The sequence below is a fragment of the Ostrinia nubilalis genome, chromosome 19, assembly GCF_963855985.1.
Source record: "Ostrinia nubilalis chromosome 19, ilOstNubi1.1, whole genome shotgun sequence".
NCBI lineage: Eukaryota > Metazoa > Arthropoda > Insecta > Lepidoptera > Crambidae > Ostrinia > Ostrinia nubilalis.
In genome coordinates, this window is record NC_087106.1 from 12,453,361 (window position 1) to 12,597,539 (window position 144,179).

A 144,179-nucleotide genomic window follows, 5' to 3' on the forward strand; every position below is an offset into this window, starting at 1 on the left:
ATTTAAAGTATTTTTAGAAACAATATTTTGTGAGGCAGAAAAGGTCTCATACGCACTGTAAAGAAGTTCAATATTGACTCGAAAAGACCTCATACGCACTGGCTGAAAGTCTACGAAAAGTGGTTTCGCAGTGAGCGTGTTAATAATATCAGTGTTACTGGAGAAAGCTTAAATTTTTGATAATTAAGAATTATCAATTTTGTCTACCTACTGAAAGAAGAACGTTCATCTGTGACCCAGGCCCGACAGAAACGAGACATACCTCAGTTTTTTTGTCATGTCTTAATTAGTTAAATTATATATTTTTTATATTCGAAATCCATGTATAACACCAAAATATTACCCTTTGTTTTTGTTCAGGCGTTATACAAAAACTAATACAAAATGCCTATTTATCACCAAAATTGGTAAATGTATGTTCCTACATGTCTATTACAGCTGCTATGGAATGTATCTAGGTGACCTGGAGATACAGCCGGATTATACAGGGTGGAAACGAGAAATTACAAAATCCAAAAATTCAATGTTACCAGCTTCCATAATCTGTAACCTATTATTGGTACCATTTGAAAGAGCTCGTGAAGCACTTTCAGAATCAGAAACTAGTTTTTAGATATCTTGTATAGTTTAGAAATAATCGAGTGAGATCACTATTCGTTCCATATGAATAACCACCCTGTATAATCCGGTTGTATCTCCAGGTCACCTAGATACATTCCATAGCAGCTGTAATAGACATTTAGGTACATACATTTACCAATTTTGGTGATAAATAGGCATTTTGTATTAGTTTTTGTATAACGCCTGAACAAAAACAAAGGGTAATATTTTGGTGTTATACATAGATTTCGAATATAAAAAATATATAATTTAACTAATTAAGACATGACAAAAAAACTGAGGTATGTCCCGTTTCTGTCGGGTCTGGGTTTTTTTTGTATGGGGCGTGACCGTTCTTCTTTAAATCGTTCGCATCCTTTTAAACGAAGACTCTACTCATGATACATAGTACATTCCTCAAATATGAGACAAAACCAATGAGTTAAAATTTCATTTTAATAGTACCTACATACAATCGTCTTACACTCTTTAGAAGAGCACACTGACACAAATAAATAATAAAAAATACTGTCCAAGGTCTGTAGCTAAAGGTCTAAGCTGTAAGATAGAAGAATCTTCTAGCCAAAAAGATGGCAGATGCAGCAGATGTCAACGGATTTAAAACTGTAGTTCATATGACTCCTTGTAGACTTGAGTCTCTAGAGCGTCCCTTCCTCCACCATGCGTAAGAATGTTTCAAAAATACTGTCTAAGGTCCGTAGCTAAAGGTCTAAGCTGCAAGATAGAAGAATCTTCTAGCCAAAAAGATGGCAGATGCAGCAGATGTCAACGGATTTAAAACTGGAGTTCATGTGACTCCTTGTAGACTTGAGTGTCTAGAGCGTCCCTTCCTCCACCATGCGTAAGAATTTTCACAAAAATACTGTCTAAGGTCTGTAGCTTAAGGTCTACGCTGCAAGATGGAAGAATCTTCTAACCAAAAAGATGGCAGATGCAGCAGATGTCAACGGATTTAAAACTGGAGTTGATGTGACTCCTTGTAGACTTGAGTGTCTAGAGCGTCCCTTCCTCCACCATGCGTAAGAATTTTCACAAAAATACTGTCTAAGGTCTGTAGCTAAAGGTCTACGCTGCAAGATGGAAGAATCTTCTAACCAAAAAGATGGCAGATGCAGCAGATGTCAACGGATTTAAAACTGGAGTTGATGTATGGAACGGTCGCTTTTTTGTAACCTTTATAATTTGGTCGGCTTATAGAAGAATTCCTGATATTTTTTTGCAGTTCGATAACTTTCTTATAAGTCGTAATATAAAGCTGAAATTAACAGGATAGCTTATTCAAGGAACATTTTAATTTGTCCATTGTATGCCATGTTCCCTTGTTATAAGGGAATCGCGTATTCGGCCACGAAAGTAAGACTGTTAAAATAAATTAGATTTCTTGAAATCTCTCTTTTGCGCAAAGCCACATCATTTATATTTACTGTGGTTATAAAGATGTACCAAGGGTACATGCTACACCTTTTTATTCGATTGTAAGAGTACTGGTTTACTCACAAATCCGTTTTATCTGATTTTCGAAATCATTTAATTACACTTGATTACACTGGTGTTTATCATTCAAATCAATGACTAATGTTTGAACTAATTTGGACATATCAAGGTCTATCATTGGTATTTTTTTCAAACTTCTGCGTTGAGTCATTTACGAGATCTGGGACATCACAAAACATTACCCCAGCAAAATTCTAAATAACTTGAGAACCGGAACACGAACAAATTTTGCTATTCGTGGACAAATTACTACGCAACAAGAGATAGAACCGGAATAGAACGATAGAACGACTTTCAAAAAAAAAATTTTCCAGTGTAATGTTTGAAACGTTACCCCAGCAAAATCTGTTTTTTCCTAATAACTTTAAAACTATAATTTGAACGAATTTTGCTATTAGTGGACAAATTTCTGCTCACGATGGACTAATTATCTGCTATACTCTCGACTCTCTAAAGCACAACATTTATAAAAATTTTGCTTCGGTAATGCACTCCAGGTGTGTGATGCTCATTGCTCATAGTGATTTTCGATACAGAGTCCCGTACATACGTTATACATAAATTATGGAAAGAAAACACCCAGACCAATACAAACAAATATGTATGCAATTTTAGTATGATATTTTTATTTATTAATAAACAAAAAGACTGAAAAAAATTGATGCGTGTACTGATTAATGTAATTAACCTCATGCAAAGTTTCGTGAATTGCAACAACTATAATTTATTATCCAAGCTCTAAATAATCGCTACTACGAGTAACTGATCATAAAATGTTTTTCCAATCGCTCAAGCTCCCGAGGATCTACCGATAGGTCGGGTGACGTAATCTTGAAATTCTTTTAGCCGGCGCGGAACTTCCGGAAGGTCGGGTGACGCCACGCCTCTTTGAACCGTGTTTACTTTGGCAGTTATATTCTAAATTTATTCGATTCTAAAATAATTATATTCCGAAAAATTTTGAAAGTTGTTTTAATTTGTATCACTTGGATATGATTTGTATTAGAAAGTGCTGTGAGTGTGACGCTTGAACGGAAGGAAGTCAACCTAACCTAACCAACTGCGTATTTCTATACTGTGTAGCCGCGAGAGCTCTTTGGCGCGCTGTCTTCGGCGAAGTATTGCGCGCGCAGATTTTGACAGCGCGAAATACCTACTTTAGCAGAAATACCAAGCCTTAACCAGTTTCTATTTTAGAGAAATAGTGTATCGCGTAAAAATGAAACTCTAGTAGGCCAAAGATGCGCACCTCGATAAGCGGTTATCACGCCATTTTATCGATTTTGCCCATACATTTTGACGTCGATAAAAATATCACGGCGCGCATCTTAGACCTACTGAAGTTATCAGCAAAATCTGCAATATACAGAAATTCTATCTTATTAATACTAAACTAACTAAGTAAAACAATTCGCGCAAACCAAAATAATATTCCATACACGTCCCAATTACAGATCCCTTTGGCAACACTACAGGACGGACCGTAACCGCTATGCGGCAAATTGTTCTATCGTCAACAAATACTCGCTATCTTTCAGGTCTAGATGCACTCAGCAGCAAACCGTTTCCTAGGCAATAGTAATAAGATTTTACTATGGCCGATAGTGGTGGGACACAAGCGATACATTTGTATACCTTGAAATGTATTAAAAGCCACACGTAATTTTTAAGATACCATACCGATGCCTAAGTTTTAGAATTTTGAAATCCCAAGTCTTTCCATGTCCGGGTAAGCCATGGGTAGTCCGGTACCCCGTTAGAATCGCTACGGTCATCCATCAGGGATTCCCCTGACTTCGACCTGATTCAAATTCAAATTCAAATTTTTTATTGCTTATTAAGTGTTTACAATTAGGTCTTAATCTAAACAATGGGCTTATAACTTAATAACCCGTTAATGGGTTGGATCCCAGCATCTGCGTTCAAAATTTATATTTCTGTATTTCTTGTTATCTAGCTATAGTTTTAGATAAAGATGTTTTTGACTTATTTTATTCTTAACAAGGTAACGTTTCATCAAAGCTAGATGTACCTATGCTAAAAGTATTACCTCTATTATTAAGACTAACTCTATCATTATTGGAGTAGGAATCTACATATTTATCAATACTTAATTATTTTTAACGATTTAAAAGTATTCTAAAAATACGTAGGTACGGATACTGCTTGTTAACTACCACATCACTACCCCAGGCTGGTTAAAACCGTATTCAGCGGTGCAAGTAAGCTAAATCTCTATTTTCTAAGTACACAGTTGCAAATCCCGTCCGATATTACTTTTGCTTCTGTTTATAGTAGAAAAAGAAGTAAATGGACAATAGTATTGTGTCCATTTACAATTTAAACTGCAACGTCTCAAGATTGCTAAGATGTTACGATTTTAACTGGTTTGCATTTTATACCTATGTTTTTATTATTATAACGTAGGGAAACACTGGTAAAAGAATTTATCATCATCATTTCAGCCGCAGGACGTCCACTGCTGAACATAGGCCTCAATGATTTCCATAATGACCGGTTGGTAGCGGCCTGCATCCAGCGCCTACTTGTTACTTTTATGAGGTCGTCGGTCCACCTTGTGGATGGACTTCCTACGCTGAGCTTTCCGGTACGTGGCCTCCACTCCAGTACCTTGCTGCCTCATCAGCCGTCAGTCAGTGATGACATATGGTACGGAAACGTGGCCTCTCACTATAGGCCTTATAAATAAGCTCAAAGTTGCACAGCGTGCTATGGAGAGGGCTATGCTCGGTGTTTCTTTACGAGATCGAATCAGAAAGACTTCATGAATAGCCCTAAATGTCTGATGCCCGTTTTGACCATCAATCCTTAATTTTTAAGTGACCTCTATGAAAACAAAATACCTGTTATGTGTTACCATAGGGGTCCCTTAAAATTAGGCATTGATGGTGAAAACGGGCATGAGATTCTTATTTGATTGATTCTTCTCAGGTCTGAGATATTACGTTCCACGAGAGTAACTGCCCCAATGAATTCCTCCAAAGCTGGGTATTACTACTCAATCACATTCACAAGTCGTTTTCAAATAGTTACAAACTGCCAGAAACCTACACGTATTATTGAAGCATTCGCATTTCAAATCGTGTGCGGTTTTACCTAGAATTCTCGTCGGTCGACTTACTCGTATTATGAATTCTACTAACGAAGCTATTCCCAATCCCAACTCTCGTTCCCAATGTTGCAGACATTACTGTAGTCAACATTTCACAGGCTGGCCGCCAATTAAACCCAACCAATGAATTTATTCAGAAGGTATAATTAATAAGAGGAATCACAGACAGGTTGATTTGATGGCCTTTTTAAGCATAAGCCATTTCTAGAAAAAAAATTGCCACTTTCTTTAAAAATACATCTTTAGCAATTGAACATCTTAGACAATATTTACACAATGCTTAATAACTGAAAACGTGTTTAGTATCTAGTTAAAAATTCATAACATTCATTAACTTTCTGTAGGCTTTAAAAGACCTTAATCAGTAAATAAATAGGTAAATGTTAAAGGTTACATCCTTACACGAGCCGCTAATTATTCAGCTCAAAATAGAGTATAGATCAGAATCTATCTTTCTAAATATAAAAGGCGAAACTGACTGACTCACTGACATATCAACGCACAGCCTAAACGGCTAAACGTAGGCACTTGAAATTTGGAAGGGACGTAGCTTAGGTACCGTAGAGGTGTACTAAGAAAGGAATTCCCGAAATACCCACGGGAACGGGAATTAGCTGGAAAATCCTTTTGTATGAAAAATCTAAACCGCTTTAGTTAGACGCTTGAAATTTGGCATGCAGGTACCTTAGTAAACTTAAAAATTAGTTACAACAGGATATTGCAAAATTTCCACGGGAACGGGAGTTAGCGGGAAAAACATTTGTATAAAAAATCTAAACCGCGTAAGATGAAGAAGAAGAAGAAGATGAAGGTGGTAAAACGGGATCCACGCGTACGAAGTCGCGGGCGGCCGCTAGTAATTAATAATTTTCCAAGTAATTTTTATGAATAAAATAAATTAAAATAGAAGGGAGAATAAATTTCATAAATATAAAGGTCGAACCCCAGAGGAAATTCCGTGGACAGGAATTCGAAACATGTGCAAACAATTTGTTGACAAGTAAAATCATAAAGGTTTTGCCCAAAAATTTTGCGTAACGTATACAATTTTCATTTAACTTAGAAATACTTTGTCCTACGGATAAGCCTTGCTTTGAAAGTTGACAAATTCTTTTGGAGGCCCCACGTACGAGGAACGGTTGCAGTAAAAAATTAACGGCCATAACACGCTAAGCTTTTTTACAGTTACTTGCACCATGTCGTGTGGACGTCCACGCACAAGGTGGACCGTCAACATAGCAAAGGTAGAGCAGAAAGGCGCTGGACGCAGGCCGCTGCCATAGGCAACATGGAAAGCATTGGAGGAGGCATATGTTCAGCAGTGGACGTCCTATGTCCTTAGTAAGCAATAAATAATTTGAATTTGAATTTGAATATGAGATGATTATGATGATTGAGTTATTTTGTCTCTGCAAGATATTGTTGGCTCTTCTGGTTATGCTCATGTCAGAATGCTAAGGGTTAACAATGGCCGGCCGTTATTTCGTGTGAACTGATTTGCCGCGCGTGATTTCACTTAACCCATGAATTTACGGCTGATTGACTCCGGAATCAGGATCAAAGAGTTTATGAGCCGGAGTGGGGCCAAACTCCAAGTTGAAAAGAGTGAACAATTTTATTTTATGTTGCTCGTAATAAAAATCTGGCTAAAAAGCTTTCTGAGTCTAAACACTCGCCTATTTGAGTAAGCTTACCAGTTGTATTAAGTGAACGACAAACGCTGCAAAGCGGCGCGCTGCGATGTGACGCGACGCGACCCGATTTGAAATGTCATGTAACTGTTGCAGTGGCCTAAGAAGTCGCGCAATATAACATAGGTACGTCGTGATCGTGATATATTTATTGGTCGCATTACGTCGCGTGGCGCTTTATGTCGCGTTCCGACGCTTCTTGTCGTGTTCCGTCGCTTCATATCGCGTTCCGTCCGTCGCTTCATGTCGCATTCCGTCGCTTATGTTACGTCAGTACGTAATCAGACACACAATCAAAGACAATTAACATGGTACTGTCATGATTTTTAGAATATATTGTTATTATTTTAGTGAATTTAAAAAAATGTTACGATTTTAGTATATATTTTAAAGTTAAAAAGTGGCAACACTGTTAAAAACTTCAATCTTGTTTGGCAAGGAAGTGGTAATGTGGAGGGGATAGAGAGGCTTGTTGTAGGCCTAGAGCTCACTCAGAATCATTACTCTGTTAGCTTCGATAGAACTCAGACCACTTGACGAATCTATGTCCGATAGCTGTTATAATAATTATTGTGAGTTAAATATTGAGTAATTGAAGTGTAAGTGTGTAAGTGGAAATATACTCGAGTTTGGCTGGAATAAAGTGGTTTATTTTTATCTCAGAAGTGGGATAAGAACAGAACAAAAGGTATGTAACGCTAATTTCTTTTTTTTCTACGTTTGAAAATTATGAAACTATCTGATCAATTTTTTTTTATTATTATTATTATAACATTTGGCCAATTTTCAAAGTAAATTAACAGTAATTACTGTGTTATTCACTTTGCTAAGGATATTCTTTAGTTGTGCAAAAATGAAATTGCTCAAACGGCCAGGGTATCGGACACATAATACTTATGGTCCAGATTCCTTTTGCTTTAAGCTTACGACGAAAGTACCCATTTTTTTTTAAAGTAATTTCTACTGCATGGTGGCAATTTTAAATTAACTTGGTAATGAAATTGATTTAATGGTTTGATTTACGCGTTTAGATGCTGACAAATTTTGTTCTCTCCGTAAAATATAGATTAACTTTCCACAAAGTTTGAATTACCAATGATTTACAATTGAATAACAAAGTATAAAGTGTTTTTTTTTTTATTTGAATGGTCTACGTATGCTTAGGTTTAGTATACTGATATCAATTGAAATTATTGCTAGATTGAGTGGGCTATGTATGTTCACTGGACTAGTTAGGGGGCAGTGTATGTTTGGTCACTGGATTTTTGAGTGGGTATGTTTCCCGCTGGATTTTTTGAGTGGGTATGTTTCCCGCTGGATTTTTGAGTGGGTATGTTTCCCGCTGGATTTATGAGTGGGTATGTTTCCCGCTGGATTTTTGAGTGGGTAGGTTTCCCGCTGGATTTATGAGTGACCTGCATACATTTGTCGGATATTTTGAGTAAGCTAGGTTTGCTTACTGGATAAAGCTATAATGTTTGTTAATTAAATAGGCTATTTTACTAGATCAAATGAAATACCAATATTTTCAAGATTTTATTTCATAGAAAAGCTACATACAATAATAAAATAGTTTTAGATTGATCATGCCATTTTACATACAGTCTGGAACGGTTTATTTCGGTGAATTATTATAAATTACAGAAACAAATGACTTCTGATGACGAACACGGTACACCACGGGGAACGCCGCCTGGTTTGCTTCCGAAGCGGCGTGGACGAGTAAATAAGTCTAAGCGGAGAAGGAGTCCTTCTTCTTCTTCCACGTCGAGCAGCGAACCTGTACCTAGGAAGTCGCTTCTAGAGAGCTTACATGGAACGACAAAGCCAACGAGGCATTTAAAAAGTGTAAGGAGAGCTTACAAAGCGCCGCTACACTTCATTACCCGTTACCCGATGCGGAGTTATCGCTTATGACCGACGCTTCAAACACATGCGTCGGCGCGGTTTTACAGCAAAAGGTAAACAATGTGTGGCAACCACTTGGTTATTTTTCAAAGAAGTTGTCTCAAACTGAAATAAAATATTCAACTTATGATAGGGAATTGTTAGCTGTTTATATGGCCATCAAATATTTTAAGAATTTGTTGGAAGGTCGCGTCCTAACAATATTCACTGACCATAAACCACTAGTATATGCGTTTTCTAAACTCAATAATAATGATAAGGAAAGTCCGAGACGAGTTAGACATCTTTCATATATTAGCGAGTTTACTACCGATATTCGCTATATTAGCGGACCGAATAACGTAGTGGTTGCGCCATTTGTGGCTGGATGGTAAGGTGGTGTAAATGTGTGCCTGATTTGATTCTCTTTACAAAATTCCTGAAACTCATTACTAGTAAAGGTTCTTCCATTATCTGTAACTAAATGTACTGGTAACCCAAATCTTGAAAATAGCGACTTGAATATCTCTATAGTGCGCGTTGATGTAATATTTGCCATTTCAAAAGCTTCTGGCCATTTTGAGTAACTGTCGACCACAACCAAATACATTTTGTTATAAAATGGGCCCAGAAAGTCGGCATGAATTCTATACCAAGAGGAGGGGGGCAGAGGCCATGGTTTCTGAATTTTTGAGGGTGTTTTACTATTTTGCAGACAAACAAGGCAGTTTTTAGTAATATTTTCTATCTCTGCATCTAGACTAGGCCACCAGAAATATGAGCGGGCGATTTCTTTCATACGTATGATTCCAAAATGGCTTTTATGCAAATATTTTAAGACATGTTTTCTAAGTGTGCATGGGATTATAATGCGGTAGCCCCAAAATACATATCCTCTATCAAGTGAAAGTTCTTCCTTTCTATTGTAAAATGGTAAAAGCTCGTTTGGGATCATTTTCTTGACTGGCCACCCATCTGCCATATACCTAACCAACTTAGTTAGACTTAAATCTTTGTTAATTTCTTGTTGTATCATTTTCCAGTTTATAGTGCCGATTTTGGAATCATTTACATAACATTCATAACTTAATACTTCATCTACACATAATGAATTAACATGTTTTATATTTTCTGTTTTGGTTGCCGTGCGTGATAGATAATCAGCTGGGTTCTCAGTGGATTTAATGTGACGTACTTTATAGTTAAATGCTGACATAAAAATAGCGTAATGTTGCAACCGCTTGGCTGCCATTTTTGGTATTCCTTTGGTAGGTCCTAATATTCGTGTTAGAGCAGCATTATCTGTTTCAAGTTCAAACTGTCGACCGTAAATATAATTATAAAATTTTGTTATATCAAAAATGATAGCCATAGCCTCTTTATCAATGGTAGAATATCTTTGTTCTACATCATTTAATTTTTTACTAGCGAATGCAATGGGTTTGACAATACCATCAACATCTCTACTTGACAACACCGCACCCAAACCAATATCTGATGCATCACAAGTTAATATTATGGGCAACTTTGGGTCATAATGTCGTAAATTATTGGCATTAGCCAGTCTTTTTTTTATGTTATTAAATGCATTTTCACATTCTGAACTCCAAATAAATTTATTTTTCTTAGTACAATCATATAAAGGTGCTATTACAGTAGCCATGTCCTTTAAAAAACGATTATAATAGTTAATTTTTCCCAAAAATGATTTCAGCATGGTTAAACTAGTTGGTGGTTTTGCGTTAATCAAAGGTTAAACATTTGACTTAATTATGCTGATTCCATTTTTGTTTACATTATAACCAAAAACTTCTATATTATTTGTTTAATTTACATTTATCAATTTTAAGTTTGAATTCACACTCTTGTAATTTTGTCAATACTGCACATAGTGTATCATATGTTTGTTGTAAATTTTTTCCTTTTATATAGATATTATCAATGAATACAACAGTGTTTGGTATATTAAGCAACTTATTTGTCATCAGTCGTTGAAATGATCCTGGCCCTGTGCTTACACCATATGGTGAATATTTATATTTATATTTTCCTACCTCTGTTACAATAGTTGTGCAGTTTTGGCTGTCAGGACTAAGACGTGCCTGTAAATACGCTTCTTTGAGATCTAGTTCGCAGTAATATTCCCCGTGTTTTAAAGAATTCAATATATCTTCTATATGAGGTAAAGGAAAGTGATCGACTTTTAAACATTTGTTAACTGTAAGTTTATAATCCCCACAAAGTCTTACCGATCCGTCTGATTTAAGGATAGGAACCACTGGTGTGCCCCATTCACTTTGTTCAACTGGTTCAATTCTATCGTGGTCCAAGAGCCTTTTAATTTCATTATTTACTTTTTCCCGAAGAGCAAATGGTACTCGACGAACTGGCAGGCATATAGGTTTTGAATCAGGTTTTAGTTTTAGGCTTATTTCTTTACCCTTAAAATTTCCCCAACCAGGGCTAAATACTTCTGCGAACTGGCTCTTTATGATTTGTTGTGCGTCTGAAACAGATTGTACCTTGTTAATTCCAAAATAAAGGTCATTGTTTATTTTAGGAGGCCACAATTTTAATTGTTGCAACCAATCACGACCTATGATTCGAGGACAATTGTTTTGTACAACAAATACATTTAAATGTTTACATTCCTGATTAAACATTACAGGTATATTTGAAATTAATCCTAATGGTTGTGACACACTTTGATCAAAATTTTTAAACAATATTTTACAACTTTGTAATGCATAGTCTGGTAAGAATTTGTTTTTATCACATAATGGAATGACAGTAACATCAGAACCTGTGTCAAGTTGGAATGGTATATTTTGACTATTCACATTTAAGGTTATAAAGTGTGGTGGTATTTTACTTACACTATTAAAAGTATATGTCTCATATTCTTCATATAGATTTTTAATAGAATCAATTGCCTCCTCATTTTCTTCTATAGGCTTTGAAGTCTCCAGTTCCAAAATGTTGGTTTTTCGTTGCTTTCTTTCACACATTCTGAATATGTGTCCTTGTTGACCACATTCCGAACAATATTTATTTCTTAGAGAACACTCCGCTTTCAAGTGGTTATTTTTACCACAACAATAACACTGCTGGTTCTTTGGTCTGTAACTTTTCTGTCCCTTGGTTGTTGTTTGTTGTTTTGTCCTTTAGTAATCCTTTTGTTTATTGTAAAATACTTCTGAGGTTTCAGGTGAAGGGTCACTGAGCATCAGGGCTGCTTCTATATTTCTAGCACATTCGATACAGCTTTCTAGTGACCTGTTGTCTGCATTTTTCATTAATTCGTATTTAATAACCTTTGATGTAACGCCATCCATGAATTTTTCCTTGATTTGATCATCTGTGTCTTTGAAGTTGCACTTTATAGCCAATCTTTTCAGATTCAGTACATAGTCCTGTATTTTTTCATTAGGTAACTGGTTACGTCGCCTAAATTCAGCCCTTTCAACAGCCGTAGATAGTGGTTTTCCATACTTTTCTTTCAACTTTGAACATAGTTCTTCATATGATAGTTTGTTTGGTTTGACAGGGCTACATAGACACTGCAGGATTTCAAATACTTCCGGTGCTAATTTTGTTATTAACAGTGGCACTTTCTTTTCGTTTGGAATGTCATTGACTATCATGAAACAGTCCAGTTGTTCCGCGAAGACGTCCCATTTTTCACCGGCGAATGATTTTATGTCGCCGCACACCGCCATTTTGTGCTCCGTGATTTTGGAAGATTCTTTAACTTCTTTGATTTTATTCTCTCGATTTTGTGATCTGGTTCTGGGCCTCGTAAGTAACGATGAGCTGCTCTACCTACTTAGAAAGAAAAAAAAACTTACAAGTCAAAACGCACCGGTTTATTGATAACGCGGCCACTTCGCGTTGTTTTTGGAATTAAATCTTTGCTAGAAGTGTCTGCGTTATTAGTACTAGTATTCTTACTACCGTAGTTATTACTACTACTAGAATTAGTAAAAGAATCAAAAGTATCGTTTAAATCATGGTCACCAATGTACGTTATTAATACCCGATGTACGTAATTATATTAATATACGTTATGTTCAGGTATATTATTGTTGTTGTCCACTTATAAGTAATGTCCACTTTATAAGTTAAGTCCACAAAACGTACGTCAGAAGGTTGGAACAGTAAAACATGTGATTTCTTTAAAGGTGTAATTGCGACTAAAATAAAACTGGCGGGCTCAGCCGCCGACACATACAAGGAACAGTATAACTATTGTTTTCTATTGTTGATTGTATTGGGCAATGATGTGGGGACGCAGGACGCTACTCAATACGCTCTGTTCATTCATAAAGTTAATTTATTACTCTGATTAATGTGTACCTACAATATTATATTTTCATCTTATTGATTTATGAAATATTGTATGTATTGATATAATATTATGTTGACACTCTATTGATTGAATTAATGTATATTGATAATAATATATTTATTTACGCTCTATTGATTTAGAAAATGTATAATGAACTTAATCAGTAGCTAATCTAATAAATGTACCTAAGCGAATGTCATGATTTAACATTATCAAAATGTGTACTAAATTACAATTTACATAATTAAGTTCATGAGATTTAACTATGTATAATTTTTTATACCACTAAGGAATTAATGTACCAGTATTTATTTCAATTATTTAATCGGATCCACTATGTTTAGTTATTTTCATTTTTCTTAAATAAGTGTGCGTCGGGAGACAGCACAATATCGGATGGCCGAATGTCATGATTTTTAGAATATATTATTATTTTAGTGAATTTAAAAAAATGTTACGATTTTAGTATATATTTTAAAGTTAAAAAGTGGCAACACTGTTAAAAACTTCAATCTTGTTTGGCAAGGAAGTGGTAATGTGGAGGGGATAGAGAGGCTTGTTGTAGGCCTAGAGCTCACTCAGAATCATTACTCTGTTAGCTTCGATAGAACTCAGACCACTTGACGAATCTATGTCCGATAGCTGTTATAATAATTATTGTGAGTTAAATATTGAGTAATTGAAGTGTAAGTGTGTAAGTGGAAATATACTCGAGTTTGGCTGGAATAAAGTGGTTTCTTTTTAGTACTTAAAAATACTGGTAAGGAAAAAAGATATAAAAAATCCTTTAAGAGCAAAAGTTACAAAATGTATATCCTTCAGATGGAGGTTGAATCAATTCAAAATGTATGCAACATACCTAGTTCATAATTCAAATTCAGCAAATCAGTATGCAATTGTAGAATATGCAATAAGCACACAAACTTTAACACAGCAGTTACAAACTATAACCAACTAGGGGTCTTATTAAGCAACGAAAATACTCAAACTCTATCAACAAATGGAATCGCTTTCAATGAGATAGCGATGGACTTATGATGTCTTCATAAATAACGTTTGAGGATGAACATTGAACAACCATTTAATAGTTCTCACTAAATTCAACTGTCTATTCCACTTCGACAGCTTTTTGTGACATTTTCTCAGGGTTGATTTTTATAACTATCAAAATGCGATCTTTGTATACTCAGTAGAGAGTAGAGGGAAGCTAAGATATCACTATAGTTCTTTATAGAAAAAAATATAAACCAAGTTGGTTTTCAAGGCTCAAATATTTTTTTTGAAAATACATAGGTGTCTTGGAATTTTTGGTGTCGACTAATGGGGATGATGACTGGGTAATGAAATCGAAATTCTATTTAGTCCGTCTGACAGATATTAAGAAAATATTGGACATGTATTTTTTCATTCTTTTTCATAATCGAATCATTCCAGTATTATATTGAATTGAAATGTCAGGCGACAGTACAACTCGATGTAGCACTGTTAATATTTAATTATGAAGGAAAATAAAAAATACGAGGCTAATATTTTCTAATTATTTGTCTGACGGACAAATAATTGGAATTTTGTCATCTAGCCTATTCTTATGATTGCCGAAGATTGACCATTTTTATATGCTGTTGTATGTTCTCTGCTTGGTATTACCCACATACCCGGAACACCGGAACATAACAATGTTTACGGAACACTGTACAAACAGCTTAGACTGTAACTGAGGTTTGTGAAGTAGGTTTAACTTTACTCACTTCACTCGCTACAACGGAGTATAAATTGACTAGGTGGTACAGAAATACCTAATCTATTTGAAAGGTTTTTAAAGACCAGGACTACCATTGGCGGGTTTTGCCTTATGCTTCAACCACACCAACGCGTGCACATTGCCATCACCGGCGATGGCGATCTGCACGCGTTGGTGTGGTTGAAGCTTTTTAATCGCCACGCTTGGCATACGGCTTGGCGATCGCAGTTTTTTTTGGTTTCGCACGCAGACGCTTCTGCCCATCAAGTGCTACAGGAGTTAGTCGCCTCTTACGATACGCCTCCTGTTGGCGGTGGGGAAAAGTATTCTTTTATAGTCTCACACGGCACCAATGAAATAATGAAACCAATAACTACATGAATACGTAACTTGGCTTTATGCAATGTAAATGCGGGTAGACTACACACTGTGTGTACATAATATGGGTTCTATTGGCAAGCAAGCCCACTGACCGTACGGCGATTGCGTTAAAACTATCTCAGTAGTACAATAGGGGGCACCACCGTCCGCCATTTTGCAGGAAACGTGGTCGGGACGCAGCCACATCCTCTCCGCCATTGTCCGCATCTAAGACTGTGTTAAGACGGTATGCTTACTTGGTATAATTTCGTGTTGTGTAATCTTTTGATTACCTAAGCCTATGTTAAGTCGTGGCTCAATTGTTGGGTGAAGCTTTAAAGTTGCCTTGACGTTTACAATCTGTGAAGTAAGCCTATAAATTCTGATTTCCGGGTACAGAAACAATACCGTACTCTCGTTCTCACCACTGCATATCCTGTGTAACCAAATTGACCGCTATGGGCACACTGTGGGTGAGAGAGCTACTAGGTGCTACTAAACGCTAGCAACTTCAATTCTCTTTAAGGAATTTCAAGCATAGCGAATAAGATTTAGGCTGTGTTGCACCACCAAACTTTGACCGTAACTATAACGATAACCGGTCATTTTTGTATGGACTTTGATAGATTATTGGCATTTGTTACAGTCAAAGTAAGGTGGTGCAATTCAGCCTATGTTTAAGTGGTCAGTCAATCATGAGTTACATCGCGTTTTATGTCACTGTATTTCAATTCTATTGAAAGACTAGTATTCTAATAAATATTTTCTCTTCTTTTCAGATCTCAGCAAGTCATCTTTCAGGTAAGTTTCCTAATTTCTGTTTTCTTTTCACCGATCCATTGATTTTCTGCTGAATAGGTCTCCCCAACAGAAAGTTTCTCAGGGCTGTTTGCAGTCAGCAGATTCCCGAATAATCAAGTCGTCGGTCCATTTGGCACTAATTGGGTAGCCCGCTTATAAGAAGAAAACAAAATGAAATGAAAGAGAAATGAGTCTCTTTTTTAGATTGATTAACATGCTATTTAATAAATGCTGGTAAGGAAAAAATCAAAACTTACAACTCTATCCTTCAGATGGAGGTTGAAACAAATCGAAATTAGATGTATGTTGTACACAAAGTTCATAATTCAAATTCAGCAAATCAGTATGCAATTCTAGAATATGCAATAAGCACACAAACTTTAACACAGCAGTTACAAACTATAACCAACTGGGGGTCTTATTAAGCAACGAAAATACTCAAACTCTATCAACAAATGGAATCGCTTTTAATGAGATAGCGATTGGCATAGCGATGGACTTATGATGTCTTCTTTATAACGTTTGGGCACAGACAATTTATTAGTTCTCACTAAATTCAATTGTCTATTTTAAATCGATAGCTTTTTTGTGACATTTTCTCATGGTTGATTTTTATAGCTGTCAAAATGAAATCTTCCATAGATTTTGTGTTAATTAGTAAAGTGTAGATAAACTTTTGTAAATACTGTAAATAGTGCATTATTTCGGCGCGACACGCCATACAAGGCGGCTCCGCCCGGGCCGCCTCCAAATATTTAAAGAAAAAAATACAAACCAAGTTAGTAGGTAGGTAGTTTTCAGGGCTCGAATATTTTTTTGAAAAATAGGTGTCTTGGAATTTTTGGTTAATGGTGTCCAACTCCTAAGATTGGCGAAGATTGACCATTTTTATATGCTGTTGTATGTTCTCTGCTTGGTATTACCCACATACCCGGAACACCGGAACATAACAATGTTTACGGAACACTGTACAAACAGCTTAGACTGTAACTGAGGTTTGTGAAGTAGGTTTCACTTTACTCACTTCACTCGCTACAACGGAGTAGAAATTGACTAGGTGGTCTCGTGCAGGAGAGGATATTCTGTCAAACGCTTTGTTTAACTGACTTTATCGTACGTTATGAACTGTCAATTGATTACGATTGCTTTACACAATTCCACCTCATGACTACCATCTACCATTTGCCTTAATCTCCACGCTTGGCAGGCGGTTTGGCGATCGCAGTTTTTTGCTTGGTTTTGCACGCAGACACTGCTGCCCGTCCGGTGCTACAGGAGTTAAGTTCATAGCAGACTTATCAACTCTGAAGGGGATCAACACTGTGTCGCCTTTCGCGAGCTGTCATCGCTTTTCGCGCGCTGTCTAAAGCGAGGCGAGGCGTTTAGGTTACGACGGTGCGGATAAGACGTGCGCGTTGCAGTATGGTGTTTCATATAAAGAATACTTACCGCCTCCAGTTGATACGGTTACGATCCCTTTCTGGGTTGATAAATGTGCTACGTCCTCTAGTCACTTCTTACGACACGCCTCCTGTTAGCGGCGGGGAAAAGTATTTTTTACGGTCTCACACGGCACCAATGAAATAATGAAACAAATAACTTCATGAAAAAGTAATTTGGCCTTGTATGATGTAAATGCGGGTAGATTAAATGCTGTGTGTACACAATATGGGTTGTATTGCCAAGCAAACCCACTGACCGTACGACGATTGCGTTAAAACTATCTCAGTAGTACAATAGGGGGCACCACCGTCCGCCATTTTGCCGGAAACGTGGTCGGGACGCAGCCACATCCGCTCCGCCATTGTCCGCATCTAAGACTGTGTTAAGACGGTATGCTTACTTGGTATAATTTCGTGTTGTGTAATCTTTTGATTACCTAAGTCTATGTTAAGTCGAGGCTCAATTGTTGGGTGAAGCTATAAAGTTGCCTTGACGTTTACAATCTGTGAAGTAAGCCTATTAATTCTGATTTCCGGGTACAGCAACAATACCGTACTCTCGTTTTCACCACTGCATATCCTATAAACAAATTGACCGCTATGGGTGAGAGAACTACTAAACGCTAGTAACTTCATATATCTTTGAGGAACTTCAAGAAGATTTAGGCTGAGTTGTACCACCAGACTTTGACCGTAACTATAACGATAACCGGTGATTTTTGTATGGACTTTGACAGATTTATTGACATTTGTTACAGTCAAAGTAAGATGGTGCAATTCGGCCTTTGTTTAAAAGTAGTCAGTCAATCATGAGTTATATCGCGTTTTATGTCATTGTATTTCAATTTATTGAAAGACTAGTGTTCTAATAAATATTTTCTCTTCTTTTCAGATCTCGGCAAGTCATCTTTCAGGTAAGTTTCCTAATTTCTGTTTTCTTTTCAGCGATCCATTGATTTTCTGCTGAATAGGTCTCCTCAACAGAAAGTTTCTCAGGGCTGTTTGCAGTCAGCAGATTCCCGAATAATAAATTCGTCGGTCCATTGGGCACTAATTGGGTACCCGCTTGTTGGCGGTGGATGTCTTGCAGTTAAATGAAATGCCGTTTCTTCAAAATGGACTGTATTTTAAATTAAACCATTGTTCAATGCAAAAACCATGACAAAAGTTCAATGAACCCTTTGACAGCTCAAAACGTCAAAAAACATATTTTATTTTTAAATCTAGGGCTAACACCATAAAGGTTCATTCTAAATCAAGGAGTCTAATAGCTAACACGATAAAGGTTCCTGCTAATCGCGTCGCTAACACCGCTTATTAGTAGAAAACAAAATTAATTGAAAGAGAAATGAGTCCTCACTCCTCTGTGACACCAAGTAAGTACTTTATAAAAACAAAATAATTTTAATAACTGCGCGTATATCTAACCCAACTAAGTTGCAAACTAGAATATTATTTACAACAACATCTAAACATGCAAATACACGGGGACGTAGCAAGTCAGTGGCCGCATCACGATCTTATTCTCGGCCGCGAAACGTTGCCGCAGCCTTATCACCCGGCGCCGGTTGTTAGTTTTTATTGGCGAGCACGCTTGTTGGAAGCGATAGTGGGTTAGGAATATACGGGACGATACTTTGAACTGAAATGCTGCGTTTTTGCATAATTATTGTGCTAATAATAATCAGAAGAAAATCAATAATTTTAATTATACAGGATTAATATTAGAACAAAGTCTGAGATCTTATTTAAATATATGTTTTGTAGCGTTAAACTATTATTATAGGTACTTACATGACACATAAATTTGAGTGAGCACAAAATTGTATAGAAGAAATAGCTTTGATTTGTTTCTTATAATCCAACAAGTAGGCCCTACAAGTAACTTAAAACAGTCTTTCTCTTATTATTGTAGCGATTTCAAGATGTGCTAGAAAGTGATGAAACATTAATTACGAGTAACAGACTTTAAAATTGCTTCGAATGAGTTATGCGTTCATTGTTAGGCACTTTGCTACTAGCGGGAATGCACGTGTATTTCCCCGTATCTTTCCACAGTTGCATGGTTATTGCAGCAATATTAAATCGTAACCACCCACAATACAGCTGTTTAGTGATTTGAATGCGTTAAAACACAATTACAATGAAGAATGTTCACTAATTTTGTTTTTTAGCTTTCTGTATTCTCTGTTAAAAATAAAAAATACACGTGAAAGAATTATTTCGATACGTCAATTAGTTTCCAAGATATTGAATTTTAAAAGTGCGGGCGGCGGCTGGCCCGCCATTTTATGCACGTGACGTCATATTACAGTGACTGGCTCATATTTGTATGGGTGGAATCTTGCAAGCTGAATTAACACCCACTTCCAGGCAACCGATTAAGCTGAAATTTCGCAAACACATGTGATTTGGATGACCATGCAATATTATGATGACATGGAGCTGATCTGATGATGGAGCTGGAAGGTGGCCATAGGAACTCTATAATAAAACGACTTAAATCCATCAAGTTTGGGTTCGTTCGTTTTGTATTGACGAGTACTTTAATTCTATATAGTAATCAGGGTCTAATGATGGAGCTGGAAGGTAATTCGCAATAAAACGACACAATCGCATCAAGTTTGGGTTTGGTTCAATTTTAATTTCTGTGATGGGTCTGGGTGTTAATATGTATAATAAGTTTGTATTTACAAAAAAAATGTATTTAAGTATGTTTATATCCGTTTTCTAGTGAGCGGATACTGTGAATGTACGTCACGCGGGGTCACGTGACCGTCGGCGGCACTCAATATTTAAGCGAACTTTGAATGTCTATAAAATCATAACTACTGGGTATTTTTGAATGAAATAAAAACTAATGTATTTGTAAATGTAAAAGCCAAACTGTAACATAGGTTTCAAGTGATTTTGCATACCTAGTAACATTCTCAATTGTTAACACGAAGTTAAATTTTAATATTCGATTTAGAACGAAATTGGATGGATACTGTAGAGCTGCATACTACATAGTTATTTTGTAGCTGAAGTAATTTTGTTTCAATTTGGAAAACCCTGCTAGGTTGTTACACAAATAAGAGAATTCTTCACTTAAGATTCTACGTAAATACGAGTACAAAGGTATTTAGATTATTTTATGGCTTTATTGCTACATTTATTTTCCAGTTTTTTTAGCATAAAACATTATATTGGCTTTCTTCATTTTTTCTTGTTACGAGTACTTTACTTTACAGTCGTATTTGAGAAATTTTCTTTGAAGCTATTTTTAAAATTGACTAGAGTCAATTTTAAAAATAGTGGGATAGATCCCACTTTAAAACTTTTTTATTTTGAAACAAAGTTTCAATTGCGTGCGTTGCATTGTTGCAGGGGTTGTTGCAGGGGTTGTTGCAGGTTGCAGTGTGTGTTTTTAAAATGCCACACCATATCTATCATTTTTATTTTCCAAGAAGTAACACAGTCGGCGTTTATAACAGTTAAAGGCATTCAATAATAGCACCCATTTCCCTTGTTTCACCCAGTTTTCACGGAAAATAATGTATAGTATTTCATAGTCACCACAAAGTAGATATTGGATAGAAATACCGCTCAAGAACGGGTTACTGAGAATCAATATCATAGTTTGATTTGATTGTTATTTCAGTTTCAAATAATATGTGTCCTGCAATTTTAGATATTGAACAATGGTAGAATGAGAATACCATAACCATAATGGTTACGACGATATTTTATAACTTTTTGTTAATCTATATAGAGTCTTTTGAGATCCCGGTAAATATGATATAATACTTTATGGGCCTTATTAATAAAGGTTACACTCTAGTTTGACTCTGGTTTAAATTTTCATTTAGTATGGAAATGTAATTTTAATACAAGGTTCATCCTAGGTGTAACTTTTTATTAATAAGGGGGTATAGTTGTACCAGTAGTGAATTCAATTTATTTGTTAAAATAGTGTGGATGCGGGCAGCGCAGGACCGTGCATTGTGGAAAACCTTGGAGGAGGCCTTTGTCCAGCAGTGGACGTCATTTGGCTGAAACGAGTGTCGCACTACGTCCAATCCGAATTTGTGAAAATACAGTCCGTAATAGGCGTAGAACCATAGAGATGCGCTGAGTTCGAAACTCAGTGTCGCATTAGAAATTCACACATACAAAGTAATCAAAATGTGTGCTCATTATCAACTGCGGTGTCAGTACTCAACGTTCGAATAATGTTTAGTACTACGCAGGCGATGTAAATTGTTTACATTAAGACGTCTGCAGCAATGTGTTCTCTTTTTGGGCATATTGCTGCGACACCGGCCCACCCCCTTGTCACATCTCCCTTTAGTTTCTGTGATCTGTGCATAGAGCTATTTTGTAGGTTAGGCACTATCCGATTTCTTTTGTTAGTTTTCTAGATCCTCATAATAATGGATCTGACGTAGCGCAAAACCGTTACGATGAAAAATTACTGACATTATTTACACTATGTTGATATCGTTCCATTTACATAGTCCGTAGAGCCCCTAGGCCCTAGGTTATAACGCAGTTACGTAAAATGTCCGTAAAAGTCCCGATACTAAGCCTAAAAGCCTTTGAATATTCTTGCGAAACCTTCACACCGGGATATGGAAGGTTATGAAAGTATAAAATTACATGAGAATTTCTTAAATTCTAGGTTAGGTACAAAGAAAATTAATTAAGATTAAAGGCTCTAAACATGGTGAGGTAGCTTTGTGTTGAGGCGAGAGGCATTATTTTGCTTATTTATTAAAATAAATTAATAATTATGTACTTCATTACAAGCATTGCCTCTCCAACCCGTCTGGTCAGTCAGGTCAGTTACCTCTGGTAAACTATTTAGGGTAGTGCTTCAGCAGTAAGACTAAATAACCTACCCCCCTAGACAGTTACAAAATTGACATTTGTTGTTCGAAAATCGCTTCTTTCCAGCGATTTTCCAATGTGCATTATTTTGTTTAGCCTCTTAGCCCTTAACCAGGCTAAAAAAAGTCATTGGTTTTCAACCGTATCTTCACAGCATAATAAAGTTCAAATTGATGTGGGCTCTATTTAAATAAGACCTGGTTAAGGGTTGATGACTTAAGTTTTGAAAACAAATTAGTAGGAGAGATCGAGGTGAGCTGTAACAGAGGAGAGTTGTGACATTGTCGCTTTTGGGACTTATTAACTACTAGCGAGCTCGTATAGATATTTAAGACAGGGTCAACTAATGCAATGATACGAAATCTCAAAAATTGGCTCATAGACTGCTGTATCTACAACATTAATGACATTTTTAATGACCATTTTGCATGCTAAAAATGTTAGCAGAATAGTAAGCACTGTGTAAATTATATTATAAGACCTCATATGTAAAATACCTATTCTATGCAATAAATGTTTGAATTTGAATTTGAATTCGTAACAGTGCGCGTTTTTTAGTTCAAGTCTCGAGCTAAAACATGCGTGCTGTTGCAAGCTGACTGATGGTTAATAGGTTTCCAAAAATCGACAACGTCACAACTCGCCTGTCACATATAACTTCGGTCTTCCCTAACCATCAGAAATACGCACAAAACTTATATTGATCCCTGTAGAGATCAAAGTGCGTACACTTGGCACTTGGCAGAACTACTGGCGTGGATAATTGTGTCAATACTCCCTGAAAAGGAAGAACTAGGGGACTACTTATATTAGATTTGTCAACTTTCATGTCGGCACATCTTATCCTTGTCCTACATTTTCCTTGAGTACTTATTGAATATTGCTATTGACTAGTTTAGTCGTTTTATTGTTACTTTTAACACTTAGGCCAGTTTGAAACCGGTTTGAAATGGTCGCGTCATGTGTGGTCTCTCAACGGAATCTATGGCAGAAACTTAGATGCAACTCAAAAGTAACTAGAAGTTGCAGTTTCGTTGCAATTGCGTTTCACCGTGTGTTCTGGGCCTTAAATATCAAGTTGTCGTATTTTCACAGACCGTGCTATTCTGAGTTGCGAGTTTGATTAGCTAAGTATAAAAACTCATTACTAATAATGGACGTATTATTACGTGTCATAACAAGGGTTAGATGATGTTATGAGTTTAGTATATTCTCATTTTTACATAACTATAGGTATTTTTACAAATTCGTCGCAATAAGTATACTGCTAAGCTATTACATATTATTATATATTTCTAGAAACTTCCCATAATTATAATGGCTAATATTTATCATAATTATAATATCATTAATCTTAATATCAATTTTCAAATTTTTACCCTTGTTGCATAGGTATCTGAAGATACCACAAGATATTTTAGTTTAGAATAAATCGATTTATAAATTCTAACACTAGGCTAATCCGAACCCAGTGGGTTCGATGAATGTTTTAATATCCCAGTTAACAACTTCTCTGTTAATTGGAATCCCCACCGTTTATTATAAGCTAATAAAACGGTAGGTATGATTTCCCCTGATATTTGATTTCATTACGGAAACAGTGGGCCACGGGTTCTATTCCCCGTTCTAGTTTACGAGCCATTGTCACTATAAATAAGCGGAAAACGGGGAACTGTGTAAGCGTAGAAGTAGAATTATGGTGTCTTTATAAGACTAGGCGCAGACCATCGATTTTTCGTCGGCCGATAGTTTAGTCGGGCAGTTGATCAGTAGTATGGGCATTTATGGAAGTGCGCACATTACACCGATTTGATTTGGCCGATTCTTCATACAAATTAAAATCGGGCCCAACTATCGGCCAACTAAAAACTTCTGTCTGCGCCTAGTCTAAAACGCTGGGTACGATCTTGATTTGAAAGTATACTGGGCCACTTTTGTCTCGAAGCAGTGGTAGGGTTAAAATTCTACTGGGACATGTAGAAAGCTCTTTATAAAAGCATACACAACACATTATGAACAAAAAAATGGTCGCGGTTTCAACTCTTGTACTTTATTTTAACTAATTTGTTAAAAAAAAAAACAAGTTTCTGGCGACACTTATGTAACGTTGTTTGTCAGGCGGCGCTTCAATGCCGGTCACCAAGTTGCCTATTAAAACCCTTAAGGCGATTAGAGTCCTCAATCCGCGTCAAATGGGCATTTTGTAAAGCCTACTCCTCTTTTACTGCTGGACAGAAATAGTTGAAAAAAATATATGTTATACAACAGTTCAAGGACTACATTTGTGACGTTTGAATTTTCGCTACGTCTCTTTGTTTTGGATTAAAAAAATAAATACGGGACATCGATTTTTTACTTAAATTCCTTACTCCTCCAAAACAGCTACGTTAATTTAAAAGATTTTTGCACGAATAGATTAGGAATTCTTTAATCTTTAAATGACACGTTGCGTTTTTCAATCGAACATTACTTTCATTCATAAATTTTACTTTTGATAAATTCCGAACGTTTTGCTGTTGAGGGGGCCTTCGCGGGGTGCGGGCGGCAGTCGGCCGCTGGCCTTCAGACGGGGAGGTTGTGTCACTCGCTGCAAACTGACATTAGCGATCAAAATGAATTTTTTCTTTGGCTGAGTTGCACCACCTGACGTGACCTAACTTTGACCGTAGCTTTGGCGATAACCGGTGTTTTTTTGTATGGAGTTTGACTGATTTTTGACTTTTGTCAAATTTAAAATTAGATGGTGCAACCTAGTCTTTGTTTGACAATAGTCAGTCAGACGATACGATTGAATTAAGGCATGCTCGGACGCTATTATCTACCTACCTAAATAGAATCTATTAGTGTAAAAAAATCGCCTCCAAAAAAAACGGCACTAGATAAGTAATAAAAGTTGAAAATATATTGCGTTATTTATTTACTATCCTTTGCAATCGGTATCCAAATTAGGAGCGAGTCAGAATCAGTAACTTAATCGATTTACGTGAAGAAAACAATTTATATTTTTCATACTTAGGCTCGGCGCAATTAATGGGCCATTTAGAATTAGATTTTCAATATGTTTCTTCGCGAAAATACCACAGTTAAAAAAAAAAGATAAAGTGGTATTGGTAAATTGTTCTATAGAGCTTATTAAAAAATGTGGATACTGATTACAAAATGCCCGTATAAAATATCATGATTGATATTTTCGGAGTCGGTGACAGCCTACCTTTTGGTGATTCGTTTTGGAGTTGGTTTTAATTTTTGGTGAAAATTAATTTATTTCATGCCTTTAGTAGACTATAGGTACTCAATAGACCTTGTTGTTGCCACTGAAGGTGCATAGGTACACAGTACATTGATACCATATTTTTCATGTTAAGTGCAAATAAACTTCCCTAAATTACCTAACCATGAAACGTACCTATAGGCTATAGGTAATAATTAAAAAGTTTCGTCGATAAAAACTGAAATCCTCTTATAAGATGATGAATTTTGGGAGCATGTCATGAAACTAAAATTATTAGCATACAAAAACTTGTTTTAAAAAAAGGTTTTTTCTTTTAATTTATTTTTTTATTTATGATGCGGAATTTGCTGCGGCGTAGTAGCAAAGATTTTTCGATAAGTAGCTCGTAATAATTTCGAAGAATAGGGATGTTTCCTGGGTGAAGCAAGAGTTTGAATTAGTCCGTCGGTCAACTTACCAAAAAAATACTTTAAATGAATTTTTCACTTTTTTAAACTTATGAAATTTAAAGAGATAAAGCGCGCCAAAGTTCAGAAGAGGCCCATGATGTTGGATTGCTTAAAATTGTTGCGATTTGTGACGTCACGCGGAATTTCATCGCATCATAACTTCGTAATTACTTGTTTGTTGACAAATAAAAATATCCCGTGTCCAATATTTTTTGATAGTGTAATTGACGGATTAAAGGTGTTTTTTTAAGAAACTAGCCTATTCCTACGGCCACATTCCAGCTCCATCATCAGACCCTGTTTGCCTTTGAGAATTGAAGTAGGTAGGTGGGTACTCGTGATTTTTAAAGTAGCTTACTTACATAATATTACTTACTTATACAGGGTGTTTGGCGCATCGTGTGCCAAAATGATTTGGCGGATAGAATGGGTCATTTCCTATATTTTCAGCCCCCATAACACGTTCTATGCCAGGCAGCTACTTTAAAATTCTTATTTTTAGTAATTTCACCAAAATACCCAAATCGCATCATTTAATTTCGATTAAAAAAAAAACTACTAGGCGCAGCCCTAAAGTAAATATTTTGTTTTGACGTGCATTAATGTAGGGTTGCATCAAATCTAAATTTACTGGCAAATATCATCTAGTTTTTTTAAAATTCAGCTTTGAAGTTTTCCGAAAAGTTAAAAATGGACTGAACATTTAAGTTTACATGGGTATAATTTTCTTTTTTAAAAGAGATAGCGATCTTCGGATTTTATCAAAACTTCTCTAGTCTATCCTCATTTAAACGGTATACTAATCTTGTTTAAATAATAACAACAACTTCACAAATTACTTAAATTAGTGCATTGGACTCTACTCGGACTGATTTGCGAAATTTGTGTTTATAGCCCCTTTATGTGTGAATAGCACGTTTAACACCTACAGGTAAAAATTATTTATCTTATGCAATGTAAAAACCTTTTCCCAATCGTTTTTCAATGTGGATTTCTTGAATTTAAAGACGAAAATAATTATTTTGATCGTTTATTAATTATTACAATTTTTTTTCAAAATGGCCTCGGCAACGTATACACTCACGACATCTTCTTCTAATTTTCTCTTTTTATTACTACAAAGGCGTTTTCTACTCGTAGATTGGAAGAGATGGCCCTATACAGTGGCCTACACGTTCCCCAGACCTAACTCCGTTCGATTTTTACGTCTGGGGACAAGCTAAAGAACTGGTGTACGTAACGGATTCAAACAATAGAAAAACTACAACGAATAGAAAACGCCTTATTAGTAATAAAAAGAGAAATGTGGCTGCATACGACAACAGTCGAAATTAGAAGAAGATGTCTTGAGTGTATACGTTGCCGAGGCGGACATTTTGAACAAAATTTGTAATAATTAATAAACGATGAAAATAATTATTTTCGTCTTTAATTTCAAGAAATCCACATTGAAAAACGATAGGGAAAAGGTTTTTACATTGCATAAGATAAATAATTTTTACCTGTTAGGTGTTTAACGTGCTATTCACACAAAAAGGGGCTATAAACACAAATTTCGCAAATCAGTCCGAGTAGAGTCAATGCACTAATTTAAGGAATTTGTGAAGTTATTGTTGTTATTTAAACAAGATTAGTGTACCGTTTAAATGGGGATAGACTAGAGAAGTTTTGATAAAATCCGAAGATCGCTATCTCTTTTATTTATTTTTTTATAGCCATGTAAACTTAAATGTTCAGTCCATTTTTAACTTTTCGGAAAACTTCAAAGCTGAATTTAAAAAAAACTAGATGATATTTGTCAGTAAATTAAGATTTGATGCAACCCTACATCAATGCACGTCAAAACAAAATATTTACTTTGAGGCTACGCTTAGTAGTTTTTTTTTAAATCGAAATTAAATGATGAGATTTGGGTATTTTGGTGAAATTACTAAAAAAATTAATATAAAAGTAGCCGCCTGGCATGGAACGTGTTATGGGGGCTGAAAATATAGGAAATGACCCATTCTATCCACCAAATCATTTTGGCACACGATGCGCCAAACACCCTGTATTTATATAAATAAATAAATACAAATCAAACGAGCCAAAACTCGATGGAATCGTTTAATCCCGGAGTTGCTATCATCAGATCGACTCCATGTCATCACAATATTGCATTATCATCCGAATTACATGATTATCCAAAATTTTAACTCAATCAGTTGTTGAAGGATTTCTAATAAAAAGACGAGATTAAACACATTTTCAGTTTATTCTTCGTGACACAAAGAGAATGACAATAGACAAAAGAAGAAACATTTGCTTTTTTAAACCATAGACAATACTACAATGTGTTCCAATACCTACAGTTGTCGTCAGGAATTTGGTCTTACAAATTCAGTTTGCAAGATTCCACCCGAAGTTACCTACATATTACATGTTCAAATTTCAAGAACGGCTGAACCGACAAAAACATTAGAAAATTTACGAAAAAAAAAATATCCCGTACAAAATGTTCATGGATTGTGTTATTTTTGTTAAATACCTTTACGCCTGAGTTAAATGACACCGACATCAAGGATCATCAATTCAAGTTTAAAATAATAGGCAGTAATGTCATGAAAAAAGAATAGAATTCTGTATCTACCTATGCCCGTGTAATTTTGATCGGTGTCAAATCGGAGTTTTCGTGCGGGGTGCGCGGGTGTTTCGCGCGGCGTGAAGGTCAAACGCCCAAGGTCATTGAGGACTCTAATCGCCTTAAAGGAATTGTACTTTATTTACTAGCAGGTACATTAAGAGATAGACTGTCAAATGAGCAATTCAATTGGTAGGTATCATAGAAATAACTCTTGGTTTGATACTTCTACGCTATTATCTATCACCAGCGAGTTTATGACACATCAGCAACATCAGCTGTTTATTATTTGACTTTATTTAGAACATTGTCTGTTAAGATTTACTTTTGTTATTCTTCGAAGGCAAAAAATACCAGATTTAATTTAATTTAGTATTGTTTTATCGAATTCTGTTTTCCAATAAAACCTCTTATCTATTTGAGAAAGGGTAAAGTACCCTGAAAAGGTTATGATAAAGTTTTTGAATTTAAATTATGTGGGTTGTCTGAAAGAAATTACTTCCCAGCGATAAGACCTGCTTAATTGTGCCATTGTAATTTCATATTTCTTTACTTGTCAGTTTTGTGTATTAAAAACAATATCGCGTCATCAGGTCACTTAGCCTAGGCACAGACCACCGACTTTTAGTTGGCCGATAGTTGGAGGGCTGTTAATCAGTATGAAGATGTATGAAAGTGCGCACATTAGGTATACAGATTTGGTATCGGCCGATTCTTCATACAAATTAGAATCGGGTCCAACTATCGGCCAACTAAAAGTCGGTGGTCAGCGCCTAGGCTTAGTCTCCACTGCAGGAGCACGATCACTAAAAAAAATCTAAAAACTTTGGAGCCCAATATAATTTTGTGAGTCAAGTAATATTTATTACAAATCCATACGTAATTAACATCAATCAATTCATATTATTTGGGGACTCACTTCAGGCCAAAGCTACCAAATTTTATCGATACCATAATAAAGAACTGCCAATATTTCCTGAGAGTTCCAAAAATCACTTAGCCGTGTGTCTGTATAAAATAAATCTCAAGTCGGATCGTCCATCATTAATTCCTTGCCAAAATAGTACAGACAGTTCATTCCAAACAATGACTATAAACTTAGTATCAACCAAATGCCGTCCACAGCTGGACAAAGAACTTTTTACCTTCACTACATCATAATCAGCTAAACTTAGTAAGTCAGCATTAATTAATATCGTCTGTTGAATATTGACTGAGTTTTTAAGATAATTAATGTTTGTGGATTGACGTGCAGATCCAAAATCATTCATTGTATTATTTTGGGAGACAAAAATGAATAGAATACGAATAAAGAATCATTTTAAAACTATTTTGTCCTCAATGGAAAGCATATACGTTATTTGAGATTAATCAACTCGTAAAAAACCTTGTTTGTAAGTACCTTAAATTAATAACCAGTAAGTATTTAAGCTGCGAAATTAAATGGTGGTTAACTTAGATAGTCGTTTAATAATGGAGTTAATCGTTCTGTATTATTAATTAGCGATATATTTATTTTAAAATCTGGCTGTTCTATTTGGACTGCGATTAATGCGAACATGCCTAGATCCGGGCCCATTAATCTTGTTGTCAATACAGACTGTCTGAAATAAATTGGCCGGTCCTAGATGATTGCGAACAACTTGCCGAACTTTTGTCAATATGACGGGGTACTTGAAAGAAACTAGTAATATGAAGTTTAATATAGGCTTATAGTAACGATACTTATAAGCAGAAAACAATTTAGTCTATCTTATCGTATTTTCATTTTATTTGACAAGCAATAACTATCATAAGTAACGCAGGAAGATTTAATAATTCTACTGACAACGCCACACTTGTGGCAAAGTTTTGGGCTGACACTGTATAGGTTTGTTACTCGACAAGAAGAAGAAGTAACGTGTTTTAAATTAATTCCAATAAATAAAAAACATAATTAAGGCGCTACCTCGTAAAAGTTTTCGGCCGACTGAATGCCTCGCACACAGAGGGATAGAAATATGATTTCTCAGTGCGAGGAAAGGGACAGCAATAGCGCGCGCGGCGCGGAATAAAATAACGTAAGCGACAAAAATCGGAAATCATGTATTTATTGAATAACCAAACACTATTTAAAGAAAATAACTCGATCAGAAATAAAGCCGTGTGGTGACGGCAGAGTAGAATACATTTGTCACCAACCCCTACTCTTCCCGCGGGTGTCGTAAGAGGCGACTTAGGGACTACACATCAAACAGAGAATGGGCAGCAGCGCTCTCTGAAAAACATCAATCTTTTAAACTGCGATCTCCAACCCGCCTGCCTAGCGTGGAGATTATGGCAAAACCCTCCACTGTAGTGGAGGAGGCTCATAGTCCAGCAGTGGACTGTAAAGGGCTGTTGATGAACTCGACCAGTACTTAGAATATGTTATTACCTTACCAATATACAAAATTTGGTATTGAAATATTAGCCTATCTGCTTATAAAACGAAAAACCGAGTAATAGAAGGGTCATCTTTGGATTTTTTTTCTATCGAGAAAATTGTTTCCATTCATGTTTCGGCTTCGACCAGACACTAGATTTATTAGTCAACTATGACATATTTCAAAATAAGAACATAAGTAATAAGAAAAGTACGATTAAAACTACATAATTCTGCGCTTCTTTAAAACGCCCAATATTCGCAAGGCATCACCTTAACCCTCTTTCTGGCGCAGTCGGTCAAAAATAGCTCTTAGATTGCTGTTCAAACAACGCGATGTAGTGCCCAGAATGTTCGCTGCTTTTCTACGCTGCACGCTGTATGGCCAAGAAATGCACCAATTTTCACCCATCACTGATGAGTGATAAGCACTGGGCCCCTATGAACCTAGACTCTCGGCCAAAAATCTCAAACATGTAGGCTAGTAGGTACTACTAAAATCCACATTTCTTGAAAGAAATTCAAAATACTTAAAACATTTTGAATAAAACACTTTAAAACACTAACTAAATTAGTGTTATCAAATTGTTAAGAGTAAACACCTGTAAAATAAAATAGAACTATTAAAATGAAAAGGGTGCCGTAAGGGCCCTTTACACGTCCCTATATTTTCTTGCACTTTGACCAGACGAGAAATAAATCTCTTGCTCTAGCGGTTAAGGTGGTTTATGTAAGTCCGGGATCACGAAAGGTTTTAGAGGAAATTCTTTATTGGCCTGAGAAAATGTGGCTTTTATCGATGCAGCTAACGTCAAACCGCATTTCGATAGTAAATACCTAGTATGCATAATCATCATCATTATTTCAGCCAAAGGATTTCTACTGCTAAACATAGATTTCTCTCAATGATTTTCTGTTTGGTAGCGGCCTGCATGCAGCGCCTTTTTTTTTCTTTTTACTTAGGAAAATGGCCTATCCATACCTACCGCCGGGGAACTGCAGGTTATGTGGGGCTCGAACCCTCTAAAAACCTGGAGTGTTTCCTCTGCCGCATAGTGGTCGGCGCCTTGGGTACTAGAAACGACCTAGGCGTCTACTGCGGACGTCCCGCCCTACACGGCGGGACCCACTACGCCCCTACTTAATGGGGGGCATGCAGCGCCTTCCTGCAACTTTTATGATATTGTCATGTCTGTTCACCTAGTGAGTGGACGTCTCACACTGCGCTTACGGGTACGAGGCTGCCATTCCAAAACCTTGCTGCCCCATCAGCCGTCAACAGTTCTGCGTGCTAATATACGTGCCCTGCCCATGTCCCATTTCCACGTCAGCTTGCTAATCCGTCAGGTTGTGTCAGCGACTTATGTTTGTTTACGGATCTCCTCATTCGTGGAGTCATAGCATATACCTAATTACGAGTTCGTTAACAGACTGAAATAGTAAAAATGGAACAATATGTTAATTTGAAGATACGAATTCGTATATTGCGTGCGCACAGTCAGCGTCAAATAGTACACCCAAAATAGCCAATACGTTCGCAACACGTCTTTGTTACAATTGAAATAAGGTTGTATTGTTCACTTTTTGGCCACCTATTTAATGCTGACTGTACATAGGTGCGTGTGTTGATATGTATGAGTAACGAGGCAACAAAATTGTTTTACAATCTGCATGTTTACGAGTATTTTAGATTAATTTCGTAGCTTAATGAACTAAAGGTAGCCAACCAAAGCCACAACCAGTCGAGCTAGCATAACAATGGCTGGACTGTCTTGAAGATTAATTTCAGCTTAGAAATTCTAATTCAGCTCCAACTATGGCCAGTTTGTCCAGTAATTTCTAGTTAAATGTAGACTTAAGCATTATTCGGTTAATCTGAAACGTAAAACTCAAATTGAGATGTTCTCTTGAGCACCGGAAATGTTAATTCACTTAGTTCCGGAATTTAAGTTACAAAGTGAAAAGTAAGTTAGTTTGAATTGAAGTGATAGTGTATCTCGCTCGCGAAACTATTTTAATTTAAAGTTATTTTGAAGTTTCAGGTAAAATACTTTCAGATTATTTAGCCTCAAATGTAGAACTAGAAACCACAATGAAGATAATACCTTATAATGTATGTTAGATTTGGGAATCATTATATTTTTTCAATTGCAGTAACCATCCCAAAAAACAACCAACATTTTCATAGAGCACGTAACGCTTGTAGTTCTGTTTGCACTCTAAACAAAATCTGTTTCAAATAAATACATGTAAAAGTTATTGCACTAGGTACGTTCTTGCTGTTATAACATAAAAATAAAACATCAAAAAATTAAATCTGGTGCCCAAACTAAAAACTGACACGTTTCGTATGAATTGCAAATAAAACTCAATGTGAAATCAAACGTATCTATTTCTCTGATAATTGACAAGTTGTCAATTTGGCATGGGTATCAAATAAAACGACGATATTCGCAAATATATTTTTTATTTTAACGATATCTGAAAAATCTTTGTGTCGATGCGTTTGAAATGATTGCAAATAAAATTCTGAAGCTTCACTGACTTCCTTTTTTTAGTATCGCTATGTCAGTCTATTCTTTATCTGGTAAGATTTTGGAAACGTCTGCTTTTCCATCACTACCACTTCTCCAGTGAAGGCTGAAAGAAAGAAGAAATGAAATGAGTTCGAAGCTTAGAATCGACTTCCATTCACTGTAAAGCGTTTCATACGCTGACTGTAAAATTCATAATCAGAGGTGGAATTGTGTAAAGCAATCCTAATCATTTGACAGTTCATAACGTACGATTATTCTGTCAAACGCTTTGTTTAACTGACTTTATCGTACGTTATGAACTGTCATATGATTACGAATGCTTTATACAATTCCACCTCAGGGTTTCTAGAAAATATACTAACAGGAATCTGTCTCTAAGATCATTTTGCTTATCTCTATGTGATAAATAACCAGAATGCAATAATTACACCTACATTACACAGCAATTTCACTCTGGGTATCGCAATCATGAGAGAAACTGGCAGATTTCCACCCGATTCACATAGATTTCTCCTCAATTCCCGCTCAAATAATCCTAGAACACCTTGCGCAATTTCAATTATGCCCCACATTTCTCACCGCCCAATTGTCGTGTAAGCATATAACAAAATCGTGCTGACGTTTCAATTTGTATAAAATAATGTATGTCGTTGCCAGGCGCAGGGCGTCCGAAGGCAAACGTCGCGCGCATACAAAGTGGTGGTAACCAAATTTGGCCCTACTTTGTCGTTTTATACGGGAGTTTGTGCTAGGGTAACAGTTTAGCACTGTCGCACAATTTGGGAAACTATTTCGGATGAAATATGGTTTTCATTTTTAGACCCTTATCTTTGTCGGTGGAATGGTTATCCATTTGCATGAAAACATACAGATTGATTGTGATATTGTGTGGATTATGAAAGGTTTTTGATGGCCTGGCTTGGTAGAGTTTATGCCAAGTGCGGTAAATCTTCATCATCATCATTATTTCATCCAGGACGTCCACAGCTGAACATCAGCCTCCCCGGGTAAGGTTGCGGGTTCAAACCTCCTAAATTCGCCATGAATCAGGGACGTTAATGTAAGTATATTCCATCAGAATACACACTTAAGTAATCTGTAAAGCTTTCAACACAAAACATAAGTAACAATAGTGTGTAATATCCTACTATGTAGTGTGCTTCGCTTCCCAGTTCCACAATAAAATTATTTCAAGTTTCACTTTAATAACTTTAGCTGTTTCTTAACAATCCACTGGACCTGCCAAGTCAAGTCCGGGTCATTTCCTAGCCTGTATCGCGTATGTTCGATTTCTTCCAGCTTTCCAATTGGACGTCCAAGATTAGGGTGCCCCTTATATGCATATGAAATGCATACCCCCTATATCTTTTCGTACTACTCAGACATACTTAAATACAAAATTTCATCTTCCTACGTCAACATTAACCCGTGCCGACCGAGCTCTGAAGATTTTGAAAAATGCTGGTTTTACCTCTTTTATTAAGTAGCTAAATCAATTAAAATATTTAATTTTATAAAATATTTATAAAAAGAAGATAACATTACAGATCAGACAATATATTTTGCTCTTGAGGGACCCTTTTTTACATTCTGGATACAGATTTCCATGCTCCTAAATATTGGCCTGATTTTTGCTACACTGTGGGTAGCAAAAAAAAGCTTTTGCTCTTCCTTTGCAGTGATCTAACAATGAAAATCTTGCATAAGCTTTATAGCTCTTTCAGTTGTATCATTAACTACCCTAAAGAAAGCACTTTTTTGCCTTTAAATAGGCAACATCTTTATCTCATATAGAAATGTGTCTCAGGGGGAAATTATTGTCAATTTTCAATCGAGAAAATAAATTTATACTCTTGACAGACACAAAACCACTCAATGGTTTTCCAGCAACAATAAATAAGGCAGTATTATTATCAATTCATTAAAAACAGGATAAAAAATTAGTACAAAGTCCTATTTACCATAGAAATAATCATACCTTCTTCAGATGGATTGTATCTCTTCCCAGAATCATACATACTCTCTCTTTGTACTTTTACTACAATATTGACGGTGTTTTTTCATTACCTTCATCATCAAAGAGTGATAAAACGGCAATTTCTTCTGATATGAAGTACCAAAGATGTTGACTAAACTTGCTCAGGGCTGCTTTGGAAATCAATTTGTCAACACTCTCATATATACCTCTTGGAAAGTGGATGTCAAGAGTTCCTTAAGGCTTTCCTCAGAGCTGGTAAGCTGGTCGTGATGTCCTTGCGTTTGTATAGAATCTTGCGTAGTGAGAGATGACGATAAACCTCCGAAACATATTTGCTCTATTTTTTATTTATTTAATTTTCTTTGTCTTGCACTTTTTACTTTCTTAACTAACTTTTTGTCTACACCTTAACACTCTGGACGCCTTGGTTTTATTTGTTTTCGTTAAAATATTTTATTTGTTTTTAAATCCTCCTCACCGCGGCGTTTATAAACCTTGAATTTTTTAAATAATGTTTCTTGCAACTCCCTCCAAGCATGGTGAAGATAGACAAGTTTTTTTACACAGTTAGGCTCTGGTAGGATTTATAGCTTTTCCCAAAATATAATACACTCCCGAATGATGAGATTAGAGCTTTCAATAACATTTAATTAACTTCGCAAAATATCTTAAAAATACTGCAAAAACTTGACGATTAACGGTAACTTTGTGCCTATTATTTGATAAATTTACGTCCCCGACTAAGAAAATACTTTTTTTATTGCTTCTTAATTCCACAGCCATCTTTAAATGTCAAACGATAGGTATTAATCACGAGATTAATTAAGAACAAATGACAAATACCGCGAATACGCACCGCTATACTGCCGCGCAACATGTTCCGATGCAAGTCGGCACGGGTTATCGTACTCCAAATAAAGTAAAAATTTATTTCCGAGTGTTTTAGAGGCAAACAAACAAAACTAAGACCTATGCGTTACAAATTTAAAACTTTGAAAAATAAGGGACACCCTATCCAAGATAATGGCCGTTTGAGACTTCCTTAGAGGAAATACAGGCGATTTCGGACAACGTCAGTGTTGTGATTTATTTATCGATAATGTAATACTTGTCCAAGATAATTCAATAATATTTACCATCTAAAATACTCCATTACACCCATTTTTTGTTTCGTAGTTCTATGCTTGAATTTAAAATGAATTTTTCCGCCATTTCTTCTTGCCACCGGTTGATATGTCTCGAATAATTTTATGCAATTAATTATGTCCATACTATGTACTTGGGAATTGTAAGTGCCCTAAAGTGGACTAATAAGCACAGCTTATCTATTATTTACTAGCATAGACTACAATTTGAAATGAATGTTCACATAAATACTTCTGATTCTGCAATTTCGTTGTATCAGTTGACTTAAATGTATCATTATGAACTTTCATTCGTTCATTATTGCCAGCCTGTAGATCTTGCCTACAGCTATAGGGGAATAGCGACGGCGAAGAAGAATTCCACTTTTAAACCTGACGGCAGTTACCAGTTATTTTTTTCAATGTGCCTGGGAATCGAACCCACGATCTACATTTCTAAAGTCTGTATCAAGCTACAGTATTCGATAGTAGGTAATAAGTACTTCTTATTCTATCGCAATCGCAAGTGTCAATCAAGTGTCAATCATAAAGTGTTTATTTAATAAAAGTATTTTCATTTCATTTCATTTCAATCTGTCGACTTCCAAACATCACTAAACTAAAATGTTGAAAACCAGATGTTATCCAGAAAACGCCGTATGAACTGGAAAAATAAAACTAGATTTTTCTCGCGATTCGGAAGACCCTTTTGAATGAAACTACTTACGCCAAATTGCTTTTGATGAGGATTCTTTATAGCGAGTGGCTCACTTCATCTGTAGTGGCCTAGAAACTTACCTGTGAGTTTACTGAACTCGACATCTTTGCGAGTTAGTCGAGACTTTTAGAAACTCCATTACTGGATGTAGACCTTCTATTTGAGCTACCAAAGCTGGCAGGCGATTCAAAACCTTATCATAACTAATTTGCGGTACAATTTAGTAAATAAACGTTTGAGACTGACATGCAGTCACTCGATTGATTAAATTGAATGGATTTTAATCAAGGGCCAATTTTCTTCACTATTAATAACTTTTTATGTATGTGCTATCATCTCAAAATCTTGCTTGTCATTTAGCCAGTGTCAATAGAGAAGCTTTACTTTGTGTGTAAACGTCCATCAAGGCTAATGGACGACATTATATTATAGCCATAGTATACTATGACATTTTAGGTAATTATAAGATTAAAATTCTCAATATTATTATGATAATTTCTGTCATCTATGATAGCCACAGATGTGGTAAAATGTGTGAGAATAACAAAACCACAGATATTGTTGCACTCTTTATTCTCTCATAGATTTTAAAGCAACGATTGTTGATCAAAAATTCTTACAAATAGAACTATGAATAGAGGCGTCAGTAATTAACACTAGTTGTACAATCTTTGTATAACCAACGAAATAATCATAAAACTGTCTAAAACTTCATAAAATATAAAAAGAAGCAGTATCAGTAAAGAGAAAAAATTTACAATAAAATTCAACATATTAATGATAGTACAACACAAACATCAGCTTCGTATACATACAAAAATTCAGTCATTGTTTATTTGAATTTAACGTAAATATTTATCTATAAACTATCTTCACTCGTAACGATAACATAAGCCATTTTAATTTATCTACGAATTGATATGTTAATATAATTCATTGTATTGTACACACGCAAATCATTAGTAATATTAGTAAATCCAAATTTATTTACAATGTCGCTGGTAAAATTAGTATTTACAGAGCAGTAAATTCTGTTGAGAACGTCGACAATGGCATGGGGTTTTCATTGTCTTTTTCAACTCTCTTGGTGTTGTCACCATTGGCACCAGGGAGGGACCAAGTGGAACTACCAGCAGCTGTTATTCGAGGACCCATATTATCGTAAGCTGACTTTAAAAAACAAGTCCTACTTCGTCTAGGGAGGGTTGCTCCACCACCCAACAAGTCTGGATACTCATCGTTGTGCCCAGACACATGGACTGATATAAAAATATTCCCATACGGAGCGGGCAAGGCAAACTCCGCAGGCGGCGGTGGAAAACTACCAGGGGGACCTTCTATCGTAATTTGAACTGGGTCCATACATCTCTGTGTATCCTCACTCTCCATCGACATAGACCTATCTAGCATTTCGAAACCATACGAAGAACCTAAATCTGCGCTCGTTCTGTCACAACTAGCGGCGAGAGACGTATCAAGTAATTTCTTCTCTTGATCCGTAAAACTTCTGCTTGGTGGCACTCTTCGGCGTCTAGTCTTCCAACAGACACAGGCTGCAATAACGCCCGCGCCCGTCATCGCTAGCATAGAACCGCCTAAAATGAAAAAGGTCGAATAGTTCGGCGCAACTCTAGCAGTCGCAGCTCTCGCTTTAGGTAAAAATATTGTCAAAAACGCTGATGCCTCCCCCACAGCACTCTTGGCACTACATTTCCATTCCCCTGCTAGGTCACTAGTAACATTATTAATAGTCACATTAGCCCATTGAGCACTTTTATTCACGTAATCGTCTCTATACTCATCGAAATGGTCCGTCTGGTACTTATAAATTAGTATATCACTAAATCCATTTGTGGAATTGATAATGACGTCAGTATTGTGGAAAGACCACGTTAGTGTAGGCTTCGGATCTCCGCTTGCAAAGCATCCAAAAGTCACATCAGCTCCTGATTCAGTTCTGATGACGGTTGGACTGGACACTGCCGTTGGAGGACATACCATATCACTGCCTTTAAGCGTTCGCCAAGAAAGCTGGGCTTTCCTCTCGGGGCCTCCGCAAAATACTTCCTCGTTCCCCAGATTGCTACTCAAAAACCATTCGTGAAATTCTCTTAATCTACAATCACAGTACCAAGGGTTATCTGATAACGTTAAAGTTTTCAAAACAGGCAAGTTGAACGTGTTTTGATGAAGATACGCCAACAAGTTTTGATGTACGTGAATGGTCTCCAGAGCTCGTAGGTTTGCGAATGCGAAGGGATGAATAGTGTGGAGTTTACATCTTGATAATTCCAGCTTTTTGAGATGTTGTAACGGAGGAAATTGCTCAGCAACTAAAGTCGTCAATGGATTGTCGTTTAGAACTAGCAGCCTTAATCGGTCGTTCCCTCTAAAGGTGTCAGGTGATAGTTGATACAGCTCGTTTTGGGAGAGGTCCAATTCTATAAGTATTCGCAGTTCTCTGAAAGCATTTGGGTGTAACGATCGTAGGTTCGTCGAACTGAGATTGAGTCGTTGCAAGTTTGATAGTCCCGTGTTGATGAAGGCATCTTGCTCTAATGTCCTTAATTGGTTTCCGTGTAAGTCTAGGACTTGAATATCGGCTGCCAAATGGGGTAGTCGTCGGAGGCCAGCGGTGACGCACGCCGCGGTTTTCTTCCCGGAGGACCATTTGCAGCGGCATTCCTGGATGTTGGCACAGCTCAACCAGTCACTTCCAGACAGGTTTATCAGCATCAGAACCAGCCAGCATCCGCTCCGGATCGCTCTAATGCCCATTTCATAGCAGGGCTGTGCACTTTATGCGTCTACCTGTAACAAAAAAAAAGTGCGGTGAGTTTATAGCATTCTGGGGAGCATCCTGATACGGATTATTCTTTTTATCGAAAATTCCAGACTTTTGTTGATATGAGAGCGAAAAACGTCTATGCAAACAAACATAAATAAATATAGTACAAATACGAGTAGAGTTAAGTTTTCCTGTAGGTTTTCTTTTCTCACTTTTCACAATGATTGACGAGCTTTGGAAAGAAACAATGGAAGCAGTTGCTATTTGTTTCCGGTATGCGAAATGCTATTAATTTGTAAACAATACGTGTTTGTGATATCTATTAAATTGTATGAATTGTATTGTATTATATCGTGCTTAAGTCACGCTGAAGTTGGATTCGTGCCTGAGGCTTTTACTCTTTGATTTGATGTGACGTTCGAGGAACAATTAGCGAAATCAAAATCAAATATCAAAGATTTTGGACAGGTCTTTGAACGACGTACTAATTGAACTCAGTGGCGTAGTGTACGGATAACTAACTGACCTATCTGTACGCGGTAATGAAGATCAGACGTTGTTACCGGTTTGTTTAATTACCGGAACACAAAGGGAGACGTCGAGTTTGCTATGACTGGCATTTGTTCAAAGGGATGGCCAAGGTATTAACGTCAGTTCGGTCGCTATATTGGTAGCTTTGGTAATAAACCTTGCATAACAAATGACGTACGTATTGGTTAATGGAGAATGGTTCGGGTGATATTATAGGGTCGGTATTAACGTTATGGCCACATAAACAATATTCAGTTACAATGTGTATGTAATATTGAGTTTATTGCCTTTATTTTATGTTGACTCCAAAATTATTGTGGTCAGTATCTACTTTCTGTCGGCCATAGACACCCGCACACCCTATGTTCAGTAGTGGACGTCCTATGGCTGAGATGATGATGATGAATGATTGGATGGATTGGAGACTCTAGCCTTTTATGCCTGTAATTTACCTAAACTTTGTGTAACATTGCTTTGTAGTTGTTGACGATCTCAGAGACTTGAGCACAAAATATGCCAAGAGTATCCCGATCCCGAACACGATTTTATTACTTACATTTCCAATTTATTCAGATCTTAGGAATAACCGCATATCCAATTGGCAAACAACAATCAGTCTACCGGTCAACATTCCACACTTCATCTAAATAAAGATGAATACGTTTTCATATAACCAAAACCGTCATTACTTCTCTACCCTTTGGCACTCCAAAAGTAATATTACCGCCACGTTCCTAGCTTCATATTTCGGCCGTATTTATAAGCGCTCCCGAGTCCTGGCCATCAGACGTCTCGTTTCGAGACTAATTGGGGACTCTGACCCGTCCTGATGCTGGAATATTATTAATGCCCAGACCGTAACTGAATTAGGTACTGGCCGAGTGGCTGATGGCAAAAAGAAAGGCTCTGGGTATAAATGTGGCTGAGTAACGTGATATGAATTGTGAACATAGTTTTATTTCATTTGATTGAATGATTCTGTATTTATGAAATGTTTGCTAGCAAAATAAACCTTTAGAGCTTTCGCCTCAGTGAATTAAATACCAATAGACTTGGTTGTGATAGTTCGTTCGTTCGTTCGTTTCAGCCGAAAGACGTCCACTGCTGGACAAAGGCCTCCCCCAAGGATTTCCACGAAGACCGATCCTGCGCCGCTCGCATCCAGGCACCTCCCGCGACCCTCACCAGATCGTCGGTCCACCTAGTGGGAGGCCTGCCCACGCTACGTCTTCCGGTTGTGATCAAATCTTTAGAAACTTAAAATACATTATGTTAGTTAAGTATATTAGTATGTACGGGTACAGTCGACCTTCATATTAATACATGTACGATGCCGTCTTCTGAACCTGCTAAGGTAACGCCCGTTTTCACAAACATTACTATGAGGTCTCACAGTGCGCGTGGACGCACAGGGTGACACACGAACCAATCAAAGAGCTCTATTCAACGCTGTGCGTCCGATTTGCTGCTACACTTAAGCAAACATCGTTTGTGAATACGGGCGTAAGTTGTTTTAAAATTGTTTGCATGATATTTAAATTACGTATCATCTGCGATTTTTAGAAAGATACTGGCTCATGAAATACAAATATTCAGAGTCGAAGACTTCATGTTTGATGAAGTCAAGTTCAGTTCACACACAATAATCAAATTTATGTAATTAAATAAATCCTCAGTTCTTCAAGCTACTTAACATTTTACTCGTATAATTACTTCAGATGTTGTGTTAGCGTTCGCGCGTCTGCGAAATTCCATTATCACATTAATCCATTACCATTTATAATGATATCTTGATTCAATCATGAGGAGCATTGTATGTTATAGCAGGCCTGTTCATCTCCGCGAGTTTACATTGAAAACAAAACACGTACGATGGCCCACCTACAGGACACTATTCGACAAGGCCTCACATACGAGCGAACATTGACTGACGCACGCGTATTCTTGTGTATGATGGAAGAAAATAAAGATAATGGTGTACTAAATACTGTGCAGTATTTAACTGCCTAAATAATAATAAAAACACAGAATGCACTTTTTTAAGTTGCCTTAAGACACTGGGAGGTAAATAAGTAGTTAATATTATTAATGATAACTCATGCTAAATCATGTATTTCCTCCGCCATTTTCCGCAGTTTGGCACCTCACGTCACATCATTTTACCGAAGTCAGCCCTATAGCTTCGGCGCAGTGCCGATCACTGACGTTTGTCAACAAAATGGTGCTTGACTCTTGAGACAGGCTAAATTACACAATATTGTTAATGACATTGAGCATACATTTGTTTAAATACCTTCGCGAAGTAAAACTTCTGTACGTAGTACTTATTATTATTCTGTGGTTATAGGCTAACTGAATAGGTTATTGATTAGCACTGAAATAATTAAGGAGCTATCATTGATTACTTGGTTAGGTAACTAAGAGTGAGTTTCTTCCGCCACTGCTTCTCAGCACCAGCCCATATGTTGTCCCGAAGTGGTGGTAGGGCAAGCTATATTTGGGACGTGCATTGTGCCCTGGAAAGGGCCTATGTACTGAATAAACTATTTTATTTTAAGGATGGAACTTTGTACTGTAATTAGCGGATTATACATCTTCATGTTACGTGATATCAATAGCTTTAAAATATTAACAATGTTAGATGTATATCAAATTAAAAAATAATACAGTTTTCAGGACTAAAATTAAGTGTTTTTTTTTAAGAAATTAGGTCGTGGAATTCTTGGTTAGTGATGACAACAATGAAGAAAATACCAATTAATGTGAGTGTGGCGAAGCATTTTTTTGGATGAGACCAATCTATTCTATACTTATAATAAATCTGTAGAGAGGTCAATTCTGTACATGAAATATATTTTCAAAATAACTATCAGGGGTTGATTAGTGATCGATACTGATGCCAAAAATGCAATCAGGAAAATTTTTGTCTGTCTGTCTCTCTGTCTGTCTGTCTGTCTGTATGTTCCTTATAGAAACAAAAACTACTCGACGGATTTTAACGAAACTTGGTACAATTATTCTTTATACTCCTGGGCAGGTTATAGTATACTTAGGAATTCCCACGGGAACGGGAATTAGCGGGAAAATCCTTTTGTATGAAAACCGGAGGCCCAATTGGGGGGGAATGGGATTTAAAAGGTTGGCAGCGCACTTGTGACTTCACTGATGTTGCGGGTGTGCATGGGCGACGGCAATTGCTTACCATCAGGTGATCCGTCTGCTCGTTTGCCTCCTATCACATAAAAAAAAAAAAAAAAATCTAAACCGCTTAAGTTAGTCGCTTGAAATTTGGCATGTAGGTACCTTAGTAAACTTAAAGCTTAGTTACAACAAGGAATTCCCGAAATTCCCACGGGATCGGGAATTAGCGGGAAGATCCTTTTGTATGAAAAAATCTAAACCGCGTAAGATAGACGCTTAAAATTTGGCATGCAGGTACCTTAGTAAACTTAAAGCTTAGTTACAACAGGATATTGCAATATTCCTACGGGAACGGGAGTTAGCGGGAAAAAACATTTGTATGAAAAAATCTAAACCGCGTAAGTTAGACGCTTGAAATTTGGCATGCAGGTACCTTAGTAAACTAAAAGCTTAGTTACAACAGGATATTGCAAAATTCCCACGGGAACGGTAATTAGCGGGAAAATCCTTTTGTATGACTGACTCACTGACATATCAACGCACAGCCTAAACGGCTAAACGTAGGCACTTGAAATTTGGAAGGGACGTAGCTTAGGTACCGTAGAGGTGCACTAAGGAAGGAATTCCCGAAATTCCCACGGGATCGGGAATTACCGGAAAAATTCTTTTGTATGAAAATCTAAACCGCTTAAGTTAGACGCTTGAAATTTGGCATGCAGGTCTCTTAGTAAACTTAAAGCTTAGTTACAACAGGATATTGCGAAATTCCCACGGGAACGGGAGTTAGCGGGAACAAACCTTTGTATGAAAAAATCTAAACCGCGTAAGATAGATGAAGGGGGTAAAACGGGATCCACGCGTACGAAGTCGCGGGCGGCCGCTAGTTTTAAATGGATCGTTTAAATCAAATCTATTCTCTCCAATAAACAACAACAAGCTAAACCTTTTGAACAATCCACAGCGCTTTTCAGACATCAAAGCCATCAAATCTAAGCGAATTTTCACTGAACGATTTCAGCCGCTTTATTAAAGGCGCTTTGACCTGTCCGACTAGGGCAGTGGTTGCCAAACAATGGTCTAGAACAGGATTAGAATAGAATATAATCTATAATTTCAAAGATTTCATCATCATCATCATATCAGCCACATAACGTCAATTGCTTCCCCAATGATTTCTAGATTGACCGGTTGGTAGCGGTATGCATCCAGCCATCCTGTAACCTATTGGGTAGACGTCTTACGTTGCGTTGAAAGATTTATAAAAGAAAAGTGCTTTCCATTCGTATAGGACGTAGAAAAATAAAAAAGATCAACTGGGTGTCATGTGTGTGATTGACATGCAGAGAAAAGTATTCATCAATGTTTAGTGCCCATTTTCACCATCAATCCCTAATTTTTAAGTGACCCATTTGAAAACAAAATTCATTTTATGTGTTACCATAGGGATTACTTAAAAAATAGGGATTGATGGTGAAAACGGGAACAGGACTCCTTTAGAACAATATTGTTACTGCAAATTTTATTACGATGACCTTTTGATTAAACATTATCTCGATGCCTCCTAAGTAAACTATCGTATGTCTTAAAACCAAACTTTACAGTAGAGCCATTTAAAGATATTTATGTGTGCAGTTTTCCCATCTTTTGAGCTAGGGGTACGATTTTTTCAAAACATATAGTCGATATAAGGTGTATTCTCATACAATAACATTTATTTGTAAATATATTGTAGTTTTGGAGATATTGTTGTTACGGTGTTTTACGGCGGATAAAATTAGTCATAGAAATCGTAACATAACTATACAATTATTTACTTTGTCTAGCTGTAGGTAAAATATATAGTAAGAGCCACATACTCCATTGTACGGGAACATAATCATTTATACTGTCGAAGGTATGTTACATATTTATTAATTTTTCATTGTAAATTCATGCTAAAACTAAATTATTCAATTAGGTACTCATCTATTTTGGACAAAAGGATTCACAAAATCAATTTGAACACAATGAAAGTCTTGAAATGAAACCTCTGTTTTAAATACCTTATTTATTAATTTGTACCAAAGAATCACGTTATAACAGTCTTTCTTTCTTATGAAAATATAATTAAAATAATTTTAAATTAACATAGAATGTGAAGTTATTACAAATAATTAAATCAAAAGTAATTAACTGACGAGATTAAATAAAAAAAAAATTGTTTTCTAATAACATTGATTATTTTTGAAACATAGCAATTACGACTAAATTAAAAAGTTTTATTTATAAAGTGATAGCTTTCCGCCCGCGGCTTCGCCCGCGTGGAATTTTGTCTGTCACAGAAAAACTTTATCGCGCGCGTCCCTGTTTCAAAAACCGGGATAAAAACTATCCTATGTTCTTTCCCGGGACTCGAACTATCTCTATGCCAAATTTCATCAAAATCGGTTGCGAGGTTTAAGCGGGAAAGCGTAACAGACAGACAGACAGACAGAGTTACTTTCGCATTTATAATATTAGTTGGGATAAAAGGAATATTTATCTTCTTTATTAACCTTAAAATAAGCAAAATCTATTCTTAATTTATAAAATCAATTAACAAAGTTACATCGTTATTGTTCTTACTTTAAAAAAATAGTATTTAATCTTATTAAAGCCTCTAATATTATTCAAAAATTGCACATAAGGAATCTATATAATAGGTAACATGAATAATAATTAATGATAATTCAGTAATTTTTTATAAGTAATTAATAATAGGTAAAAAACTTTATAACTAAAAAAAGTTAATCTGAATCAGTCTCAGCATTATGATTAGAAGAATCTACAAGACGATTGTGATAGAATTGGTGATGCACCGCTGGAATGACACCACTAGTACAAAGGCTTACCAAGTATTTTTTTTAACTTTGGTTATAGTAGCACATGGTTAAAAAGGGGGCAAACATCAGAGTAATCTTGCTGTCGTCGTCTCGTGTTAGTTTTAGTAACAACAGTCATATATTGAGACTCATCCAAATGATATTTATAATGGAGTTTATTTGGCTCAGAAGGAAGCACCTTGACTTCTTTTATTTTCATCCATTGCACAACATCACCTTTCAAGTTCTTGGTCCAATTTTTACAGCCTAAGGTTGACTTAAAATCCAAAAATTTGGTATGATCCAACTCGATTACAGTACATGGTTGTAGTTTCATGCTTTGATTGAAAGATGTGCCAAAAATAAATGTATTTATACTCCTTTAGAATGGTTTTCATTGGTACGATGGGCTAAACAAGATGGGAAACCATATACTGTAATCGAGTTGCATCATACCAAATTTTTGGATTTTAAGTCAATCTTAGTCTGTAAAAATTGGACTAAGAACTTGAACGGTGATGTTGTGTTCAAATAAACTCCATTATGAATATCATTTGGATGAGTCTCAATATTTATGACTGTTGTTACTAAAATTAACACGAGACGACGACAGCAAGATTACTCTGATGTTTGCCCCCTTTTTAACCATGTGCTACTATAACCAAAGTTAAAAAAATACTTGGTAAGCCTTTGTACTAGAGGTGTCATTCCAGCGGTGCATCACCAATTCTATCACAATCTTCTTGTAGATTCTTTTAATCATAATGCTGAGAGTGATTCAGATTTACTTTTTTTAGTTATAAAGCTTTTTACCTATTATTGATTACTTATAAAAATACATACAAATGTCACTAATTAAAGAAATTTAGTTTGTCACAGATCGTCATAAATTATAGCCTATATGTTATGTTATTCTGGATTATAAACAAAAATACTGTAAATTTTCATCAAAATCTGTTCGGTAGTTTTTGCGCGAAAGAGTAACAAATTTCCAGACATCCTGATATCCAGACATCCTAACTTTCGCATTTATAATATTAGTAGGATCGAAGTACCTTCATCACTAAGTAAATCACTGGAGATCAAATTAGAAAATGCTTGGATTTCTATTCAATCAGCTCCTTTAGGCAATGGCGAATCTGAAAATATTAAAAAAACACAAACATAAAATATAATTTAACTTCACAACGAAGACGAAAAAATCGTAATTAAACGTTACAATAGGAATAAATACTCAATTTACTAACGTAAACAATATTAAATTGCACATACAATATCAAACGTACGAAAACAAACCACGTTAATAATCGTATGTTATATTATATTACATACGATAAAAAATAAATTTAATTGACAACGTTTATCATGGTATGTAAAACATACGATACTTTGTTAGCTTAAAAAAGGAACGTAAATAATCGTATGTGTTAATTACTATAGTTTTGAATAGCTAGTAACAAAATATAAGGCAATTTACAACACCAAAAGGAAAACTGTAATTACTACTTACCTAATAGTATGCGCTCGCTAGCGGTGAACCAAACCGCTTCTCCCCTGTAGACGATCGCACAGGACATTACGATAGTATACGTTGCAAGCGTGGATTACATACGATTGAATACGTGTGAAAAATCTTTTATTTTAAATGATATTGCAATTTTTGTTCGCGGGTTCGATAATACGTATTTTAGTAATTATAAAATGCTTATAAAATCAAAATTGATATTTTGTGGCTTACGATTATTTACTTAGGAGGCATCGATCTTATCTCTCTTTATTTTAATATCGTGGTCCCTGCGAACCACAAAGTTGGGAACCACTGTACTACTGGCTAGCGGAGGCGGAATATTATTAATGCGCACCCCTTAACCAAATTAGCCTGCGACGAAATTTACCCCCCGTGACAGCTAAAACCACCCGCCAGGTGGGTACATACCTACACTAATGAAGTGAACTGCAGTTTGGTAAATGCAAATTATATTTTGATGCTATCAACGAAGTGGGGAAATTCTGATAGTAGTATTAGAGATAATGTGAGCTAATTCAACTTTGTGGCTGCTAAAAGCTGTGTTTTGTTTTTTGGACTCGAATTATTTCTGCTGTCTTCTCTGGTGGTAAGTTTTGTACCACCTGCTGCTGGTGTTTTGTTATTATTTTGGACATAAAGTATTTCGTAGCAAGATAATTTTTGTGCCATTGTTTTTCTATGCATTTAATAAGCAATAATCGACTGACAAGTTTTACAGCAACGTTGCTTAATCAGTAAAGAGTTAAATAAACTCGCCATTTTGTTTTTCATGAAATGAGTAGGTATAAATTTGTATCAAGTGCCTCCCCTAAAATTCAGAACTTTTCTTATAAATACACAAGGTCATAATTTATTACACAAAATTTTGATTCTTCCCTTAAGTTGCGATACCCCAATTCACAGTAAGAACCTACCAAACTTTAATGTTTGAGGCAGTTTAATATTTCAACAATAAACATCTAATTAATAATGCAAATAAATCATTTCGGAATGTTATTCCGGAATTACAAATAGAAATTACCAACGGCTCGGCCACCGCTTCATTATCGTCACCGTGTTTATTAATGCTCTCAAATTCTGTAGATCATTTGCTTTTGCGGTAGTAATTCCGCAAAATTAATATTGGGATTTGTTTAATGGTACAATTCAAATACAGATGGAATTATAGTTCTGTCTTTAACGTGGAATGCATGTTGGAACGACACGCGGTAAATCGAATTCACCATATTGAGTACTATGAAAGTTGTTGAATCACTACTAACGCCCCTATTCACAAACATTACTGTGAGGTCTCACAGTGCGCGTGGACGCACCTGATGCATATGATCAAGACCTCCGTTTTCGTTTAGAAAATGTGAAGAAGCTATTTCGACCGCTTGCAAAATACAGTTAATCTTTATCCGCAGCATAATAAGCTTTATTAAATTTCCTTCCAAGCTGCAGTTGTGTTCTCAACGTGACTTTTAATAGTTTAGTGCACTAGTAATTTAACAGCTTAATTTAATAAACCTACTCTCAAATGCTATATCGTTTTTTGTACGCCTTAAAGTTACTGAAAGAAGTAAAGTACAGTAGTATCGTTTTCATGGGTCGCAAAATTAGTGATTTCAGTAAAAAAACACGTCACTGAATTAATTAAGTTTAATGAAAGCAAGGAATACGACTAGAAAATCTAGTATCTAGATATTAATAAGGTTTATTTTACTGAAAAACCTACAGCTATAGGAGCAGTATTTAAACAGGCTTCTCATCGTAATATATTTTTCGAACTATACTCAACATCAAATAAACCGCACCTTCCGCGACGCAAACTTTAACGATTTTCTTCTGACACAATCATGGTGCCCCAACAATATTGGTGTTATTTGAAAGCCCAATAAATATCCTTAAAGAAAAACACCTTTAATTTCTTAATAAATGATTAACATATACCATAAATGTGACTTGAAAAAATACCTCACTTTGGGCCCACCTATGGGATCAATTAGACCAATTTTTATGGTTATAAAACCAAATAATGATCTCACGTGTCCTCTTTAACAGATGGATAGCAATTAAACCCAACTTAACAGTTTTATAGCCATAAAAGTTGGCTCTAGCGTAACTACCTATTTTTTTGAAGAAGTGACTCTGGATCCTTCTAAAGACACGTTTTTGGGGTAAAAACCTTTCCTTTAATGAAATGAAGGTTAGAACTAGGCTTTTAAATGGTACCAATATTGGTGGGAAGTGGGGATGCATACGTTTGAAAATGCTTTTCGCGGGAGGTGCGATTTATTTGACGTCGAGTGTAGTAAGATTTTGCCAATAGAAAAGAAAGTTAAATTAATACTAATACTAGAACAATATAATACAGACAAATTTAAAACAAAACGGGTACATAACTACCCAACTCGATTAGCTAAGAAAAATAAATTAATGGTGCCTAAAATACACAATTATTTTGGTAAAAGAACTAGACAATGGATTATACCTACAATACATAACGAATTGGAGCAAGATTTGCTAAACGATATACTTTCGAGAAATCACCTTAAGTACAAGTTAAAAAAATATTACCTAACTTTATGTCCCTGATACTATAACTAGACTATTAGATATATTATAATGTAATATTAGTTTTTAAAAAGTAAGTGCAGGCGACCGGCGCACCAGGCTAGACACTGGAAGTGTCTGGTCTGATGTGCCGGAGACAGTAGGAACCAATTTTGCATGTGTGTATTATTACTTAGTTAATATGTACAATAAGTTACACTTATAACAGTTAGCACGAGAACGACTGCCGACAAACTGTTAAGCAGTTTGGCAGATTAGTATTAAGTAAAATCGATGTAACTTTTATGAGACAATAAATTAAAAAAAAAAAAAAAAACTGGGATGATTTTTGGGATAAAAACGATTCTATGTTTTATCCAAAGTCTCAAACTATCTCGATACAAAATTTCATAGAAATTGGTTCAAGCGTGAAAAGGTTCTAAACAGACAGACAGAGCTCCCTTCGATTAAATGTCAATATGAATTCGAAGGTAGCTCTAAGTATAAAAGTATGGATTTATTGACCTGTTAACTCAGTGTCTTCACAAGAGTAATATGAATAATAACTAAAATAGAAAGACACGGATCTTAACTGCTATGCAACAAGCTGACTATTTTAGTTATTTCTATTTTAGTTGAAATGGAACACGAAAGTTTAAAATCTTATAATATGAATAATGTTATTATGATACTAGACGCAGAAACTAGCCATAAAAACCAAGAATCGTATATCAAATAAGCTTAGTGTCACATAAAGTTAGCATTTTCAACATCAAACTTTAAACATTATTAGTTTTCGCAGACACGCTTTATACCGTACTAAAGAGACACAGAATCCTAAATGATTACTGCTGTTGTGTCCATTCTCAACAATTTAATTTATTTTGCGACGAATTTTCTCACTGCAATTAGCTTCGTGACTCTAGTCTAGTTTAATTTGTCTTGTATTTAAATGCAAGTCTTGCCAAATTAAGAATTGCGCTAAGTAGATGAAAGTACAAAATTTGCATACATTACATTCAACAGCAAAATGCTTCAGTGGTCCAACGATTAGGTGGTGGAATCTCTCTGGTACCAGGCGTTGTGTAATACACAAGTGCTTCAACATTAACGTAAAAAAGTTAATGTATTGTATCTACATTACAAAACTGGCTTGAATTACATGATAAAAGAATAACATTATAAAAATAAAAAAATATTAGGTAATGTTTCCTATTTTTGTAATATCTGTCAAACACCCAATTTAAGGTATTAACTGAGTAAAATCAAAAATCAATCTCTGTATAAGTAAAATCAGAATGAAGAGCAAAAAAACTGAATTTTCTTTGAACATAAAGAATGACAAGCATTTGAATTACTAAAATGTTGTTATTCAAGGCATGGACAAGATTTTACCGCAATGCGATGAGTTTTGACGCATAAAATGTTTTCCAACCCTGATGTAGCAGTAAATGGAAATATGATATTTATAATAATTGCTCTTAGGGGTTACCTAATTTACGAAATTACAAATTTTCCGGATTATTAATTTTAGTAGTAGTCGAATTACCAGTTTAATTAGAGTTAAAAATAATGCCTAACAAGTAAATAGGCTGAGTAGTACCACCTAACTTTAACCGTAACTTCAACGATTACTGGTGTTTTATTAAAGCACCGGTTATCGTTAAAGTTATCGTTAAAGTTAGGTGGTGCAACTCAGCCATAGTTTTAAGTTATGTTCTTCAAGATATTAATTAATTACTTATAACGAAAATCCCTGCCTTCTTTCAATCTTTATCTTTACTAAATAAAACAGCTTTTCAAATGCAATGAAAACTAATGACGATTTAGATTTTGATCAAAATTTTCTGTCTTACAACATTTTAGTTGTTACAATCCTCTTGAATGGTACAATTTGGCTAATTTTATTATATCTAAGTACCTTTTGTTATTACGGAGTAGGTACCTAGATGTTCTTTAATGTATATTTAATTTGGTTCATTTGATTAAAGAAGAGCAAAATCTTCGTTCATTATTAAAGTGCTAGCAGAATAAAATTACTATTCTCTATCTTTCTCCAGGTTTTACAGAGGTACCGTATTGAAAGCATCATCTAAACTAAATAAATCGACGAATAAATTAATAATAAGTAATGACGCCATGACATTTTTTGGAAGCGAACTTCACCCAGAATTTATTTTCAACCACAGACGAACTGGCTATCTAACTGCCGAAACACAACAACGCTGTTCACATTGTTTCTATGGCGACTTAGGTAAGATGGCAAATGTGAGCTATTCTACAACAAATATATGTGGTCTGATATGCTGTTGACTGTACTTCTTATCTACTTATTAATTGAAATAAACTAAGTATATTAGCCAAAGCTGTGTGTACCTGTTATTGGCATGCATACACACTAAACTTCTACAGGGTGTAAAAAAACCTATCACGAAGACTGAAACTACGCCTTCTGTACACCCAACCAAGTAATATTACAAAATATTATTGGTGGGAAATATTTTTTATTTTTATGATTAAAAAAAATACAATATTCCGCAGCCCGCAATGTACAGCGCGCCACGCAACGCAATGACCGTGCCTATGTGTGTGTGAGTGTATTGGTTGGAGCGTACGCGCCGCGCGCTTTCCCGCCACTACCTACCGCGACCGCAGAAGTATTTTGTACACAAAATTACCAGATTATTCACTTCCTACATTTAAAAAACACATTCCTTTAGCATTCGTTTAGGTTTAGAACTAAGTACTTACCGACTAATCCCCTTCGACGTCGTCTGGAATCGGCCGCTCCAACCGGACAAGTTGTGGCTCGAACTGACGGCCTTCCACGTGCAAGCAAACGCGTGCCAGGTAAATCGTGTTTTGATGCGCGCTCCAGTATTCCTTCACGTACAGACCGGTATTTAAGTTACTCAAATCCGACACAATACACGCCTAGACGAGGCGGACGGAGGCACAATCGGCTGATTGTCCAACAGACGTTGTACAGCCAGAACAATAATACGTGCATCAGTACGGTGGTGCGCTGTAGGATGTTCAGCCCGATACCTACAGCCTGCAGGGCTTCAGATGCGTTTCCACGTGCCCTCCCATAACAGTAAACCATGTTTACGTACTCACGAGCACTGTACGTATGGTTAGGCATCTTTCTAACACACATTCACTATTACCACACTCACTATCACACGTTCACACACTAACTATCCGCACGAGAAAACAATCAAAAGTCGCAAGCGCATTCGACGGCCGAAGAAACCGAACTGGCCGTGCGATGCGAGCAACGCAAGGCGCGAGCGGCCCCTCGCAACAAAGGTACTGCCCCGCGCGGCGAGACTGACTGACCAATAACAGTCAAGCAATACGTCTGTGTCGTCGTGAATCGGTAGCGCTTTGTTATTACTCTTCATTTTCAACTACAAATTTACGTAATTTTTAACTTAACAAAAATGTAATTTCATCACTTTAGTACAGGCAAGTCTATCAACGAATGAGATTGTAAAAGCGGCGGCAAAAATACTTTGATTAATCTTTGTTAACTAAAGATCCGTCCTAGCATACTTGTTAATAATTAATGCTTTAAGCAAGCTTCCAAAATACTCAAATTTGAATGAATTGTAGATGCGCAATCGTTATTAATAAAACAATAAGAATATCAATACATTTTGATAGTTATTCCGTGTAATAAAGTTACGTTCATTTAAAATAATCACGAACAAGACGATGAATCTTTTTATGTTGAAGAATGGAAGTAATTGGTATGAAAGAAGTGCTAAAAGATATGAAATTTTGTTTAGTTTCTAAAATCAATCGAGTTTAAAAATAAAATCTTATCTTTTAATCTCCCATCGAAAGTGAAGGAGCAAGAGTTTGCCAGTGTGTTATTTCTAGGCGTTCAGATTGCAGTAATAAGTAAAGTAAGTTAAGTTTTATTTTATTAATTACTATCGTAAAGACGTAAAATTTATTAAGTTAGAGAGCTAGAAATAATGAACCTGTGTGTAAGAGCATTTGTCATTTGTTTACAGTACTTTTTAATGATACAAGTTTATCACATCTGCTTACTGCCTGTGATTAACGATTAAAATTACGTTTATTTAGAATCGCGTGCATAACCATTATTTATTTCAAGTAAATTATGAAGAAAGGAAGTAATGAGTATGGAAGGAAGACTGAAAAAAGAGACCTTTTTATTTAGTTGCTGAAATCAATTAAGTTTAAAGAACACACAATCATCACTCCTATCGAAAGTGAATGCCTTAATCAACGATAGGAGTAACATTGCCAGGTGTTTACTCTAGGCGTTTAGAGCGGTGTGGTGTAAGCAATAATTTGAGTTTTACTTTATGAATTTTATTACTATCGTAAAGACTTAAGTTATTGAAGTAGAGAGTTATTAATGTAAAGAATGACAGGCCTCATTCAAAAGATCATTATTCATCTGTTTATGGTACTTTTTAATGATACCTACTTACTTACGCTTATCACACTTGCGTAGCTAATAAGACCTGTGATACTACATTGTGATAGAATAACGGTTATGCGTAAAAGCACGGTTTAGTTAACAACCTAGGTTCTGTAAGATTATTTAATTTGCGGAAAGAAACAAATTCGTGCAAAGGGTTTTTATTAATTAAAATGTAATTTATTATTTTTTAGAATAAAAACTAAACTGGTAAGGTGATATTAAGGTGTAAGTAACTAATTTAAGTACTCATTTCATTTTTACAAACTAGGTAGATTTGGATTAAGCTCAGTTCAGTTGGTCCAGTCGTAGTCGTTGAACTCACAGTAGAGTTGAATGACTCATGGGCGAGCGCGGGTTGCGGTTCGGGGCGTGGGGGCAGCGCTTGAGCGTGTGTGCGCGCGCTGATGTCCATTACTTATTGTAAAGACAAAAGCCTTATTGTGACGAAAATACTCAAAATTTTAATAAGGTTTCTTAGAAAAAAAAATTTTAAACAACGAATTGAAATTGATAATGTAAAAATCTTGAAAAAAATATTCTGACTTTGACCTTCAATATCTCCTAAACCACAAGTTTCCCAGGTATGGTCCCAAAGAAAAAAATGATCCCCATGATGTGGAGAATAAGTAGTCTTCGGCTTCGGGATAGGTTTTTTTACACCCGTTATATGTAAGATTTTCATGTAATTACTTTGTATGTAATGTTGTTGGTATACCGTAATAAATAAAATAAAATAAAATAATCCTACTAGTCCTATCCTACTAATATCCTACTATAATATTATAAATGCGAAAGTTTGGATGTCTGGATGTCTGGATGTTTGTTACTCTTTCACGCAAATACTACTGAACGGATTTCGATGGAACTTTACAGTATTATTGTTTACTAGCTTTCCGCCCGCGGCTTCGCCCGCGTGGAATTTTGTCTGTCACAGAAAAACTTTATCGCGCGCGTCCCTGTTTCAAAAACCGGGATAAAAACTATCCTATGTTCTTTCCCGGGACTCAAACTATCTCTATGCCAAATTTCATCAAAATCGGTTGCGAGGTTTAAGCGGGAAAGCGTAACAGACAGACAGACAGAGTTACTTTCGCATTTATAATATTAGTTGGGATAACCAAAAATAACATATAGGCTATAATTTATGTCGATCTGTGACAAACTAAATTTCACGCGGGTGAAGCCGCGGGCAAAAGCTGTCCTACTAATATTATAAAATCGAAAGTTTGGATGTCTGGATGTTTGTTACTTTTTCACGCAAAAACTACTGAACGGATTTCAATGAAACTTTACAGTATTATTGTTTATAACCCAGAATATCATATATCTAGCTAGGCTATAATTTATGTCGATCTGTGACAAACTAAATTTCACGCGGGTGAAGCCGCGGGCAAAAGCTAGTAATAAATATTGATTTTGTTCATACCTTTAAACCCAGTCAAAAGTAGGTGAGTCAACACACGCCGGGTTCGTAACTAGTCAAGAAAATTAGACAAAGGTCGCGAAACTTGACAACTATCCGAGTTGGGATCCTATTAGGCTTACCAAGTTCCGGTATGAAAATTTTCGAAGTTTATATGGCCTCACTTTGAAGGGTTACGTTCAAAATGTCTTGAGAGGAAATTGTGTCAGTAACTTTAGTGTTTGATGTGATGTCACGTTATGTTGTTATATTTATAACACATCGATATCTAATCAATAATTTATGAGAAATAAAGTTTGTTTGTTTGTTCCTACATTGTTGAATTAGGCGAAAAGATAGATTGTACCTGAAATATATCTTTTAGGTAAAAAGCTTAAAAAAGAGGACATGAACAGCTAGGGACTGGAATTTGCTGCCTGCTACTGTCTATCTCGAAGACTATAATCCGGGCCTTTTCAAAGCGAGAGTGAATTAGCAGTTACAGGGCAGATATATGTACCATCCTAGACTGCATCCCACTTAACACCAGGTGCAATTATGGTCAAATACCTGCCTTGTTAAGCATAAAAAATGAGATACTAAATGGGAAATTGTTGAAAAATGAAAAATCAATTATTTCACGTGATGATTAATGACATTATTATTATTATACGTTGATGGTCTTACACAATAAAATGATGATGACATAAAAAGAATACGATAAGTCTGCTAAAGTCGAGATTGCTAAAATTAAATACTAGCTCTAAAACACAATGACAACCGTCTGAATTTTTGATTATGTTTCTTTTTCAAAGTTGGCTGTCTTTGTAACCATAAATCAAACTAAAGTAAACGATGCCAGCGAATAAATCCTCTGCCAATATTAATACTACAGTTTCAATAACAGAAAGCTGTATAAGCTATGCGCTGTATAAATTAGAATCAGCGGAACATGAAATGTAGATGTTTTTGCTGTACAAACAACAGACGACAATGTAGCATTCTTATATCGTTGCAATACGGTCTTTTTTGCAACAAAAATGAATATTCTGATGTGCAGTCGACTGTACAAGTTTTTCCGGAACCGCTGATTGTTCCTGGGAATGTTTTAATTTTCCCGAAACACAAATTACTTTTTCCCGGAAGTATTATGTATCGAAAGTAGTTTCAGATGGAATTGTAAGTCGCTAGAATTGCAAGAACCTATTTTGTTCAAGAGATATTTACTGATTTTCAAACAAACTATTGCAAAGGAAGAGTAAGGATTCTACAGCTTAATTTTACAAACTTTATGTTGATGAAATAAAACAAACTAGTACAACTAAATTTTCAATGTCTAAATCGAGTTGTTTACCAACTTTCAGAATATTGAAAGTAGGCTGTACAAATTCTTAGGAAATTGAATTTGTTTCACTCATAGAATACAGAATACCTGGTCTACACAAAATTTGATAAACGCAAGAAAAAGTTGACAGAATTTTTACATCTTATTTTACCTAGGCTGGGTTGAACCATCATACTATATAACTTTAACAAACGTCAAAAGTCTGTCAAACTCCATACAAAACACCGGTTATGGTTGTAGTTAAACTTAAAATAAGGTGGTGCAACTCGGCCTTATTGTTTGCGTTTCGGCAGTTGAAGGTAAGATTCAATTCCTCTGTGGTTGAGGATTCCGGATGAAGCTCGCTTCCACTTTCAGCTTGATCATAATTTTCTAAGGGAGATGCAATCCAAGAGCTTCTCCGTTGTATTTAGGTAAAAAAGGTAAAATGTTGGAAATTTTCATGGTGTTAGAAGCAAATTATTTCACTCTCTTTGTCAATTAAGATTTGTTAAATCTAAATATAATATAACTAAAAGGTGACTGACTGACTGATTGACTTAGTGATCTATCAACGCACAGTCCAAACCACTGGACGGATCGGGCTGAAAGGCATGCAGGTAGATGTTATGACGTAGGCATCCGCTAAGGATTTTACGAAACTCCACCCCTAAGGGGGTAAAACGGGATCCACGCGTACGAAGTCGCGGCCGGCCGCTAGTAAGTCTGTATAACTAAACCCTTTTACCTTAACGGATAAAGCAAAATTCAAGTGAAAATGGTGAATTCTGGTTAGAATAATTTTATTTTATTATTAAAACCACTTTAGGACTACGAGCCCTCATTGTTACATAGCCTAATTTGAAAATGCCTCAAGGGATAAACAGAGTTTATAATAATTGAAGAAAGTTTAGGTTGTTAGGTATTAACGTAACGGAAATAGATGTAGTGCTCTCTGTGTGAATTTTTTTAGGAAGTTATTTTACTTATTTCATGGATGGTTATCTATACTAATATTCGTCTGTCTGTCTGTCACGTTTTCACGCCTAAACCACTGAAGCGATTTGATTAAATTTGGCATAGAGATAGTTTGAGTCCCGGGAAAGGACATAGGATAGTTTTTATCCCGGTTTTTGAAACAAGGACGCGCGCGATATGGTTTTTCTGTGACAGACAAAATTCCACGCGGGCGAAGCCGCGGGCGGAAAGCTAAAAGCTAAAAGTATGTCTATAACCGACTACGAGTAAGACAAGTAAATGAAATTTCCTAAAAAAATCACGAAGGGTACTTGCAAAATTACTAGAATTATAGTTCTCGTTTCAACTCAGTCGGTGCCTGAGGTTTAAGAGGTATGAGGAGCGGCACGGGAGGGGTGGATGACAGAGCATATATTTTTTTTAAACATTACAAGCAATTTGTATTTCACAAATTTCTAATAGCCCCGTTAACCCCTCGAGGCGAGCGAAAGGGTGTGTTACTTATATGCGTTTAACGCTGTAACGCTGCCAATTCGCTCATTGCACGGTCTGTCCCGGCCGCTTGCTTTGGTGTTGGCCTTGAGGGAGAGCGCTGGTTGTGTAGATCCTCAAGGCAAGCCTGACTGTTATCCTTCTCGTGGTTGCCGCCTGTTTTTGGTCTGGTTCCTTATGAAACAGACGTAACGGAAATGGTCAGACGCATCCCATGCTCCTTAACACCCTTTTCCTACCCCAATCCTGCTTTGCTTTTGCATTTCCTTCCTCTCCTAGGGATACCACAAACCTTGAGGTCCTTAGCCTCCTCAAAAAGTGTGGTCATGGCTACCTTGGGAAAGTACCATGGACGATTTCCCCCTAATTCAAGGTGTGATGCGAACCGTGCCGATGAACGCGTGGCTGAGAGGGAGCTCAGTCTTGAACGGTGCCTGCCCGAGACCAGAGCGATTCGGTGCAGTATTCAGCTCTTCCCTGGGCATGCGGGGCTCTGCCGAGGGTGACCGATTACTTCCCTAGCTACTCGTGGGAACTTTTATGAATACTTTTATAAAAACACCCAAAACTCCTCCCTTAGGGGAACAATTGGACAGGCCTGACGGAGAGCCTTCATTGACCTCCAAATCGCCTTGCTCCAAAATTTCGGAGAGTCTCTCGGCTATGTCTGTGGGGGGCACTAGTGCTGAACCACAAACAGGGTCGACAAAGACCCCGAAGGACACAAAGCGTGCCAGGCTTTGTGGTGCGGCCAGGAAGAGGTTCCGGAGGCTGATTGCAGCGGAACTTGGTGCTGAACAAGCCCTTGCTCTCTGCAGGAAGCCCTGGGATCAAATTCCGGTCGACAATCCTCCTCCCGATCCAAAGGCGAAAAAACGCCTACGTTCGGAGGAAGAATCCCCGCGGGAACAGCCGAAGAAAACCTCTAGGCTGGACGTCACGGCAACCCCCCTCCCTAAGGTACAGTACAGCGTTGTAGCTGGCGCCGTGCGAGTGGGTGTCCGAAATTCGGCCCCCATGAGCGAGGACCAGATGCGACTGCTGCATGACGCCCTTCTCGAGTCCATCGCCAAGATGGCCGGGAAGAAGGGAGTCCCGCGACCAAGATTTGCTGGTTTCTCCTACAAGACGGGGTGGGTCCTAGTTAACTGTGAGAACCAGGAAAGCCATGACTGGCTTGTAGGAGAGATCAGGCAAATCAAACCGTGGCCTGAGGCGGAACTCTCGACCATACCCGAGAGCGAACTGCCTAGGCCACAGGTGGGGACCACTTTCATACCCATCAGCGAGGCGGCAACGGTCGAAAAGGCTTTGCCGCTGCTGGAGGCGCAGAATGATGGTCTCAACCCGGGGCTATGGCGAGTTCTCCATAAGCGGGCCGAGGCGGGAGGGACTGTGGTGACCTTCTCGTTGGACGATCCGTCGGCGGAGACTCTCCGTGCAAATAACGGCAGAGCTGGCCTTGGCTTTAAATATGTAATATTTAATGTCAGGGGGGGCTCTGCCGCGGAACAGCCCAACGTGGAAACACCTAGGCCGTCGACTTCTGCTGGAGTGCAAGAGGCAACGAGGAGCCCTGCGGGGACCTCGCGCCAAAGGCCTCCGCTGAGGTCGACCAAAGGCCGGGGTGGAGCCACGAGGGGCGGCACAAGTCGTAGGGGGGTAAGAGGAGGCGGAGGGAATAGAGGACGTCCACGTCCCCTACCCAAGAAGCCTCACACACCCGCCCTACGCTAAGCCAATGGCTCCCTACAACAGCAGAGCGAGGATCTTGCAGGGTAACCTCCATCATGCAGCAGCTGCGACTGCGGTGGTGGAGTGTTGCTTTGCCAAACAGAACATAGACCTCGCTCTGATCCAAGAACCTTGGATATCCAACGGCAACATCCAGGGGCTAGGGGCCGCCGGTAAGATTCTCTTCAATAATGGTGGCTATAGACCCAGGGCGTGCATCGTTCATAACAAAAATATTGACCTTTTACCTGTTCCAGAGCTTTGCAATGACGACCTGGTCGCAGGATACATCAATCTCCAAGGGTGGAGTGGGGCTAGAGTAATCGTCTGCTCAGCCTACCTCCCCGGTGATAAGCCCAATCCCACAGAAGACCTGGTGAACGTTGTGGCCTACGCACAAAGACACAACGCCGACCTGCTTGTGGGATGCGATGCCAATGCCCACCACACCTCGTGGGGGAGCACCGACATCAACAAAAGAGGTGAGTTACTTTATGACTTCCTTCTATCTAACAATCTGCATACACTCAACCTAGGATGCACACCGACCTTTGTAACGTGTAACAGACAAGAAGTTCTTGACATAACTTTCGCAACGAATGCCTTAGCCAGGCACGTCATTGACTGGCAGGTAAGTAATGAAAACTCTATGTCAGATCACCGACACATTCGATTTAACCTGGAAGCATCGCTGCCAAGGCGAATCGAAACCTACAGGGATCCAAGGGCTACTGACTGGGACCATTTCAGGGACCAGTTAAAAACCAACCTTGATCTGATCCCAAAAATCATCAGAACTGTGGAGTGCTTGGAATTAGCAGTGGAGGTAGTCACAGTAGGAATAACCAAAGCCTACGAGGACAGCTGCCCTGTGAAAACCAAAGCATCCACAAGTAAAGTCTCATGGTGGAACTCTAAGCTGCAAAAGCTACGAGAAGAAACCAGGAGACTCTTTAATAGAGCTAAAAAATCCCATGAATGGGACACATATAAGAAAGCTCTAACCAAATATAACACTGAGATCAGGAAAGCAAAGAGAGCATCGTGGAGGAAACTGTGCGAGGATGTCGAACGTCTTCCTCGAGCAGCAAGACTCCAAAAAATGATCTCCAAAACTCCTGTTAGGCAGATAGGGCTTCTGAAAAGACCCGATGGAACTTTCACTTCATGTGAAAACGACACATTGGAGCTGCTGGCAGCAACCCACTTCCCTGGCTCGGTGGGCAGCAATTGCTCGGCGACTACACATAGCAACCTTCGCAGGCCGAAGAATGACGACTGGCGGAGGGCTGCTATAATCATAAGACCCAACCAGGTAAAATGGGCCATCAGCTCCTTTAAACCATATAAAGCGTGTGGCGAGGACAACATATTCCCTGCTCAACTGAAGGAGGGGATGGAAATCCTCACTCCACATCTGGTCAAAATCTTCAGAGCCAGCTTGGCCTGGGGACATATACCGGAACGATGGACCACAGTAAAAGTCATATTCATTCCAAAGGCTGGCAGAAAGGACTACGCCTTGCCAAAGTCCTTTAGGCCAATAAGCCTCTCATCCTTCCTTATGAAGGTTATGGAAAAGGTAATTGACATCTATATTAGGGACGTAGCACTAAAAACGAAACCTATTCACCACACACAGCATGCCTACCGCAGAGGTAAATCTACGGAAACAGCCCTGATCAGCCTGATTGACAGGGTCGAAAAGGCACTGGAAGACAAGGAAATCGCGCTTTGCGCATTTCTAGACATAGAGGGAGCTTTTTACAACACTCCTACTACACTGCTGGTCGAAGGTCTGGTTGCAAAAAGCCTTGACCTGACGACCACGAGATGGGTGGAGTCGATGCTCTCCAACAGGAGAGCTAAGGTATCTCTGCTTCAAACCACTATGGAAGTTACAACCACCAGAGGATGCCCGCAAGGGGGCGTGCTTTCGCCCCTTCTCTGGACTCTGGCGGTTGATACACTACTGTATAAAATGGCCGACCTCAACATTGACACTCAAGGGTACGCTGACGACCTTGTTGTCATAGTAAGGGGCTTCTGCCAAAGTACAATATCTTCCATAATGCAAAGAGCGCTAAACACCAAAAAGAAACAGTTTATCAGTTAACGCTGATAAAACTGTCATTATTCCATTTACCAGGCGTAGACAGTTGAACAAACTAGTCAAACCCTCTCTAAATGGAAAAGAGATCGAGTTTTCCACGGAAGTCAAATATCTGGGCGTCACTATCGACCAGAAACTAACATGGAATACTCACCTTAATAACATCATACAAAAGGCAAAAATTGCCTTAGGCTCCTGTAGCCGCATGATGGGCAACAATTGGGGCTTGAATCCCCGATCTGTCTTATGGCTGTATACCACTATCGTGAGGCCGACTATATCGTACGCCTCTGTAGTGTGGTATCACAAAACCAGCCAAAAGACAGTAACAGTTAAACTAGGTAGTCTGCAAAGGCTTGCCTGTCTCATGGCAACTGGGGCAATGTCAACCGCACCTGGGGCGGCCCTGAACGCACTACTGTGCCTAACGCCCCTAAGTATGCACATTGCTAAGGAGGCGGAGGCAAGTGCCTACAGGATAGACGCTCAGGGGGGCTTCCATTGCATATCCCAGAGAATGAGAACATTACTGGAGGCTATAAAGAGCACACCTACTCTTTGCATGACTTCTGACATCATGGTTCCAAGTTGTAGCTTCCAAAAGAACTACAAAGTGGAAATACCACACAGGGAGGACTGGCTGAACAAGCAAGTCACCTGTGAGAAGGGCAGCCTTATATGGTTTACTGATGGGTCAAAAATGGGCCCTAACGTAGGCTTTGGCGTGTATGGAGAGCAGCCGAAGCTTAGGCTATCTCAAAGCCTGGGCAAATTTGCCTCTATCTTTCAGGCAGAAGTCTACGCCATTATTGAATGTGCGGAAGCTAACCTGCGAAAAAATTATGCCAACCACATAATTTACATTAACTCAGACAGTCAGGCCGCGCTGCTGGCCTTAAACTCCAACTTTATCACCTCAAAGTTGGTAGAAAACTGCATGAGTCGACTAAATACTCTAGGAGAACGAAACAGAGTAACGCTGAGATGGGTTCCAGGTCATGCGGGAATCGAGGGCAATGAAAATGCCGACGAACTAGCCAGAGCGGGAGCGGAGGGAACACAATATGGTCCAGAACCCTTTTGTGGTGTTCCCAAAAGTCTCGCTCGAATGACCCTGGAGAACATCTATTTAAACAAATCCTTTATGGCATGGTCAGACACGCCAGGATTAACTCATTCCAAAGCTCTCATAAAAGCCTATGATCGAAAAAACTCTAAGCAGATCATAGGACTGAGTAGGACCAAAATGCGCATCTTAGTTCGAGCCCTCACTGGACACTGCAGCTTAAACAAGCACTTGTCCACTATGGGACTGTCCGAAACAAGAACGTGCAGGATGTGCCAAGAGGCAGATGAAACGCCACTACACATTCTCACGGACTGCGGACCTCTGATGCGCAAGCGGAGCTTACACCTGGGCAAACACATCCTAAGCCCACAAGATGTAAAACATATCGCCCCCCAAAAGATACTGCACTTCCTAATGGATGCAGGACTCGGAGGCGAACTGTAAGGAAAACAGCGGCGATCACAATAGATCGATAACGGTCGCAGTGATACTAGGACTTTATTGAACTAGAATAGCCGCTCAACACAAATAAAAAAAAAAAAAAAAATAACCCCTCGTGGTAAGCTAAATAAGCTTGTATTACAAGTGGGCTCACCACAATAGTCGAGCGGCGGGATTCGAACCCGGATCTCGAGTCGGCCAGTCCGACCCCTTCACCGTTCGGCTATCGTAGCTATAATTAATTTAGTAATTTAGGGGCAAACCTACTAAATATCTCTGTGTTATACTCAGGCCGACATTTAGGCAATCTGATTAAACCAGAAAGCCCTTTGTTCAAAGTTGGGAGAGAAAACTATAGCAATAGCCAATATACAACAGCAATTTAAAAGTTGGTGAATTATGTACAATATTATTAGTTATAGCCTAGTTTTTTCATAAGTAAATAAATATGCCGTGTACTTTTATAGGTTTTAGGAACGATTTATCTAAATTGCATGAAGTTTTGTCTGCAGATGGTGATATAAAATTGATATTATATTTGATAGTTTTGTAAAACTAACGTTTTGAACGTCGAAAAATTATTTATAAAATAAGAGAGTGATTAAACTGAATGACTGATTGACTAAACCCACGCCCAGTGTGGTTTAAGTAACAAATTGTTTCGTTTACAAACAATTTGTTACAAAAACCCGACATTTATTTTTATGTTTTTAAATTATTATCTTTAAGTAATATAAAATGCTCGATTATCATTCACTCACTGACTGATCAAGGGTGTTTTGGGGAGTTTTGGGGAGGTGAGACTTTTAGTCCAGATTGCACTATTGAAGTAATATTACTACGTACTCGTAGTACATTATAACTCAATGGATTGCACCACCTTACTGTAACCGTAACATAACCATAACTAACTTAACTTTTGACGCTTGTTAAAGTTAATGTAAGATGGTGCAACCCAGCCTCAGTCTAGAATGTTCAAAGGCTACATTTTGTCACCAGGCATAAACAAGTATCAACACGCTTATTTGCACCAACAACAATAGGCTCGTGGAGTTTGTACGTACGTAGTAGGATAACAACGAACATTACTCGTTGGTTTGGAGTTGTTCACGTTATGAGCGGTAGCGGGAGCGGGAGCGGTAGCGGTAACGGTAGCTGTAGCTGTAGCGGTAACGGTAGCGGTAACGGTAGCGGTAGCGGTAACGGTAGCGGTAGCGGTAACGGTAACGGTAGCGGTAGCGGTACCGGGAGCTGAATCTTTTGTGGAGATAAATGGACATCATCAGTCTTTCTTTATTGAAATTAATTTTACAAAACATGCAGTAATTTATAGACCTTCATTAAATTTTTAATTTTTTTTAATACCTACTCATTAGAGGCTTAATAATTTGTGGAGACAAATAGACGTCATCAGTCTTTCTCTATTAAAATTAATTTTACAAAATATGTAGTAGTGTTTATAAGTCCAGCTGATTTTCATCATAAGCGTATTCTATACCTAGTTAATTATTTTCGTAATGTTTAATGAAGATTTATTACATACCTACTCATTGGAGCCTATACAGGGTGGAAACGATAAGTGATCTCACCCGATTATTTCTAAACTATACAAGATATCGAAAAACTGGTTACTGATCCTGAAAGTGCTTCACGAGCTCTTTCAAACGGTGCTAATAAACGATTACAGAATAAACTGGAACTATCCGAAAATTCAATGTTTCCAGCTTCCATACATTTGGTAAAGTTACATAATTTTAAAAACTACACAAGATATCGTAAAACTGGTTACTGATCCTTAAAGTGCTTCACAAGTTCTATCCAACGGTATCAATATCAAGTTACAGAATAAACTGGATCTATCCTAAAATTCAATATTTCCGTCTTCCATACCATACATTTAGTACTATCACAGTCATGGCACTCATTTCTGGATAATTTTATAGTAAAACCTAAAACTAATGTTTTTCACAAATAATTTTAAATAAGATGCAAGTTCCGAGTTTATTTAACCGACTTTTTAAGTTTATTATTTAACAAAAAATAAATTACACTTCTAAATCGTGTCGTCGGCATACATTTAGTATGGAAGCTGGACACATTGAATTTTGGGATAGTTCTAGTTTATTCTGTAACCTATTATTGGTACCGTTTGAAAGAGCTTGTGAAGCACTTTCAGGATCAGTAACCAGTTTTTCGAAATCTTGTATAGTTTAAAAATAATCGAGTGAGATCACTTATCGTTTCCACCCTGTAGATTACAGCGTTGCAAGTAATATTATTGTTATTTTACCAATATCCTTAAGCATCCAAGCAGTTGTGGGAGTTCGAGATCCAAGCTGTTATCATGGTAAAGCCTGGTCCGTGAGCACGTAGAATTTTGTCCAATGACCCCAAGCTACCCATCCTTATCGCTCGCGCGTAATTATATTGCTGTTGCGACTGTGCGACGCGCGCCCGCAGTGAGTGTGCGAGCGCGACGTGCTCACGGACCAGGCTTTAACTGTTGACTGGTGCTATTTTCCATTTATTCATTCCTTTATTTTATATCCTTCCATCATTGCCAAAATGAAATAGAAGAACAATTAAATTATTCAGCGTCCGCGTCCGCTTCAATCTAATTTGAGCCTTATTATCGACTCGCTAGCGTTTGGAACTCTAATAGAGATCCGTCAACAAGTCGGCAGATGCCACTTAATGATATTACCGCACAAATTAATGACAGCCATCCAATTAGGCATAGCACTATCATTACTGTGCGCCTGAAATGTGGGGGTCTTATTTTCTGAGTAAGCTAGCGTTTGAGCGTGAGTGTTTAAAGATGCCGTAATTAAATGGGATTGCACTCATAGATAAAAGAAGAAGAATAATAATAAATAACTTTTTTGGCGAATGGATTTGTTGTTACGAGTACATACTATTATTGTTATTATTTATTTCATTAGTGTCGACACCGCCTTCCCCTTCATATTTGTACTTCATAACTGTCCTCTCCATAGGTAGTCTGGAAGAGATCGCTTCATAGCGATAAGACCTCCTAGTTGTACCTTATGTGTTCTTTTTTTCTGTTCTGTTCTTTGGTGTGCAATAAAGAGTATTTATTATTATTATTATACTACTCCTGTACTGACAGTAGAAAAAAAACTATTCGACAACAAAAAAAACATAAGCTAGAGAGAGGTTAGGTTAGGTTAGGTTAGGTTATTTGTTTTTGTTACTCAAAGCATAGAAACACAAGGCTCTTGCCAAACTTGAATGACTCTACCAGTCATTTTTGGAAGAAAATATATCGGCCAACAAAAATACTTGAATGTTCTTCCTCAAGGTCTAAACATAAATGTTTCCACAATGGCCGGGTTGGTGGCGGCCTGCATCCAGCGCCTTCCTGCTACTTTTATGAGGTCGTCGGTCCACCTCGTGTGTGGACGTCCAGAGGATACAAGGAAGAGGAGCAGCCACAGTAGGTAACACAGAGTCATTCAGGTGAGTGCCAGGAAGAGGTGCAGCAACCGCAGTTAAGGAACGGCTGGGACGAACAAGGATAGGCGCATCCAGCTCGTAAGCCTTAATAGGGTTACACTGGTTGAGGCGCTCCTTTTCAAGACTTGGAAGCCTGTGGGTAACGAGCCATTGGACGTGGAGAGGGTCATTAATTATACACATATTTTCTACTTTGCCGAACATTTGTACGAGAACGGTTTGTTCAAAACATATGAATTTGGTCTTATTTAATGCAGGATTAAATGCCCTTCAACCGTCAGGATGACCACTTTTCGATAGGGTAAGTTCTTTACGCGGTATAACCGGAAAACCGAAAAAGCGCCCCTTTCGGGGGCCCCCACCACTTAAGCACAACTCCGTCGAAGTCGAAAACCTAGGAGAGTCTTTATGGGCAACTAATGAAGCCATTAAAGCACTAAAATCTTTAGTAGGAATTATTTCCGATTTAATTCATTTTTGTGTTTAATTCTACTGGCCTATATTGTTATTTTTGAAATACCGCACCGCTCCGCTCTTTTCGGTCGCTATCAAATTCTAAAGAAAAACAAGTGCGCCCGACACTTCTTGACCTTCTCCGCTCGATCCATTTCTTCGAAAACCGCGCGGAGTGGAGATGTGCAAATAGATTGGTTATTCAAAAAACTTCTCTGCTCCGATCCGCACCGCTCCGCCTTGGTGGAAGCCGATCCTAATGGCAAAACGAAATGCAATAAAGTCTAAATTGGCTTGATGATTGCCATGTTTGTTGCACGGTACACTGGATGCAGATTTAATAAAATAAACACGCGTCGGATAACAGACATAGTGGATTTGGGACAACAAAATAATTCCCATGTAGATAGTATTTAAACAAAATACATTACCGAAACTGCGAGAGATTATTAAGAGCGTTTACGCCGTTTGGCGCAAAAACAGTACTTTTTCAATCCGTTACAATCATTAACCAGTTACATTACAAATATGTTATAGGCATAAATAATTAGGCAATTTCGTCGTCTAAATAGTTAGTTGAGAAAATATTTCGATTAGTATAGTATTTAAGAATTCTATCAAGATAAGTCCACACAGGTTTTCAAATTTCCACTTTAGCGTCAGTTTACAAGCTGAATTTTTTATAAAAATACTGTGAAAACGATATAACAAACATTTATATCCTATAGCATAGGTCCTTAGGCAAATAGTTAGTTGAGAAAATTCTTAGATTTAAGCATTTTACAATAAGAAAACACAAATTCAAAGAACGTGAAATACCCAAAAATCAAAGTGATTTTTACACCATTATTCTTCTTTAATTCAAGATAAAAATAGCTTAATATAATAATATAACATCTTCTTTAAAATATTTACTTTAAAACGATATACAGTGTGAGTCACGTTAAAGTGTACATATGAAAATAGATGAAACTAGACTTATTTTTATCGACAAAAAAGAGGTCAAAAATTTTTATAGATTTTTTTTTAATTTTTTATAGAATTTTTTTTCTTCCAATTACTTATTGTAAAAAAAACGTAATAACTTTTAAACTTAGCGGTATATCCTGATAAAATAAAAACAGTAATAATGCTAAATAACAGGCAATACTAAAAAAATACATAAAATACACAAAACATGCCAACAAATAATAAAAAAGGATACTTTTTGAAAAAAATCTGCTTTTAAATTCGTGTTTTTTTGGTTATTTGATAAATTTCTCCAAAAAATGCCCCTATAACCGGTGGTTTTTATTACTTTGTATTATTCTCTATCGTATTACCTTCGTAAAACCAAAAATCGCATGTCTCTATCCCTATCACAACATTTGCTATGATCGTTTGAACAAAGGCCTGCCACAACATTATTCTCCGCTACAGGTAGAGACAATTTTAATTTTAACTAAAATGCTTATTTTACTTCGAAATCTTTTGTTTTTATTTGAAATCTAACTTGTCTTTATCAAAATTACAAATCTAGAGCCATTTTCAGTTTCGTTGTTAACGAAGCGTTGAATGGCGCGCCCGGAGAGGCTTAGTTCAAACGATCATTGCAAACGTTGTGATAGGGATAGAGACATGCGATTTTTGGTTTTGCGAAGGTAATACGATAGAGAATAATAAAAAGTAATAAAAACCACCGGTTATAGGGGCATTTTTTGGAGAAATTTATCAAATAACCAAAAAAACACGAATTTAAAAGAAGATTTTTTTCAAAAAGTATCATTTTTTATTATTTGTTGGCATGTTTTGTGCATTTTATGTATTTTTTTAGTATTGCCTGTTATTTAGCATTATTACTGTTTTTATTTTATTAGGATATACCGCTTAGTTTAAAAGTTATTACGTTTTCTTTACAATAAGTAATTGGAAGAAAAAAAGTTCTATAAAAAATTAAAAAAAAATCTAAAAAAATTTTTGACCTCTTTTTTGTCGATAAAAATAGGTCTAGTTTCATCTATTTTCATATGTACACTGTATAAACCTTCCATGAAACTTGTTTGTATTATTTGCCGAGAGATGTCACTGTACTTTGAGACGCGTAAAGCTGTACCGCGGTGTCCAGATTTTTTTTCCCTGGCTTTATATACCTGAAGTATTTTGACATCTGTGAACCTTTGACAACCATTGTGAACCATTGACAACCTGTGTCAAGTAATAAATTGTCACCTAAATATTGACGTCTTATTTATACCTAGATAAGAGTCCCTTAAGTGCGCCGAGAGTATCCGTGGTTTATTCATGGTCCTTCGAGCCGGATATCATCAGGAAGCTGATGTCCATTGGGCACTGGTAACGGTGCAGGTGCCGCGATTACACTTTGTGCATTTTTGGAGGGGGGTGACGTCCTGGACAGTGGATCGCTGTCACAAACAGGACAGGTCAAGAAGCTGGGTCAGCTAGGAGCTGCTGACACCAGTTTGACAGTACCAGCTGTGGTGCTGTCAGGGCAACCAACTGGTTGAGGAAGATCAGGAGATGATGATGCTGGTGCTGCGCTGAGGTGGCGCCATCTGGTGGAGACACGCTCGGAGCCCTAGGGAGTCGTGTTGGAGCCCTAAGGAGGACGTTTCGGAGCCCTAAGGGGTTCGTGTCGGAGCCCGAAAGGAGTTCGGGTTCGGAACCCGAAGAAGTTCGTGTTGAATGAAGAGTTCGCCGTTTGTTGTGATAAGTGTGTGAGTGAAACGGAAATAACTGTGAGTACTCTTTTGGCATTTTATTATGAGAAGAAAGTTGAAGGATTTTGGACTTTATTTACACTGGTAGTTTAACTTAGAAAATTTTAATTGTTTACATTGACTTAGAATAATTTTAGATTAATATTTTAGGACTTAGAATAGTTTTGAAAAAGCGGTTGCTACGGGGAACCTATGCCCGATTTCTGTCCGAATTGTCAAACACTTAAAATTTTTTACTATTTTTCGGAAGTTTGTTTACATTTCAATTTAACTGACATTTATGATGGAACGTTTCGAGAACTGTCAATTTGACCTTGCGTCAAGGATAGAAAAAGCTAAGACGAATTTCCAAAAAGTTCTGAAAGATCGTTTGACCAAGGAGTATTTAGAAGGAAAGTTGGAACTACTTGAAGGTTTGTGGAGTGAATTTCTGTTGGGTCATAAGGAATTGTTGCGCACTACGGAACCTAAGTTGTTATCTGGATCGACCTATATGCAAAACGATACTTATGACAAAACAGAAGATTGCTATATTGATTATAAATGTAAATTGAAAGGAGCTTTAGCTAAATACGAGGTTATAATCACAAGTATTTCCAACACCGATTCTAACCAGCCCACTCTACAGGCACCAAATGTAAAACTGCCAAAAGTAAATATTCCGATCTTCTCAGGAAAGTACTCGGAATGGAACACCTTCCGAGACTTATTTCAGTCTTTGATACATTCGAACAAGACATTAGGAAATGCTCAAAAATTATTGTATTTAAAGGGGTACTTACAAGGTGAAGCCGAGCAACTTTTATGTAACATTCCGATTACAGACAGTAATTATGATTATTGTTGGGGCTTATTAGATGAGAGGTACAACAACAAACGATACATCTGTCATCATATTTTGAAGAGACTGCTAAGCCAGAAAAATGTAACTTGTGAGTCGGCTAGTGGTTTGAAAGGTCTGATGGACACCACAAATGATTGTTTGTCCGCTCTGTCTAATATTGGCATAGATACGAGTACCTGGGACGTGCTGGTAATTCATATAATAAATTTGAAGTTGGACCCTGAATCAAAAAGGCAATGGGAGTTTAGCATCGCGGATAATAACTCTACCGAGCTACCAACTTACGATCAGTTCGAACAGTTTCTTAAAAACCGTTACCGCACCCTTCAGTTTTTGAGTTCAGAGTCCAAACCAATTCCTAACAAAAACTTGCCTGTTAGTCAAATTAAGGCCATGCACGTTACCACGTTAGTCTGTCCCTTTTGTAAGAAGGAGCACAAATTGAGCACGTGTAAGGCGTTTAGGGATACGTCAGTGGAATTACGTCGCGAATTTGTTGCATCTCATAAGGTTTGCTTTTGTTGTCTCGGAAACAATCACTCTGCCAAATTCTGCCACAGTAAATACAAGTGTCGCATATGCCAGAGGAAGCACCACACTCTGCTGCATCCTACGAACAAGATTGCTGCTCAGGAACCCCAAAACGGGGAGGTTACGGCTGATACCAAGAAAGTTGGTGCTGTTATTTCCTGCACGTCTACAAGAAGCACTGTGGATTGTAGCCAGGTATTGCTAGCGACGGCACTTGTAGATACAGTATCTAAACACGGCCAAACCTATACTATTCGTTCTCTGTTGGATCAAGGGTCCCAATCCTCTTTTATTACAGAGGCTATGGTTGATTTATTGGGGTTGAAGAAGAGACCAGCTAGAGGGCAGATAGTAGGAGTAGGTGGCACGAACGGGCTCACGACAAGATCTATGGTGGAAATAAAAATAGCATCACGGGTTGATCCAAACTTTATTATCACAGTGAAAGCTTATGTACTAGGGTCCATCACAACGCTTTTACCTAACCAAAGGATAACAGCGGAGGAATGGAAGGAGCTTGAGGACATTGTCCTTGCGGATCCGAGCTACTATACTTCGAACAGTGTAGATTTGTTGTTGGGGTCAGAAGTATATAGCCGGGTAATTCAAAACGGAGTCATCAAGGGACCGCTTGGTTCACCACTTGCTCAGTGGTCGTCATTGGGGTGGATTTTGTCTGGTGTTGTTCACACGCCCATGAAGCCCTCTGAAACAATAAATGTGATGCATTGTAGCGTGGAGGGTAATCAGCTTCTAAGAAAGTTTAGGAAGCTAGAAGATGACATTCCGTTGCGAAAGAAAGGAACTTGTACGGAAAATGAAGAGACTAGCGAAGGATACTTTACCAAAACTACTCGTAGAGATGACACTGGTCGATACATTGTGCGTCGTCCTCCGGTGAAGAATAAAGATCCTGTTGTGAAGAATTATCTGCAAACACCTGGAAAAAGAACGTATTCATTAGAACAAAGACTGAAAAACGGCGATCTGAAACAGAAATACACAGAGGTTACTAATGAATATGTTTACATGAATTTGGATCACGGTGAAGTTTCTCCAACGGCGGCTGAGAAGATATTGTCAGATGTTTATGTGGACGATCTCATGATGGGTTGTGAAATATCGATCAGGGGATTCAACTTTACAGAGATAAGGATATGATAGGTAAAGGAGAATATGAGTTGCAAAAGTTGACTACTAAAACTGAAGATTTGGTAAGATCAACGAAAGAAGATGGTAAAGTAATTCAAGAGAAAGGAAACGAAGAAAGTCTGAAAAGAAAAACTGATGAAATAAGGAAAGTTGACGGTATCACCGGGAACTGCAGTGAAGATGTGATCCGCAACAAGGTCGACGTGCAGACCTTCGAGAAACCTGAAACAAAAAGAAAGGTTAAAAATAAAAAAGGATACGCTTGAGAAACGCGACGGGTAAGAACATCAGTAGTGATACAGAAGGCTATGGGTTGTGTTAGTTAGTTGCATGCCAATCTGAAAACTTTAGTGCTGATGTTGAAATGTAAAAAGTGTACTTACCTGTTGCAGTTCTTGATCCTTTTCTAATGTGAACATTTTGAGAGTTGGTTGGAGATTTGAAAACTCACAGCGTCACGTCGCGTCGTAAGGTAAAAACATGAAGGTGGACTATATAAATTCGTCAACCTAACAGTTGATGATTTAGTTGTCATAAAGGAGGACAACTAGCTACGGGTCTTGACTTAGTGGCAGGGTGATTGTGGTCCATCCCGGTAACGACGATGATAGAGTTGTTAGTTTCAAAGTGTTAAGATTTGGTCTCCTTCCTAAGGCTAAATAATTTTAGTTTATTTAGTTTTAAGGTTTTAAGTTTATTGAAAGTGTTTTTATTATTTTACGGTACAATGGTTTTTATATGGTTTATTTTAATTTTACTGTTGATGTGTACCGTAACATGTTTCATGGTGGGCGATGCATTCGCATTAAGTTTCATTGGGTTTATTTCGATTTTCCTGTTGTTAAGGACCTAGGAAGGTCCTTGGTGGGCGATATGTATAAACCTTCCATGAAACTTGTTTGTATTATTTGCCGAGAGATGTCACTGTACTTTGAGACGCGTAAAGCTGTACCGCGGTGTCCAGATTTTTTTCCCTGGCTTTATATACCTGAAGTATTTTGACATCTGTGAACCTTTGACAACCATTGTGAACCATTGACAACCTGTGTCAAGTAATAAATTGTCACCTAAATATTGACGTCTTATTTATACCTAGATAAGAGTCCCTTAAGTGCGCCGAGAGTATCCGTGGTTTATCGTGACTCACACTGTATAATTCATTGTTTGAAAATTATAAATAACTTGAAAAAATCGAACTGCCTAAGGCGGGAATCGAACCCACGACTTTATAATTTTCAAATTAGTTTGAGATGCGACTCTTAAGGCTAAAAATTAAATAATTCATTGTTATTGTTTTGCTATAAACATTTGAAAACTATTAAAAACGCAGCGCGCAAGTCATTTCCAATGATGCCCCTTGAAACGCCGCGCTTCGCGTAAACGCTCTTCAGTTAAAAGATTTTGGAATACATAAAAATTAATAATTCACATTAAAAAAATCCAAAGTTAGACCAAGAATAACTGCGGCTAGAAGGAAAAGTAAGCATTTGGAATTAGAAGGCTTACGAGGCTCAAGTGAACAGGTATCTTCTGACAAGCTCGCTCCACCATGGATCGCATCTGCGCCTCTTGTGTGAGAACAAAAAATAAGCTCATGGGTACTACATAAAAAAGAGAAAAAATATATTTTCCTCAAGCGGAGACGATATTCCCTATGACCGTCTGTAGTCAATGGTTTCCCGCAAAATCGACAACCTGATGACCCGACTGGACCTACGTTTATGACCTTCGACCCTTCAAGATCGGATCATGAAGTCGTGTATCGCTCAATCAGAATGTTTCTCCAACGCCCTAACCAAACTGTGGATGGTCAAACTGTAGCCCTTATCACTATGCAAATAACTTAGCCTCTGCTACTAGTGGCATGTAATGTCAACGAAATACTTTAAAAAATAATTTTGCTACACTAGTTTTTGTCCGCATCTTCGCCCATGTTGTCAGTTTGTCTCAGATGACCAAGTTACTTGACACTTAATTTTATCAATTAACTTTATTTCGTATCTGGACATAGCCCGACGGATTAGCAAGCTGAAGTGGCAATGGCACATAGTACGCAGAACTGACGGCCGATGGGGCAGAAAGGTTCTGGAATGGAGGCCGCGTAGGTACCGGAAAACGCAGCGTGAGACGTCCACCTACAAGGTGAACCGACGACATCGTAAAGCCCGCTACCAATCGATCAAGATGGAAAGCATTGGGGAGGCCTATGTTCAGCAGTGGACGTCCTATGGCTGAAATGATGATGATGATGAACTTAATTTCGTTAAAAAAATTAGCCTATAGGTTTTATTTTATTCTGATGTATGTTTGTTTCGGCGTTTCTTCTCAGCACTTGCCATATGTTTGTCTCGAAGCGCTGCTGGTAGGGCCCAAAAGATAAGAAGACATGTAAAGTTTACTTCTACTTTTTTTTATTTACTATAATATTTTGACGTTCATAAGTGCCACTTGTGGTATAAATTTAATAAAATATTTTTGATTTTGTAAAGAACAATAAAACTGTAAGATTTGATAAAAATCCATTCTGTAGTTTTTAGCAAATATCCATCTAGCTATCCATACATCTTTACAAATGTTTAAATTTTTTATTCAAATACAAAATTGTTTATTCAGTACCACGTTTGCAGTTTTATATTAGTAAGAAGTAGGATAATAGCATTTATTATTATAATCACAGAAGATGCCACAATGTTTCGCTTTATTTAGGTACCGTGACCCGTACACGTATAATATTACGTAGGTATGAGGTAATGACGTTGATGTATGGGTCTCGGATATCCGAATATTGATGGCAGGTCGAATGTATGAAACAGACTCCGTTTTATAATGGCCACGATTTATTTGGAAGGGATTTAAATATTAATAAATGCAACATTGGCATTGGTGGCACGATGTAAGTAATTACATAAAATATATTTGTATTTACTATGATTAAACCACGGGAGTTTCGATTCTTTATTTGAAAATAATGAAAACGTATTTTATTGTTATTCAGGATGCTTTACGTACTAATAAGGTGTAGATAAAATGGTTACTACGATTTTTTATTTAAAATGATAAAGGATTTAACAATGGATTTTTTTTTAATAGAGTCCAACTTTTAGCCATTTGACTTCTTCGAATGAAAAGTTTTTGTAGAATAATTGCAACTAAGAAAAAAATAATCCAAAATTCAAGTAGAAAGTATTCAATGGACTTGAATATAAAATAAATAAATAAATCTTTGGACAAATTCACACAGCGCCAGCCCTATTCATAATTTATGATAATTCATAATTTCTATAATAATTAATATAAACCATAAACTAAATTGGAACTGCGTGGCAGTCTAGCAAAAGAAAAATACCAGTTCAAAAAACTTCAGACAAGAATCGTCCCCATTGAACTTTCGCTCCCATTGGCGACCGCGTCCGTCCCGGCTCTTTTGCCCGTAATTCCCGATAACCGTGTTAGTCGCGCCACATCCCTATCGTGTGTAAACTGATTACCGGTAATACCGATCGTCTGGCTTTCGGTCGAATTCTTGCTAGTTTTGCCATAATTGGCGGTTTTACGTGTGAACGGTTTTATAGCTTTTTGGTTGGGTGTCGAACGAAACGCTAGAGATGCGACGTTCCTTGCTTAGACATAAAACATGCTTATACAAAATTATGTTTTGATATGTTTTTATTACCCGGCGAACAGGGATAATGAGCATTCTAGGGGTGTTTTTTTTAAATCAGTCCTATAGTTTCAGAACCTATCAAAAATCAAATCATTCCTCTTTATAATTATTAGAGTGGATAATTTTTATGATTTTTTAATGAGGGTTTTCGCGATTGAAAAAACTGCCAGATGGCAATACGTAGACGGGAGGTCCAAATGCTGCATGATTGGTGGATTTTGACATGACATTGACAGATATGTCAAAATCTACCAATCATGCAGCATTTGGACCTCCCGTCTACGTACCTATTGGCATCTGGCGGATTTTTCAATCGCGAAAACCCTCATTACATGGACGTGGATTTGTTAATTTAGATAAGACAATTGTCTCTTAGAAACACAGTTTATTGGTAACAGAACATAGTAATAAACAACGGATAAGTCAAATAATTACCGCAACTTCTGTAATACCAAGAACCTTTTATTAGAATAATAAATCGACTTTGTGGAACGACGTTGAAGCAGCACTTCATAATAAGAATTCAATCGTACCTTAAACTTCCGAAGATTAATTAACAAACTTCAAATACAAGAATAATTTAAACAAAACTTCCAAAATGATGTCCAATAAAACTTAGGACATCTCAATTCCGAATTGTTAAATTCTCAAGTATGACTCCAACTGTAATAATTTCCGAAGTTGATCCAACAAAATTATCTTATACAAAATCCTTATCCGGCAACTTTCGCTCGAAAATTTCATCCGACCAAAGAGTTTACTTTAAAATTGAACATTCTGACTTGACCTTGCCCATGGTTAATTAATTTCGAACAGCTTCGAACAGCTTGTGGCAGAAAGTCGAAGTGAAAATTTTCCGTGTTCGTACAAAGTTCACGTCGCGGAAACGAAAACTAGGCACGACCATTGAAGCATTCTTATCCAGAAAATAGTCTAAGAACCAATGGACCGCAAATCCAACGATCTAAAACAATATTAATGGCTGTAGCTCCACTGCAGCGTGGAAGTGCGAGCGAGATGTCAACAGTTTTCTATGTTCGCCTGCAAACAGGTTTTGTGTTAGAGCGAGCGAGAGGAGAAGCGTAAGTTATTAAATCGAGTCGTTCTTGAGCAAAACATGGATTGCTTCATAGTACAGTTTGCCGGGAAATTCTGGCCTCCCGCCAGCCGCACTGCCGTATCGGTGAGGTTGATTTAATTTTGCTCGAATTTAACAAAGTGGCCTGTTAATGAAAGGGCCCCCGGTCTTTGAGAAATAGGACGGATTCAACAATTTTATTTTTTTAAATTAGATAATTTTATTTCGCGAGTTTTCCGGGTAACAGGGTTGCCATAAAAATGATTTTTCTCGTCGTCAAGTTATTTAAATTTTTTATAGGTATTTCGGTTCGAATATAAAATGTAGGTAACTACTTACTTAAAAAGTTCAGCAAATTTTTAGGTTTAACATAAATTGAAAGTAATAATTATGATTATGTTGTAGGATCACCTAAAGCAGTTCAAAAATGATTTTTTATGAAACAATTGACGCGCAACATGTGAATTCAACACGCTCGACAACGCTGCAAAAAGTATGGCAACATACATGTGGCAACGACGCAAAGCATGACCCGCGGTATTGTGCGTATTAGCTGTAAGTGGCTTAATAAATACTGTCTTGTTTTAAAAAATCTAGTAGTTTTATATCAAATGTACTTGCCAGATTCATTTCACCCAATAATTTTACTAGCTTAAGTCTACATCATGCAATAGACGTTTAAATCATATTCTTTGAGTGCGCCATTTCCATTTTCAAAGCGCTTTTAAGGAAATCGAATACCGGATTGATCTATCACCTTGCCTTGGCTACACTTTAAACTTGGCGCCGGCTTGTAGCAAGGTGTCCAAGTTCCAGAAATTAGATTGGAACTTGGCTACGCATAAATCTTACAGAAACGGAAACAATGTAACGGTAACGAATACAAAATACACAGATTGCTGTTTTTGAGCCACTTTACAAAGGTATTGCTTTGGTAATTGGAAGCTACTCGTATTTTGTTTGAAATTAATTAGGAAATGGTAATTTTTTTTTGACGTAAACTAGGTATAAAATAACAACAATAAAAATATTTGTATAATAACTTATCAGACAGTTTAAACTCTAGGCTAATCTGATGCTACAAAAGGTAAAATTATACATGTGCCTGAACTAGGAAAATTTTCCTGTATCTCAGTAAGTATGATACTCGCTCACAGGAATTCGACCATATAAATGACTATAGATACTTACGTAAATATTGATGTCGTCTTCTTCGTATAAGGGCTATTCCCACGGGGACAACCCGTATTTTGCAGGAACTATTTTTGTCGGAATCCCGTTTAGTAATACATGTTTCAGTGTCCCGCAAAAAACCGATCCGTTCGAATTTGCAATTCGAATTTCAAACACAACAGTTCCAGTTTTGCAGGACCTTGCATTACTGGATCCCACAGAACTGGATTGCTGTGGGAACAAGCCCTTAGAAAACCATATACCTAAACCAGTTTAAGTAAATAAAAAAACATTGTAAATTTGTGAAGTAATGCATCGCCGAGCCAAAGAAGCTTTATTTAATCTTAATAATTCGGGCGCGGGCCCGAAGCGCCTGGTTGGTGCAGAGGGCGACACAAAACCGCGCCCCCGACCACTGGTGGTAAAGCTTACCCGCCGATCGATACGCGATGATCTACTGCGGAATGCAAGAGTGCGACGTGGTCTCACTACTGAGAACATCGGTTTACCAGACGGCACGCCTTCCCGCGTCTATGTCAACGAACGACTGACAAAAACTAACCGTAGAATATTCCACCAGGCAAGACTGGCCGCCGGAGCTGTAAACTGGAAGTTTGTTTGGACTAAGGAGGGACGTATCTTCAGCAGGCGGACAGACAGCGGCGAGAGCAGAGCGGTTCAAATCAAATCGGAAAAAGACATTAAACGTGTTTTTGGTGTGGACCTTAATGTCTCGGATAGTAAATAAAATTAAATACAACTATGTGAATATATTTAAAGTTACTTTTGAAAATGTTAAATCTAAAACTGTGAGTGTGATGATTGTAATTGTATGTAAGAGAGAAATACTTTTTTGTGCAAAATTTATGCTGGTTTTTAACGTATGTTTCCGGTTTGTATTGGTGTGCATGTGCTGTCCTCCAGTCTCATCTGTAGGCTTCTCATCCTCCTTATCACTTGTTCTGAATTCATCATGTAAGCACATAATAATCCGCCTGTCACCGTTTTATCCCCTCTTTCCGCCTCTTTCTACCCTTCTCCTCAAGATACGCAATGATGCATAACAAGACACACAATTTGACCGTGGGACTACTAAATGTGCGCTCCTTAAACACAGGACAGGATGAGCTTATCGCTGCTATGGACAGGCACAAGCCGGATATCCTGGCACTGAATGAAACATGGCTACAAGCAGGAGAAGAAAAATTAATTCCATCCATTCCGGGCTACACACTTAAACATAACCCACGCCTAGATCGCCGTAGAGGTGGTGGAACTGGTTTCTACATCCGAAAGGGCCTTCATGTGCGGGTAAAGCAACACCCGGCTTCATCACTAGAGCAAATGTGGCTTGAGCTACACATACATCGATGGCTCCTACGTATAAGGGCGAAACTGCCGCTTACGCCTTTTTCCAATTATTTAAGCAATGATTTCACTTTGCTCTAATCTATAACATCAGTAAGAAAAAAAAATTTTTTTTCCATTAGATACAAAATAAAATTTTAGGCAAATAGGCGTATGTGCAAAACTACGCCACGTATAAAGCCCAATCATACGATTCGTCAATCTATACGAGTAGTTGCTTACATAAACATATATTTTTTATAATCCAATGCTTAAATAAAGCCATGAAAATATTTAGCAAATTGTTTTATTTATAAATTATGACACATTATATAGTTATTTAATTTTTAGCGTTAAGAGTCGCATCTCAAACTAACTTGAAAATATTAAATAACTTGAAAAAATCGAACTGCCTAAGGCATCGTGGGTTCAATTCCCGCCTTAGGCAATTCGATTTTTTCAAGTTATTTATATTTTTTAAAAATATGACACATTATGTTAAAAGACCTAACTAAATCTCGAGCACAGTATATGGGCGTATTTGCGTTAAAACGTAAAACGGTACATTAAACGACTTTTTCTAACTGATTTATTATTGATATAGCACATGATAACAATTAAAATAATTACATGCATAAATAAAGAGAGTAATCGCTTAAAATATTATATTTACGTTGTCATTTAAGTCTCTTTACGTTGAACAATATACATGAAATTATAGAAATATGCCGACGTAAAAGGGCAATGCGTAAAATCTCAAAATATATAAGAAAAATATAAAAATTGATAACAGCAGTAGCAAAAGCATTACATGTTAAGGCTAAATGTGAAATTTCATTAAATTCGTTTTAGTAGGTCAGAAGATATGACCCAAAAATATGGTTCTGGCCACTAAAATGGCTCTCCTGTAAAATTTACTTTTTTCACTTACGCCAGTATACGTAGGAGCCATCGACATGGCGTGGGCCGTCTGGCAATCGGCACAGCGTATAGACCGGAATCAGTTTTAGTGGAAGACGCTATTGATGCGCTTGGCGAATCACTCGATTGCTTTGCTCATTGTGATCGTGTCGTTTTATTGACTGACTTTAACGTAGATCTTCTTTCACCTGACAAGGCAAACGCAAAAAAGCTTCTTATGTTTATGACTCACCGTAACTTAAAACAAATAGTTGAGAAAGCGACCAGAATAACAAGTGACTCAGAGACACTACTAGACCTAATTGTAACGGACAGCCCTAATGTGATCAAGGGAGTACAAATCTATCACAATCATGACATAAGTGACCACGCCTTGGTGCTTGCAGAGCTCGCAATAAAGAAACCAAAACTTATGCCCCAATACATATTTGTGAGATCGCTGACCAAAATAGTCATGGAAAAATTCGAGGAAGACCTGGAAGGGATAAACTGGGCGACGATTCGAGATTACACTGAAACTGAGGAAAAGGTACTAGCGTTCAACCAGTTAATCTTATCGTTATTTGATAGGCACGCCCCAATGCGAAGAATAAAGATCAGCCAACAATCCTACCCATGGATTACAGACAACATAAAAACAATGATGAAACTCCGTGATGCTGCCCACGCAAGAGCTTGTAAAACAAAACTTGCGGCCCACCAAGAGTACTACAAAAGCTTACGCAATTACACAAGTGCCGCATTGGAGAGAGAAAAATCGGCATACTTCACCTTCTATGTGAATAACAATAAACACCAGCCAAAACAAATGTGGGAACATCTCAGACGTTCTTCGGCTTTGGGTAATTCGGATAAACCTACGATCCCGAAACACCTACGTAACCCCGATGATATTAATACGTCCTTCCTAAATATACCTGGTAACACAAATACCGATCCGGAAACGCAGGCGTATTTTGAGGGCAGTAAACATACTGAGAGAGAGTTCTCATTGAAACAATGCACGGATAGTCAAGTACAGAAAATTATCACCTCAATAAAGACAAAAGCATATGGACATGACGAAATATCAATTGATATGCTACGCCTTACACTGCACATAACCTTGCCGATAATTACCCATATTATAAACTCATCCATAGAGACTGCTGTTTTCCCAAGTGCGTGGAAACTGGCAAAAGTAAGACCGATACCGAAAACGAGCAAGGTTGAGGACTATAAGGACTTGCGACCGATCAGTATTCTCCCGGTACTCTCAAAGGTGATAGAGAGAGTGGTCTGTGAACAGTTGTCCAAGTATCTCGAGGAACAGCAATTATTACCAGTTGGTCAGTCAGGATTCCGAAGTAAACATGGAACTGCAACAGCATTAGCTAAGGTGACCGACGATATAATTATAGCTTCGGACCGGGGAATGGGTAGCATCCTTGTTTTACTGGATTTTTCACGAGCCTTCGACTGCCTTAACCCAAACCTGCTTCTATCCAAAATGGCACACTACGGAATATCCAGAGAGTCTTGTGAATGGTTCCAATCGTTCCTCACAGGTAGAAGCCAATACGTAGAGGTGCAAACGGACGATGGATCACTTATAAAGTCAGATGTGAAAGTGATCAGCAGGGGCACGCCCCAAGGCTCGATACTAAGCCCGTTGCTGTTCATTCTCTACACTGCAGACCTTGTGGGGAACTTGAGGCACTGCGAGACTCACTTATACGCCGATGATACGCAGTTGTATTACTCCTTCTCACCCCAAGAACTGAGCTCCTCTATAGAACGCATAAACGGTGATCTGAAAATCGTGTCCGAATGGTCTAATAGCAACAACCTGATTCTGAACCCATCAAAATCGCAATTCATCGTGATGGGTAGTAAGTGGCAGTGTCAGAAAATAATTGAACAGGATCCAAAAGTCCTCATAGGAAGCGAGCCAATAACACGGGTGCAGCACGCTAAGAACCTTGGAATGATTGTAGATGGAGAGATGCGTTATGTGGAGTACATTAACACCAAGATCAGAAATGCCTTCTATCGTCTTAAATCACTCTACAGGTTAAGAAAGCACTTATCTGAGAACACCAGAGAGATTCTTACAGAAACCTTGGTTTTGTCACAGTTCAACTACTGTGACATAGTGTATGGACCGAGACTCCTGGAACAGACGAAGAGAAGCATACAGCGGGTTCAGAATGCATGCATGCGTTTCATAACTAACATTCCCAAACGAGCACACATAACGCCTTACCTCAATAGCAAAGGAAAGCTAAATATGGAAAATCGAAGACTGTTACACCTTGCTGTCACTACCCGTAAAATAATAGAATACCAGAGACCATTATATCTATTTGACAAACTGGACTGGGTAAAAGACGGTCATGGTAAATCTCTGAGAAGCCATAGAGAAACAAGTCTCATTATACCTAAACACAGAACTGTGTTGGTCAGGGGGGGTTTCAAATTCGCCGCTAGCAAAGTGTGGAACGACTTACCGCCACCAATGCGAGAACCAATGCCACTTTATAAGTTCAAACAACTTGTCCGCTCCCACTTACTTGTTGAGCAACGGAAGAAGTCACTGGTCTATGCAAAACCCCCACAGCGCCAACGCACGAAACACACACCCTAACTTTGCATTTCGATATTAAAAAACACAAAACACCTAATAACACAAAACAACAACACAAAACACTTAGAAAACACTCAAACACCTACACCGCCACAGAAAATTAACATGTGCCTCAAAAAACACACTATCCTCCCAACCCAACCGACCATTTTCAGGGCCAGTCTGAAAATCAGCGCTGAGCTTGTAGCTCAGCATTATGCTGAGACTGGTACCTTTTGCTTACCTATAAAAGTGTAACATCATAAGATTCAAATTTTATTTATAACTTTTTCTTTTTTTCTTTATTTCTGTGTACCCATTCACATGTAAGTAATTTATTTTTTAGTGTAGCAATAAAAATTTTTCATTTTCATTTTCATTTTCAATAAAATAAGATTATATATATGTATTAATAGTGACTGATTTTCTTGCGCTGCGTCTTTTCAGCACTGGCCCATTTATTGTCCTAAAGCAGTGGTAGGGTTAATACAGGGACATGTAAAAGCAGTAGCGGCGTAAGGGGGGGCGGTGGGGGCGGTCCGCCCCGGGTGCCAAGCATCAGGGGGTGACACAAGTCGCGCAGATTAGTACTCACTGGCACATCTGCATGGCAAATCTGCGGTCTATTGCTGCGTTTACACTGCGCGGAAATTAGCCAAGTCAAGTCAAAAAAACAGAGGAGTGGGGATGAAATTCATTCATAATTCATCCCCACTCCACTGTTTTTTTGACTTGACTCGGCTAATTTCCGCATAGTGTAAAAGCAGCAAGTCATGATACTTGGGGGGGGTACGATTGTCTTTCAATCTTCGAATCGGTAGGTAACCCCAAAATCCTGGGGGGTACCAGGGGGTGCCTTAGGACTTATGACGTGGGGACGGGGGGGTGATCGCCCCGGGTGCCAACCCATGCTACGCCGCCACTGTGTAAAAGTGCTTCCTAAAAGCCTACTTGCATAAATAAATGAGTTTTATGAGTTTTAATACACACAATTTATGACAATACAATAGATGACATCATTTCAATGCACTCTAAAACTCCTGACAGTAATACTCATCTCACTTTGCGGAATCACACAGAAGGGGAACTTGCAAGCACCACTCACAAGGGGATACTTCGAACTAAGCATTCTTCCTAAGCGTCCCCTTAGAGCCAGAGCACACGATGCGTTGCGGCGCCGCACCGCAAAAACTTATTTTTATTTATTAAGACAACCAACAAGACATACACAAAAAAGAAACAATATTTACAACGTATTTAAACTTAATCTAAGTTATTAAAATTTCTTAGCGATTGGAGTCGCTTCTCAAAGTTAGATTTTTTCAAGTTGTTTATTTAAAATTTAATCTAAGTTCTGCCTTAATTATAGGTTGCCACGGCATGCAATACTATACTTATAATTATTATTAAACAGTGTCCACGCTAAAAAATAAAGTTTCTTCAGCGAGTATTCTTTAGCTGTAAAATGCTGTAATAACATTTCGCCAGTGATCGGATGCGAAGCTGTTTAGGATTTTGCGCTTATACGAAGGTATAGCTTGTCCCGAAAAACATCCAGATCCAGATCACCATATCCACGCTATATCCAGAATCCAGATCAGAGATTTAGTATCGCGCGACCCAGCTTCGCACCGCTCGTGTGGCCCGCCACAGATATTTCTATGTAAAGCAACGCAGCGACACCGCTCCGGCGTCGCACCGTCACCGCAACGCATCGTGTGCTTTGGCTTTTACTGAAGAACATGTTTGTGCAATTTGCGTCGTAACCATGGATCCATGGGATTCGGGACTCGGAAAACTTTCAAGGATACATGGAAATCTCTTATTACAGATACCGCTTGAACGAACTTAAACAATTACTTGGAAAAGCCCTAAACTCGCTTTCAAAGGAAAGTAGATAATAGTGCCGTTGGGAAAAAGACTACGTAAGAATATCTGTATGATTTCACCAATATCTGACTCGATTCTCAAGAGACGCAGACATTTTTATTCCGAGATCCTTTCTCTCAAGTTTTCGAGATACTGCCAGTAGAAAATTCGGGATAAGCTGAAATCTACTTGTAAGCATTAGTATTACTTCGGAGAAAACAATAAAGTACTTTTGAATGTATCCAATGATTTTGTCAATAAAACTCTTATCTTATTCTATGTACCTAGGCCGTATTCACAAACGATGCTTGCTTAAGTGTGCGTGCATGGAACGCACAGCGTTGAATAGAGCTCTGTGATTGGTTCGTGTGTCACCCTGTGCGTGCGTCACACGGACTAAGAGATCTCATAGTACAGTTTGTGAATACGGGCGTTAATATACAATAGAATTGTGTTATAATAAGTCTCATACTTTCAGAATAAAATAAAACTACATGACTGAACAGGTAACGAAGCGTGTGATATGAACATGACTCGACTCATTCGGACCAACAACATGATGTGCCTTACGAAGCACAATAATTATCATCTTAAAAAAACCAAATGGATTTACATTTTTAATGTTAGTAGGCTAACCAGATTGTCAAGTACATGGAATGATTTTTCAATTTATGTGACCCATCAGGGCATCACACCATGGATCTTTAGTTCGAGAGAGTCCAACTCTAACCTGCGCGCCACGATAAGCGTTTATCGCGTCATTTTATCGATATCTTTAAGATATATCATGGCCCAGCCCCGCTGGCATCCGAAGTGATAAATGAGAAGAATACAACGCCCTACAAACAAAATATCTCAGACAATACATTCGAAAATAAGAACAAAGCATTCCTGGCAAGTTGAGTGAACATGAGCTTTATTATTTTAATGTAGGCTACGCTCGAAGGGCGGGCCGGGTGCCAAAGTTGTCGACTCAAAGTTAGCGCTTCAATGTAAGACAAATTCAGTACTGACCCGAGCCAGTAAACTTTGGCTTAGCCGTGGGGCCATTGAATTAGCGGGCTTTCGTTCGTTCGTTCGTTTCAGCCGAAAGACGTCCACTGCTGGACAAAGGCCTCCCCCAAGGATTTCCACGAAGACCGATCCTGCGCCGCTCGCATCCAGACACCTCCCGCGACCTTCACCAGATCGTCGGTCCACCTAGTGGGAGGCCTGCCCACGCTACGTCTTCCGGCTCGTGGTCGCCACTCAAGAACTTTCCTGCCCCAGCGGCCATCAGCTCTACGAGCTATGTGCCTCGCCCACTGCCACTTTATTTTAGCGATTCTGCGGGCTATATCAGTAACTCTGGTTCTCCTACGGATCTCATCATTTCTGATTCAATCACGTAGGGAAACTCCGGCCGGGCTTTATCTTGGATGTAATGTAACTTCAGCATGCTAATCCGTAGGTAGGCATCCGCTGGGCAGGGCACATAGTACGCAGAACTGACGGCCGATGGGGCAGCAAGGTTCTGGAGTGGAGGCCGCGTACCGGAAAACGTAGCGTGTGACGTTCACCCACAAGGTGGACCAACGACATCATAAAGGTAGCAGGAAGGCGCTGGACGCAGGCCGCTACCAACGTGGCAACATGGAAAGCATTGGGGGTGGCCTATGTTCAGCAGTGGACGTCCTATGGCTGAGATGATGATGGAATGTAACTCCTCTAAAAATTTTAAAGGCAATCTTAGACTTAGGGGTGCCTTCAAATTAGAGGCGAGGTAGTGGTGCTATAACTGCGCTTCTAGAAATTATATGAAAACTAGTAGTGGTGCGGCAAGCGGGCCTCAGTGGCGTCACTGCAGCGCTTCCTCACGCCTCTAATTTGAAGGCGCCTTTAAGAGGCCAAGTGATAATTTATAAGAAACTAGCGGCCGCCCGCGACTTCGTACGCGTGGATCCTGTTTTATCCCCTTTTCCCGAATTTTCTTTGCTATAAACCTCACGGAGCCCGAGACCTTTCCAACGAATGCAAAACCGTGGAAATCGGTTCGTGCGTTCTGGAGTTACAGCGTCAGGGAGGAAAACCCGACTTATTTTTATACACCGTGTTACTTTGCATTCTAGCCATATTCACAGAGATAAAAGTAGGTAACAATACCTATTATTTAAGATAAACAAGAGACTCCCATAAAGAAAGTACACTAAGATTTTAGTAAATTTGGTTTTTCAGTACAAATTGGAATAAACCAATTTTGTCTCGCACGTTCTACAGGTGCAAGTGGAATAAACCTAGTGGGCGTGGCCTAGTTCTTAATTTTATGGCTTTGGGTACCAGCCTTTTTATCCAGTCATAATAACTATTTTAAAATACTCTTCAGTTGATTTCAGATTTTCCTTTCTACTTTACGGGCTTTGGACCGTCAAAAATACGTAATAATTAATAGGGTTTCAATTAATTTACAACATTGTACCCTATTTTTACAAATTAATAAATTAAGTATGAAATTAAATCACCTTATTCACAATTAATTATTTATTCATAAGTTCCTACTTACAAAGTTTACGTACTGCGAAGCAAGTGTTCAAAGTGTCCTCCGTTCTGATGAAGGCACAGTCTAGCACGGCGAAGCGTAGGTTTTTCGCTTAAGTTTTCGCAACACATAAACGTTTTGTATCACAGTTTCACTAAAACAATCCTTTCATGTAACGCGTTTACACTGTTTATCTCTTCTGCGCATACCAGTCGTTTCAAGTCAGTGTCAGGTCCGAGGATCGTGGTGGCCAAGCTACTGGACCCCTCGTCCAATCCACTGTTCACCAAACGTATTATTCGCGCACTTGACGTCCTTATTGTGGGGGAGCACCATCCTGCTGGTAGTAGAGCATTTGGTGTAACGCTAAGGGTACGTCATCAAGCATTTCGTTAAGACGTCTTGCAGACACTCCAAGCACCATTTTGATTAAATTATTCGTTGTTTGAATACACTTCAGTCATTTTTGTATTATTTATAACGTGATTTGTGTTTGATGGATTTCTCAGTTTTTTACAAGTGTCAAAAAGACATTTTAAAGACAATAGATTGCAATAGATATTTAAAAATACAATAAAAAGTAAAAAAGTCTCCATCGCCATCGCCAACAAGTGATGTGCATGCGTTACGATAATTAGTGGTGTGTTTAACATATTGTCGATAAAATAAAATACTCAAGATTAAAAAAAATTTTTTTCGGGCATTATTTTTTTACGGATTTGTGTTCAGTATCAGTAATATAGTAACCTCTGTAAATATGGCAAGAATGCAAAGTAACACCCTGTATAGTAGACTAGATGGAGACGTTTTGTAGTAGTTGTGGGATTTATCGTTAAGGTTTTCTCGTAATAATATGTTCCATAATGAAACGTAACTGTACTCGGAGGCGACAATACCCTCAGATTGCTGCCTTGAGAGGTTTTTTATTCACCCCATTTTTAAGGCGTTATAACGTAATAACCCTTCAAATCACAATCGACATTGAAGAATAATGAATAAATAATTTTTAATTTCTTATAGTATTACTATACACAAGTATTTTTCTAAAATTTGAGCTGCGCTAGATTGGTATTAATAAACGATGAGAAAAATCTTACCTCTACATTTTAGTTGAAATAACAAGTAAAATTACTTTCATTTCAGAACAGACTGAAGGTAAATTGGTAAAACACACAAAAAGGAAAAATATTACGAAAATCCCTTATTGTTTCTGAAACCTAATAAGGAATTTGCTAGTAAAATATTTTATGTAGCAAACTTTTCCAATCAAGAAGCGAAGATCAACAGAAACTCCCCTCGAGTTGCCAAAATATACTGAAGTGTCTTTGACTGAATTATATCATTTATCGTAAAGATTGTTAAGTTTCTTCAGAGATAATGGGTTTAATTAAATTTTAATATTAATCCATTCATAGCAAGCTTTACACAAAACTTAGCGAGTTAAGTCAAAATTAAATTGGAATTATTAAATGTTTCATTTGACATTGCAGATTTGAATCAATTTTATTTTAGAATCTAATAAAGACTGATTGAGATTTCTTTTGTAGTATTATTTTAAGATATAGAAAAAAAAGAACAATAGTTATCTAAACGTAGACAATAGTAGCATCTAAAACTCAATTTAAGCCCACTGAAAACTCAGAAAAATCTGTAGTAAGCCTTGATAAAGCTGATTAAGAGAAAAAAAAACTTTATTTGATAAGTACAAGCGGGCTTTTGAAACAATTTCATTGTTTCGCAAAAAACCTTTATAGTATAATACCCGCGAGTCGCGTAGCCACTGTCGAAAAACAAACCAACATTCGGCTAGATGAAGGGTGACCAACATTTGCGGATATTGTTTCTAAAACACTAAAGAAAAAATAATAATTATTAATATCTAACATGCTGATTAGGATTGAAGTCTGTTATGTAAACTAGTACTAAACTAACCATAGTTTGACCATCAGCTTTAGTACTAAAGTATTTTATTGAAATGTAAATGGTATATTGACATAATATTTTTCTTCTTTTCGTGTCGACAACAAAGTCTACACAGTGTCAGCCCAAAATTGTCACAAGAGTGGCGTTGTCAGCAGCACTCATCAAATCCTCCTGAGTGCAGTTGCTTGGGCACTCAGGGCACGACATCAGGTGCTTCATCGACTGGGGATCAAAACCGCACCTGCACTCCATAACATATTAAGTATTGACATATTAATGTAGTGACTCTATTATTTCTCACAACGCAATTGGCTGAATGATTGTAACGTCACACTGTACAAGTTACCTCGCATCTGAAATTAATGTATGGGTCACCCTAGTTAAACATGTCCTTGGCTCATACATGGAAAAGAAAAATCTTGCCTATCAAAAAAGCTGATAACTGAAAAAAAAAACATAACAAAATCCAACCAAAATTGTGATACACAAAGCAATTTATCATTAACAATAATGGAACTCTATGAGAACAAAAACCAGCCAATACTCCTGAATCACGAAACCGTGGACGCCCCAACCAACGCCCAGTCTTTGGGCTTTTTAAACAAAAATCGACAACAAAAGGGGAAGCAATTACTGGTGCCTTGTAAATAATGTGCCAAAATAAAATACGAAGCTACGGTGCTGACAACAAAAGTACCACTGGGTTTTATCGCGGCTATTTATCCTTTTTTGTGCGTATTTACATATAAAAGCTTTCAATTCCGCGTCGAATTAATCTGGGTAATTGCCGTTTAAATAATATTAATTCTAAACTTTGCTTTTTTGAACCTGATGGAACATAAAATTGATCACAAATATTTAGTTATGCTTTGCATATTTGAACGAAGTAACTGGTTATTAAAATTGAATGCAAAGTTTTCATTACTCTACTTGAAATTAAGTTGTATTATTGACGAATGAAATGCTCCATGCATTGATAAAAATAAATCAATGCTGCAACACAACTTTCATTGAGACATAACCATCCTCCTTTACTCTTACAATAAAATTACTTCTTATTTATAATACAGTATAAGCTTTGCTGAGTTTAGGAGTAGAGGCGCAGTGTAAAAATAATGTCCAAGGTAATTTAATTATTTACTAGCGACTTCGTACGCGTGGATCCCGTTTTACCCTTAGGGGTAGAGTTTCGTAAAATCCGTTCTTAGTAAGCTCTTACGTTCCAAAAGGAACCCCCATGCAAAATTTGAGACATAGCACTTGTAGTTTCTGAGATTTCGTAATGAGTGAGTCAGTCCATCAGTAATGTGCCTCAAGCAGGTCCTCCCTGAGGTCCAAGAGGGCGCTTAAGAGTTATAGGGATTATTTATTTACTTGTTAGCAATAAAACACACCGGTTTTAAAGATGTCAAAAAATTTGTCAATGACAAAAAATATATGGCAAAAGAAAAGAGTAAATTATAATTATTAGAAAAACCCTAAAAAGAACGTAGCGTTCTGCACAAGTGACCCTTCGTTTTTATAGATATAGAAGATTATGCCTTCTAATAATAAAGTTCAAACTTAATATTGAGTGCTTTTTTAGCGTTTTTTCCGCGTATTTAGTGGCCACACGAACTCCTGAAGCGTGCGGTTACTGACGGCAGAACTCCCTCCATCGGCCGATATGGGCCTCAGAAAACTGGTTAAGACGACATAAGACCCGGGATTCGGTGGAGTACTTTCTGGAATAAGTTGTTTATTCTGTTATGTATTGCGAAATAAGTGTAAAATAGAATTAGAGTAGGTCGTGGCTAAAATGAATGTAAAAAGGTAGCAAGTAAGATTTTACTTATAGAAAACTTAATGGAGACAACACATACCTAATATGTCTTTATCAGACGAAAATATTACTTCAAAACTATGCCAAATCGAAAGATACAAAGTGGAGGTTTAATCGAGAAACCTAATCTACAACGGCTCATTTCATATATTTAAAAATGAAAACATAATATAAAAGCTATGAGCCACCATTTGTTTATAACCACGACTGTAGCACAACTCAGGTGAATCGTCAAGCTGTGGCTTACTCATAATTTAAGGCTATATTCTGTCATTATACATGTGCACTTATTCTAGCTTTAACCATGTTTTATGCAAATAAACAATTATTATATTCTATTCTATAGCATACGGAGGAGAATAAGAACAATGTCAAGTTGATTGCGAGCCTCAAAAGCGCTAGAATGCCCTATTAAAATTTAAAAGGTAGAGGTGAATTCAAGAGAGATGGAAAATTTATTCCCTCACTTAAGTACATAATAATAATAATAAATACACTTTATTGCACACCAAAGATAAGAACAGAAAGAAAAGGAACACACAAGGTACAACTAGGCGGTCTTATCGCTATAAAGCACATTATAATACACTACACTACATACAACGTACAAAATATGTAAGTGTGTGTGTTGTAACCTAAAAATACAGTTAAAATAGTCCGGCGAAGTATACCGAAGCCTTGTAGGCTACTTTTATTAAATCAGAAAATTGTGGGTATATTTTCCCTAAATATACCTAAACCGGCTCGCTGGAAAATGTTATGAAGGAAAACACGGTACGAATAACACCGTAGGTACACTGAAAGTAATGTGCTATTTGAAAATTCTTATGTGCACTCTTGTAACGTTAACAAAACTAAAATTATATAGCCTGAGTAATTTTTTTTGTCTTTATGTGTAGAAGCGGTTACCTACTTAGTCTATGGACTACACCTGCAATATGCCCTTGCCCTCAGTATTAAAAATAAACACATAAAATAGGTTTAAAGAACATTTATTTCTCATTAAAAACATTACAGTCACTTACATGAGAAATTAACAAATTTTATGTAGGTAGATAATTCACAAGTTGTCCAATAGCCAGAACAAGCAGATGTACTTCTGCGGGAATCGTCCTATATCTCTCGTCTAATCCTAATCGGAAATAAGTATTTAAAGACTTGAAACTGGAAATTGAATTTCCTTAATTTTCAATTAAATTTTCACGCTGTTCTAATTTTGGCCTTCTCCTATATTCGAGAGAGAAATTCATTACATACAATAACATAATAATCATAATAGTCGTTCAAAATAACGCATTGTCACGAGTACCCGAAATACAATTCATAGTTCATGAGGGTCTTCCAAGCCCGGAGATTCCGGAATCGGGATCAAACGGCTACAATGAGATGAATTTAATACCCCGTTCAAAATAATCCGGATCTGTTCGCCGCAGATATACGTAGTATGTCTGTTACAGTGGACTGAGAATGTAGAGGGTTTTAAGTCAAAATAAAAATAAATAAATAAATATAAATATCCTTGGACATTTTACACTGCGCTTCTAGTCCCAAACTAAGCAAAGCTTGTACTATGGGTACTAGACAACGGATATAAACATACTTAAATACTTTTTTTTTGTAAATACATACATATTATACATAGAAAACACCAAAACACAAATTGTTGCAATAATTCGACACAAAACATTTGAGAAGTGCTGAGAAGGAGCGCCGCAACAAACTCAGTCACCACTGTATGCTTGGTTTGTCGTTCGGTATATCAATCTAAAAACTGAATTATCTTGTGAATTTATGACTGGTAATATTTTGATACAAAGACTGTCACTGTAAAATTAATAAATGCTTGTAAAGTATAGAAAAGTAGAAAGATGAAAAGTGTTTAAAATGATTATGAATTTAGTGATAAGTCATGAAAACAATTTGTTTTTGGATCAAGGGTTTTTTATGCAGAACAAGTACTTACATAATTTGGTCGCAATCTCACCTGATATTAAGTGAGATACAGTCTACTCAAGAAAAAATCTGTATTTTAATTATTTAATAAAAAAAGAAAACTCAGGTATTTAATATAATATCCATTGTATTAAAACGTAATACTGGAACCTTCTTAAACTGTCTCTACTATGGCCAAGATTCAAAGTACGTTTTAATATAATATTATATTATATTATACATAGTTATAGACGGTGACAATGGTATTCAGATCGCTTTGACTACTTATTTATTTACCGTTCAAAGGTTTTAGAAGGCTCGCATATAAAGAGATAGCAAGCAATAGAGAATTCGTTTTTGTATTCAAACGAAAGAAATATCGTTTTTGGGGAGGAAAATGGATTACTTAGGTGTAGCAGAAAAAAGGTAATAATATAATTTTTCTTCTTCATAACTGTTAACACTTTTAACAGAGTGTAGTTGATGTTATGTTTTGGTGACCAGTGTATGTTGCTCATTTAACGATATTTTGCCATCTTCATCTGTTGGTGGCCAAATTAATTATTTGTGTTTTCTTTTTTTATAAAAATAATTAACAAATACTTCGTTGTTTGTACAAAAAACCACAAAGTAAATTCACATTAAGCTTGAAAGAGAGAAAATGAACTGACTGAACCAAAAACACAACTTATTTATAAAACACAATCAAAAAGGACTGTCAAAGAAAACATTCCAGCATTAATATTTAAGCCTTTGATCCTCGTTAACTCACATAATACAGAATTCATTGTCTGTGACCGACATGACAGTTAATGTGTTAAAGAGCATTAACGTACAAACAATTTGTTTTTATCGTACTACCTTCCATTCCGCAACAATTACTATAAATGTATTTTGTGCGGAAAGTTTTATATTTTAAAAAAGCTGCAACTGGCGCAGCTTCCGTGGCAACTTTGGAACTAGTTTTATACTTTCGTCTAGTTATCTTTCTTTTTAAGTTTTTAAAGCAAAAAACGGGCTTGAAGCACTCCGTGGCTGAGTCATTGGAACGAAAATGAAATATAAAGTTCTTGGCGCTATCTTTCGCACGTGTTAAGTGCACTATCTTTCACATAGTGAAATCATAATATGGTTTATTTTAGAAGATAATAATATCAATATAGTACAGTTAAGTCCTGTGTATTATTGTCGAATAAAACAATTTAACCAATAAGAACCTCGTTCACCATCTCTGAGTAAAGTATCAAGTACCTACGCTGATCGTTGCTTAAAGTCACGAGTAGTTAACTAAACCATGACACTGAAAAGTCTGACGCCCTAGTGATATACGGCCCGGGCGTATTCACAAACGATGCTTGCTTAAGTGAAGCAGCAAATCGAACGCACAGCGTTGAATAAAGCTCTGTGGTTATATAGTAATGTTTGTGAATACGGGCGTTAGTCTCCATTGCAGAATAACGACTGTCCCTAATTAGGGACAGTCGTTCCGTTCCGTTTCGTTCCGTTTTTACCGTTATATTATTCCGTTAAAAAACTAAGGGCAATCGAAGGACTTTGCCTAAACTCCCCACGCTTGTATTAGGTTGTTATTCTCAGGAACTACTGGTCCGATTTTAAAAATGCTTTTTGTGTTGGATAGCCCGTTAATTGAGGAAGGCTTTAGGCTATAACATCATCATATAGCCAATAGGGACGGAGCAGTAAAGAAAAATTTTGTAAAAAGGGGAAATATTCCAACAATTTTCACCCGTATGAAATCGCGGGAACAGCTAGTCATTTTATATCAACATAGTTACAAAACTATCGGCCAATACAGTCCAGATAGTTCCACGTATCAATTGATTCAGTGAATGAGGGATTAGGGATTATCCTTGTCGCGTGACCTTACAGCCCTCGCGCGTCCTACACACACACACAACGACAGTCCATGTACTTAACTACACTCGGTGTCAAATAAATCGCACCTCCCGCGACAAACACTTTCAAGTGTATGATTCTCCACTTCCCACCAATATTGGTATCATTTGAAAGCAGTTCTAAGCTTTATTTCATTAAAGGAAAGGTAGGGAAACCCCAAAAATGTGTCTTTGACCCAAAAAGTCACATTTATGGTACATGTTAATCGTTTATTAAGAAATTAAATACAATTTTCTTTAAGTTTATTTATTGGGCTTTCAAATAACACCAATATTGATGGAGAACCGTGTTTGTTAGAAGAAAATCTTAAAAGTAGTTGTTGCAGGAGGTGCGATTTATTTGACACCGAGTGTACATAATGTACACACAGCTGGGGGCACTTTTACGTCCACACTCGCAGGTGTGAGTGTTGACACATTTCAAGACAAGTGGGAATAAACGACATCGGAATACTCGACCGCACTTCACTTCTAAAACGGGTGAAAATTATGTAGGGTTTTCGAAGTGATGATGTCACTCCTCTTCTATTTTTTTTGTGGGAGGAAAATTTTAAATTAATTTATGTTAATCCCATAAAAGTAGAAATAAGGTATTTATTCCTCCTACCACGTTATAATGAGAAACCAACTTTTTCTTTCTCTGGAAGAAATATTCTAGATGTTAATTGTCGGTTGAAAGATTTTTTGAGTAAATATTTAGTTGTATTAAGTACTATTTCCCAAAAATAAAAACATAAGACTAAAAATGTTTGTTGAAAAACTCGCACTTATTAAACCACATCGTGTCACGGTGTTTAGCTTTATGTACTGTCGACTCTACATACTGTTATATACAAGACATAACGTGCAAGTCGTAGTAGAAGGAGCCTCTGCCGGAGCTTAAAGATCTGGAGTACCCAGCTTGTATGTGATCCAGGAGTCATACACCGAGCTGACCAGCCCCAAGCCGCATGATGAGCCTCTAACTAAAGTGTGTCGACGGCTGGACGGCGTGGCGTGGGTCAGCAAGCACACGCCCGAGGCGGCTCCTCGCGGGGAGTCCGTGGATAAGGAGCCGCTATAAGCCCACGCATCCCCAGAAATAAACAACATTCGGAAAATGGATGTAAATCTTCGTTATTAAGAAGCGATTTAACGACCGAAATCTGGTGCGACACATTAATACAAGAGCCATAAAGCAACGGTCGATTGCTCTTCTAGGTTCATTAGTTTTATGTTCGCTTATTTGGGCCCTGTTATTGTGATTGTGGGATGTTATTGTGTTTGCGAGATGTTATTAATTTCCCGAAAGGACATTACTTGTTTATCGTGGAAAGGATAAATAAGAATGTCCTTTTTCCTGTATTTCATGAAGAATCAAACATGTTGACAATGAAAAAATATTTAAGGAATAAATAGGTGGGACGTTCACCCACAAGATGGACTGACGACCTCATGAAAGTAGCAGGAAGGCTAAGGATGCAGGCTGCTACAACCGGGCTATGTGGAAATCATTGAGGGCCTATGTTCAGTAGTGGACGTCCAGTGTCTGAAATGATGATGGTGATAAAATGGGTGATCAAGAACAATGTGCACGTTACACAATACATAAATATATCATACAATATGCGAAAGTAACCCTGTCTGTCTGTAACGCTTTCACGCCTAAACCACTGAAACCATTTTGATGAAAAATGGTATAGAGATAGTTCAAGTCCCGGTAAAGGATATAGGATAGTTTTTATATCGGTTTTTGAAACAGGGACACGCGCGACCTTGTTTTTCTGTGACAGACAAAATTTAAAAAAAAAATGTAGTAGATTGTATTCGAGGAAAACCCTTTGAAGAAAAACCCATGTATCTGACAATACCTACATTGTTGTAGCGGTGTGGTAGGTTAAAATATATTGATACACGGACGTACAAAAGCGCTTTTATAAAGCCTAACAGCGAAAAATAATTACAGTATGACGTAAAAGAGGGTAATGTATTTATTTTTTACTTTTACAGCGTACAATATTGCTTACGTAAAAACCAAAAGGTATACTTTCACATGAGTTAGGTATATTATCATATTTCAATATAATAATATGTAATAGAGATAGATGACTTTTTAGGCTGAGTTGCACCACCTAACTTTAACCGTGACTATGACGATAACCGGAGTATTTTGTAATGGAGGTTGATAGATTTTTGACGTTTGTCAAAGTTAAAGTAAGGTGGTGCAAGCCAGCCTTAGTCTGTTTACTCTATCTCTCATAACAACTGAAATACTTTAGCTGAGTTGCACCACCTAACTTTGACAGCAACTATAACGAATAACGGTGTTTTTTGTACGGAGTCTTATATGTTTCTTGTCAAAGTTAAAGTAAGATGGTGCAACCCAGCCTTATAGTTTTCAAGAGCGGTGACAAATGTTACCTTAATAAAAACACGTTACAACAAAAATGATAACACCAACTTTTAGATGATTACTTCGCTAAAATGTAGAGGTACTTATGTACCTACTTACTGAATTATAAGAAATCTCTATAATAAATTGTTTTATACTGTCATTAAATCATAAAAGTTATACGACTTTCCTCAGTAGTCGACAAACAATTAGTGAGTAGGTTTTCTCAAGATGTTTTTCCTTTTGTTCTCGTTGTCTGCGATTGTTTTTTTAGTTTGTTTGTTGTTTATGTTTACTCAAGTAGTGTTTATAAGTTAATGTTTAGACAACAGATTGCGTTGCTATGATGATTTCCTTTTTAGCTTTACTTTTATCTGCTCCTGGTTTCGTCCGATGGTTGAATAAACAGAGGCTATGGACTCTCTATAGGTTCGAGTCAAATTATGAACTTATGAACTTCAAAGGTTCATGTGTCACTCTGTGTGTCCACGCGCACTGCGAGACCTCATAGTAACGTTTGTGAATACAGGCCTCAAATAACCAATCTATGCATTTATATCCGATTTGGTTAGAATTTGCAGGCTAAAATGAATAAAAAATAAACATGATTCTATATTTCGGAGGACACGTCAAGCTTTCATTCAAATTGGCGGCTCACCAGGTTTGACACCTTAAAATGTTGCTTAGCTACCCTCTGTAGTTTCGGAAAATTGTATTGTGAAATCAATTCAGAATAGGCATCTAGTGAAATATCGCTGTACACCTATACAAACTGTATGTAATTGCTTATCAAAAAATGTAGAGAAAATCTTTAAAATAAAATGGATGAATGCTACTCTAATATTACTAGATTTTATTTTTAGGCAGTGAGCCAACATAGTACTCTTACTTATAAGAGCAACCATTTAGCACGTTTATCTATCTTTACACAAACGTTTACTTTACTGTGCTATTTTGTGGTAGTTGCTAGCCCTAGAAGTTTACTTCGACTTTGGCCTATGGACATAGATTCAATTCCTGGAGGGGCCAAAATTTGGTAGTACTAACATCCTCAACTGGTTTTTATTGAACAGTTTTGCTTTAAATTCTAAGTAGATACTTTATTTTTCTAAGATAACACATACAAGAATATATTGAGTGTCAAAGTTTAAGCGGATAAGATAAATTACACGTTAAAAAATATAAACGTCAAACATTATTATTATACCTAAAAGGAAATGCCTTCATTTGTTTTAAAATATTTGCAGCACCTAGTTCCCTCAAAAATGCTCAATATTCATATAAAAATACCCCAAACTTGAAAATAAAGGTACTTAGTAGATACCTTTGTAGGCGGTTTTCAGGCTCTAATAGTTTCTAAAGGTAAGCCATGTAATTAATTAATTACACAAGGTAAATTTTACCTTAATAAATTAAAAAAACTGTAACTTTTTTGTTTATAGAGGTAAATGTACCCGTTCATGCATTTAAGACTAACATTTTTCTATCTAAAGAGTGATAAATAAGAAATGTAATTAAATACATTAATTATAACAAACTTTGAAAGTAATAACGAGAGATTAATTCAACAATTTTCAGTCAACATTTTCAGGTGACGATTTTCTCACGTGCTCACAAAATCAACAAACATAGATCTTTTACAATACACATAAAAATACTTACAACAAAACACAAGAGCACATCCATAACACACACCCACAAACACAATCCGGGTCTCGTTTGCCCGGGTCGCGGTGCACCGGCGTGCGGTCGCGGCGGGAGCCTGCGTCACTCTGCCGACCGGGTGCGAGTATACTCGTGTATACTCGTGTATATACGTGTATACTTGTGTTCTTAGGACCCAACGGCTTTTAAGTTGGACGATTGGGACGGTGTGAACGTAACGGGGGACGTTCCTGAGAAGTTTTTGAGATTGGGCGTGCTTTTGAATGGTTTGTGATGACGTGTATATGAAACGAAGCTGATAATCGGTGAATCTTAGGATAGATTCAAGTATTTTATTTATCATTTAACCTCAATTACACTCGATTTTACCTAAGGGTAGAATCATACTTTAATTAATCGTATTTATACAGACCCGTATCACGAAACTACGCGAAGTTCAAAACTCTTTGTCAGTACTAAACTCAAGCAAAGATTTTGCCCTTTATTCATTATAGAGTTAATAATAAATGGGACTGAAAAATACTGAATGCTTACGGTAGAGAGTGTAAGTAATTATACGTCTCTACTTATTACCAAAAGGTGTGTTCCATTGACGAAAATTGAATTGCTTACTTAAGTGAAGCAGCATATCGAACGCACACCGTTGAATAGAGTTCTGTGATTGGTTCGTGTGTCACCCTGTGCGTCTACGCGCACTATGAGACCTCATAGTAATGTTTGTGAATACGGGCGTAAGTATCTTCCTTTGATACACATTCATGTGTACATACAGACTAGGCTACAAATGTTTTTAGATTTTATAGGACCTATTTTGTAAGTAAAATGTATCCAATGTACTGTAAATCCGTACAATTTTCATTATTCGTGCACAAACAGGCAATTTCCAATTCAATTACATCCACTTTTTGTTCGTAAAGTTTTTCGTTTTGCGAAAAAATAAAACTCAATTGCTACATGATATTTTTTGCGCCGTGATTCTTTGCTGGAATTAGAAAATGTATGTTAACATCTATTCAAGTAGTATGAAAATGAGAGAAAGAAAAATGTATTACAACGAACCATCAAATTAAGTAAGGCCTAAATAAGGACTTTAACAAAACCTTGGAGGAGGCCTTTGTCCAGCAGTGGACGTCATTCGGCTGGAATGAACGAACGAACGAAGGAATGTTTCAGGACACTTTAAATACGCGTCCCAAATATCTTGCCCTACCACTATTTTATTTTATGTGACAGGAGGCAAACGAGCAAATGGATCACCTGATGGTAAGTGATTACCGTCGCCCATAGACACCCGCAGTCTCAGGGGCGTTACAGGTGCGTTGCCGGCCTTTAAGGTGAAGATACGCTCTCTTCTTGAAAGCTTGCAGGTCGTATCCGTCCGGAAACACCGCATACGACCATTTCGGGACAACATATAGGGTGGTGCTGAAAAGAAGTCTTCTTCTTTGCCTGGCCAATTCTCATTTTATTTCGGCCCCCCGTATCATGCGTCTCCAGGCAGTTCGGTCCTGAGCCATCTCGCTGTTTACTGCTTGCTTGGTGCTGAAAAGAAGTGGCGGTAGAAATTCAGCTATGTGCCAATATCTCAATATGTATAACTCAAAGGTGACTGACAGACATAGTGATCTATCAACGCACAGCCCAAACCAATGGACGGATCGGGCTGAAATTTGGCACGCAGGTAGATGTTATGACGTAGGCATCCGCTAAGTAAGGATTTTACGAAACTCGGGTGGAGTTTACTCGAGGGGCTAAAACGGGATCCACGCGTACGAAGTCGCGGGCGGCCGCTAGTCTTGTATATTATAGGAAATACTAATAAACCTAATAAAATCTACCTAGGGCCCTAGGCAGGGATTCTAAGCTAAAGCTGTGTGTCCACTAGTTTAATTTAGCCAGAAATTGTAAGCTCGCACCTGCGGTACAAGCTACGGTTATTGCAGTGACCGCTACACGTACCCATACATGTATAATAAGCTGGCATAATATTACCTATGATGCTATGGGAATATTATTGTTCACATAAGGCAGCATGATTGTTCTTTAGATATAAAAAAAAACATTCAAACTTAATATTTTAAGTCCAAAAGTTTATGCAGATGGTCCTTCAGGCAGATTTTTTAATGATAAAACTTTGCTAATAGGTATTAAATTATAATTTATCAAAATACACGCGCAAGCAGAAGCTACAAAATTTAGTTAGATATTTAGTTTGCCCTACCACTACTTTGGGACACCATAATATTGGGAGGTGTTGATAAGTTACTCATGCCCGTTTTCACCTTCAATCCCTAATTTTTAAGTAATCCCTATGGTAACTCATAACAGGAATTTTGTTTTCATATGGGTCACTTATAAATCAGGGATTGATGGTGAAAACGGGCATCAGTCACCTTTTTAAAAATCGATCACGTGCTCTATTTCTGATAGTAAATGCATACGCTTGAGTGTAATTTCATCATACCAACTTTCAGAGCGTTTTCAGTAAGTGACGTAAACAAAATTGTTAACACTAACGTTTTGAAGTTTCCCGCGTAGCTCTGCAGGTGTGTTACTGCGAACTCGTTAAAGTTAACCCTTTCATGTCCATTGTGAAGTTCCTTTATTGTTTATTTACGTTTTGTTCGGAACGTCAAACAACGCCAAAGGTAGAGCAGGCTTGTTTGGTTGTTCAGTTGAAATGGAGTATTTTAGGGTTGAGTTCTGCTTTGTAATATTAGCTACACTAATAACATAAAGAAAGTTGATTCAATAATTCTAATTAAGCGTTCCCTAAGTAGGTATCATCATCATCATTTCAGCCACAGGACGTCCACTGCTGAACATAGGCCTCCCCCAATGACTTCCACATCGCACGATTGGTAGCGGCCTGCAGAGCCTTCCTGCTACCTTTATGAGGTCGTTGGTCCACCTTGTGAGTGGACGTCCCACGCCCCCCTAAGTCTCCCTAAGTAGGTATAGGCCTATAAAATTCATCATTCTAAAGATGCATAAAATACGTTGATTTTTGTTGATATACCTAGGGTATTGTTTTGTGCATTATATAGTATTTCTAACTTGACGGGGAAATGGTGTTATAAATAAATAAATAATAAATATCCTTGGACATTTTACACTACGCCTCTAATCCCAAACTAAGCAAAGCTTGTACTATGGGTACTAAACACTTAATACTTTTTTTTTATTTTTGTAAATACATATATATTATACACAGCAACACCCAGACCCGTCACAGAAATTAAAATTCATCATTTCAATTTCTGCCCGGCCGGGAATCGAACCCGGGACCTCTCGGCATAGCAGTAGTCCGTTCCGAACCACTACACCAAACGGCCGACAATGAAGAGTCATTTGTTTTTTCAAAATATAGGTATTTCATAAAAAAAGAAACGTTCTTTGTACCGAAAAAAACAAAGAATTAAAATAACAAAGCGACCTGAAAAAATTCCTGAAAGTCCGATAGGTCGCCTGAAAGCGTTTCATTTGCAACTTTTATATCATTAAGGAAGTTAATTAAGAAAAGCTGCTTTATCGGGAACTTACTTCGGAAAGGGACTTAAATTATAGCCACAGTGGAAGAGAGAACAGTAGAGAAACTTCGTAAACGTTCTAGCAAGGTAGATGATAGTTTACAACACGTGATAAAAGTGAGTATAGAGTCTAGTTATGGATATCCGTAACCGTAACCGAAACTTTCGGATATCCGAAATAAAAAAAAATCCGAAAAGGTAACCGTAACCGATTCAAAAGTTTCGGATAGTTAGGCAGTTTAAATTGTTTTTTGTATAGCATTTTATGCAAAGGCATAACAGCCTGTACAGTGCCATCTAATATCAATTTTTATTTTTTATTTACTTTTTATTCGATGTAAAGTGTGCGGCCATGAATGAACGGTGTTGGACAACTATTGCAAAATGCATTCTAAAGCACAGATATCCGTAACCGTAACCGGTATAATATTATTCATATATCCGTAATAGGCCCTGAATGCTTATGGCGAGGGGAGAACGTTTGGTGCCCCTGTCCCATGAAGTTCTATGCTCCAAACTTTTTGCCACGTCACTTTCCATCTGCGTGGCAGCGCATGCTCATGCACATGATTTTTTTATTGTAATACTAAAAATCACCCACTCAAACGGCAGTAAAAATAAAATGTTGACACCAGTTGACACTTGACGGATGATTGACATGACTGATTGATTTTTTTATTGATTTCTTTTTTTTTTTTTTTTTTTTTTTTTTTTTTTTAATTTTTAATGTTATTTCAGTGGACTGTGACTTATAGCAACGGCCATGTTGTTGCTTTTCGTTTAAATAAAATTTATTGTTGTTGCCGCGATCTCCGAGTTATAGTGAAGTTATACCTACTTGTTGTTTTTTATTAATGTTTGTAAATAACACTATGGGTTTTAGTATGTATTCGAATTGATGGTGGCGCCCTCTTGCAAATGTCATAAATAACAACTTCTTCTTTTTTGTTGATGGCGGTGAACCTGTGCATTTTCGCCAAATTTTACTAAAACCCGTACGTGATGGTTGCGCCCTCCTGTCAGCGTCATGACGGATAATGTTGGGCATAATCCATTTACTTTTTTTTTTTTTCTTTCTTTTAATATTGTATTTTTTTATTTTGTTTTTTCTCTTTTGTTTGTTTTTGTGTATTGTCTCATGTTTGCCCAGCTCTCTCCAAAAATGGTCACCGCAGAATAACAGCGTCGTGTTCTGGGTTTTATTTACCACTCCAGAGCATGACACATGCTGAGCGGTGGCCAGTTTTGGTTCTAACTTGTATCTGTTATTTTTGTTATCTGATTTTGTGTGCTATATTTTAAGTTGGAACCAAATAAATGTTTTTCTTTCTTTCTTTCTTTCTTTCTAATAGTATTCATAACCGAAACTACATATCCATAACATCCCTAGTATAAACTAGAGCATTTACTTGTAACAGAACAACGAGCCGCTCTTTAAAATTTATATTATAACCCACACGCTCTTTTTAACCCACATCTGCTTTCATAATAATTATAATCAAACATAGTTTTGTTAAATTCTGAAAAAACGTTATTCAAACGTGCTTTTAGAAATTATTCCCCGACTTACTTTCAGATTTGTTTTCTCTGAACTAGAAAAAACTGATTTCGAAATAACAAAACTAGTTTTTTAGGTCACGATGTCTAATAACAACACGTGTACGGACCTTTTGTTTTTCCAGCTTTTCTTATATCTATAGAATGATAAAATTGAGGAAAAAAAGTTTTGATAGTAGGTAGGCAATTTAGTGAAGACGCCTCGTGGTCTAATGGGGGTATGGCACGACGGTTGAAATATTAAAGCCGGTGTATTAAAATCGTATACATTACTGCTTTTAGCAAGTCTATAATTTGAAGGTTGGTTAGGCTATATTTTGCGTTTAATTTATTTATTAGCTTCTTTTATTTCGGTGTGTCACAGAATTTCAGTGTCGTATTCAATGTTACTTTCCCCGACCAAATACAAATTTTCAACTTTTCATTCGTTTTTTTTTTGCGAAAGAATGCTAGCCTTTTTATTCCTCTTTTTGAAAATTAATAAAATACAGATTTATAAATGATTCATAAGTAAGGACAATCTGTTCAGATGGGGATTCTTGGATGGCTCAAACTTGGGAGTGCAAGTGTGTTTTGTTCCTCGGTCGACGAAGCACATGATGTCGTGCCCTGCGTGCCCTAGCAACTGCACACAGAAAGATTTATTGAAGGCTACTGACTGATTCTTGTGGTGGAGTTTTGGGCCGACGCTGTGTAGGTTTGTTGTCGACACGACAAGAAGAAGAAGAATGATTGATACATTCTTACAGGTTATTGTCGATTTGTCACAAAGACGATTCTTTACGAAAAAAAAAGATGTTTGAATTCATCACATTTGTATTATTTCGGAGTATTGTCGTCTTTATGTTTATGACGAATTTATCTGCAATTTTGATGTAAATGTAAGTATCTACGAGTAATATTATAAACATAAAGAGTTTGGTTGAATGCTCTAATCTCAGGAACGACACCGGCCCGATTTGAGAAAATATTTTTGTTTTGGATAGCCCATTTAACAAGGAAGGCTAAAAATTATTCAAACGATTTTCACACCTACATACTTAGTCGCTGTCACAGCTAGTATAGTAAGTATAGTATAAATCTTTAGTCTAGAAGTATCTATCAACACTTAAAGAATTAACGGCTGAGTCAGCCAGTGACCGAGTTCGCTCGCCTCAATCCAGCCCTGCCTAAGGCTTCCCGAACACGCAATCGTTACGGGTTATTTCCCACATTAGCGGAAATTTTGTGGGAAACCACTCAATTGCTGTATACTTGACCTTTTTTATGGATTGGCCTTTGGTTGTACTTGTAGCTCCATTTACCACTGGTGTAGGTTTTCCGGAAAGTTCAGCGCTGGAAAACTGGTAGGTAAACCGAGTTGTAGTTTGTTTTGTCAGAGTAATTACTTATTTTATTTTTCCATCGTCCTATCGCGTGAATTACTGAGGTCAATAAATTGAGGAGAATTAATGTCAAATATAATAAAAGCAGTGATGCGCATTGTTTCCGGAATCTCTGAATCGAGAAAACCTAGAAGCGTTATTCTGAATTGCAGACTTATTATGATTTCAAAGGCCTTTGTAGCCCGATTGGCATTATTTCCAAAATGCCCACCTATTCAGAAAGCTAAATTAAAAAAAAAGTTTAAATTCACTCTACAAAAAGCCTTGGGTTTAAAAATTATTTATTTCTCAACAAAAAAATCCGAATATTCAAGTCACGAAACTTAGTGGCAATATCATAATTATTTTAGAAACTTGCTCAGCTAATGTAGATTTTAAAATGTTAAAATAACCGACATTTTACTGAAAAAAAGCTGTAGCTTTAAAAGGTGCGAATATAAGTTACACAATCTAACATCCTTAGAGTAGGCGCACACCGTTGATTTTTCGTCGACTGATAGTTTAGTCGGGCAGTTGATAAGTATGGGCATGTATGGGAGTGCGCACACTACGCCCGATTCGATTTGGCCGATTCTTCATACAATTTAAAATCGGGCACAACTATCGGCCAACTAAAAATTAACGGTGTGCGCCTACTCTTAAAGTATATGTTAGCTAATTCATAATCACAGATAAAACTCTCAAACAATCATAATCATAAAGTTTAAAGATACAATCTCTTTCTAAAGTCCCTCTCAACTAAGCCACATACCTGTCCTGTCCTGCGACTTTCCCCAGACTTCCCACTGTAAGTAACTTATTGTTATTTTCCGAGTAGAGTGAGGTAGTTGCCGTGACTGGAATAAATTCCAACATAACTTCCAGAGTCCCAGTTTTAAATCGTAAGGAAATAGGTTGGTTTGCGGCTAGTGATGCTGGAATTGGTACTCGATAGTAGAGTCGTTGTAACAAGATTTTGATTTCGTGTCGAGTGACTGAGTAAGAAAGTGATGATGGCAAAGATGTGGTGTATGTAAGTAGTTTAAGATAACATAGTTGTCAGTTAAAAAGAGGAAGACCCGAAATCCAACGCCTGTCTAAAATAAACCGTGCACACAATACGAGTAGACATGTATCCTTTATCTCATATACTTCAGAAGATGATGACATGTAGAAATCGTCATTTTTATTTAGTATTTACCTACGTAGCTACTTAGTAAATAGTGACTGAGCATGCTACTACATTTTCGTAGCTATGACGGATACGGATACCACAGATAATTAATAAATTACTGGCTATATACCACAGATAATGCACAGCATGAAATATTAACAACCTATCTATTTATGTAAAACGATATTAACTTATTCATGACCAATTAAAAAAGGAATTTCATTTCATTGTTTTCGCTCTAGGCCTGATGCTGGTATGAGCTACACATCGACAAAATGACTAAATGAAAAAACGTGTCATTAAAAAGTTAGCCCTGGTTTGTTGCCAATATGAGATTTGACTTGAAAATACTCGTACTTTCCTGATTGTTAGGTTTCTCGATTACTGAAAGTTACAAAAAGTTTACCGATAGTCGGTTTCCCATCACTATCACCGCTGTCGACTGCTCTTGGATCGTTCTATTGTATTCGCGCAACTTCTTTCCAAAACTCTGGTTAAGCTTTGTGAGCCATTTGTTGGAAGTTTCCATCGCGTTCTCTTGTTTTCGACCGCCTTCGAAGACGCTTTGTTTACAAAATATGAAAAGTCATCTGCACTGCAATATTTTATCGATGCTTCTTTGACGGTTGTATGAAAGTTTTTGAAAGAATGAAGACTTACGACTGAGTTTTCTTTTGAATCGATGTCTGATAAAAAATATGTATTTAAAAACAATGTTTTTTAATCTCAAAGAATTGGTTGCATACATCTTATATGCAAAACATAATAAATCTGTGTAGGTTTTTGCTTTTTTTCCTGAGCATGACGTAGTACGAAATTTTTTATTTTAAATAACTTGAGAAAATCCAATTGTCAGAGGTGGGATTCGAATCCCCAACCTTTCGGGCGACTTCTCTCACCATCTGAGCTACTTAAACGAGTTGCGACTCTTACACTAAATAATTTAAATAACTACTAAATTACAAAGTAAAAACAATAATTCATAAATGCACTAAATGCAATTTCACTGTCCCAGTTTCTCAGATCGACCTATGGTTAACTGGTAGAAAATGCCACCCGGTATTAAGTCCGCCACTCTACATCACTTTTATGTGCAAACGTTTTTACATGACCCATTTAACTTCCCAATGCTTCAGTACAATATTGTGGACCAATGACGTCACTCGTGTTGCTTATGTTTTTTTCACAAAAAAGTCCCGAATTCCTGAAGACGTCAACGCAAAGGATCTGTCCCTTTTAATGAGGACGCCTGATAATGTAATTTGTTTTTTCGAGATCTAAATTAAAAAGCGGATAAGTTAAATTTGATCTTTAATTAGTTCGTGCTTTGAAGGAAAGTTTGTTTTGTTAATGAGATGGTTACAACGCTTTAAAAATAACTTGTTTGAAGTATTTTAGATATTTTGGAAATCAATTAAACATTTCATTGATTTAGTTTTTGATGTGTTACGACTCAAATAGCTTCAACTAACTTTTATGAAGTAAAAAAAATCGGAAATTCGTTCCTGAATTTCGGGACCGACCTGATTTAAAGAATATTTTTTTTAAATCTTTGATTATCTTTGTCTTTAATGTATTTTTTCGATTTCGACTTTTAGCTTTAAAATAAATAATTCCGTATTCAGTTTTGAGTATTAGCCCCCTGTATCAAAAATACAGCTCTATTTAAACAAGATTTAATAGCTATTATAGAAAGAGATATAAGGTAAACTGGTCGAGAATGCTTTATTAGTGCATTAAGTTCGCCTTATGTACAAAATTTGGAATTAAAGTTTTAAATAAATAGAGTAATGGTCAATTTGTTCAATTTGTATGTATCATCTGGCTATTAAACCGTAGATTTTAATTATAACAAAGCACCAGGCTTGTATTACAGACACACACAGAGCAAGTGCAGCCTGAAGGATGCTCGCATTAAGCCAACACGCCAGCTAATTGTAATGGCCGCATTACTTACCACCAGGTGCAGAGTGGATTCTCACCTGGAGAAATACGTAGGATACGTGGAACGTATGTAGTACGCGATTATTTACTTCTTTCATTCAACAAAACAACAGTTGGTACTGATCTGGGGGCACGGCAGTGCCCCCACCAAGTCGAGCAGAAAAGCGGCACGGCCGTACCATCCTTTTCTCGAAGCAATTCAGGCCATTTTCGACCGCCTGTAACTTCGTTGTGGATAAAACTAGAAGGCTGAATTTTCATTAGCTATGCAGGCATTGTAAAGACACGGTATATTTAAAATTTCATTCAATTTGAACCAGTAGTTTAAGAATTATAACGGGTCAAAGTTACTTAATTTTGTCACTCACTGACTCACTGACTCACTGACTGACTCACCGATCATCAAAATTCTAAGGCACTTCTAGCAGACCTAGAAGCTTCAAATTTGGAATATAAGTAGTGTTTGGTGTATGAATCAAGGAAAAACTAAAATATTTGGGGGCACGGTAGTGCAACCGCCAAGTCGAGTAAAATTTTTCAATTTCGGTCCAGTTTTCTAGATACATAACTGCTGTCTACAAAATACAAAAAGAAATGAGATCCCATCAAAAACAATACTTGTCAAAAAAACCAAGTCTCGCAACTCAGTTGTTCTACGGTAAAAAGTTGTGAGATCCATGTAATACCAAGTCCAGGCCAGGAAATCTTTAACGTTTTACATAAATATATTGACTTGGCCATCGCATGAAAACACGTGTAAATTAAATTATTTAGTGCGATGGCCAAGTCAATAATTTATGTAAAACGTCAAAGATTTCCTGGCCTGGACTTGGTATTACATGGATCTCACAACTTTTTACCGTAGAACAACTGAGTTACGAGACTTGGTTTTTTTGACAAGTATTGTTTTTGATGGGATTTTAAACTTTCGCGTTCCATCTAAATATGTAGGTAGGTATTAACTCAAAGGTGACTGACTGACTGCAGTCATGGGCTGACCTAGTGATCTATCAACGCACAGCCCAAACCACTGAACGATTTGGGCTGAAAGGCATGCAAGTAGATGTTATAACGTAGGCATCAGCTAAAAAAGGATTTTACGAAACTCCACCCCTAAGGGGGTAAAACGGGATCCACGCGTACAAAGTCGCGGGCGGCCGCTAGTTTCAACTGAAATAGAAAAAAAAGTCAAGCCGTGAGTACATAATGTAACTCATTCATAGACGTCGCGTTAAGACCCTTGTCTTTCTATTTTAGTTAAAAACAACAGTAAAAAGTTCATCAGATATTTGATTACCTCTTCATTTCAGTTTTAACGGTTTTAGGAACGATGTACATATTTTAGAGCCGATTGAATCTATTCAATCATTTTAAGATCTTATTGTGAAGTGTGATCGTCTGTTATGTCAACATTTTTTTAGTTAGTAACACAGGAGTGAAATATCTTTTTATTTATCAATTATTTTAATTTTACTCATAAACTAATCTAAGCAACATAGTCTATCATGTCATCATCTCAGCCATAGGACGTCCACTGTTGAACATAGGCCTCCCCCAATGCTTTCCATGTTACCCGGTTGGTAGCGGCCTGCGTCCAGCGCTCTCCTAGTACCTTCTATCATCTAGCTAGATTCTACTTATATCAAAAGGTAAGTATTTAAAGACGTTCGGAAGTTATTTAAAAAACTACATTAGTTAAGTATTTGTATTCAAATAATTTTAAAAAACTGCTCTCATCTATCTTTAATTTGATATCATGAGTACCATAAAAAATAGCTCTTTTTGCAGTCTAGTTTAATGTCTATTTACGACTTTTAATTACTATGTTTTCAAGCACGCCCCACTCGTGTTTCTGTCTGGCTTGGTTTGTTAATGTCTGCACATTATACTTAGCCAAGTATTCCAAGACTGCACAGTACGTTGCACTAGTTACAGTCGCGAACATTATTTTTACTTATTTTAGTCCACAAAAAGCTAGGTGTGAAGCTAAATTGAAGCAGCCATGGTCAAAAGAAAACACTTTTTTTAATCAAATCAAAATAGGTAATTGAATCCACTCCTTGTGATTATTTTACACTTTGATCTTAGCTTTGTTGTTTTGTTATATTTTAGTTAGTGAGATAATTTAAGTTTAGGTTATGATGGACTGACATACTATGTACGAGAAAAGTCTTTAGAAATAAAATTAAATAGAAAAATAAGTACTTTACACTTATCGAACTACATTTTTACAAGATATAAAGCAACGTCGCCTCAGCCTGTTTGTACGTTTAGATCTTTTAAACTTAATTAGATAGAGTGATTAAGAGAATGGTTTAGATTAACTTTTTGTTGTCGGATTACTTTAACTTGACTAAGTATACTGAAAGATCTTGCTTAAATAATGTCATTGACTATTCTCTGTGACTGTACAAAAATATCCCTAGTTGGTTATTATCAAACCTGATTATGTAGCTTTTAGTGAAAAGTATGGTCACCCAGCCTTTAAGTAATATTGTATGAGTCTCTGGAGATTTTATGATTAGTTTTAATTTATAATTGACAAGAAAGATATAAAGGACCATGCAAAGAATTAAGGTTTAGAAATCAACACAAATCTCAGTATCCTGATAATTACTATCATGACGTCAGCAATACCTAGCTAGTTAGGTATGTGATTTTCATGAAAATTTAAATTGAATTATGTCCGAGTCGTACCAATATACCTATCAATGTAGGTAACTGCTTGACGACCTGAAAGTGTCAGTAAAATAATTTTTACATAATTATTTTAAAAAGACTTGAGGTTAAAAGAAGTTGAAATAGCAAAAATAATTTCAAGCCATTGTTCCGTTGAAAATGCTAATGTTTAGATAGATAGATAGATAAAACGTTTATTTGTTTCGAAAATGAAGTATGAAATAGCATACAGTCTGTCTCGCTAAAGTCGTATAAAGCAAAGTTTATAGAAGCGTAAGTTCCATTACAAACTCGGTCCCTAAGTCGCAACTCAAATCATTAACATTTATTTGTTATCCTTATTGCGACACAGTTCCAATTCCGGCGGTGGGGCCGCTAAGAGCTGCATTTGTAGCTAATGTGCTCGTTGGAAGGACTTTGTCTTAATAAACGTTGAGAGGCACCTGGGCTGGTGGTAACTAAATTTTGCGTTCAAGAAGTCTCGCCGCCCACACGTTTCTGGTTATTGCCGGGGAAAGTGAATGTTGCCGTGGAAAATGTAAGTGGGTAAGTAGGTACTTACCTAAGTGAAATAGAGTACCTACTTGAAGTTTTATTTTTAACTTGGGTATAATATTTTTGACATCTAACGTGTTGTCATTCTCTACGTGGATTTTGATTTGGTTAAACATTTTCATGTTTTCACTCAAATCACGGTAGAATATACTTCAAAAAGGAAGCAGGAAGGCGCTAGATGCAGGCCAACCTCTGCCTATTTTAACATGTAATGAACATTATGAATAAATTTCTTATTCTTATTCTTATTCTTATTCTTAGGTACCAGAAACCGGGAGGCCTTTGTTCAGTAGTGGACATTATGTGGCTGCAAAATAAATGATGATGAGGATGAGATACTTGATCTGTCCCATCAACCATTTTTAAAATGTGGTCAACAGTATCGTGGTCAATGAAACAATTTTTCCCAACGGAGTAGTCCGTTAATGTGGCGAGACGACGTGGAGGATGGTACCTACCCCTAAGATAAATCAATTATTATGTCGGTATTATAACTTGTAAATGTATAATTTTTATTTTTTTCAGTACAGTAGCGTCTTTTAAGAATAATTTTCTTGGTTCTTCCATGGTTCAAAAAGCCTTGTAATCGTAGCTAAGGCAGCTGGCTGGAAAAGAGATTTTAAATATTTCCCTATTTGTTGAATTCAATTTAAAAAAAACTTCAGGGTAAAGAATAAATAGGCATGTCAAAAACACACACAAAAAGACTAATTTTCTGCTATAAAAGGGTACATAAAACAATTATTTATATCAAACATTTAGCGTTTTTCTACGAAGGCTCGATCCAAACTCACGTTTATTTAGGAAATGTAAACAAATTCTTGGACGGACTGAGAACAAACACATATTTAATCCGATTAGAGGTTTTGTTATAATAAATGGAAGTTATGTTTGACATTTGAACTTAAACAGTAAGGCTAAAAATAAATTATAACAATAACATCTTCGTAAATGACAGTTCGCAATTCGGGGAATCTTTTGACACGATTAAAGAAAGGAGTAAAATTTCAGGGCTATTCTCTTTTTACTCAATGGAAGCAAACATAGAATAATGAAAGAGCACCTCTGTTACTCAATAGTATCATTAAGTTCTCTAGCTAGGGATTCGAAAATTAAAGTTCATAGTTCAAGCATTTTTATAAGGGGGGATAACTTTCGCGATATGGAAATCATTGCTGAAATGATGATGATGATGATGAGTTCAAGCATCAGCTGAAGTTACAGTGGGCAGGGCACATAGCTCGCAGAAAAGATGGCTGATGGGGGGAGCAAAGTTCTGGAATAGAGATCACGTACCGACAACCGTAGCTTAGAACGTCCGTCGACCCTTAAAGTAGACAGACGACCTCATAAAGGTTGCAGGAAGGCGCTGGATTTAGGCCGCTACTAACCAGCCAATCTGGAATTTTTTTGGGGAAATGATGATGATGAATGAAGTTATTTTTATGCAATAGGAAAGTCGAACCTTAACTTCGAACTCCTCTCCTATGTCACAGCCTATGTTCTTCTGATTAATTTCGTTGCGGGTCCAATGACAGTTCACTGTTTAACTTACCTCCGAGACAAACTTGACCCTTTTGGGTTTTTTATTGGCGGTCAAGCTGTAGATTCTGGCTACACAGTTGCAGCGGTGGAAACGAGAGGTAGGAATAGTCCTCGTTTTTTTACGTAACAGGCTGAAATATATTAGACGAATTGTATGGTAGAAGTTGCTGTAACTGTAAACCTCAAAAAGTTTTAAGAATCTTCAATGTTCTTCAATGGCCACAAGACTTCACATTTATTAATAAAATGTCAAAAGTAAATGACAAACCCGTAATTATTTTCTTCCTTGTATCACGGTCAACATCCGAATCGATCAAACTTTTCCAATCACGGCAGAACAACAGACGCCATATCTGTTATAATGTCTGTTTAACTTTCCGTTTTTGTTTCGTGCTCGAGTTTACGTTTCGTTCGATCGGTTGGTAACAAAGCTTGCAATTTGGGGAAATCACGAATGTATTTTACATTCCTTTCAATGATAACCAATGTTCATGTGGATTGTGGATTTTTTGGTGGACAGAGGTTAGTATTCTTTTATCTTGGCTTTTGTACCTATTAAGTAGTTACCATGAAATTGCATTATCCTAAAACTGACTGGAAACGCAGCTTTGGAACGGTTTGAATTAACTCACTGGGTATGACGTCATACATCCATACATCCAGGGGTTTGACACAGAATAAGCCATTGTAATGATGAAAAGACCACAGCACATGAAGCTAAGCACTGTGGCATCTTTATGTATTTCTAATAGGTGCGATTTTGCAACAAAAATAAACAGTCTTGAAGAGCTGTCTTGAATGACACAGTATATTTGAAAATAAAACGCTAGTGCACCCGCTATGTCCACCATTTTTAAGTTTATTAAGTTAGACAACTTTTCTAAGACTAGTCTCTAGAAACGTAACATCTCGAACGTCGTAAATTCCATTTTTACAATTTCCTGGTGTCCTCAAAGTTGTTCTATAATTAGACAGCCAACGGCACAAAGGCACATCCGAGACAGAAGATCAAATTCTTTGATAACTGTTATCTCTTTGTGTGGACTACCCTGTACGTATCTTTCTATTTGAACTTTATTGCGTTGGAATAGAGCCGATTTTGCAGCTGATAGCTAAGTGTAAAGGTCCAGTTTAAAACGCTACTCGTTTATAGTTTTGAAAGTTGGGAGATCGTGATAAATTGCTTTAGCGGGTGATTCTATTTCGTTTCACATGTACTATTGTATTAAAATCATAATTATTTACATTTGAATTTCTGTTAATATTACATCATCATCATTTCATTTTAGCTTATAGCAACTCAATCCATTAAGTAAGATTTCCCTCTCGCTGGCGCTTGCAGCTAGGGTTGCCAAAAACACAAAAGCTGGACTCTGTGCTTCATTTGGCCGGACATTTTACCCTAAAAGCCGGACATGAAATTAGAATTATATGAATTTAAAATTAAGGTTAAAAATTTATTAATTGAAAAATGTTATTATAATCTGACGGACTTCCTAAGTGACAAATTTTGATTTACTTCTTAATATTTTTTTTCCATTTAATCTGATTATGCAACATTGACTTTAACTTTAATTTGATTTGATTGATTATGCAGTATTATGAGCAATTAGTAAGCTCACGAGTGAGTACTATCATCATCGGTTGCCTAACGTCCTGATGCGTGCGTGCCTTATTCGACTTTCGTCTGTCGCGGCAGCCAAATAAAGCCTAACAAAAGCCGGACAGGCCGGACATCGGTTATTTTGGCCGGACACGCAATCAAAAAGCCTAACTATGTCGGGCTTTATCCGGACGCCTGGCAACCCTACTTGCAGCTACTTAAATATTTTTGATTGACATAATATATCGTTTATCAGTGCACGTCCTGTGACTGCAATGATGATGATTATTCATCATTATAATTTTAGTCACAGGTCGTCCACTGCTGAACATAGGCCTTCCCCAATGATATCCACATTGCTCGGTTGGCAGTGGCCTGAATTCAGTGTCTTTCTACTACCGCTACTCTTTTATTAAATTAAGTAAAATAATAATAATTTTTTTTTTATCTTTCGATGTTAGTCCCATGCCAAAAGATGTTGTATTTGAGGCAGATAAAGCCAGGTGATAATTGAGCACTCTTCCTCTTTCACTCTTTGAGAACTAAGCATCCTTTTTTACAAGATGGACTTTTTTATTCAATTACTGAATTTGGTGTCTTAAAGCTAATTAGTAAACCTGATTCATAATTCATTTAGTAATTTAATTTTCTTCATGTTATTGTAATATTTAGATTGTTTTAATTATCTTAAAATTGTACATTTTAGTGTTTTAGATATCACATTTATTCCAATGCGAACAGTTTGATTGAACGAGTCAGGCCGCAAGCCACAGACCAAAGAAGATTAATGCGAACAATGTTCTTAAATCCAAATATTATCTTACTATAATCGTTAAAGTTTTAATAGGTTTCAGCTCACGCCAAATCTTCGCCTTGATCTATAATCTATTTAAATATTTCACACTTAATCCAAACACTCAATTGACAAGTCTATAGCTAGTCTAACTTTTAATAATCGACCTCATTTTGTTAGCAATAAGGTCCATATTTTTGATATTTTATATTCTCCTTAAAAAAATACAGGGTGAGCAGTGGGGCTCAGAATTTTTTCTCGAGTAATTCTTAAGCCGCCTTTAAATAATTGCAAAATGGCTAAGCAGACCGAGGGACGGCCGCTTTGCTGTAATGTAAAATAAATTGGAAGATATTAAAGAGAATCTTGATTTCTTCTCGATTTCGCAAAAAAAAAAGATTTAGGTTTCACGGAAATGGTTTGGTTTGTGGTCGGTTGAGTCTCAAATTGTAACTTTAAGTCTTTCCTTTACACAGTTCATTAAATTGGCCTTTTTATTCACAACAGGAATCACGTAGAGATCGGAAAAAATCTAGATTTACAAAAAAGATCACGTGAGCATTGACAGATTAACTATAGCTAGCTGTTTCGCGAAGTTTTATTAAAAAGTCAAAATGCTAAATTGGATGAAGCGATGTTTAAATTTTAATGTTTTCGTGATCGAAAACCATTTAGCGATGATTGCGATGCTTTCAAGCCATTAAAAAATTCTAACTTTGTAGTAAATTCGAATACAATTTTTATTGAGAGTAACTTAATTTTTGTTAACAGATTTGCGTACCTACATCAATTTTATGTACTACTGTTGATTTCTGGTAACTTAGGTTATTTCCACAAAAAATAACTTAAATGTCTTTTTCTCTAATGGGCCTTACTTATACTTATCACACGTCACTGATTTGTCCGACAGCCTGACTTCTTCTTTTTCATCTATCTGCTGTGCATTTCACCATTAAATTCGAATCGAAGTGGGCCTTTTTCCGACAGCCTGTATATTTGCTTATACCTACTTACATAGATAACATTCCAGAAAAAGTCAATCTAATTCCTCGAATAAACGGCCCGATCATACAATGATCCTCATTGTGGATTCGAATTTAATTAAAACCCCGACGAATTTGGTTTCGTTACAATCGAAATAACCAAACAAATTGATACTCTTCACAGAGTCATTAAAAATTATGGCATTCAGAATCCCGGGATGCCGAAGATTTGTGTTCGGGGTGAAACGTTATACTCATTGTTTTCGGGGGGACTCATTAAATTAGGGACTTGGAATCTTCGATAAAAGTGGCCTAAAATCGGGACCCCCATGAACTCCGGTTTGGAGGGAAAATTGATTTGACTCGTTCGCTCGAATAAGATGGGTTGGTAAGTCGTTGATTGGCGGTAATTAAGGTTGGTTAGATGATTGGATAAAATATTTAAGTAGCGCTGTAGGTACCAGCGTCGTAATAAAATCAAAACTTACTCATTTCTAGTGTTAAAAGTTCGTTAGGGTTAAAATGGCCCCATAAGGGGCATATTTTCAAACATCTTAAGTTCGACAAGCATGGTCTTTCCACATTCGCAAACGAATTACAAGCAAGCTTGTTCTAAGTCCGCCTGGCTAACTACCACCATCTTACCTAAGTCTGTCGCCATAACAACAATGTTAACAGCATTATTGTGTTCCGGCAGTTAGAGGTAAGATAGCCAGTTCCTCCGTGGTTGAGGATTCCGGGTGAAGCTCGCTTCCACCTTCGGCCTGATCGTCACTTACCATCAGGTGAGATACAGGCCAAGAGCTTCCTCGTTGTGGTTAAAAGAAAGATAATAAAATGTAGGATAAGAGGAGGAAATTTTAAAAATAACCCTGTTAATGCAACTATGTATTTGACTGGACTGAAGATGATTCAAGAAGAAGAAGAGTGTGAATGAACAAAATTATCATTATTTCTTATCTTAAAGCCAAACAGTATGTCCATCTTAAATTTTCAGATCATAAATGTTGCCACGAACATTGAACATACAACTTTACACGAATATAAAATTCAACAAGCTACGGAGAGTCACTCGAGATTCCCCTGAGGGTTGCCATAAAACAAGATTTCGTACAAAAACTTTTATAGACACTTCCATAATTCTAAAAGAATATCAATGTATACCGGACCCAATAAATTGTCCCAATCCAGGCCAAGGTTTGTCGTATAATAGCTGAACACCTTCCGTAAAAGTTTTATAGCTTGACTAGTGAAGCACGCGATTTTACTCACGGAATAAACTTATTAGCCGACTTCAAAAGGAGGAGGTTATCAATTTTTTTTATTGTTTTGATACTTATAATGCTATTATTAAGGTTGTCTATTCATCATCATCATCATCATTTCAGCCACAGGACGTCCACTGCTGAACATAGGCCTCCCCCAATGACTTCCACATCGCACGGTTGGTAGCGGCCTGCATCCAGCGCCTTCCTGCTACCTTTATCAGGTCGTTGTTCTTTTAATTTTTAGTAATTAATTTGCTGTAAGAACTAAGGTCAAACAAAATCCGAGTTTCAGACTTTATGTTATAAATTAAACATATGTTCTTAGTATTTCTCTGATTATTGTACTCGTAGATCTTCTTTGTCTACAAGTTTATACGTTTTGATAATTATGATCTTCTTGGCTGTAGTTGTAGATCGGTTCCAAGAACTTAAACCAAGCAGTTAATTAGGTTTTCAAAGAATTATATTCAGACTGACATTCCTATTCCGAAATGTTGGTATTACTTAACTCTTTCAATCGTGTCACTAGATCACATAATCTACAAACTTGCGTAATAATTATATCAAAGACTTCTAGAGATGAGTCAGTAATTGATGTCTCATGGAAAATTTAACTCGTTACCACAAAATAGACAGTAACAGAAAGACCTGGGCCCAGATTGCGCTTATTTGTAATGTTTCCAATTCATTCGCGTTTCATCTCCAGTCACGCTCCAATTTCATTCCAGCTGATGTGCAATTCGGTATCGCGGTTAAAGTTCACGCGCAAACAAAGGATTTATGCACTTCTCATTAAAAGTCCGAAAACCTTATTTTTTTAAACTAAAGTTACTAAAACACAGCAAATGTTCGTGAAGCGTTTGACTTGGGTGTGAAAAAAGTAGCTTTCTGTCAGGTTTTAATCAGAGGTTACCATTTCGTTTGAACTAGCTGTCAAAGCGACCCCGCGATACTTTGTGCAAACAGCTAGCTGATTTTCGTTCGTCGTCTAGTCTCGTTGCAGTTGAAAATATTCGCAATCGGGGCGCAGTATGCACTTCATTTTGCATACGCATAGATATGCGTGTTTCAAGAGAGCGGTATACGCGCTCGCACTGGTTTAGACTGGTTTGCGACACCTCACGCGTGTCGTGTCCGTAACTGTTGTCTAATGTGTGCGTTGCCCGAGCGCACTTTGTATGTAGATTTTCTACTGCTCCTATCTATTTTGTGTCTTTACTTAGAACTTCGAATCCAAGTCTAGCGTTAACGACAATTTCAAGAATTTATCACAAGTGTAATTATGTTTGAAGCCCTTGATGAGTGTAATTAAATCAAAATTTTGATATTAATGAGATGAGGTGTAACTTTCAAAGAACATTATGGATTTAAATAGCATTGGTAGAATAGAAGTTTCGAGAGATGAAAATAGAAGCGTGCGGTGCATAAAACAAGTTCTTTCGTTTCAACCAAAGAACGTCCACTGCTGGGCAAAACTTTCCCCCAAGAATTACTACAGCGACAAGTGCTTTAAATCCTGCATCCAGGTGCGTCCCGCGACCTTCATTAAATCATCGGTTTATCAAGTAAAAGGCTTGCTTACAATACATTAACGTTTTCCAATCTTTAGAATAATAAACTGGTTTCTATTCGAATATTACCCTAACCTTAAACCGGATGAATTCTGTCACTTTTTAAAGTGATTCGTAAATCTTAAGTGCTTACATTCAGCAGCCTCCAAGTAAAATAACCATCTGGCTATAGAAGACCCTAAGTCTTGTAAAACAACTAAGATTTTTATTAAAAGTGTCTAAATCTAGTCAATTTTGTTAGCTTATACTAAAGCTGCTTTGAGAATCAACCTTTCTTATTAAAAAGGTAAGTAAGTATACCGTTGACATTCCAAATTAACAGTAAACAAACTAAAATGTTGACCAAACAACATCAAAAAGTTATTTATAGGTATAAATTGACTAAAATCTGAGTTTAATCGAAACAGAAACCCTGGATTTATGCGAATTAAGCTTAAACATGAAACGTGCAAGAGCTTAACTTCAAATTTATCGCTCGAAAGGTCGAAAAACATTGCTATAAAGTGTTCTGTTTTGTAAACCTGAAATCACGAAGAAACTCCCCGTTTATAAATGAGAGTTGTGGTATAGATACACATGCTCATTACTAAAACGAAAGCAAAATATTGCTACTTAGTAGGATGAGTGTCGAAGCTAATAAGTATGCTTAGGAATTTCAAGTTGATCGAGCACGCTTTTTTAAGCATGCTAATAATTAATTAATTAACCTTAATTAATTAAGATTACAGATTTTTAAAGACCGTGTTGCTGGCAGTTTGGCCAGCAACCTTTTTTTGGTTTTTTACTTTTTAAAATATTGTTTTTGGGTTTTTGCAGTTGCTTTTTTACTGTCTCTTGTGCTGGTCCATTTTTATGTCTTGAGCAAATACACTGTTCTGGCCCTGTTGGAGTTTTTCCTTAACTAGCTTAATTGCCACCAGCAGGCCTATCTCAGCAATATACAGTCTACTCCATCACCTTTTTACAGACCGTTTCTGGTGATTCTCAATCTTTTTTGATAAACCTAGTTCTACAAGAAATTCCTAAACTAACCCTGAAGTTAAAAAATCCGAAAACGTAAACACTACAGGTGTTGCCAGTCGTAAAAGTGTGCGCGAAAAAATCTCAATTAAACCGCCCATAAAGTGGGCGAAATGGAACAGCGTTGTTGCACCGTTGTAAATAACGCTATAACGTTATAAATAACGGTTTATGTCGCTGCAGAGTCGAGGATCGCGAATTATAAGTAAGTTTTAATGAAAGGAGTAACTCTTGGATGAAATATGTTCTGGGAAATTAAACTGACCTTTACAGAGTTTAGACTTAAGTGGAATTTAAAGAATAATATAATTGGTTTTTGAGATATTGTTAAAATAGGCCTATACTAACTCTTAGTTCAATTTAAAACGTAACGAACTTTTCAATCATTAGCTAAGCAAAGGTATTTATATTTTGTAGGTAGATATAGGCCTGTCTGTTGATGGCCAAGTAAAGAAATATATTGTAGAGGTTGCATACAGCCAAACTATTGTATTCCGCGCGACTGGCCGGCGAGAAACTTCTTTTTAATTTTTTGTTATTTTTGATTGTCTTTTGAGTTTTCTTATCACTTTTGTACCTTTGACACTAAAAGCAACTTTTTAATGTGAATTTTAGTATTTTTATACTTACACTTACACCACAAAAGCCTTTTAATTATAAGACTATTCCCACCTCTCGTTCCCACCACTGCAACTCCTGTGTAGCCAGGATCTACAGCTTGCCTTACTAGCTAGCCTTTTAATTAATTAAATATCTCGTAGTGTCGGTTACGTATTTCGTTCATATATTTTTAAGTTGGGTCAACTTTTTACTCGTCTTCAATAACCGTAACCGTATCGTAACTGTAGCAGTGCAAACGTTATTTATAAACTACAAAATAACATTTTCACCATTTTACAGCATCATTATTTTGTTACAGAAAATGCTGACACCGAAGGACGACTGCAGCGACGGTCCGGTAAGTCCATTGTAACTTGAATACCTGTACTTGCACATTATTCCATTTATGTTTGTTTCTAATATTATAGAAAAGACATCGGCTACTAGAAACACTGTTGGCGCTTCTCGAGTCCTCGGGCTTCATCGAGATCGATCGGCCATCATCGGCTCCGCGCGAGGCGCCGGCACACTCCGTACGTGCCCGACGCCCACTCAGCCTCACGACCGTCACCGGTGTCAGACGCGGCCCTCCCACGTAGGCGCGAACTAGCGATATATTTATAATCATTACACCTATGAAATACAGTCCGCCTTTAATTTATATCTAACGTCTAGTAAGACCCTAACAAACACTACATAGCATTGGAGACGCTTTTGTCTAGTTTTTAAATTAAAAAGCTATTTAAAGACTAGATTTGTGTGCAGGTATGAACACATAAAATCATCAGTGCTGCTGTTTAAATAAACAAAATGTGTTTTTCAGAGATCGTAAATTTTCTGTGAAAAATAAAATGTTGTAAGAAATATTTTTTCTGAGTAGGTAAATATCTCTTGGTGATGACTATGATGAATAAATAGTTAAAGACCCATAATAATATGAATTAAACATATTAATAGAAATATAATATGAAGAGGCCACATACGGCGAAATTGACTGGCCACTAATAACTTTTTATTCTTTTTTGGTGTGCATTTTCGATTCACAATTGTTTTTTTTTATCACAAATTTTGGGTTAGTTGCAAGTTTTTGAAACCATTTTGGAACAAAATTATGCGCACTTAATAATACGTCGCAACGTTCGTATACCTACATCAGTCAAATTGCATAGAAAGGACGTATAGCCATAGAAAAATCTCCCTAATCCACCTCCCATAGGGCGCATTTCAGTTAATTTTTCACACCATAACAAGCAAAAACAAGCACTTTGTGTAAACCTTAAAAGAATTTAACAATCTCGCCGTGATGTTGTACAGAACTGGACATTAGCGCTGACGGTTTATTCGCACCATAACAGTAAACAGGCCCGCTGTATAATGGGGGCTTAAAAACTTAACGGCATCTGCTTCTTAATGGGCTAAGTGGCTGTATTTTTATATTTTGAGAAGTTAATGTTAGGTGTATTTTGATTACAAGCTGCCCTTGTTGCACTGTCAGATTTTTTGAATTAACTCTGTTTACAGAATTTTATTTCTCTGAATTTACTTCGTTAAAGTCAATCACAGTTAAGTGTAACTATTTTTTAAAACTAGTATGGCTTCTAGAATAAAATAAGTGGCTAGGAAAGTCTATCTATTATACAACACTACCATAATGTTGCTATCAAAGACGTCGACGATATAATGGGAAATATATTTCTGATAGCAAAATAAAAAAGAATCAGTGCCTCTACCATGAGTTTACCTACCGAGCATCTCGCTATCGAGGGCGTAAAAAAATGTATGGCAAATTGTACAGCGCCTCTAGCGGTTAGTAGCTGAACCACAGCAAAACTAAAAACACTACCATGAGTTCATCTCAAATCGTTAGGTAAAAAACCTATCTAAATGAATACGATAGCGACTAAAGTTTTTATTAAGTTTCATACAAATAACTTACCATGAGTTGCAATTTTCAAAGATGTCATCGAAAAATACCTTAGCTGTCACAGTAACGTAACTCACTGGCTTATTGACGTGTGAAAAGCAAAATAAAATTGTGGTTTTAGGTCATTTAAGGTGTTTTCTTTATTAAATTATGTCGGAAAGAAGTTTATTACGATGGAACATGTTATCAGCATGTGGGCAGACCTCCCACTAGGTGGACCGACGATCTGGTGAAGGTCGCGGGAAGAACCTGGATGCGGGCACATTGTGGAGATCCTTGGGGGAGGGAGAGGATGCTGCGTTTCCCAGAGATATGCGAGGGAATTGTGTCGTGCGAAGATGTCTAGCTGTGCTGTGAAAATGTGTGCGGGTTTCCACCAAAGCTGTGCGAGGAAAATGTATCGTACGAGGATGTGTAGCAGAGATTTGAAAATGCTCATTAGTGTTGTACAGCCTGAGCCTTTTCTACCAGAGATGTGCTGACCGAGGCGAGGTAAATGAAGCGATTCTATTGGTTCTTTACAAACACATCCTTCGCTACGCATCCTCGCACATCTCTGGTGGAAACGCAGCCTTACGAGATCATGATAGAAAGCTAATCCGACAATGAATATGTATTTTCATAGGTTGAAATTTACTTTTGTTTTTAATCAGTCTGTGTATTATGTACCTATTAGGTTTTGTGAAATAAATAGTCAATAAAAATAAATCATTTTATTTTCAACTAGCTTTTGCCCGCGGCTTCGTCCGCGTGAAATTTAGTTGTCACAGATCGTCATAATTATAGCCTATATGTTAATCTGGGTTATAAACAATAATACTGTAAAGTTTCATCAAAATCCGTTCAGTAGTTTTTGCGTGAAAGAGTAACAAACATCCAGACATCCAAACTTTCGCATTTTTAATATTAAGTAGGATATTAGTAGGATATGTATTTACTTAATTATTATTACTGACGAGATTGCTACCATGTATGTTTAGTGACCATGAAAGATTAAAACAATATAATGTATTTAATTAATTATAATATCTTAAGTTTTACAATAATAAGGTAGGTATATCCATCCAGTTACCCTAGGTCTTTATTATGGATTTAATTTACAAGTAGTTATTTACAAGCACTCTGCTCTAAATCCTTTGACTTCAGGGAAGAACCTGGACCGCCACCAGTCCAGTGTTCCCTTGGCAGCTCTGTGTATGCGAGTTGCCTTCTTCTTGATGTTTAAAGTCACTCCACACCTTAAAAAATAAACATTACAAATAATAATGACGAAATAAGATAAAAGCAATCAAAATGAATAAAGTAGTAGGTATTTATACACACTTTTCTCAATTTCTCAGTAGTTTTCGTGTCGCCGGTGGCATCAGCATTTCACGTTCGCGTGTCCTTTAGTTCCACCCACCGTTGACTATTGTTGGCTCTTTCTTGGGGCCCTTCAGTGGGCTTACTCAGATCGCCATATCTATAGAAAAACAACTTTATTGTATCTAGAAAATATAAATCTAGCACTCATATTACTGAATTTTAGCTAGGCACGTGGAAGTTATGCTGGAAAGGTTGTAGGTATTTCTCCAAAAAAACCAGCTCAAAATTATTCGTTTAATTTCGAAATTCCTCCACTACATAGTATGTTTATTTTTACTTAACTTACCTTTCCATAAATTCTACAATCGGTTTAAACGGATAGGCGCAGGTTCTCATTTTCCTATCGTGGTTAAAATCCAATTTTTTGTGGAAAATTATTCATCAATAATCCTTCAACAAAACATGTTTTGTTATCTGTTGACATGACAACAGCTGCGTCAAAGTCGCAATGACAAGAAATAAACAATACAAATTTAAAATCATTATGTTAATTCAGCTTTAAGCACTGTTTTAGGACACTTAAATTTTGCAGTGTTATTTTTGACATTTTTGTTATTTCCTACTCTATCTTTTCTATATAGTTAGAAAGGAGCGGCATTCGTTCTTTCATTCATCCATTCATAGAGTGTGAAGTTGGATACGTTAACATGTTCACCAACATAACATCACAAAACCATCGAATTATCGCTGGCGAGTAAAGTATACGGTAATGGACATGGCGCACAATTTTTGTTGAAGATGCCAAAAAAAACTACAAAAAATTAGAATGAATACTGTATTTTTACTTTTTTGATATCTTTAAAAATGACTGAAATATTCAAGCTCAAAGTGCGCTCTTCCGCTAGGAGCGATTTTCCGCGCGGATTTTGAAAATGTGACGTAGTAACATGAAAAGCTGCATGTAAGATATTATCTGTGTACAATGGTTAGAATGGTTAGTAGGGGAGCCGAAGCGGGGATTTCGGGACTTACTAAAGAGTGGCAGACTAACATACAAGGAAATACTTTGTACCTGGTTGAGTACCTCTAAGTATGAATTTTTGATATAAAACGGCATTAGTTCTTAAGCCAGTCACCCAAAAAATACCTCAATTAAGCCCAAATTTGAGACCGCAGCCAAACTTTGAGTGACGATGGAAACTAGCCTAGATGGAGGACACATGAAATTGAACTTCTGCTTCTTCATTGATAAAGACTTATCATTTTGTATTCCATTTTCAAGTCACTTTTTTTTCGCTTACTGTTTAAACAAAACGTGGGATTTTTTTTAAATCTCAGGTCTTTTGAATGCACATCTGAACGATGTCTGGTTTTAATTTCTTCAGTTACTCCGTGACCATGGCGCTTGCAACAGTGCCGAAATATTGGAAACTCAATAAGGTACATGGTAGAAATCCCGTCAGTAATAATAATAGGAAAATGTCTTGAAAAATAAGTAAATCGTATATTACTTTATGTAACTAATTTTATTATGTATCATACTTATAACTAATCACTTCATTCAGAACTAGAAAACGATTCCAAGGATTCCACTTTTCTTCAATAGATGATCAAGATAAAGAGGTATTTATTATAAATTGCTCATCCAGCATTTCAATTATTCTATCTTACTTGATGAAATCTTTTTCAATTTTATTTACATGGTCAACATTTTCACCATTCCTCTGCACCAATTTGTGAGGTACACCTGAAACCCCCGATAAAACAGCTATTATAAGAATAATATTTAAAAAACCCTCCGTCTGACGCAGTTAGGTAATAAACTAAATGTATCAAATTTCACTCCAACTTACTGTCAACTCAACGACGTGCTTTAAAATCAAAGATTGACTTTGAATTATGCCTTATTTTACAATACACATTGAAAATAATATGACTTGCTTGAGCTTTTTCGACTTTTTCACAAAAATAACAAATAGGCATGAAGAGATTACAAAATTTCTGCAGCGACTGACAGTTCACTTGATTTACTTTGACAGGTGACAATAAAGCCATAGACAAATGTCTGCCATATGAGACACACTTTTCCAATATTTTTGTTTGCTATGAGATTCTGGTACACCTATTTATACCTATCATTTAATGAAAAGATAAACTAAAAGTTTAGTCAGCACAACGAAAATCTGCTTTGGCGCGTAGCCGCACCAATGCAACGTGACAACTGCAGTTCGGACTTCTTTATGCGTCCACTACACATACAATAAAATTCGAACTATCGCACATTTTTTTTAAATTCTAATTCAGTAAAAAATGTTTTTGAAACCTTCATTCAAAATTCAAAAGTTATTATCATATGACAGAACTTATGACCAGACTATGTACAATATCTACATTGAATAAAATATTTTTCTTTTTATCATCAAGCTTAGCAGCCTAATAAGTTACTATGACACTCGAGTTAATCCACATTCAGCACCATAGCCTCCCCTTCTACGAGGCCCTCTACAAATGTCTAAACGTCACTTAACCCTTTTAGCACCAGTTCTTTTGTTTTTGAGAAGATGTACCCGAATTTTTATATCAATTAAATTATAGTCCAGTAGTTTGGTACAAATTAACGTGGTTACCTGGAAAGTGTTCCGGGAGTTTTGAAAATTGGTGATTAAAATAGATTTCGCTATGCTCTCTGTTAGTTTGTTAGTTAAGTGTGATTGCCGCGCTCGTTGCGAAATTAGAAAAATGCTGCCTTAGAGAAGATTTTTGATAGTTACATTCTTTCCTATTTCGTCGTTACAGCCAAATGACGTCCACTGCTGGACAAAGGCGAGAGGCCTTTGGGTTTTCCATAGGTTTTTTATAATGAACAGTCCTGCGCTGCCCGCATTCAGGTTCTTCCCGCGACCTTTACCAGATCGTCGGTCCACCTAGTAGGAGGCCTGCCCACGCTACGTCTTCCAACCCGTGGTCGCCACTCAAGAAATGTTCTGCCCCAATGGCCATCGTCTCTATGAGCTATGTGTCCCACCCACTGCCACTTGATTTTAGCAATTCTGCGGATTTCTGCGTGCTATGTGGGTCACTTTGGTTCTCCTCATTTTTGATTCGATCACGCAGGGAAACCCCGAGCATAGCCCGCTCCATCACCCTTTGGGTGACCTTGAGCCTTCTTATGAGGCCCATAGTAAGCGACCACGTTTCAGATCCTTAAACTTTCCTATTTATTTCACGACTAGCTTTTGCCTGCGGCTTCACCCGCGTGAAATTTAGTGTCACAGATCGGCATAAATTATAGCCTATATGTTAATCTGGGTTACAAACAATAATATTGTACAGTTTCAACAAAATCCGTTGAGTACTTTTTGCGTGAAAGAGTAACAAACCTGAGAATCTTCCTATTCAGGTAACAACCCACCAACATTCTTACTTTTTGTTTTTCCTGATTGTTTGTTATCATAATATTATCTGTTATGTTGGTGAGAAATAAACATTACTTTATTTTAAACTTCCCAACATCCAGACATCCAAACTTTCGCATTTATAATATTAGTAGGATACAATTATGTAATGTAGAAACGAACAAGACAAAAAAAATGTATACTTCAGCAACGCGAATTTTTTTATACTTCAGCATATTTAGGACACCCGGCAGCGTGTCCTGCCATGATCAAAGAAAAAAGAACTCGCAATTTAGCAGGTACATTAATTTGACTGTTTCACAACTCTAAATCTATTTAACTTACATTACATGAAATTTATCACATTTATCAAAGCTTCTTAGCTTGTCTATGTCCCAAAAATTATAAAATGAAAAAAGTAGTTGTGAAAAACCTTTTTTAAGGCGGTTTTTTTTTCAATAAGGCGGGCGCGCGCGCGGCTATAAACGAGGACACAAAATTCGGAAAGAACATGGCGAAATCTATTTATTCACCAATTTTCAAAAATTCCGGAAAACTTTCCAAGTAAAATTAACAAATAACTGAACTATATTTACTCGTTATTGAGCACAGAGACACAAACTTGGTTATTTTTCCAGAAAATTTATATTTAAGTGCATAAATATAAAAATAGCTTCATAGTGCACAAAATTGGCAATAGGTGGCATAATAATGGTTACTTTTTTAGCGCCTAGTTTGAAATGTGATTGAACGATGACAACTAACAACAGTTGTCAGTTAGGTAAAATTTTATTTTAGTTGGAAAAAGACAAAAAGTGGTAAATGGGTTAACGTGCGGGGGCTGCAAAATCATGTTGTGACGTCACGCGCGAATATTAGAAATTTTTGAAAATTTTAAAAAGTCCGTAACCTTCTCGAGGCTCTATTTTCGGTAATACTGGATGGATTGAGGTGAAATAAAAACTAGTGTAATGTGTGTGATCTAAACTTTAAATTAAGTCATAATTTAACTTAATATTACAACTTATGCGTGTTGTCCATTGAACTCATGGTATGATTTTAATGCAAACTTCATCGATCCACGTTTAAACTTTATCGACTGTAGTATACGAATACAAGTTTTCGATGGCAACTCATGGTAGAGGCACTGGACAATGGCTAATAATCCAGCAGCTGGTCTAAGGATTCATCTCCACATCCAAGTGTATCAGTAGGAACAGGTAGAAGAAAAAAACCGGCCAAGTGCGAGTCGGACTCGCGCACCGAGGGTTCCGTACAAACCTGCAAGGTTTACAAAGTTCGTTCATTACGACAATCGAGTCATAACTATGGTATTTTTATTGCAAAATGAAATTCATAACATTACAATGGGGAAAGATGGAGGAGCATAAATTTAAGACAAAGATCTCTTTATCGTTTAAGTAATCCTTTATTTTATATTAACACATATCATTTAATTTTATTAGGACGCATTTAGATTATACAGCTACATTCACCAAAACATCGGGATTGAATGACGATGAGTGAGGTCGTCTTTGCCGTTTGAAAAATGTTGCCCTCCCCATACATAGTATAATAACTCGCGGTCATTGCTGTATCTAAAATTATGTTTACAATCACAATTTTTTTGGTGGTATAACTACTTAAAATTTTAAGCTTTTCGGAATTTTTCTGTTACCTGTGCTGTAAGCTATTGCTTCTTACCAAATTTCGAGATTCTATGTCAACGGGAAGTGGTCTTTAGGTTTTAATTCCCTTGCGTGTAGTTGCGAGTTTCAAAATATGCGGTATCAATGGTTGTACTTTTGCGTTTTGCGTTTTTGCGTTGACTTAGATTTTTTTTTTCACGGGTTAAAGGCAATTAGATCTAAGTATTTGATATGAATTTCAACTTGATAGCTCTACGCGTTCATGAGGAAAAAAGTAATAAGTTTATATTTATTAAAAAATATATATTTTGTAATGTAACTAAAAATTTAAGGTTTTCGGAATTTTTCCTTTATGTGTGCTATAAAACGTTGCTTCATGCCAAATTTCAAGATTCTAGGTCGACTGGAAGTACCCTTTAGGTTTTTATTCCCTTGCGAGTACTTGCGAGTTTCAAAATATGCAGCTTAAATTGCTGTTTCTTTTGATTGCGTTGACATAGAAGTTTGATTTTGTTACAGCTTAAAGGTATTATAGACCTGAGTATTTGGTATGAATTTCAATTTAATACCTTTACGCGTTTATGAGGAAATGGGTAGTAAGTTTAAAATTATTAAAAAAAATATATATTATGTGATGTAACTAAAAATTTATGGTTTTCGTAATTTTTCCTTTATCTATGCTATAAGACGTTGCTTCGTACCAAATTTCAAGATTCTGAGTTCACGGGAAGCACCCTGTAGGTTTTGATTCCCTTGCAAGTGTCGAAAATTTGCGGCATAAACGGCTGTATCTTTTGATTGCGTTGGCTTAGAAGTTTAATTTTTTCACAGCTTCAAGGGACAGTAGACCTGAGTAATTGATATAAATTTCAGCTTCATACCTCCACGCGTTCCTGAGAAAAAGGGTCTTGACAGACGGACGGACAGACGGACGGACAGACGGACAACAAAGTGATCCTATAAGGGTTCCGTTTTTTCCTTTTGAGGTACGGAACCCTAAAAATCAACTAGCCGTCTCCTTGGCCGTAAAAAGCCGGTCACTAAGAAAAACTTCATTTTTTCGACGACCAATTTGATGCTTTTTTGTTTTTCTTCTCACGACCATTGAAATTGTCACGCATACACATTTTTCACGACTCGTAATTTGAAAATCTCAAAAGCGACAACGATCCTCAAGACTTGAGAAAAGAATATTGTTTACAATGTAAGGATTTTCAAAGGACACTCGAGCAGTTCACGGTACCTATCAATTTTTGCATTTTTTTTGTAATTTTTGTAAAATTGGCACATCGTATGTACGATAGAATTTTGGTTGGAAACCTCTCTCTATAACCATTTGTATAAAATAAATTATTTATTTATTTATTTATCGGCACTACTTAAATTTCAAAAACTAGATTTGTGGGCAGACAAAAAGAACACTAGAATCATCAGTGCTGCTGTTTAAATACACAAAATATGTTGTAAAAATATTTTTGTCTATATTATAAATACTCTTGGTGCTTCACTGACTTAAGCTTATAATATCATAGAACTGTAATCATCTGTGTAAAAACTGAATGACCTCAGAAGCGACAATATCCCCGAAAAACTAAACTAAACCAAGCCAAACTTATTTATAGCAGCTTTCATTCAAAGCTTCGTCGCCGACTTAAAAAAGAATATTGTCTACAACGAAGGGATTTTTAAAGGACACTCGAGCAGTTGACGGTATCGGCGCTGCGAAGGCACGTCCCGCCCTCCACCCACGTTTTGCTGACGCGGCAACACTCCACTTTGTACTGTGTAAGAAGTCTTTGAGACTGGAAATTGGCACAAGATGAATACATAGGCTAATCGCTGCACGCGATGATGCAACGGTTTTCGAGGGTAGTTTGAGGGTGGATCTAGGGTGTGTTAAGTTAGGAGAAACAAATTGAAATAATATTGAAGTTGGGAGAGGGGTTTGATCAATATGGTTGTACAAAAAGAAATATTAGGTACACTGAACTTTTGGCTATTGATTCTTACTTATAAAATCATGAGGGAATAACCTAAGTTATTGTGCAAATACACAACACGAAGACGAATAAAGAAATTATTTAGTAAATAAAATGCGGCACATTAAAATATAATACACTGACTCTTTCCCGCGACTTTGCTTGCGTGAAATTTTGTCTGTCACAGAAAAACATTGTAGCGCGCGTCCCTATTTAAAAAAATCAGGTAAAAACTATCCTATGTCTTTTCCCGGAACTCAAACTATTCCAATACCCATCATCATCATCTCAGCCATAGGACGTCCACTGCTGAACATAGGCCTCCCCCAATGCTTTCCATGTTGCCCGGTCTGTAGCGGCCTGCGTCCAGCGCCTTCCTGCTACCTTTATGATGTCGTTGGTCCACCTTGTGGGTGGACGTCCCATGCTGCGTTTTCCGTGTATTACCCAATTTCATCAAAATCGATTCAGTGGATTAAGCGTGAAAGCGTAACAGATAGACAGAGCTACTTTTGCATTTATAATAGGTATTGGTAAGAAAGTAGAGATTAACCCCGAAGGTTCAAATTAATTGTGTGGTTATATTAACAACCAACAACTGCAAAAGATAGTTCAATATATGGCTGGATATATTATTAATACCATACAAGATTATAATATTTTCGCAGATTACCCAATTTCTCAGAATAAGTAATTTATCACGAATTGTGTGCCACGTGTATACGAGTAAGTGGTATTAGTCGACAATGATTTACCCTACTTTTTCCATTGAGCTCGTTAGGAGTACAATAAACTTTTTATTAATATACTTCCTTGTGAACTTCATGAAGCATGTATAATAAGCATTATACTCAATGTAGGTACATAATATTCAAACTCTTTTTCCTCGACATTATCCTTTTAACGTTTAACGTTTTCAGTGTGTTGTGCCTAGCGTGTTTTCTATACAAACTGAGGTACTTGCATACAATGATTAAATGTCGTCCCGCGTACGCGGCGGAGCGCGGTGCAGTGTGATAATCGCCTTATCTGACTAGCTTTTGCACGCGGTTTTACTCGTTTGTGAACGTTTGAACCTTCATTATTATACTTAGTTACTTACAAAGGAATTTTAAATCCTAAATATGAATCAAGCTTATAATCTAGCAGATTGATGGACAATAAATATATAATTTCACTATTTATTTCCCTTAGGTTCGACACGTTCAAATTAAAGACGAAGAGATTTTAATTTTAGAATAAAAAAAAATAATAAACTCTTGACAACGAATCTTCGATATTACTTGTATAATCAAATTCGTTACAATTTTGTTATCTATTTAATATAATAAGTTTACAGCGAACTTTGCGATTCACATAAAATCAAATTCACTAGTAGTTTACTCGTAAATATCTACCAGATTTTGAGTTCACAACAAATAAAAATTTTACAGTAGTAATTTCGATGGTAAAACGTTTCCTTATAGCTATATTTTACTGTTAAACAATCTGAAAACAAGCAATAAAGCGACACTATCACATTTAATAGCAAAAACACTACATTTTTGTATGTCACTCGTAAAAATATCATTTTTACGATTACAAGCAAGAAAAGGACGTTTAAAGGCGGCTATTGTAGCTGAATGATGGAGAAGAAGGATTAATATGCCCATTATAGGAAGGGATGGGGTTACAGTACATTGGTAATGGTGTTTTTTACGCTCACAACGGAAGAATGGCATATTTCCGTGTTTGAGACGATTGTTATTGAAGCTTTGTGCCGCGGCTTTTTCCGTGGTGAGTTAGTAAATTTTTGGTTACATTTTTATGGATAACATTTTTTCAGGAAGTTTCTTTTGAATCGGAGTTCACCGGAGTCCTCAAATCGATACATATTACTATTGACACATTAAAAAGGTAGGTAATTCTGTTCTTAGGCTGAGTTGCACCACCTAACTTTGACCATAACTATAACGATAACCGGTGTTTTATGTATGGAGTTTAACAGATTTTTGACGTTTGTCAAAGTTAAAGTAAGATGGTGCAACACAGCCTTAGAGTATAATATTAGTCTGCGTTTCGTTGGTTCGTAAAATTGTAAACCAATAAACCTCAATTTTTCTAGCTCACATAATAAATGAAAAGCTAAAAAAAATGGCTTCTTTAGGCTACTGAAAATAAACATTTCTATCTAAAAGAAAAAATCTAGACTAGAAGTAATAGCATCAACTAGTTTTCCCAAACTAAGCAGAGCTATTGTGTTACAAAGATATTGACTCTTTAATTAATATCTAACAGACAAAACCACTTTTTATTTACTAATATTAGTAGAAAAATACCAATGTGGTATTGTCATGTAAAAGTCCAACCATAAAGAAAGTGAATGATAGTGAGTCATGATAATTATGTAACCCCGTGGAGTGAAAAATTCGCACTAAAAATGCTGATAAAGATTCTAGGAAACACCATAGCAATTTGCTGAAATGTTTTCTGAAAATCCTGAATCATTAACGAGTTTAAATCCTTGCATTTGTGGTATTATGATACAGATGAATCCAAGGGTCTGAAGTAAATGTCAAATCGATATTTTTTTTCGATGGAGTACTTTCTGCCTTAGCCATTCTATTGAAGTGCCTTTGATTTAGATTTAGTAGGTACTTTATCTCAGTCTGGACCTTCTTCGATCTTAACCTTCTTAATAAGTAGTCAGATTTAAAGTGTACTTAGGCTGGGTTGCACCATCTTACTTTAACTTTGACAAAAACGTCAAAAATCTGTCAACTCCATACAAAATACATCGGTTATCGTTATAGTTACGGTCAAAGTTAGGTAGCGCAACTCAGCCTTAGTACATTTTTGTAATAGGTGTACTTTTTACTGCATATAAAGTTTTTCTTACCCGTACATTAGGTATTGCAATTTACTAATATTATTACACTCATATATTACAATGTATGACAAAGAAATGTAAACGGAATGCAGAAGTCGTGCAGGCGATCAAATACGAGGAATAATAACAAAAAAAAATCAATCAAGAGCTTGAACTGAAGAAAGGCAATTAACAGTGTGTCAGAGTCAAATCTCTTGCCGTCAAAGCCTTGGAGATGACAGCAACTTCAGGAAATATCAGATAGGATGAGGAGTTTCGTCCATAGCATACCAAGAAAGTTAATTCCTAAGGTCTTTTGAGGATATGCCATTAGCCTCGTAAGATTCCTCTCTAAATCTTATTAAAGTCTCCAAATAAAAATCTATTAAGGTTTATCTTCTTCTTCTTTTCGTGTCGACAACAAACCTACACAGTAAGGTAGCGTCCCTATCGGTTTTCTACAGGCTACACTTCGGAGAATGTGCGAAAGAATTACACGAATTAATTCCAGCAGCCCCCTTCCATCATCGGGGAACCAGACGCAGGTTAGCCTACCATCCCTATATTATTGACATTCCACCAGCTCGCACTAAGCGTTTCGATGACTCTTTTATAATGCGAACAGCTAGGGACTGGAATTCGTTGCCTGCTGCTGTCTTTCCCGAAAACTATAATCCGGGCCTTTTCAAGGCGAGAGTGAATAGGCAATTACAGGGCAGATATGTACCATCCTAGACTGCATCCCACTTAACATCAGGTGCGATTGTGGTCAAATACCTGCCTTGTTATGCATAAAAAAAAATTAAAAAAAAAATCAGTCCTTTTCAGGCCTCAGAGTTTTGGGCTGACCAAAACTCCGCCACAAGAGTTTATAATTGTCACTTTTATTGCTGCGAATTCATATTTTTCCTACAGTCCTTTTCACATCAATTTTACAAGTAAACAACTCGATATTTTATCGATAAACAGACATCCCTAATTACTGCCGCTCGCGCGATCGCTCAGTGTTTGTTCAAAGGAAACAAAGGTCACCGGACTTGACGTAATATTGATTGAAAAGCGAGAAAATGCTTTCAGGAATCAATATTTGCTGGGGAAATTGATGGCAAAATACAATACCTAGTGTCGGTTATCGAAACGAAAGGGACGCACGGATGAACAAGCGTGGTGTGAAATAAATGTACACGTGCCTCTATACAAGTATCTTTGGAAAGGCCTTTGTGGTTTGCCGATTAGAAAGACATTTTAATTTTGTTACGATCAATATTTTAATCAATAATTTATTTTATACTATCGGCCGCCCGCGTCTTGGTACACACGTGGATCCCGTTTTACCCCCTTAGGGGGTGAATTTTACAAAATCCCGTGTCAGTGAGCACCTACGTTCTAAAAGGAATCCCCCATGCAAGATTTGAGAATCCTAGCACTTGTAGTTTCTGAGATTTCGTGATGATTGAGCGAGTCAGTCAGTCAATCAGTGACCTTTCGCTTTTATAGATAGGTATTCAACAACTCTACTCAGCATAGATATTGTAGAATAAATTTTGTCTTTTGCTTCTGGTAAATTAGAGAGGATCGTCCTCCTGAAGTGGAGACAATGACCTGATGAAGATTTTATATCTTAATCTCCCATGATCACTTACCGCATGATTTTCTTAAGTAAGTTAGCAACGCATTAGTTACTAGTTGGCAGTACTACTTCTGTTATAAGGATATCAATAGGTGATGCTGGTTACTTGCCATCAGATTATCCACCCTATTTTATCAAACCATTTTTGAACCTTGCAGTACTAGATGTAAGCCCCAACCCCTCTCCTACAGAGATGCAGTTAAATATTAACTCAATATTAATTCGCAATAAACCCTTGAATATGCAATTTGGTCGTAAAAACTCAATTTTGTTTTTAATGTTACTGAGACTATACTAAAATTGTGCATCAATTTCAACACAAAACATTTTTTGTACATATTTTATTAATAAAACTAGCTGTGCCCGCGACTTCGTCCGCGTGGAATAATGACTTTGGGTAGGCACTTTTAATAATTTAGTCTAATTATTTTACAAATAGCTTTTGCCCGCGACTTCGTCCGCGGAGAAGTCGAAAACGTTCTCATACGATTTTTAAATGTTTTTAACGTTAATATCTAAATGTTTGAATACTTATAAAATATAAAAATCTTAAAGGTTAAATAAACATGAAAATAAAATTTTCTTATATTTTATGAGTATGCAGCTCGGCCTTTGATCGGTGGTATTATCTTTTTACAACGAAATCGAAAACTACACCTACCGCAGTATTATTGGTAAACTTTTTTTTTATTTTCCTACGGGTGCTAGAATCACCAAGCTTCTAGCATGCCACTGGCCGTGGGAGAAGGAGCTTTTCCTCAAGACTACTCCCACTACCTCAAGGGCCTCCGCCAAAACTCTCGCGCGAAAATGAGTTTATGTATACAGCGCAAGCAGGTGTCCGCGGCATGAATTGACCGTCATGCATTACTATGCATTGTTAGGCGAGCGCACGCAGCGGGCACCCACTCCGAGGTTAAGTGGAGGCCCCTAGAGTATGATAGTCTTTAACATGACATGATTGTAAAAAAAATGCACTAATGAGTAATTAATATCAACTTTGAAGCAAATCACCACAAAAATTACTTTCTACCCCTTTTTAACATAGTTAGGGGGTGCATTTCACTAAAATACGAAACACGTCTTCCATTAATTCTGTTATAGAATGCTTATGCGAAATTTGAAGTAGATTGAAAGAAGGAATCTCGTTATCCCATACAAACTTTGCCCTCCCCTTTTTACCTCCTTAGGGGTAGAATTTTGGAAAATCCTTTCTTATCAGATGCTTACGTCTTACAAAGAACACACCGTCCAAGTTTCAGGTCTCTACGATCAGCGGTTTAGGCTGTGCATTGATCCATCAGTGGCGCGCGCAGTACTTGATCATTATTTTGCTGCGATGATATTTTAAAACTGCGATATCTCCTAAGATATTTATTGAAATCGAATGGTGTAAAGGCCAAGTATGTTTAAAATTAAATACTTGTGATGAATAACTTATTTATTTGGATAAGGATTAATATCATGTTTATGAAAAAACCTCCGCAAATAATGCATTAATATAAAACAGATTTCTTTTTGCATAAAAAGGGTTACTATGAGCCAACCTTAAAAGATAGACATATACTATCGCGGACTTTTTTTTAGAACTTTTAAAGGGGAACAATCCTGTCATACATGATTTTTGCGAAACTTTAACCGTTTACGCAGCGTCAGCTCTCAAAAGGAAAAAAAATCACTGATTTGAATCATTCTTCATTGGTGCTCCGCTCCTATTGGTCTTAGCGTGATGATATATAGCCTAAAGCCTTCAGGAACTAACGGGCTATCCAACACAAAAAGAATTTTTCAAATCGGTCCAGTAGTTCCTGAGATTAGCGCGTTCAACCAAACAAACAAACAAACTCTTCAGCTTTATAATATTAATAGATTATAGATTACCAGAAGATTTTCGAAGAAATTGCCTTACGAAAATGTTATCTAATCTCTTACTTTTTTAACTAGTATTTTTTTTATCCACAACGTGGAAGCTCTTGGCCTGTATCTCACCTGATGGTAAGTGATGATCAGGCCGAAGGTGGAAGCGAGGTTCACCCCCGGAATCCTCAACCACGGAGGAACTGGCTATCTTACCTCTAACTGCCGGAACACAACACAAATTCCAATTATGAACACTTTATTTTAACCAAATACTTAAACTGCATTTTTAAAGAAGTATGAGGAGTTTATTACCTAATCCCACACAAAAGCCAGAAAAACCTCCATTCCCATATTCAATGTTTTTATTTTTTTAAGACCACACTGTTTTTATTAAAAACCAAACGTATTTCTGAAAAGATCTATTCGGATCCAATACCATCTGAAGGGCATCGTATTTTTCAAAGTAGCCCACAAACTTTTATAAATAGTGAAAAAAGTAAGCAAAACCAAACCAGATCTTCTTTGAAGTTTTCGATATTTCTCGTCCTAACATAAAAATAGCATTAGACAATTTGGTACACTTCCTAATTCAGATCTTTTGTTTCTTCAGCATTGTATTCGGAATTTTTGTCGTTTCAGTCTTATTTCTTTACTTGATTTCCTTTTCCCGTATCATCTGATACGCCAATGTAAACCTTTTGGCTTACACAATAGGGTGGGTTTACTTGTGTATGTTTGTACAAATCAATATTTTCTACATCTACGGCCATGTAAGCAATGTAGGGTGGATTAAAGTCAATGGCTTGTGATTTGATGAAGTTGTTTATATCAATGATTATGTGTTTTTGGGAAAATAAATAAAATCATGAAACGACTCTGTAAGACGGTAAATAAGTGTAACAATGACTTACGTCAGGCATCCCTGGACTGGTCTTTTCTCCGAAATATTATGTAGAATTATATTATATTATCTTGTTGAGAGGAATCGGTATTATCTGGGTAAGACTGATTCAATTACGGGACGGGGACGGGACTATTCCCACCTTTCGTTCCCACCGCTGCAACCGTGTAGCCAGGATCTACAGCTTGACTGTCAATAAAACCCAAGTAGTCAAGGTCAAGTTTGTCCCAAAGTCTGATTCATTTCAAAAAGAAATGTCCTGATCAACACACAATCAATTTTGTTAGTCTTCCTCTGGGAATAGATTAAGATCAAGAGACTTTATTAGTATTAAATTAAACCATTTCCTTATTGTTATTAGGCTTTCTGTAAACAATGCTTGTAAAATTATGTTATGATTAAGTAAGGATTATCTCGATCAGTATTCATTAACGTCAGTCAACCGGTATGTGGTAAGGGTGTTGAATTTCAGCGGGAATTGCTTATTATCCCTTATTATGATAGGATCTTTCACGACTAATAATGGAAAATTTGCAATAGATCATCGGATCTGTTTTGCCTCTATCAAATTCAAGGTGACAACAGGAAAACACCATTGAATTACGTAAATACGAGCGTTTATTGTTTTCCAAGGAGAGCGACCGAACGCGACATGAAGCGACAGACCGCGATATGAAGCGACGTAAAGCGAATTCGAGCAATACTTTACGTGACCCATGTCATACGTAGGCCACTACTAAGTATAATGACTAGTTACTACTTGATATTTAAGACGTCTACCCACAAGGTGGACAGACGACCTCATAAAAGGTAAGAAAGCGCTGGATGTCGGCCGCTACCAACCGGTCAATCTGTCGCCTATGTTCAACTGTGGATGATCTGTCCTGTGGCTCATGACATAAATTTTCGCATCGCATCACTGCCGCGTTTGTGGTTCACATAAGACAACGGGTTAGATTTTCCGTATCAACGCTGCTAAAAAATAGGGCAAAAGATAAAGCATTATTTAAATTTTCATTTGCAACGGGAACCTTACAAGGCATTGTGTTGCAATTGTTTGTGCAAGACAATGGCGGCCAATTTGTTCCTTTGAACCGCTCATCTCGACTGTGCCTTGGTTTTTTCTTGCACACATTTGTAGCATTGTTTTTAGAACACCCCCGATGCTTTGGTAACAATGATTCTTGCAAGAGAAGATTCTTGTACAATAGATGTAACTAAGGGATAGTGATCGTTTAGAAATGCATACAAAAAGACTCGCTCCTTGCGTTTTGACACACGAACTGCCACGCGGGTGAACTCGTAAACATGCGTGAACTCACGTGACACATAATATGAACTCACTTCATCCACATTTCCCCCTAAAGTTAAACTATGCTTATACTTGTTAGCAAGGGAATAAAAAGTTTATTATTATTACTAAATTAAAACTCCACAAAGACAGCCACATGTAGCATAGCTATGTGGTCAAGCTATAATACCTACCTACTAATAATTTACTTGCAAAAACGCGACTCTACGCGCGAAAACTCGCAGTAAAAAGCTAGTGTAAGCATAGAGCGGTATTGTTCCAACACAATGGGGCTAATTTGTTCCTTGCAGTATCTTTGGTCTGCTTTTCTTAGCCACTACTTGCTTTTTTCTTGCGCACAATTTGTATCGGTTTCGTTTGCATAACTTTAAGAATACAAGCTCAAAGAACTGGAAAAAGAAGTGTCTTTCTTTGTTATAATATAACAAGGTATCATATTTATGTTGGAAAAAGCAACCTTGTATTTATATTCCGGTAACAGTTGTTGTACGGAAATTTTCCGGATTATTATTTTGAAGATAAATACGCGTACCGGAAAACGCAGCGTGTGACGTGCACCCACAAGGTGGACCGACGACCAGATAAAGGTAGCGCTGGATGTAGGCCGCTACCAACCGTGTGATGTGGAAGACATTGGTCTATGTTCAGCATTGGACGTCCTGTGGCTGCAATGATGATGATGAAATGCACGACCAAAATAAAAAATAAACAACACGAGAAAATCGTCTTGTGACAAATTGCGAAGTCTCAATTTTTCTTCTGAATTCATCGATTTTTTCCACAATATCCATTATGCCGATTACCCAATTATCCGAATATATTCGATATCAAATAACTAGTCATCCGGGAGGGCTTAGTATCGCAAGCAATACGAATCGAGATTTAAGTTGAGCGATGGCCGCTTAGGGCATAGACTATAAATAAATGGCGTTCGAAATGTCGCTATCCGATCCGCGTAATTCGTGGAATTGTTTTGCTTTTAGAACCAATATGGTTTATAAACCAAATGGGAAATATAAGTGATGTTAAGTGAGTTGTATAATACTTATAAATACGATAAATGTATGTGGTTGAGATTAAATATAAATTACCGCAAACTGTTGTTGACTTAACAGTTCTTTATGAAACCAAATTGTTGTACCTACTTAAATTAAGATGTAAAAACAGTATTGCTGGGTGTAGCTGTATTTTTTACATTAAGCCTGATCCAGACGGGTGTAACGTGGAATGGAATGTATCGTGTAATGTTTACACATTACACGTAATCTTACATTACACCCGCCTGGACCCTTTTTCTCGCGACATGGGCGTAGTTTTTAACGATGTTGTGTCTTGGATTGGTGTCAACTATACGAATAAAGATACGCGAATAAAGATTCGCGCCCCTATTAGCCTATAAATACTTACGATAGTTCCAAAAATAACATTAACATACACCTCAGATGCGATTTTGGCACTTTTTTCTTTTTTATATTTTTTTGTAACGATTTTAATACGCCCTTTATTTACGAGGCCAATCCACACCATTACCAGTAGAACGCACTGTGTTAGCCCAACGACATGTTAAATTCAGCAACACACTGCTTGTAAACACTGCAGCTCCAATTCACATGGCTCTGGCTGTATTTTTAGACTGGACTAATTTATGAGCTGAAGTATGGGTTAAGCAGCGACCAAAAATACTTTTAAAAGAGAATTTTTGCTTTAGCACACATGCAATGAATTTAACATTTGGGTTTCTTTTCAATGTTAATCTGTAACTAGCGGCCGCCCGCGACGTCGTCCGCGTGGATCCCGTTTTACCCCCTTAGGGTGGAGTTTCGTAAAATCCGTTCTTTGTGAGCACCTACGTTCTAAAAGGAATCCCCATGCAAAATTTGAGACTCCTAGCACTTGTAGTTTCTGAGATTTCGTGATGAGTGAGTGAGATTTAGCTTTTATAGATACAGAAGATTATTTAATTGCTGGGAGGATTTAAGATGAGAGTATAGTTCTTTGAAATCTTTTTAACCATTTCTTGACCATTTAATTGAGGTCCAAATGAAACAGTATATTTGTAAAAGAGCTAAACGCCTGCTCAATGATAGCACAGATCATAAATCAATATTTAAAAAGTCACAGTATGTTTGTAAATCTATTATCTTTATCAGTACAGCGTGTCACGCGTCGCGAGCGCGTACAGGAAACATTAATAGTGTGAACTGTGATTTAAGCCCGACACGAGCCATCCGAATAAGGGTGGGTGCAAACTTGCAAATCTTTATAGAATGGAGTAGTTGCATTTTGATAGAAAATAAGTCTACAACCGCGTGATTGAATCAGAAACGAGGAGATCCCATGAAAAACGAAAGTGACAGACATAGCCTGCAGAATTGCTAAAGT

The 144,179-nt window shown here is 37.0% G+C and overlaps 1 protein-coding gene and 1 long non-coding RNA gene across 2 annotated transcripts; both read right to left on the reverse strand.

Moving 5' to 3' along the window:
* Positions 1-38,008: 38,008 nt before the first annotated feature.
* Positions 38,009-100,905, reverse strand: LOC135081320 (leucine-rich repeat-containing protein 24-like). Its single transcript, XM_063976043.1, has 2 exons — positions 100,806-100,905; positions 38,009-40,263 (listed from the first exon to the last, which is right to left on the reverse strand). The coding sequence occupies exon 2, from the start codon at positions 40,228-40,230 to the stop codon at positions 38,467-38,469; it is 1,764 nt and encodes a 587-aa protein (XP_063832113.1). The 5' UTR covers positions 40,231-40,263; positions 100,806-100,905; the 3' UTR covers positions 38,009-38,466.
* Positions 100,906-125,925: 25,020 nt separating this feature from the next.
* On the reverse strand, positions 125,926-126,722 carry LOC135081321 (uncharacterized). The gene is made up of 3 exons (XR_010259186.1): positions 126,570-126,722; positions 126,242-126,380; positions 125,926-126,156 (listed from the first exon to the last, which is right to left on the reverse strand). It is a non-coding gene; the product is annotated as an uncharacterized LOC135081321 (long non-coding RNA).
* Positions 126,723-144,179: the final 17,457 nt, after the last annotated feature.

What these genes read in the sequence shown, in the direction of transcription:
- LOC135081320 (XM_063976043.1), bottom strand. Translation starts at nt 40,230, where the DNA reads ATGGGCATTAGAGCGATCCGGAGCGGATGCTGGCTGGTTCTGATGCTG.